Here is a 126,814-nt window from a genome sequence, read left to right as displayed (position 1 = left end):
ATAGTACCGGTGTGCTAGTCCTATCCAGACCCAAAGACTACCATAGTATGCAAAAAAAAAAAATAGATCTAGAAAAACAAGGTCTGCACCTCCACAATATAGTAAATATTCTTTATTTAAATCCAATCCAAAAAAGACACAAGATTAAAAACCTTTAAAAACACACACATGATCCTACCACTGGCTCCAATAAGGCACAGTGAAAGACTGGTCCACCCCACATGATAATACAGAGACAGCAAAAATTAATAAACAAATATGATTATAATGTAGTGCAAAAAATTATATGTAAACTATCTGACCCTATTATTAAGTGCCACAAAGTGCAAGTGCATGTAAAAAAGTGTGAAACATAACAATGTCCTGAAAAAGAGGAAATGAGTATACAATAAAGTGAAAAAACACAAATCAAAAAATAAATAAACAGATAATATATACGGTCACAATTGCTGTCTCACGGATGGATCAGGCTGATTAATCCCACGCATTCCGTCACGTCAGTCCACGTGACGGAACGGGTGGGGTTAATCAGCCTGATCCAACTGATCCAACCTGCCTTCAAAACGGCTACAACATCCAAGGAAGGTAGAAGGTACTGATGAAAGGACGGCAGAGGACACACGTAACATGGCATGGTACATGTGTGAGGCTGCCGAGTTGCAGAGCCGCCACCAGGTTCTGCCCGTTGTCACACGCAACCAAGCTCACTGCTAATTACACAGGGTAATTAGCAGTGAGCTTGGATATGGCTGCAATAAGAAATATAGAAATAATAAAATTAATAAACGTCAGCCTATCAGTTGACAGGCGGGTGCGCTTATTAGTGACTGATGATGCCACCAGCTGCACTGAAGACCCGCTCTGACAACATGCCAGGGGCAGGGCAGCCCAGCACCAAGTCTAACTCAAAATCGAATCAGCGGTGGGATGAAGTGGTGAGTCACATCCAAGCTCACTGCTAATTGCCCTGTGAAAGATGGTGGCATATACTAATCTAGCTGCAGTTACCCACAGATTGTGACCAGTATATTTTCTTATTTGCCTGTCACTAGATGCGATCGGGCAGCAGGAGGAGGCTGTGTCACACGGCCTCCTCCTGCTGCCACTGCCCAGAGAGGAGCCGCGCTCCTATGGGGAGATATGCTCCTGCCTGCCGATTGGGTGCCTGGGAGGAGGCTGCGGCACATGCTGCTGCGCTCCCCCCAGGCTGCCCTTCTCTGCTGCCAAGTTCTCCCCCGTGCAGCCGCCCCCTCCCCGACTCCCTCTGCATTCTCTCCCACCCGGAGCCACGCGAGCAATCGCGCGGCTCCGGGAGGGTATCCATAGCAACCTACATGCTTCCCAGTGCGTCTGGGTTGCTATGATTTCTAATGATCAGGCACCTGATCATTTAAATGATCTGTCAGTGTAATACTGACAGATCATTCAATATATAATGCATTACAGCACAGATCATGTGCTGTAATGCATTATAGATGTGAAAAAGTGAAAGTTAAAAAAAAAACACTTAACACATACATACATAATTAAAGAAATAATTAATTACAATAAATAAATTAAATACATAATACATAAATAAATTAAAATAAATAAATATATATAAATTAAATAAATATACACATTCCCCATCCCCCCCTTTATAAATGATCCCCTATAAATAAGATACACATATTTGGTATCGACGCGTCCGTAATGACCCCGTCTATTAACCCGTTACATTAATTATTCCACCAGATTAACGCCATTAAAAAAATAAATAAAAAAACTAACAAAAATGAAATTTTTTTATTAATCCCGCCCCCCAAAAAATAAAGGAAAAACCTATCAAAAAGTCACATGTACCCAAAAGGTAAACCACTAAAAGAAAAGCCCTCTCATAACTCCATTGGTGAAAAAATGTAAATATTACAGTTCTTACAATATGCAAGACACAAACAATATTTATAGTATAAATGCCATAAACTATAACAAAAGCTATATTAAATGGATATCACTGTAACCGTACCGACCTGACGAATAACCATAACATGTCATATGCAACTTATAGTAATGAATAATGCTGCAAAATTGTGTTTTTTATTCGTACCACCTCAGAACAAAATTAATTAAAAAATGATGAGGGTGTCACATGTCCCCCGGAATGGTACCAATGGAAACGTCAACTTGTCTCACACAAATATTTTGGCACCCCAAAGCCTCTGTGACATGGTATAATGGCTAAAAAAAAAAAACTGAAATAAGAAAAGACCCCAAAATTCCCCAGGTCTCTGTCATGTCTGAGGCCTGTGGTTGAGTCAGGTGACGCACTGCGGCCACATATGGGGGATTTCTAGAAACACTGGAATGAGGGGAATAAATAGTGAGTTCCATTTCTCAGTTAATATTTGATGTGTAAGAGGAAAAAAATTAAAATGGAGTATCTGCCAAAAAAATGAAAATGTTAAATTTCCCCTCCAACTTGCATAAATTTCGGCAAAACATCTAAAGGGTTAATAAACTTGTGAAATGTTACTTTGAATACTTTGAGGGGTGCAGTTTTTACAGTGGAGAGATTTATGGGGGTAACATACAGGCCCCACAAATTCACTACAGAACTGAACTGGTCCCTAATGAAATCAGAATTTGTAATTTTCCTGAAAATTTAAAAGAAAGCTGCAAAATTTTGAAGCCCTCTAACATCCTAACAAGTAGTGCAGATAGCCAGCTGCAACGGGCTTTAGGACCATGTGTAATCCCGGCTTGTGAAGGGCGCAGGTGTCCAAGGTACCACAGATAGCGGTAGTTATTGCATTAAAGGAATATTTATTAAAGAACGACGCGTTTCGGCCCCCAAATATAAGGTGGCCTTTCTCAAAAGGCCACCTTATATTTGGGGGCCGAAACGCGTCGTTCTTTAATAAATATTCCTTTAATGCAATAACTACCGCTATCTGTGGTACCTTGGACACCTGCGCCCTTCACAAGCCGGGATTACACATGGTCCTAAAGCCCGTTGCAGCTGGCTATCTGCACTATCCATCGTACGACTTCCTTGAACGTACCCCGGCAGGAGCTGCGGTGTCCTATTCTTTATGCCTGCTATAGAGTTGTGCCTATAATACAGCACAACTCCCTTAGGTGAGTGCAACACCCCCCCTTTCCGTGCTTGACACTCTTTTACCATTATTTATTGCACCAGGAGGCGCCCCCGTTTCTTCTCCTTCTTCTATCCTAACAAGTAAAACGACGTTCACAAAATGACGTCACCATAAAGCAGACATGTTGTAGATGTTGCAGTAATAATTAGTTAATGTGGCATGACTATCTTTCTTAGGAAAAGAGAGTTTTGAAGATAAAGAAACATACATTTTTCAAATTTTTGGCGCAAATGTTGTTTTTTTTACAAAAAACTACTGAGTGTATCAACCAAAGTATATCACAAACATAAAGAGGAATATGTCACAAAAAAACAATCTCAGAATAATCGCGATAGTTAAAAGCACCGCAGAGTTGCAACTACATAAAGAGAGACAGGTCAAATTTGAAAAATAAGCCCTGGTCATTAAGGCCAAAAACAGGCTGCGGAGGCAAGGGGTTAAAGAACCTCCAGACGAACTTCCGGTTCCGGCGCCATGCAGTAAGGACACGCTAGACCGGAGCTCCGTGTGAGGCAGCAGACTTTCTACCTATTGAACCGCACAACTGACCTCTAAAGCTGCAAATCATCGGCCCCTCACCTGTGGGGAACTGGATGGACCGCTTTGTCCAAACGATGGGCCAGAAAACCCGAGGTAAAGGCCAAGGCAAGGCAGGGAAGCAGAAGACGCGCGGCACTGACATGGCGTCGTCAGTCTCAGCCCCGGATTCGCGCGCTAGCTCCCCGGCTCATTCTTCTGCCTGCCACTCCGATGATGAGAGTGACCCGGTGCGCCTGGACTACAAGAAGCTGGCGATCGAAGTGGCGAAAAGAATCGCTCCGGATATCCAGGAAACCCTGGTCGCCACTGTGTCCTCCTCGTTGCAACAATTGCAAGCGGAGATCGTCCAACATGGCCGCCGTCTTGAGGAAGCAGAGTCTCGCATACTCACGCTGGAGGAATCCTCATCTTCTGCAAACACCAAGCTTACTGATCTAGCGGGGGAGAACCGCAGGCTCTGGGACAAATTACAGGACCTGGAAGATCGTTCCCGGCGGAACAACTTACGTGTAATTGGAGTCCCAGAGTCTGTTCAGCAGCGAGACCTGGCGGCCTTATGTGAGGTAACCATTCCTAACCTTTTAGGCCTGAATCGTGTGTGCAAAGTGGAGCGGGCGCACCGCCTGGGCCCTGATCTAAGAGACACCGCCCCTGAAGTCTCCCACCCGGCTTTACAGCCACGAATTCGCCCGAGACAGGTGATTGTGCGTTATCTCGACTACGTAGACAAAACCGAGATCTTGCGGGCCTTCAGACGCAAAACCTCTGATCTCTTCCTACAACAAGCCAAATTGCTAATCTTTGGCGATTACTCTGCGGAAACCTTGAGATGCCGCAAGTTGTTCTCCCCACTTTGTTCTATGCTGTACAAAAAACAAATACGCTTCGCCCTCTTGCACCCTGCTATTTTACGAGTATTCCACCCTGATGGTTCCATGTCTACGTTCCGCACGCCAGACGAGGCTAAGGAAGGATTGTATGAATACTTCGACGACGATGTCTGGCCCCCTCGAGATGACGATATGAACAATCGCCATGATCCACCTGATCGCGCAGGCAGTCGTACACCACGGCGGGGGACTCATCGTGAGGTGGACTGGTATCTTGCCCCGAGAGAACAGAGGAAGCGCAGATCCTCCTTATCCGATGCGGGACTCTGAGGGACACTAAGTCATTTATAAGTATTCTTTACGATTAGCAATAAGGGGTTGTCGCTGACGGCTACTATAATGACCGCTTTAGATTTCAGTTATGCTCTGCCTTAACACGGAAGCTGGGTCTGTATTAGGGATGGACTGTAAGGTTCTATCTTTTCCTTTTTCTTTTTTCCTTTGTTGCTCTTTTATTGTATGGAAAAAAGTGAAGTCGGAGACAAAGTTACGGGACGCTGGCAGCAGCCTCCCGGCAACTGGTCGTTGGAGGGCTTTTTCAGTATTGTTATTCTTCATTTTGATTGTTAGTTTGGAGGGGGGCGGGATGTTAGAGGGAGGGGAGTTAGTTGGGACTGGGAGGGGAGGGTGGGAATTCCTGCGAAGTGAGGCTCTGGATCGGGGTCTCTCCGGCCACAAATCCCTTTTCTATGATTTACGATGTTTCAATTAATTACGTGGAACGTCAAGGGACTTAGATCACCACACAAGAGGACAGCAGTATTGCGTCATCTCAAAAAGCTGAAGCCAGATCTGGCCCTGCTGCAGGAGACCCATCTGGACTCCACTGACTTCTTTAGAATGAAGAAATTATGGGTCGGGAAGGTCTATGGATCTCCTGCAGTGGAGCGAAAGGCAGGGGTCCTAATTCTCATAAATAGATCTTTCCCTGGGGAAGTCCTGGGTTCCTCTCATGATGCTGCGGGTAGAATATGTACGCTTCATATACGTTTGCTAAATGAGGAGGTTATGATATATAACATTTATGGGCCTAATAGTAATAACTCTTCATTCTTCTCACAGCTCACGTCCCAACTGCTATCAGATGCTTGCCCCAACAAGGTTGTGGCGGGTGATTTCAATGATGTGATGCTGCCTTCTGAAGATAGAACCAATAACGTGCCTGGGACGTCAGGAACAGGTACTCGTTCTTCTCCTCTTTCTGCCATGTGTCATAGCGTGCCCCTTACCGATACGTGGAGACACCTTAACCCTGACGCAAGGGAGTACTCCTTCTATTCAGCCCCACACGATACTTGGTCCAGAATTGATTATGTCCTAGCTTCTCAATCCTGGTTACCAAGACTCCAGACGCACTCTATAGAAGATATGATCATTTCTGATCATTCTCCGTTGCACTGTTCCTTTTCCTCTCATCTACCTAGAGGCTCGGACTTTCTGTGGAAGTTCCCGATGGGATTGGCAAAGGATGACGGCTTTAAGGAGCTGCTCAAGCACTGGTGGATGGAGTATTCCCTTGATAATGCGGCTCACACTGACCAACCCCAACTGTTTTGGGCAGCTGCAAAGGCAGTCCTGCGTGGGCGCATTATGGCATATACGGCCTCTAAAAAAAAAGAAATTGCCGCGGCTGTGGCAGCCTATAGTGCAGCCCTCCGGGAAGCGTATACCAATTTCCTTGCGTCTCCTTCAGACACTACTCGGCAGGCGTGGCAACAGGCTCGCACCAGCTATGAGACATGGTTGGGGAGGAAGGAGGACATGTGCCGTACCAGATATGACTCCCTCTTGTTCCGACATGGGAATAAGGCGGGGCGCATACTGGCAAGATATGCACGGGGCCCCCACTCGGTTCAGCATATTGCTCAACTGAGGGATATGGCGGGTACCATCCAAAATCACCCCAAAAAAATCACTGACACTCTGCAATCTTTCTACCATAATCTATACTCCACAAATATTATTTCCCCGTCAACCCCCCATAGTTTGCTACAGAATCTCCCACAGATCTCCGAAGAAGACACAACCTTGCTTAATGCGCCTGTGTCAGCTGAGGACATTAAACGGGTGATCTCTAATCTCAATGTCCATAAGGCCCCGGGTCCGGATGGCTTTTCTGGGGATTTCTTCAAGATACTTAGTGATGATATCACCCCTACGTTATTATCCCTGTATAACTTCTATCTGGAGGGAGGGTCGATTCCGGCCTCATCCAACACGGCTTACATTAAGGTGCTTTTAAAACCCGGTAAAGACCCTTTGAATCTTAACTCATACAGACCTATATCCTTAATAAACCTGGACCTTAAGATCATCTCCAAAATCATGGCGGACAGGTTGGCGAGTTTGATGCCGGACCTGGTGTCTCCAGCCCAGGTAGGATTTATTCAGGGTCGTTCGGCAGTTGCCAATGTTCGCAAGGTGATGGCCGTGTTGGATGAGATCAAGATGAGACCCCTTGGCCATCCATCCCCAGCTCTCCTGTCTATTGATGCTGAAAAAGCGTTTGACAGTGTGAGCTGGGGATGGATGTTCCAGGTACTGGGGGCAATGGGATTTAGTGGGGCATTCTTATCATTTCTTAGGGGTCTCTACTCCTCTCCTCAGGCACGGATTCACACCCCTGGCTTCCTCTCACATACATTTGCGCTTTGCAAAGGGACGCGCCAGGGGTGTCCGTTATCCCCTTTACTATTCGATTTGGCTATAGAACCTCTTTCCCGAAGATTGCAGAGTGCAGTGGATTTCAGGGGAATAAAGGTGGGAAACACAGAACTCAAGGCCATCTTCTTCGCAGATGACCTACTCATATTTCTGGAACACCCCTATTCAGATCTGGAGGCGGTTTTCCAGCACCTGGATACCTTTGGCTCCCAGTCGGGTTTCAAAGTTAACAAGGACAAGAGTGAGCTTCTTCTGCTCTTGTCCCCGGGTTTCCCGGGGAGGAGAGTTCCCCCTCCATTACCAATAAAGCTAGCCTCGGACCACATCACATACTTAGGGATTAGGGTGGGGAGGGTAGCGGGCTCCCTGTACTCCCTGAATTTCCCTCCTCTGTTTAGAAAGCTGCAGTCTGACCTCTCCAGATGGTCTGCTCTCCCTCTCCCGCTGCTGGCAAGGGTATCACTTCTGAAAATGATGGGCTTCGGGAAGCTGCTGTACCCCATGCAGACGATACCTCTATTACTTAAGCACTCAGATGTAGCCTCTCTCACTTCTGCTTTCATCAAATTTATATGGGCTGGCAAACGCCCCAGGATAGCGAGGAAAAAGCTGACTCTTCCACTGGTGAAAGGGGGGCTTAATCTTCCTGATATACGGTGCTATAACCTGGCGTGTTTATGTCGCCATGGTGTGGATTGGCTGCGGGGGTCCAGCATCTACTCGAACTACGCTCTGGAAGCCCAAATGGTGACGCCCTGGTCCCTAAATAGTCTCCTCCATACTAGATATGCAAAATTGCCCCCCATAGTTAAAAATAGTTTGCTATTTAGGGATACGATAAAAGGCTGGCAACATGGACGCAAACTATTAGGTCTGCCCATGCTTATGAGTGTACATATGGACCTTTGGGACCATCCAGAATTCGTCCAAGCGGACTCCCACCCTAGTTTTAAGCTCTGGAGGAGGGCGGGAATAAAGGTTGCTTCTGATCTGATTGTGCGGCAGGAGTCTAGATACATGTCCTTCCAGGAGGTCCAGACTGCTTATGGACTGGGCCCCTGTCACTTCCTGGCTTACGGTCAGATCAGAAGCTTCTTGCTCTCCAGATTACGGGATTTGAGGGGAGAACTCTCCTCTAATGACCTTTCCATATATGTCACTACTTCATCCCCAATACATTCTTTGTCTTCTCTAAACGCCACTATGAGGAAGGCCTCCACAGAGGGTCTAGAGCCGTCTTTATTTAAATATTGGGAGGGGAAACTACCGCTTGCCAATCTATCTGAGCAAATACTCAAGGGCTGGGCAGCCGTTAGGGCGGCAGTTATTTGTGAACAGTGGCGGGAAACATATTATAAACTGATCCATCACGCGACATATGGGTTTAACGTCCCGAGAACCCCGGATCACCCTGAACGGCTTACTGCGTGTCCTAACTGTGGGGATCCATTGACTGACCTCTATCACGGGCTCTTTACTTGCTCCAGGGTACAAATATTCTGGCAGGCCCTTCTAGATTTGTTAAAAGCCAAACTCCAGGTGTCCTTGCCCCTGGACCCACACCTGGTAGTATTACATATCCCTCCGGCTGAATCTACAATCTCCCATCTCATACACGTGTTCCTGTTAGTGGCCAAGAGGTCCTTGCTGGCCCGATGGCTGGTTCCAGAGATGCCCTCTGTATCTCAGGTCCTTCAGCAGGTGAAACGATACCTGTTATTAGATCGGATTGACGCGGAACCCCAACGTGAAACAAAAACCAAACCGTTCTTCAGAAAATGGAGGACATTTATTGTATCTTTCCTGGAACCGGAGGAAATATATGAGGTGGTTCGTCCATTCCGTAATACGAGATGGTATCTTCAAGCGGACCTGGGGGGCTCCCTTGGTGCTTTACGTCTCCCTGATTAGGGTTCGGTGGACCCGAAATTTAAGATCTTGGGCCTCACTTCGCAGGATGGGGGGGGGGGGGTGGGAGAGGGGATAGGGGGAGGGGGGGTGGGGTAAGAGGGGGTTTAGGGGAGGGGGGGTTGGTTTTTGTGTGTTGGGATAGAAAAACAAAAATTTGTCTGGACAAATTCCTGTTTGTTGAATCTGCTTATTATATGCTGATTGGTGTATTTGTCATGGATGAATAAAAACAAGTTTGGAAAAAAAAAAAAAAGAACCTCCAGACTTGCGAACATCTAGGCCTGGCCACGAGAGTTAGACTCCACCAGCCCTTCCTCCAATTCTGAATCCCTCCTTTCCCTGGAGGGGCCAGGCTGTGGGGAAGGAGGAAGGAGGCTGAGCTTCTTGGCTAGCGTGGGTGGACTGCATGGAAGACTGGGGGGTGGATAAGTCACTGGACACATTATCCGCTATCCACGTCAGCACCTGTTCACGCTGCTGCGGTTTCAATAGTGTTGTACCCATAGACCCCGTAAGTTGTGAGAAGAAGCTAGGGGGTGAATGTCAGCGGCGTGCCACAGCTCCCTCCTCAATGGGTGCTGCTGTGTCACCCTGCCCAGAATCACGGCCTCTGCCCACTGCATCGCTTGGAACCCCACGCCCTCGACCCTTACCCCGGGGCTTCACCATTTTATGGACACTGCACAGTCAAGACTGAGATAGCTGCACTACAGATCACAGCAAGCCAAAAAATATATTACTCAGACTACTTTTGGAGGTAGTCGTATAGTCTGTGTGTAAGTGCTGCTATATGGTGTATAGCAGCACTTACACATGGCAATTAGCAGTGAGCTTGAATATGTCCACAGTAAGAAATACAGAAATAAGAAAATATACTGGTGGTCAGCTCCCACTAGTTTTTGGGAGGCTGTGGTATACAATCTGGTGGGTGCCGCATCTATACACTCTGTGACACCCCCTTTACACTGTGCAAGCAGTAGTGAACTTAGATATGGCAGTACTGAGCACTTCTTAGGGGTCTGTATGCAACACCTAATGCCCCCTTTCTGCCAGCAGCCGATCACCACAGTGTGCTGCTGAAATGGTGGTAGCTGCACTGCAAGTCCCAGCCAGCAGTCTGTAGTAATACAATTAAAAACGATTTGAAGCCCTTACAAGGGCTATTTGGTTGTTTCTCTAGTATTCCCTGCCTACTGGAACTCTAATTCCCTCCCTAACACTCTCCCTGACCAGCAGCAGCTCTGTCTCTGATCTCTTCCAGCATGCATGTGAGACGAGCTTTGCTGGCCGCGCTTTTTACATGGCAGGGTCATCTGATTTGGCCAATCAATCGCTGCTTTCGACATGTATGGGTCCCACGTGATCACAGGATGTACCGAAAAGTCTCCTGCATGTTTATTGGCTGAGAAATAGCTCCTGAACTTACAGGAAACGGATGATGAGATTTTCTTGAGTATCGCGAAATGCTCGTCCGAGTAACGAGTACCATTGAGTACCCTAATACTCGATCGAGTACCAAGCTGGGACGAGCATGTTAACTCATCACTAGATGCAACATATCACTGATCTGATATATAATATAATGAGATGGAGATGTAACATATCACTGCTCTGATATATAATATAATGAGATGTAACCTATCACTGCTCTGATATATAATATAATGAGATGTAACATATCACTGCTCTGATATATAATATAATGAGATGTAACATATCACTGCTCTGATATATAATCTAATGAGATGTAACATATCACTGATCTGATATATAATATAATGAGATGTAACATATCCCTCACTGCTCTGATATATAATATAGTGAGATGTAACATATGACTGCTCTGATATATAATATAATGAGATGTAACATATCACTGCTCTGATATATAATATAATGAGATGTAACATATCACTGCTCTGATATATAATATAATGAGATGGAGATGTAACCTATCACTGCTCTGATATATAATATAATGAGATGTGACATATCACTGCTCTGATATATAATATAATGAGATGTAACATATCACTGCTCTGATATATAATATAATGAGATGTAACATATCACTGCTCTGATATATAATATAATGAGATGTAACATATCACTGCTCTGATATATAATATAATGAGATGTAACATATCACTGCTCTGATATATAATATAATGAGATGTAACATATTACTGTTCGGATAGAAACTCCAGACATTTTCCAAACTGAAGTTTTCTGTTTCCATGACAAATATCAATGATAATTCATTCTGATTACACACAATAGATATCACTGACATCACACCAAGAATTTCTCTCTCTTTCTGTTAAGGAATAATGGGGTTTCAAGATATTTATTGAGATAATAATAATTTAAAAAAAAACACGTTTCTCTTGTATACAGTATAAAGAGATTGCACAAACAAAGCGGAAAAAAAAACCTATACACAATCACAGTCATTAGAAATTCAATTAATAAAACTCAAAATAACAAGTGAATGTAATCCACAATATAAAATATCTTACCAGAGAAAATGCCTGAAAAAAATGTGTATATTAAACTTTAGATTAATCCCAATAGATAGCGGTCAGTGATACAACAAGTCTGATCTGGGGAGTAAAGTAGAAGTGACTGGAGTCTGAATTAATTTAGTGAATGATTTTATTATTGTGAATGAAGAGACTGGGAATGAGCATAGAAGTGATAGGACAAAGAAGTCTTAGGGCTGATATCGAAGAGGAAAGGAGGCTTATTTCATACACAGACATAAAACAGGGCGGGGGGGGGGGGGGGGGGGAGGGGGCACAAAGAGCCGAGGGAGGGGCTGCCCTGTCCAGGTGGCCCATAGAGAAGAGCGGCAGTAGACCGTCGCTATCATTATCTGGATTTTAGACCATGCTGAAATGTCTGTTATTGAAAATCTTTGAAATCCAAAAAAGTCTACAAAAATTCTCCCCTGCTTTACTGATAACTGGTTAATACCATTCTGTTTGTCAATACGCTGTGTCCCTACGGAGACTGATACTGATGGGGGACACTGCCAGGTTATACAGACACAGCACTAGGACATAGCAATGGTAACACCCAGTTGTCAGTTTACTCATCCAAGCTAAGCAAGGACTGACAGCTGAACTAGGATGACACCTTCCTAGTACAGAATAGGAGCAGTGGGGAAGGAATAGGGATCAATTCTGCAGAGCAGCCCAGGATCTATGGTCCATAACCCAGCACTGGGCTTCAGAATATAATCACATAGGAGAATATTGGGATATAGGGAATTTACTCTCAACCCATTCAATAAAGGCAGCAGGTCGACACCGCCGTATTTCCTACACTCTGTACATTAGAATGTCTTCTCTCCTGAGAGAGATGCTCCACAATACCAGATTCCTGAATGAAACATTTCCTGTATACTGTATATTACCATTGAGTCTTTTCTGTGTGAGTTCTCTCATGTCTCACAAGATTTGTTTTCTTACTAAAACACTTCCCACATTCAGGACACGGAAATGGCTTCACTCCTGAGTGAGTTCGCTCATGTTCCACAAGATTTATTTTCCGGCTAAAACATTTATTACATTCAGAACAGGAAAATGGCTTCTCCCCTTCGTGAGTCATCACATGTTCCACAAGTCTTGATTTCTGACTAAAGGACTTCTCACAGTCAGGACATGAAAATGGCTTCTCCCTTGTGTGAGTTCTGAGATGTTTAACAAGTTTTGATTTCTGAATAAAACATCTATCACATAGAGGACATGAAAATGGCTTCTCCCCTGTGTGAGTTTTCATATGACTAACAAGTTGTGGTTTGTTATTATAACACTTCCCACACTCAGGACATGAAAATGGTTTCTCTCCTGTGTGAGTTCTCTGATGTATAATAAGTAATGAATTCCGACTAAAACACTTCTCACATTCAAGACATGAAAATGGCTTCTCCTTTGTGTGAGTTCTCTGATGGATAATAAGTAATGAATTCCGACTAAAACACTTGTCACAATTAGGACACGAAAATGGCTTCTCTCCTGTGTGAGTTCTCTGATGATGAATAATAAGACTTGATTTCCTACAAAAACATTTTCCACATTCAGAACAGGAAAAAGGCTTCTCTCCTCTGTGAGTTGTTATATGCTGCACAAGAGTTGATTGATGACTAAAACGCTTCTCACATTCAGGACATGGAAATGGCTTTTCTCCCGTGTGAGTTCTCTGATGGACAATAAGATTTGATTTCTTACTAAAACATTTTCCACATTCTGAACATGAAATTAGCTTTCTACCTGTGTGAGTCCTCTGATATTCCACAAGACATGAGTCTTCTTCCATCCGTGACAGTGGGCTGTCCTTAACTCGAATTGTCTCATACACAGAGAGATGAGATTTCTGTTCAGAAAGTTTCCCACATTCAGGATTTGGAAGAACATTACCTAGTCCACGTCCCGTTCTTTCTTTGCCATTTGGTGAATGATCATTTTCTAATTCATAATTGGCATATAGAAGATTTCCATGGCCGCCTCTCATCCCATCCTCACCTGGAAGAAACAACATCATAGATGACACAAGGTCGGGGGAGGGCGGCGCTGGTCACCACCTGAGTCAAAGCTCCTCTCACAGCAGCTTTAGTCACCTTATTTACAGCACCGCTGTCACTCAGATAAAGATGCATGACAGGCATCACATACAGCTCAGGGGGCTCAGTATATTGGGGCATCAGCATGTTATATCTCATTCAGCAGTTGCAGCAGTCGTCTGTATTAGTTATATATGTGTGTGGACACAGATACATAAAGCCTGTATTCCATGACTGTGCAGGATGGATGGAGCAACACGCTGAGGTCAGTGACTGGATGAATGGGCTGTCACTGTAGAGACAGGCTCGGAAGTGTCCGGAGACAAGGCAGGAGAACACAGGAAGCATGGAGAGGTAAGTATAACATCATTATTGTTTTCTACCAAGGGCTGCATGGACATCACTAATGTGGAAGCTAGCACATCATGTCTGCTTCTTTGTACATTTCATGCTTTATGGGTGTTCTTAAGTGTTTTTATTTTTTTCTTTGTCCATTTTTTTTTTACATGATGAATTATTGTTGAATAAAATTTACATACCTTTTGATAAATTATGGGTGCATCTATTTGTGTGTTTTTTCAGTTTTTTTTTGTTGAGTATTGTGATTACATATTAAACAGAGGTAGCATCCCATATCTTGTAATTATTGAAGAGGTTAGCTCCCTGATCATATTGTGTGAGTGCCTGTGCAGCCCTTGTCACATGACCATCGAGCCGTCTAATAGACATCGTAAACAAGCACCGATCTGGCATATTGGTGGTTACTTACCCCGCTCATTGGGCTGTTTAACCTCTTGAGGACATATGACATAAGGGTATGTCCTCAAGGGGAGTTTAGAGCCGCGACCCCGCTCTGAACTGCCGCGATCCCGACTGCTATGTGTAAACATGACAGCTGCATTTAACTGTCTTATTTGCAGCCCATCCCTGGTGTCTAGTGGCGACTGCGGAGGGGAATCCCTTCATCTTACAGAGCCGTGCCTCAGCATCGTAATGACGCTGATCCCGACTCGGTATTCTATTGCAATGCTCTGCAGCAGGCCAAAGCAATAGAGCACCGATCTCATGGATCGGTGCTGTGTAGTACAGATACACTGATCTCTATGGAAGATCGGTGTAGTTGTATTAGAAGCCCCCCAGGGGGAATAACCCTAACCCTGTATGGTTAAAAAAAAAAGTGTTTTCATTAATAAAAAAAACTCCTCCCCTAATAAAAGTCTGAATCACCCCCCATTTTCCCATTTTATACTTATAAATATATACTTATAAATAAATAAATAAACATGTTTGGTATTGCCGCGTGTGTAATCGCGCAAACTATTATCACATTTATCACATTCCTGATCTCGCACAGTAAACGACGTAAGTAAAAAGACCCCCCAAAGTGCAAAAATTGTGCATTTTTGGTGGTTGCATCAAGTCCAGAAAAATTGGAATAGAAAGCGATCAAAAAGTTGCATATACGCAATCAAGGTACCGATAGAAAGTACAGATCATGGCGTAAAAAATGACACTTTAATCAGCCCCATAGACCAAAGGATAAAAGCATTATAAGCATGGGAATAGAGCAATTTTAAGGAACGTTTTTTTCAGTAAAAGGTTTTCTTTTTTTAAAAGCCATCAAATAAAAATAAAAGTTATGCAAGTTGCATATCGTTTTAATCGTACCGACTTGACATATATAACATGTCAGTTTTTCCATAGGACGAATGGCGTAAAAACTAAGCCTCCCCCAAAGAAAAAGAATTGCGTTTTTTGGGGGTTTTTTTCAATTTCACTGCGCATATAATTTTTTGCTGGCTTTGCAGAATATGTTATGCAAAAATTAAGTCTGCCATTGCAAAGTGCAATTAGTGACGCAAAAAATAAGGGCTCATGTGGGTTTCCTTTTAAGCACAAGGAGGAAAAAAGCACAAAAACGAAAATTGGCTCCGTCCTTAAGAGGTTTAATAGGGCTCTAAAGCCTAAGTATGTGCTAGATGGAGGCATTGTTTTACTCGTCAATTATAATCCTGTACGTTAATTATGGGAAATGCACATATACTGCTTATTTCCCTTAATTTAGTAGATCATGGAGTGTTAGAATTCTCTCAGAAAACGTGACGTCACTAACCAGGGTGTAATTCCAATGGAGTGTCCAGCAGGGGGCGCACTATATGCAGAAGCCTATGGGACTTTATTTTTTTTATGGATGTCTATGTAAACTAATGGAATGTAGTGTACAGTGCTTTATTGATTAAATACATTTATGGAATACTTTGGGGAGCAAGTGTCCTAGCTCCCCAAAGAATTCCATAAATGTATTCAATCAGTACATTTGGAGGGCACAGAGCATATAGTCCAGGGACTTGCTCCCCAAAGTATTCCATAAATGTATTCAATCAATAAAGCACACTGTACATTTCATTCCATTACTTTACATAGACATTCATAGAAACAATAAAGTCCCATATTCTTCTACATATAGAGCGCTGGACACTCCATTGGAATTACACCCTGGTTCGTGACGTCACGTTTTCTGAGAGAATTCTAACACTCCATGATCTACTAAATTAAGGAAAAAAGCCCTATATGTGCATTTCCCATAATTAATGTGCATTAGAAATTTGTCTAACTTTCCATAAGTAATAACATATCAAAAAATACTTTTGGCCGGACTTCTTTTGGCTATGTTCACACAACGTAAGAGACCGGCCGTTCCGTGACCCCGGAACTTAAGTACCGGCCGCATGATCTGTCCGGGCTCATCAGCGCGCGCCCGCATCAGAGCTTCCCACTCCAGACAGTGAAGCAAGCGGCCTGAGCAGCTCGCTTCACTGTGTGAACTGACAGGTCTTTCTGCGGCCGGAATTCAGTGAATGTCAGTTATTTGCGGCGGCGTATGGGATCCCGGCCGGAGCACATACGATGTGTGTACGCTCTGGCCGGGATCCCATTGAAAGTAAGGCATTGTTCCACCGCGGTAAAAGTACTTTTACGTAGTGTGAACATAGCCTTAAAGATGTTTCCCAAGAAAACCCCCTCATGACCTATATAAATCTCATCATTCAGCTGTCTGCACATGAAAAAAAAGACAAAAAAAAAACGACCTGCCAAAGATCAGGTTGGTTAACCGACGCCAGAGTCGGTTTCGGTTTTTTAACGATTAATCGCTCAGCCCTAATCACATTAACTGAATACATTGTATATACAGTAAGTGATGATCAGATGATGTGGGGTCCAGGAGATCCATAACCCTTGTGTTTCCTCTCCTCTTACCTGGTGATGTGAGGGGCCGCTGATCCTCCATTATGACATCCTTGGACAGATCCTTGTGTCCCTCTATATACTCCCACTCCTTCATGGAGAAATAGATAGTGACATCCTGACACCTTACAGGAACCTGACACAGACAATGATACAATTATCCTCCAGACCCCTCACCCCTTGGTGTTACTGTATAATGTCCCAGCATTCCCAGCTGCATTGCTCACCTCTCCAGTCAGGAGCTCAGTCATCCTGGAGGTCAGTTCTAGGATCTTCTGCTCATGTATCAGTGAATGAGGTGGAAGCTCGGTGATGGGGCTCTGGCTGCTGCTCCAGTCTCCTGACCTGACACCAGGGGGCGCCACACACTCACCAGACCCCTTCTTCACTACTGTGTAATCCTGTGTATGGAGACACTGATCACTACAGAGAGTCTGGCAATCCTTCCCCTCCAGTCATTTATCTGCTTTATTACTAGAGAAACAAGTGACGTCATGTAAGACTCTCACCTCTCCAGTTATACAGTAGATTATCTCTAGGGCGAGGTCTAATATCCTTCCCGCCATCTGCTCTCTCTCCTTCTTCATCCTTCTGGGGTCACTGATGTAATGGACCATCGTCTTTAGCTGTGAGAGTCCTGGGAAGCAGGGAGGATTGGGTGTTAAATCTCATTTCCCATGAAGTATAATGTGTAGCTAATAATGATTTGTAGAGATCACTGATGGCAGCGTACCATAGAGGTGACCCTGATGTATAACTATGCTTCCCCAGGAGTGAGCAAAAACTTTTAAGGCTAGGCTGTATTACTTTGGGGTTTGGGTCCCCGGAGGTTTATGCCTAGTAACGCTCCTGGTACACTGCAGGCCCGGGGCTCACCCGCAGTGTTCCCCCTGTAGACCTGTCTCCTCCGGGTCTCCTCTCCAGTCATCTATACCTCCTGTTCCTCATGTGCTCCAAGCTGCCGCTGCGAGGGGTGGGGGGCAGGGTGCGCTCCGCTCCTTGGACTCCCTCTCTCCTCTTTCAGCTAAGTCGGTTTCATTTTTTTGTAACCTCTTAGGGACATATGACGTACCAGTACGTCATATGTCCCATAGAGGTGTTCAGAGCGGGGCCGCGCGGCGACCCCGCTCTGAATCGCCATGATCCCGGGTGCCGCGAGTAGCCCGGGACCGCGGCTATTAGCAGGCACGGTCTGATCGCCGTGCCCGCTAATAAGGTAATCGGAGGCATCCGTTCCCTGGTGTCTAGCGGGGGACAACATCCCGGAGGAGCGATCTCCGTGTGTTGTGCCGGCCGGGGTCCGCTCCAAGATGGCGCCGACCCCGGCTCGGCACTCGCTTGTTTTCGGCTGCAGCAGCCGAAAGAATCCGAGTGCCGATCTCATTGATCTTTGCTGTATTACTACAGAGCAAAGATCTCAATGAGAGATGAAAGTGTATATACTAGAAGTCCCCATGGGGGAATAACCCTAACCCCAGGGAGAATAGCCCTAACACCAGGGGGGCTTCTAGTATATGTGTAAAAAAAAAAAAAAAAAAGTATTGTTATTAGTAAAAAGCCCCCTCCCCTAATAAAAGTTTGAATCACCCCCCTTTTCCCATGTTTTAAATAAAAGTAAATAAATAAATAAACATGTTTGCTATCGCCGCGTGCATAATCGCCCGCACTATTAATTAATCACATTCCTGATCTCGCACGGTAAATGGCGTAAGCGCAAAAAAATCCCAAAGTGCAAAATTGCGCATTTTTGGTCGCATCAAATCCAGAAAAAATGTAATAAAAAGCGATCAAAAAGTCGTATATGCGCAGTCAAGGTACCAATAGAAAGTAAACATCATGGCGCAAAAAATGACACCTCCCAGAGCCCCATAGACCAAAGGATAAAAGCGCTATAAGCCTGGGAATGGAGCGATTTTAAGGAACGTATATTTGTTAACAATGGTTAGAATTTTTTACAGGCCATCAGATAAAAGAAAAGTTATACATGTTACATATCGTTTTAATCGTAACAACTTGAGGAACATGCATAACAAGTCAGTTTTACCCCAGGGCGAATGGCGTACAAATACCCCCCAAATAAAAGAAATGCGATGGGGGTTTTCAATTTCACCACACTTCGAATTTTTTTCTGGTTTCGCAGTGTACTTTATGCAAAAATTCAGCCTGTTATTGCAAAGTACAATTAGTGACGCAAAAAATAAGGGCTCATGTGGGTTTCTAGGTGGAAAAATGCAAGTGCTATGGCCTTTTAAACACAAGGAGGAAAGAACGAAAACGCAAAAACAAAAATTGGCCCCGTCCTTAAAGGGTTAAAGTGTCACTGTCATTTAAATTTTTTGCAGAAATCAACAGTACAGGCGATTTTAAGAAACTTTGTAATTGGGTTTATTAGCCAAAAATGCATTTTTATCATGAAAAAGCTGTTTGAAGCTCTCCCCCCTGTCTTCATTGTTCTCTATGGAGAGGGGTGGAGGGAGATGAGGCAAAAAAACAGGACAACAAAGAGTTAATTTACAGATACATCACCAGGCTATCTCCTCTGAAGTCAGCACTGACCTCTCTGACCTCTGAATAGCGGCTTTCACACAGCTCCCACTGTGTAATCCTTTGTTCTCTGCTGCCAACTACTCTCCCTCCTTCCTCCTCCCCCCTCCCCTCTCCATAGATTAGACAGGGCCTGACTGATGTAAAAGAGATGAGATTTCCTGATAATGAGCAGTGAACAAGGGGGGGGGGGCTGGGGAAAGTCTTTTTAAATGCAGATAATGGCATATTTGCCTAATAAACCCAATTACAAAGTTTCTTAAAATCGCCTGTACTATTGATTTCTGCAAAAAAAATGAAACAACAATGACACCTTAATGCTTTTTTGCCCAGCCCTAATCACAGTGACTGAATACATTGTATATATGTGGTGATCAGATGATGGGGGGTCCAGGAGATCCATAACCCTAGTGTTTCCTCTCCTCTTACCTGGTGATGTGAGGGGTGGCTGATCCTCCATCATGACATCCTTGTACAGATCCTTGTGTCCTTCTATATACTCCCACTCCTCCATGGAGAAATAGACAGTGACATCCTGACACCTTATAGGAACCTGACACAGACAATGATACAATTATCCTCCAGACTAGGGATGGTCCGAACCGAGTTCGGTTCGGGTTCGTACAAACCCGAACCCTCGGTAATGATTCCCGCTGTCTGCCCGCTCTGTGGAGCGGGCGGATCCAGCGGGAGGACCGCCTGGAAAACTGGGATACAGCCATAGGCTGTATCCCAGTTTTCAGACAGCGGGAATCTGCTGCCAAGCGTTCGGGTTCATACGAACCCGAACCTCGGCAGGTTCGGACCATCCCTACTCCAGACCCCTCACCCCTTGGTGTCATTGTATAATGTCCCAGCATTCCCAGCTGCATTGCTCACCTCTCCAGTCAGGAGCTCAGTCATTCTGGAGGTCAGTTCTAGGATCTTCTGCTCATGTATCAGTGAATGAGGTGGGGGCTTGGTAATGGGGCTCTGGCTGCTGCTCCAGCCTCCTGACCTGACACCAGGGGGCGCCACACACTCACCAGACCCCTTCTTCACTACTGTGTAATCCTGTGTATGGAGACACTGATCACTACAGAGAGTCTAACAATCCTTCCCCTCCAGTTATTTATCTGCTTTATTAATAGAGATACAAGTGACGTCATGTAAGACTCTCACCTCTCCAGTTATCCAGTAGATGATCTCTATGGTGAGGTCTAATATCCTTCCCCCCATCTGCTCTCTCTCCTTCTTCCTTCTGGGGTCACTGATGTAATGGACCATCGTCTTTAGCTGTGAGATACCTGTGAAGCAGGGAGGATTGGGTGTTAAATCTAATTTTCCATGAAGTATAATGTGTAGCTAATAATGATTTGTAGAGATCACTGATGGCAGCGTACCACAGAGTTGACCCTGATGTATAACTATGGAAAACTGCTACAATGAACTTAGACCATACCCGATAGATGGAATGTTTTTATTTGTTTTCATGTAAATGAACTTAATTAACCCCTTCATACTGCAGCACAGTCCTCTCCTGCTCATTCTCCCGATCGATACAGGGCTGAACATTCAAAATCATGTCAAAAGTATTCAGAATAGACAAGTACACCTTAATATTAACCTTACGCTATTCAGCATGCGGTAAAAATAACATAATAAATGTATTCTCTGGGTCACTATGGTTACAGCGATACCAAATATGCATAATTTTTTTGTTTTTAAGAATTACACCTTTAGCACACTAGAAATTATCTTTCTGAAAAAAACAAAAAAACATCAAAAACTGGCACAACATTGCAAGATCCGCAACGTTCTTATCTTTCTTATGACGAAGCTGGTTTTGCGGGAATATGTGTAGTTTTTATCGATATTTTAAGTTTTACATATTGTGGTACATTACAGGGCCAAGTAATTAATGGTATCTATGTGTCTCACAGGTTCCTAGCATATGCAGAGGATAGCTATTTGGGAAGGGTTAAAGGGGAACTCCAGGTAGAGGTTAAAAATAATGAAACTTCTGCAGAAGCATAAAGCATTACTTACCTGTCTATCCCAGTTTAGAAACTACCAAAAATCCATTTATTTGGGTTTTTTTTGTTCTGTATTGTGTTTCTGTCCTTCCTGGTTGAGCAGTTCCCAGAATGCAAAATTCGACATTGAGAGAAGGAGCGCTGCACATCACACCTATGGCTGATACTAATACCGCTCGGCTAATTTTAAAAACCAACGCCAGGATGTTGGTATATAATTTGATCAAACCATACTGCCCTGTGTACCACGTGCAGATCTCCTTTACACGGGTCCCTACGCTAAGGCCTTATTCACACGTTCCGTAATTTACGGATCCGTATTTCCGTATCCGAGTTAGTGCACATTGAAGTCTATTGGGCTATTCACACGATCAGTAGCAGAAATGGATGAAAATCAATCCGTAAAAAAAAAAGGACATGTCCTAGTGCAGACCCGGTGCGGACCCAGATTTTTTCACGGATGCTCTCATTAACATCAATTGTCTACGGATTGTTTGCGGATTGCAACATGTTTGGCATCCGTATTTCCGTAGAAAAATATGGATAACTCATGCTCCTATTTGCACAGCAGTATATAGAAGTGCTGGGATCTATAGTTCTCCGGATTTCTGTTGCTGAACACCGTATGCCGATTGTAGCAGAATCCTATCGTGTGCCGATTATAGCAGAATCAGTAGACGAATGTATTGAGGCAGTGTTGGTGATGGTATATCAGAGAGCTGGGATCTGTAGTACTCCACAAGGTGAAGACCATACAGAAGGGTGCCTGCTCGGAACATTGCATACTTTATATTGTGCCGAATTTAGCTGACAGGCCATTCATTCACTGCTCACAGTCTCTCAATTGATTCATTGATACTTTCCTAACCACATAGTAAACACCAATTTATTGTGCTAATTGGTAATGATGATTGGCAGCTGGGCTACAAAGGTACAAGTACCAATTACCTCAATAAATTGGGGTGTTTACAATGTAGTTAGGAAAGTATCAATGAATCAATTAAGAGCACTGAAGGCAGAACGGCACAGGAGGATCGCATAGGAGATCGCATCATTACCGCAGGAGGGGGTCTGATGCCGCAGAGGGGGTCTGATACCACAGAGGGGGTCTGATGACGCCGCAGGAGGGGGTCTGATGACGCCGCAGGAGGGGGTCTGATGACGCCGCAGGAGGGGGTCTGATGATGCCAATCCCGGCCGAGCACGGAAGCGTCCCCGGTTGCCATGGTGATCGCAGGAGGGGTCTGATGATGCCTGTAAAGACCGAGCACAGAAGTGTCCTCACCATGGCAACTGGGTACGCTTCCGTGCTCGGTGGTGATTGCAGGCATCATCAGACTTCCGTGCTTCCGGATGCAATACGGATGTCCAACTTGTAATTTTTAGTGGGTGGTTTCCGGACCCGAAAAAATTACGGAACGTGTGAATAAGGCCTAACTCCACACCGTGTCGGTCAGCGTGCACATGCAGGGAAGGGAGGCCATGGAATGGCCCTGCAACCCCAATGTCACAGGACCAAACCCAAAATGCCCCACAAATTTTGTATTGGTGGGGCATTAGTATCAGCCATAGCTGTGATGTGCAGTAGCTCCCTTCTCTCCATGTCGCATTTTATGTTTTAGTTCCCAGAATGCAATGCTTTCCCTCAGCTGATCATCACAGGCCCCCACCTATCACAATCAGTAAAATCAGTGCAGCAGCTGCTTTTGGACGGTCAGAGATGGTAAATCACTCAGGGGATTGGGACATCCCTGCCCCCTGTCTGCATTATCAGCCTGTGCTCAGCAAACACACACAATGTGAGACAGAGGCATGGAATATTTGTCTCCTACGGTGGGAGAGCAGTGGGAGCAGAAGACAATGTGGATTGGCACAGGGGCCATTTTTCTTCACTTCCTGGATTTCTATCAGCTACCAGTGTGGCAGAACCGTATAGATATGGTAATACATTGTATAGGAAGGGGGCAAACACTTTTTCACACCACTGTACACTAAAAGTTGTTGAGTACCCCTGCGCTATATACTGTATATATACATATGGGGGATCAGACCGTAGTACTGTAAAGCTCAATGGGTCCCATACTTGCAGTAGAATTTTCATTCCGCTGCCTATATGGGACCCGGCCCCTTTAACCCCCCTGCCGTTGGCCACCGCTCACAGCCCGCAGCGGCTATGCGAGGCTCCCGGCTCTCCTCGCTCCTCATCAGCCAATCAGTGCATGGCACGTTGTATCTGGAAGAGACGGGTATCTGTCATAACCAGATGCCGGCCAAAATATGTCAGCTGTCAGCAAAACCCAGAAGCGGCAGTACAGGGCACAGGGATGGGTAAGTATAGCTGGAAGGCTGGGTGAGTAAGCACACCTGGCAGCCATATTGGTTGTCCCCCAGCTCCCCCAGAAGCAGATAGAAGAGGCAGTGGATGTAGCAGGACATATGAGGTCTCTATGGCCGCTCACTATACACAATATCCCCTTATTACCTGTCACCCATAGCAACCAATCACAGCTCAGGGGTCATGTGACAGGGTAAGAAATGAAAGCTGCGCTGTGATTGGTGGCTGTGGGCAGTAAGGCCAGTGACAGAGCTGTCCCCATTGTCTCCTCCTCACTGACATCTCCCACCTGTCACTGCAGTCCGGGGGCTTCTAGAGGGGGTCCCTGTCAGCTCCTCTTCCCCCATCTGCCGCCTGCACTTCTTCTCTCACCAGCAAAACATGTGGGGAGGACAGACAGGAAGCAGCGGTCCGTGCACAATACGCTCCCCCGGAAACAAGCTCCTCTCTGAATAGGGGCCTCATGCTGCAGTCATGTGAGGAGAGGATGGAGGGGGGAAACATCATACACGTCCCGTGATTCTGTAACTTGTCTCCAGATCATCCCTGTTCCCACTATTGTCATATGTGAATGCAACATTTTTGCTGCTATTATGTAGTTTATATTCATTACAGCTATATTCACGGCAGGCAGTGAAAGGGTTACTAGGTGGTGTCACGTGCCGGTAAATTTGGCCTCTGTAAGTTAGACAATACTGCCACCTACTGGCAGCTCCTAGTGTTGCGCACAGTGTATATTACAGACTAAAGAAATTACCTGGTGCTGCTGAAGGTTTTCTCTCTTATTGAGTTTAGTAGATTCAGTCCAGGGGTCCAGTCCATGTCCCTGTGGTTTTAATGGGAAATCGCTAAGTGCTACATATGGAGTCCAATGGTGTAAGTCAGGGATTGGGGAACCTCCTACAGCTGTTGCTAAACTATCATTCCAGACATGATGGGGTGAAGGTTCCTGATCCCTGGTCTAGGCGTTCGGTCCCCTAGGGACAGGCTGTAACAATTGTGAGTGTTGTGTATGGCCCCGTTCACACTGAGCAAGAAGGCGGAATCCCGCCGTGCTCAGTGTCCTACAGTGAGTGAGAAGAAGCGCGCTCCTCCGCTGCTGCCGCTCTCCGCTCAAAGAAGTGACATGTCACTTCTTATACAAAGTGATAAAGAAGCCGAGAGAAATAATGATAATAACCAATACAATACAAACTACAATGAACATTAACCCCTCAGCCCCTCATGGAGTCACAGGACTGGTAGGAGATGGAGTCACAGGACTTGTAGGAGATCACAGGACTAGTAGGAGATGGAGTCACAGGACTGGTAGGAGATGGAGTCACAGGACTGGTAGGAGATGGAGTCATAGGACTGGTAGGAGATGGAGTCACAGGACTGGTAGGAGATGGAGTCACAGGACTGGTGGGAGATGGAGTCACAGGACTGGTAGGACATGGAATAGTAAACGTAGGAGACAGATGTTGAAAGGATCCTGGGAAGAATACGCTGTGATGGTACATTTCTAAGCACTGTGGATGTAGACAATGTCAAGAGGCGGTGGGAGAATGTGTCTAAACGGACTATTTCTTTGGAATTACATCTTGCTACTATTTTGGAGTACTATAAAGCAGGGAGGATACCAAGAGGCATGAGGTCGCAGCTTACACCTAATTTATTTCCTAATAATGTGGAATATTGTAACCGCTTTGCACAAATTTCTAATCAATATGCAAGAGGAATTATGCTTCTTAAGGCTGGGTTCACACTACGTATATTTCAGTCAATATTGTGGTCCTCATATTGCAACCAAAACCAGGAGTGGATTAAAAACACAGAAAGGATCTGTTCACACAATGTTGAAATTGAGTGGATGGCTGCCATATAACAGTAAATAACGGCCATTATTTCAATATAACAGCCGTTGTTTTAAAATAACAGCAAATATTTGCCATTAAATGGTGGCCATCCACTCAATTTCAACATTGTGTGGACAGATCCTTTCTGTGTTTTTAATCCACTCCTCGTTTTGGTTGCAATACTGACTGAAATAAACTGACTGAAATATACGTAGTGTGAACCCAGCCTAATGCGTTGCAAAAAATCCAAATTCGGGTGCGTTCACACCTACAGGATCTGCAGCTGATTTTCTGCAGCAGATTTCATTTAAATAACTAAACACAGCATCAAATCTGCTGCAGATCTGCTGCAGATCCTGTAGGTGTGAACGCACCCGAATTTGGATTTTTTGCAAGATGAAGTAGATCTGTCTAAGGTACAACTTGATGAGATGGACTCAGAAAGAGAAGTCAAAAGACAGATATGGAACAGGGACTTAGGATACTATTACACCAAGCAATTTTCCGACGACTAATGATAAACGATCTTAAACGACCGCTAAGGCAAACGACCCGAAATCGTTCGCCCAAGTAAACGAAACGATGATCGTTATTTATGATCGTTCTTGCGGTCGGTTAGTCGTCGCTATTGCGTATGTTTCAGCTGTGAATTCTTATTCCACCAAACGATGAGCGAACGATCAAATGATAAAAATAGGTCCGGATCCTATTAAACGATCAACGATTTCTTGTTGGTCGTTTAATCGTTGCCTGCTATTACACGAAATGATTATCGTTCAAATCCGAGCGATTTAACGATTTTTCGAACGATAATCGTTCTGTGTAATACCACCCTTAGAGGACTATAAGTCTTGCAAAATATATATGTGGCAGAAGGACAACAACAATCAATAATATGGGGGCTCAGAAAAGGAAGAGAAAGTCTAATAACTCAACTGTTACTGATGAAAATGATGATACATCTAATGTTTTTTTAGACGCACAGGCCGTCCCAGAAGAGGCGGGAGGAAGCACAGACGGCGCTTCAAATGGACATCTTGGCAGTCCACCCAAAAAGGACCGTCCAATGGCATGGACATCTAAGAAGGACCCCCCAAAACACAGAGGAAGGATTCTCAGAGGGACCCAATATCGACTCGGAATCAACCACAGCCCAACTCGTGGTAAATATGTAATGACTAGTCAGGTATGAGAGCAGAGACACAGACAAGTGAGCCTTGAGCTTACCCAATCCAGTGCCCCTGCCTACTTACCGCAATCTGCCCTAGATGACAGCGGGTAACTTGGAGACGTTCCCTACACTGAGTAGGTGAAACACAAGACAAAACAAGACAAACAAAACACAATAAAGAAAGGTCAGCAATCCGGGTCATACACTGTCAGGTAGCAGAGGTACAGAGTTACAAGGCGAAAGCAAGGTCAGAACACAGGCAGAAGATCAGGGCAAGCAGCAAACAAGGAAGGTCCAGGAACAAGCCAAAAGGTCAGAAACAGGAGATAATAACAAACCAGGGAGCTGAGACACTGTGTGGATACACACCAAAATACCCAGCAACTCCTACAGACACAGACTGTCTTATATGAGGAACCAGGAATCTGGTTCAGGACAGGATTGGCCCAGCCCCTAATCTCCAACCAGAGACACCTGAAACACATATACACACACACTGGGAGCAAACCTGCCTGTCACAGAATGCAAGCCAAACCAAGGTTAACCCTGCAATTGCCAGAGAACACAACAGAGGCAACCTGAGCAGAGAAATAGGCCAGTGTACAGATTACCATCAGCGGCGTCTTGTCCGCATGTCCTGAGCACAGGAGACCGCTGCTGATGCAAAGTCAGGTAAGTTGCTAACAAAATATTTCATCTCATGTACTTACTAATACTGAATTGTCACTGCTAAACAAAGGACTGTCTTTTTGCCCTCATAATGATATGGATTGGTTCCAACTTGAATTGGATTTGCATGAATTATATCGCCTATTGAAATTAAAAATATGGTTTTCTGATAAGAGTGTAAGACAAGTCCCTAATAAAAGTGAATTGTGTTTGGGCGAGACAGGGTTAAGAAAAAAGAGTAATTTTACTCCCCCTGCACAGGATCCCATTATAAATACATTCACCATAAATGTTGGGAGACAGATTGAGGCTCTTAAGAATTCACAGAATAGGGATCAGCCCACAGAAAGATCAGCCCTCAGAGAATTACGCAACAACAGGTCATCACCATCAAGCCCGCCGACAAAGGTGGGGCCTTGGTGGTGATGGGCACCAAGGATTACATGGACAAGATTTTTTTCACAGTTGGCTGACAGTGAAGTATATGTCGAGTTAGATGGGGACCATAAATTTAGGATAATGAAACACCTAGATAACATCATTGAGGAGGCATACTCACTAAATGTCATTGATGAGAACCTCAGGGACTTCCTCAAGGTAGCACATCCTATAACACCCATACTATACTGTCTACCAAAGATACATAAACGCCTCACTAGACCACCAGGCCGTCCAATTGTATCAGGATGGGGTTCAGTGTTTGGACCTGCAGCCATATATTTGGACAAGGTCCTGAGGGGTTTTGCAACTTGTGCCCGTTCCTACATCAAGGATACACAGGACTTCCTTGACAAGTTGAAAGATGTGGAGGTCAGGGACACTGATTTCCTAGTCTCCTTCGATGTAGCATCCCTGTATACATCCATAGACCATGACAAGGGGGTGGGGGTGGTCAGAGAGGCTGTGGAGTACTCGGACATTTTTCCACATGCAGTCACATTCTTATTAGACCATCTAAAAAAAAACCATACTGACAGAAAATTACTTCCTGTTCTAGGACAAATTCTATGCCAACGCTGTGGGACCGCGATGAGAAGTAACGTGACACCTACATATGCCAATATGTATATGGCAGACTTCAAGAGTAGGTATGTCTATGTGTCCCACTACTTCAAGCTAGTCCTGAGGTGGTGGAGATACATAGACGACATCTTCCTGATCTGGCGGGGTTCGGAGACAGCACTTGACGAGTTTTTCACACATCTTAACTCAGTGGACCCCAACATTAAGTTAACAGTTGTCAAATCTCTGGAGGGCATCCAATTCTTAGACACATGGGTCTACAAGGAAGGAAATGGATTGACGACCGATCTATTTGTAAAACCAACAGATAGGAATAACCTCCTGCTTTACAGTAGCCACCATCCCAGACCAATGGTAAGGTCACTACACTATGGTCAACTACTTATGGTAACTACATATTCTGAATACAGCAACCCGAATAGCAAGAATCATAAGAAAAGAGTGGCAGATTCTTGGTAGAGCATATCCCAATATTGCCGAGTTTTCCAACAATCTTAGAATGGCATACAGACGCACAACAAATCTGAAAGATACACTGGTGAAAACTGATGTAGGCCCAAGCAGTTCAAATGTTCAAACACATATTGGTAAACCTAGGACAGGATGTTTTTCCTGTTTGGGATGTAACAACTGCTGATAAAGGGGTCTTCCTTCAAACATCCACACACCAATAAGGAATATAAAATACATGATTATCTGACATGTGCATCTGATTTTGTAGTATATGTTTTGACCTGTCCGTGTGGTATGCTATATGTTGGGGAAACCACGATGCAATGTAAGGCCAGAATTAATAAACACAGATCCACTATCCGTACAGGTTGAATGGATCTACCAGTCTCAAGACACTTTCTGGAAGGATCACACCTGATAAATGACCTCAAATTTGCTATTATTGATTAGGGATGCACGATGCACCGAAATATCGATACTACTATCGATATTTCGGGCAAAAAAAACGGTTCGATACCAGGATTTCCTGGTATCGAAACTTTAAGTTAAGCTGAGAAGACGGTGGGCGGCTAGCTGAGCGCCGGCCGTGTTCTCTATGTGCCTCTCCCTGCCCCCTGCAGTCTCCTCCTCTGCTCTCCCTCCCTCCGCTCCCATTGGCGCCAATTTCAAATAGCCGGCACTTAGCTATTGCTAGTGCCGGCTATTTAAGTGTATAGATGCCGCTGTCACACTGACAGCGGCATTACCCCCCTCCTGAGCCCACTCCATATACAGCGGGGGTTGGCTACTGTGTGTAACAGACCCCCGCTGCTGGTGTCTCTCTGATAACAGAGTCCGGCTCCAGACTCTGTTATCAGTGAGATGATTTATGCAGAGGAGCCGGAGCTGCACGGAGGAGAGCGGCTGGAGAGGGAGAGGAGGAAGATGGAGAAGGCTGGAGAGGGAGAGCGGGAGGTCCGGGAGGTCTGGGAGAGAGGAGGCTGGAGAGGGAGAGAGGGAGAGAGGAGGCTGGAGAGGGAGAGCGGGAGGTCCGGGAGAGAGGAGGCTGGTCTGGGAGAGAGGAGGCTGGAGAGGGAGAGCGGGAGAGAGGAGGCTGGAGAGGGAGAGTGGGAGGTTTGGGAGAGCGGGAGGTCTGGGAGAGAGGAGGCTGGAGAGGGAGAGCGGGAGGTCCGGGAGAGAGGAGGCTGGTCTGGGAGAGAGGAGGCTGGAGAGGGAGAGAGGAGGCTGGAGAGGGAGAGCGGGAGGTCTGGGAGAGAGGAGGCTGAAGAGGGAGAGCGGGAGGTCCGGGAGAGAGGAGGCTGGAGAGCGGGAGGTCCGGGAGAGAGGAGGCTGGAGAGGCAGAGCGGGAGGTCCGGGAGAGGAGGACGGAGAAGGCTGGAGGTGGGGAGGCTGAAGAGGGAGAGCGGGAGTCTGTGAGATCCGGGAGAGGAGGCCGGGGGATGTGCAGCACATGTGAGGATCCAGCCGTTTGGCAGGTGGGGGAGGTGGCCAGGGCTGAGAGGAGCAGATAAGATCGCTGTAGTGTATGGGATCCTGTGTAACCTCCTCTTCTCTTCCTCTGCAATCTTGGTAACTAGTGCAGCAGAGCTGTCTTAGTGGTGGGTGGTGCAGCAGAGCTGTCTTAGTGGTGGGTGGTGCAGCAGAGCTGTCTTAGTGGTGGGTGGTGCAGCAGAGCTGTCTTAGTGGTGGGTGGTGCAGCAGAGCTGTCTTAGTGGTGGGTGGTGCAGCAGAGCTGTCTTAGTGATGGGTGGTGCAGCAGAGCTGTCTTAGTGATGGGTGGTGCAGCTGTCTGATCGCTCAGTATAGCAGAGCTGTTTTAGTGATCAGGCTATTTGGAAGAGCAGAATTGTATTAATGATGACTAGTGTATCAGTGATCATGGCACCTGGTTTAGCAGAGCTGTGCTAGTGCATACAATAGAATCTGGGCACAGTCCCTGGTGATGGTGACGGCTGCAGCCATTGTATCAGAGTCTGATTAGTGGTGATAATCACAAGTACAGACTGTTAGATTCTATTGTATCTCATAGTATTCCCAGTCTGTGTCTGTCTTTGAGCTACAACCCCCAGCATACCGGTAGCTAAACTATTAAAAGACTACAACCCCCAGCATAGCCTGATAGCTGAAATATTACAATACTACAACCTGATAGCTGAATTAGAATAGGACCGTTTTAACCACAATTATTTAGAAAATGTAAATTTTATTTTAAACGCCATAAAATAAAAAAAGTCCATAAATTGTTATCACTGTTACAGTGCGAACCTAAACAATATAGATAACATTTCCGATTTATTATATTTGCTGTCTATTATATATATTTTTTTTTATACTTTACTAAGTATCGAACCGGTATTGAGTATCGAAATAAAAAAGTTAGTATCGGTAGCGAACTCAAAATTTTGGTATCGTGACATCACTATTATTGATAGAATTCCACACAGTAGAAGGGGTGGTGACCGGGAGGGTTCCCTGAAGAGAAGGGAGCTGAAATGGATATATACCCTGGGGAGCTTAGCACCACAGGGCATGAATCTGGACTTTAGAGAATAATCCCCCTGCTGACTTGTTTATGTGTAGGTGCTTGAAATGAACATCACCACAGGACCTAGACCTCCCTTTGAGTAGACATATCTACATGGTGTCATTCTATGACCTGTATACTATTATGTATATACATGTACTTACCTTTCTTTTTTTCTGTCTCTGCTTTTGTCGAAATTATGTGAACACTCCCAACAATGCTTTGAAGATCTACTGGATATTAACAACATGACCCTGGACAAGACATGGCTTTGAGTTCTACATAGCATTATATTTACATTTTTCTCTGTCTTCTGGACGCCAAACGTTATATTTGCATTTTTTTGAGCCACCAAAAAATGTGTTGGATGGAGTTTTTCCTTTTTGTTATTTGTTTACAGAGTGAACTGCATTTAGGGTTTGACCTATAATTTACATTATTTTTAACGAGGTATGAAGGGGTGATCATTTCTCTTTTCCATTATGCAGCAGAGGGTTCTGCTATATCGTGATGTAGTCAACGCTGCACTTGTTGGGGGTGACCCTGGCGTGTCATTGTGCAGAGGGAGACTCGGTCTTGTACGGAGTTCCCTCTTAAGCGATGCTGCAACCACGGAGGGCACCCCTGCATGAAAATGCAGGGACCACCAATGCCGTGAGGATGCCAGGTGCCATCCCTTAGCAATGTAATTCTATTCCCAATTGCTTTATAAGGGGTATAATCCCCCGTAATGATAGAGATGACTCTGACACGTGATCGTGTGCAGGGAGACTTGGCCTTGTGCGGAGTTCCCTCTTACATGATGCTGCGATCAATGACAGCTATACTGCATGAAAATGTAGATGTTGCCGGCGTCATAAGGATGTTAGGAGTCATCCCTCTATTTATCGTATTAAAAATCACCATGGGTGCTTTTTCTGGATTACACCACTAGGGGTCTCACTCCCCAAATATTCTTCACCACCTAATAACCTCGTAGCTATAACTAGACCCGTTTTTTTGGCATTATATATACCAATAATACTGCTGGTTTCTACTGCACCTTGAGCCTTTGAGATAGTTTGATGGTTTGACATATTATTTATGCGGTTCCCTCAGCCTGTTTGCAGAGACAGTCTCCTTGCCCAAATCCAAGATGGCGCCCGGAAGCTCGTGGACGCTTCTGCACATGTGCTAGTCACACACAGAGCTGTGCAGTGATGTGATATAATGGTGCGTATGCAGTGACACCCACACACTGGTGTTTGTAACCTGTTTGTACGCCATGTTTCAGGAGCATGCTGGATTGATGTAATATGTTTATGTTTTTATCACTATGCACCAATTAACTGATTGAGGGGATCTTTTATGCACATAATGTGATTATTTGATAATCTAGAGGAGATATGACTAGATTTTCACAGATATATAATGTATGATACACTGGATACACTTGATATATTTAATGACGCATACAATACTGTTTTTGATACTTAATATGATGTTTATCACTTAATTATGCTATGAATTACTGATTGGATATGCTTGCTGTGTAATTTGCTGTGATTTTGCTGTGTAACACATATAAGGCACTGAATGGCCAACATGTAGTCAGGCTTGAGAAATGCTGAAGTACCAACCGAAACGTCGCGTCTGATGTGAGTAAAAAATCACGTTTTTTCACAGTGCTGTCTCCTACGTTTACTATTGGATTGAAGCCGAACGGAAGGGTCCAGTGCGGTAAGACGTGTACTCCATCTAAACATTCTTGATTTTTTTCCACTTTTTCCAGTGCTGTCCCAGTTTGATTTTATTTTTTTTTTTAAAAGACTAAGTCCAGCTTTTTACCCCCCCCCCCCCACACACACACTTTGGACCAACGGCCAGTGGCCGTTTTTTCAGTTAGGAACCCCAAACTAGGTGTGCTTAGAACTCCCGCCATTCTCTTAAAAGAGCCCTCAAACTTCATTGTTGCCCCTATGGTTCTCGTTTGGCAGCTCCCCAAAATCGGCAAAATAGCACTTTTGAAAAAAAAATCCAAAAACAGAAAATAATGAATAATAAGGTAACATTTAATAAGATGTGAAAAAGAAAGAACAGACTTTAATGTTGAAATAGACTCCTAGTCATAAACCCCAATAATGACAAAAAGAGGAAAAGGAAACATTAAAAAATAGCGAAAATAAGGGTATGGGAGCCACTCTGGTTTCTTGAGACTTGTGGTTGATGGTAGTTCATCCAAAAAGAAAATCACACATCTAAAATAGATGAAAAAAGAGAAAATTACTAGTGGTACTGAAGATTGTAGAATATCAAAAAGAACAGACAATTACATGTCAAAGCTGTATGGCACTAAACTTCCAATTTGAGTATAGCGTCATGGTCAGAGTGCCCCGGGGGGAGAGCACCAGCTATCGCACATGTCCCAGGCGGTCCCAGCCATGTCAGTCATCGTAGTTTAAAGTCAAGGTTAAGCCCCCCGTGGCGTCAAACAGTCCTATCTGTGGATCCACATAAATTCTTTACTTTTAAGTTCGGCCGCCCTGTCACCCCCCCTGTCTCCTTCTCCCAACCCTATCCAGAATGACAAATCTAAGGTCCTCAGGCCTGTGTGTGATTTCGAGAAAATGCTGTGGCACTGGTAAGTCCGTTCTCCCTGTCCTAATCGTTGATCGATGTATATTAATCCGGGCCCTGCAGTTTATGGTGGTTTCACCCACATATAGCAGATTACATGGGCATATAATAACATACACAACAAAGTCAGATAAACAAGTCAAGTGTTCACGGATTTTGTTAAGTATAGCCAGTCAGAGGATGTGTAAATGTAGGTCCCTTTAACATAAGGGGGCAATTACTGCAGCTCAGACAAGGGTAGCATCCCAACCTGGGTTCCCCTATGTGGCTCTGTCTCATCTGTGTAGAAGGACCTATATCTGCCCTAACAAGGGTGTCTTTGAGATTTCTAGGTCTCCTATAAGCCCTTAAATTCATCAATCCATGGAAAAGCCATTCTCTCTGTAGTATCCATGCCATATGTTTACTGGCCTGTGAGTAAGTAGTCACTACTGTCATGCAAGGACATTCATCAGAGCCAACAGTCGGGTCAGGTCTGGGGGACATGGCCTTCTCTCTCTGTTGTGCGATCAGTGTGTCAGGGTAGTGTCTCGCCTTAAACTTACGACACATTGTGTCAAGTCTTCTGGGGAGTTTTGAGGAGTCCTGTACAATGCTTTTAACCCTTAACAATTGGATGAATGGCAGGGAACGAACCATGGGTCGGGGATGGAAACTGTCAAAGAGTAGCAGATTATTGCGGTCCGTAGGTTTCACAAATAAGTCAGTAAGTAGACGGTTGCCCTCTCTGTATACCCATGTATCGAGAAATTTGATGCCATCACGAGATGCCACCTGTGTGAACTTGATGGTCTCGTCAACTGTATTAAGGTACCTAAAGAATTCCTCCAGCTGCTCTGCTGTGCCCCTCCCGATGACAAACATATCATCTATGTATCCCCCCCACTCCAACACCTGGTCGAAGTGATGGGACAGATAGACGTACCTGTCCTCGAGCGCCGACATATACATGTTAGCATACGTCGGTGTGACATTACTGCCCATTGTGGTCCCGCGTCTCTGGGCATAGAACTTGAAAAAGAAATAGTTTTCTGTCAGTATGATATGTAAAAGATCAAGCAAAAACCTCTTGGCATGTGGTGTGATATCTGAGTAGTCCAATGCCTCCTCCTCTACCCTTATCCCATGGCTATGGTCAATAGAGGTGTAGAGGGATGTCACATCAAAGGAAACTAGCATCACTTGGTCGTCCACTTCCACTTCACTCAATTTAGATATAAAATCCTGAGTGTCTCTGACATAAGATCTAACACAGGTAGCAAATCCTCTCAAAAATTGTCAAGGTGGATGGCTAGAGGGAACCTCGGCCCGACACAATGGGGCGACCTGGGGGATTGATCAGATTCTTTGGAATCTTTGGAAGTATATATAAAACTGGTGTGACTGGATATTCCACCTCCAAAAATTCTTTAAGATTGTTGTCAATGATGTTTAACATGAATGCGTCCTGTATGGTCTTGTCAATCAGTTTTTTTTATCCTAAATTTAGGATCACTATCTAGTGGTACGTACACGTCACAGTCAGACAATTGTCTCATGATTTCACTCACATAGAGGGGGGTGTTCATTAGCACTAGGGCACCCCCCTAGTCAGCTGGTTTAATGGTAATAGTGTTGTCCCGTCTAAGGTCATCAATTGCAGTCCTCTCAGCTCTAGACATGTTATTATAGCCAGCAGAAAATTCTAAATGTTTGAGATTGTCAATTTCTTGTTTTACATTAAATTCTAAATGTCTCTAACACAGGGTTCGAGATTGGCGGATTAAACCCACTCCTTCTACGTAACCCCACATCCCTCAGATTGAATTCACTCTTATTATCATTACTAATCACAGATTTGTCTAGAAACCATGGGAGAGATTTATCAAACATGGTGTAAAGTGAAACTGGCTCAGTTGCCCCTAGCAACCAATCAGATTCCACCTTTCATTTTCCATAGAGAGAGTGAGGAATGAAAAGTGGAATCTGATTGGTTGCTAGGGGCAACTTTCCCAGTTTCACTATACACCATGTTTGATAAATCTTCCCCCATAACTTCAATTTCAATTGGCGGTATACCTCATGTAGATCTAGTTCTAATTCTAATTGGAACCAATCAATCTTGCTCTGGGGGCAAAAAGTTAAACCCTTATTCAATACATCAAGTTCAATGTCAGATAGATCACGTGATGAAATGTTTACCACTAGATTTGTAGGGGAGGAGCCATTCATGGTTTCCATGTTGGTGTCGATTGGTCTCTCAAAGAGTCCTTCCTCAATGTCCCCACCGGGGCTCGTCGCTGGTTGCGAGAGATGCCTCGATCCCGTTGGTTCTGTCTGCCATCTCTGTCCCTTGAATCTCCTCCGATGCTTTCTTCCGCCCCTTCTGGGACGTCTAGTGGATCTAAAAAAAACTGTAGACTCATTAGCATCATCCTAAGTATTAGACATATTGGACCGACTTTTCCTCTTTTGGGGTCCCCTCTGTCCATTGTTTTTCTGTGTGGGTACACCAATTTTTTGCCAAGAGTCATCCTCATCCCTATTCCATTTCTGTCTCATTTACTTTTTCCAGCTTGTCCCGAAAGGAACCCAAAGGGCTCGTTCCCACTGAGGAAAGGTAGCGGAATTCATTCTTCAGCGCGGACAGGGCAGGAGCGCGCGCCTCCCATAGACTCCCATTATGAGCGGGAGGCTAACGGCATTCCGCGGCGGACAATTCCGTCGCGGAATTCCGCTACCTTTCCTCAGTGGGAACGAGCCCAAAGACTGTGAGGCACCCTCTCGATATTACTGCAGATCAGTCTCAGACAAGGCAGTGGAAAGACTGGTCTCAATGTCCTTCAATTGTTCATTCACATCATTAATTTCTTTTTGTAAACTACGATAACTGACATGGCTGGGACCGCCTGGGACATGTGCGATAGCTGGTGCTCTCCCCTCGGGGGACTCTGACCATGACGCCATACTCGAATTGGAAGTTTAGTGCCATACGGCTTTGACATTGTCTGTAATTGTCTGTTCTTTTTAAAATTCTACAATCTTCAGTACCACTAGTAATTTTCTCTTTTTTTCCTCTATTTTAGATGTGTGATTTTCTTTTTGGATGAACTACCATCAACCACAAGTCTCAAGAAACCGGAGTGGCTCCCATACCCTTATTTTCGCTATTTTTTAATGTTTCCTTTTTCTCTTTTTGTCATTATTGGAGTTTATGACTAGGAGTCTATTTCAACATTAACCCCTTAGTGACCGCCGCTACGGCTTTTTACGGCGGTCACTAAGGGTCCTTATTCTGCTGCCATCAGCTTTTTACGGCGATGGCAGAGAATAAGGCTGCGGGGCCGGGACCGGAGGTAGCTGAGGGGTTGGGGCAGTGTGTGGGGTCCGTCCCGCAACCCCCCCCCCCCTTACCGACGATCGCCGCTATTAACGTTATAGCGGCGGCCGTCGTTAAAGAGGATTAACGGTGCCGCCGCCGCCTTTCATCTCCCCCTGCCGTGAATCTACGGCGGGGGGAGATGAAATAAGTGTCCCCCAGACCTCAGATCAGCCCCCCCTAGTAGGGCGATCACTAACCCCCCTTCCCCGGCAGCCATAATTTCCAAGATGGCCGCCGCCATCGCTGTGAACCGACTAATGTCTGTTCACAGCGATGGAAAAGTTAAAATGAATGAAAGCCCCATGCTCTCCGCCACCGGAGGTAGTGGAGAGCATGGGGCAGTCATCGGGACCCCCCCTGTGGGGTCCCGGTACAAGCGATCAGCGGTATATACTATATACCGCTGATCGCTTGTGCCACGTGCATCCCGGCACTTTTTATCCCGTCACCATGAATGATTGGTGACAGGGGATACAAAGTGATGTCCCCCCACCCCCCAAGTCGCCCCCGTCCCCCAGTCACCCCCCCCCTACCCCTTATACGTTACCTGATCCTGGAGCTCCTTCCTCTTCGGCGTCCTGGCTGGTTATGAAGTGCACATGTGCTCCACAACCAGCCAACTCTGAAAATTTAAAGTGACAGAGACCAATTTGGTCTCTGTCACTGAACTATGATTACTGTGATAGAAAATATCACAGTAATCATAGTAATACAGTGCAAATGAATGTGTAAAGTACAAAAAGTGACAAACATACAAAAAAATAAAACACACACTTTTTATTATAGTAATAATTGCAGTTTACTCCCAAATTACCCCTAACCCCCCCAGATTACCCGTAACCACTGCACATTGCCCATAACCACCGCACGTTGCCCGTAACCACCGCACGTTGCCCGTAACCACCACACGTTGCCCGTAACCAACGCACATTGCCCGTAACCACCCCAAATTGCCAGTGACCCCCTCCAGATTGCCCGTAACCACCCCAAATTACATGTACCCACCCCAGATTACCTATAAGCACTTCAGTTTATCAGTAACAATCCCAGATTGTCTGTAACCCTTCCAGGTTGCACATAACCCCCCCAGGTTCCCCGTAATCACGCCAGTTTACATGTAACCCCCCAGATTGCACGTAACCACCGCATGTTGCCTCTGACCACCGCACCTTGCCTCTGACCACCACTCGTCGCCTCTGACCACGCCACGTCGCCTCTGACCACCACACGTCGCCTCTGACCACGCCACGTCGCCTCTGACCACCACACGTCACCTCTGACCACCACACGTTGCCTCTGACCACGCCACGGCGCCTCTGACCACCCCAAATTGCCAATGACCCCCTCCAGATTGCGGTGCCCATGCCATATTACAGGTACCCACCCCAGATTTCCTATAAGAACTTCAGTTTATCCGCAACCACCCCACATTGCCCGTAACCACCCCACGTTGCCTGTAACCACCCCAGATTGTAAGCACTGCAGGTTGCCCGTAACCACCCACCATTGCCCGTATCCACCCCAGATTGTTGGTAAGCACTGCAGGTTGCCCGTAACCACCCCATGTTGCCCATAACCACCCCAGATTGTCTGTAAGCACTGCAGGTTGCCCGTAACCACCCCACCCCATGGATCACCACACCCCAAGATGAATTCTTTGAGGGGTGCACTTTCCAAAATGGAGTGACTTATTGGGAGATTTTACTCTGCGGACACTACAGGGGCACTGCAAACGCACCTGGCGCTCGGAAACTTCTTCAGCAAAATCTGCATTGAAAAAGCTAATTGGCGCTCTTTTCCTTCTGAGCCCTCCTGTGTGCCCATGCAGTGGTTTATGCCCACATATGAGGTATCTTTTCACTCAGGAGAACCTGCGTTACAAATTTTGGGGTCCTTTTTTTCTCTTGTTCCTCATAAAATTTAGAAATTTCAAACTAAAAGAACATAATATTGGAAAAAGTTTAGTTTTTCATTTTTACTGTCTAATTTTGAATACTTTCCTCTAATACCTGTGGGGTCAAAATGGTCACCACACACCAAGATGAATTCTTTGAGGGGTGCACTTTCCAAAATGGGGTGACTTATGGCGAGATTTTACTCTAATGGCACTACAGGGGCACTGCAAACGCACTGGCGCTCGGAAACTTCCGGGCAAAATCTGCATTGAAAAAGCTAATTGGCGCTCATTCCCTTCTGAGCCCTCCTGTGTGCCCATACAGTGGTTTACGCCCACATATGGAGTACCATTGTACTCAGGAGAACCTGCGTTACAAATTTTGGGGTACTTTTTTCCTCTTGTTCCTCGTGAAATTGAGAATTTTTAAACTAAACAAACATATTATTGGAAAAATTCGAGTTTTTCATTTTTACTATCTTCTTTTCAATACTTTCCTGTAATACCTGTGGGGTCAAAATGGTCACCACACACCAAGATGAATTCTTTGAGGGGTGCACTTTCCAAAATGAGGTGACTTATGGGGGGGGTTTCTCTCTGCTGACACTACAGGGGCACTGCAAACGCACCTGGCGCTCAGAAACTTCTTCAGCAAAATTTGCATTGGAAAAGCTAATTGGCGCTCCTTCCCTTCTGAGCCCCGCTGTGTGCCCATACAATGGTTTACGCCCACATATGGGGTACCATTGTACTCAAGAGAACCTGCGTTACAAATTTTGGGGTGCTTTTTCTCTCATGTTCCTTTTGAAAATTAGAAACTTTAATCTAAACGTATATATTATTGGAAAATTTTAATTTTCCATTTTTTTACTGCCTAATTGTGAATACTTTCCTCCAGCCCCTGTAGGGTTAAAATGCTCATTATACCCCTAGATTAATTCTTTAAGGTGTGTAGTTTCCAAAATGGGGTCACTTATGGGGGTTTTCAGGATACCAGACTTCTAAATCCATTTAAAAAAAGAACTGGTACCTAAAAAAATCAGTTTTGGAAACTTTCACGAAAATGTGATAATTTGCTGATAAATTTCTAAGCCCCATAACACCCTAAAAAGTAAAATATGTTTACCAAATTATGCCAGAATAAAGAAGACATATTGGTAATGTGACTTAGTAACTAATTTATGTGCTACGACGTTCTTTTTTTAGAAGCAGAGAATTTCAAAGTTCATAAAATGCAAATTTTTTTAATTTTTCATGATATTTTGATGTTTTTCACAAAAAACACACAAAGTAGTGAACAAATTTTGCCACTAACATAAAGTGCCATATGTGACGAAAAAACAATCTCAGAATCGCTAGCATACGTTACAGCATCACTGAGATATAAGAGCATAAAGTGAGACAGTTCAGATTTTGAAAAATTAGCCTGGTCATTAAGGCCCAAACTAGCTGCAGCACGAAGGGGTTAAAGTCTGTTCTTTCTTTTCACATCTTATTAAATGTTACCTTATTATTCATTATTTTCTGTTTTTGGATGGACAGTGGAGGTGCACTCTTGGGGGTGAATCAGGGTTGCGAACTCAAGCACAATAGTATTATTTATGTCACCTATGTGTGTTAGGGTCCAGTGTAACATACAATATGCACAATATCTATAGTGGCCTCTCTGGGGGGGTCCCTTCTATAGTGGTCACCGTGGTCCACGTCAGCCCGGTTGTTTATATTCTCTGTTTCTGGGAGACATCTGTGGCTGCTGTGCTGCCCTGGGTGCTTTCCTACATGTACATGTGGGGGCTCCGTAGGTATGCATGAGGATGGTCCACGCTAGACCTAGTGGGTGGCGCAGTCCACTGGGACTCCTTGGTTGAGTGCCATTAGTCACCCTTATCAGAGGAGTGGGTGATTTATGCTTACTTATCTATTGGGTGGCGCAGTCCACCGGGACTGTAGTGATTAACACTGAGCCTGTCTAACGTAGTGCGGTTTTCCCCTGCTCTTAGAGGAGTTGGTCATACATGATTATGCCTCTATCAGCCACTATTCACACCATGACTTGGTTTATTTACCTTTGGACACACCATTTGAATAACTAGTCAATAGACTTGACATTTGGGTCCTACATGGTCCCTGTGCTTCGAGTTTGCAGCCTTGTTTTACTACCTAATGGGTTAATCACCCACTACGGACCCCTGGCAAAACAGCCCTTCTCCAATATGGCTCCTAGAGTTTATATTCTCTACTGCGCATGCGCCACTCCCAGAGGCTGACATGACCTGTCCCAGGTTTCCGGTCTGGTCGCCATGTATAATGCACTACACTTCCGGGTACACGGCGGGGGTCGGGGAACACGGGAAGGGGGCCATTCACACACATAACATACATTACAAAGTTGTATAACTTTGTAATGTGTGTTATTTTGTGAATAATTTCTTAGCGCTGCACGGTCCCTTTAAGCTTCCATGTGGAGGACCAGGGGGAGTCTATGGGAAACGAGATGGTGCAGTGCAGGGGGGTATGGTCAGAGCTGACTATATTGCCTATGGACGAGGACACTACACGCAGCAAGGAGTGATGACTGGCAAAGACATAGTCAATACGGCTATAAACCTTATGAACGTTGGAGAAAAAGGAGTAATCCCGATTGTGGGGGTGGAGCAGTCTCCCCACATCACACAGCTGCATGGTGTGCAAAGACCATGGGTAAGAGGAGCGTCCAGAGGAGGTGTCCACCAGTGGGTTCAAGGGAACATTTAAATCCCCACAAAGGAGAATTTCACCCTGTGCAAACACTGTAAGAGCATCTATAGTTTTTGCTAGGAAGGTATGCTGACCCTTATTAGTCGCATAAATAAAGGCAATCGTAAACTGTTGGCCCTTAATAGAGCAATGGACAAAAAGAAACCTCGCCCCAGGATCCTCCTCCACCGCCAGGACCGTGCATGGCAGAGACCTATGGACAAAGATAGCAACTCCCTTTGTCTTGCCCAAGGGGTTGCTACTGTGGAGCCAGGTGGGGATCTATTCCGAGATTGGGGGACCTTAGACTTCTGAAAATGAGTCTCCAGCAAACACAATATTTTGGTGCCCATTTTGTGCATTGAGCACAATATCTGGGACCGCTTCTCAGGTATATTAAACCCCTACACATTCAGGGAGGTTATCTTAACCGACTCCATAGCACAATAGAGGCTTTCGCACAGTGAATGTAGAGGATCGCACTGGCCACAGGGGGAAAGGAAAAAAAGGAGAAGAGATAGAGGGGGAGGGAGAAAAGCAGATAGATCAACTCAAAAAGCTAAACCCGTGAGAAGGTAGCACAAAACTAAAGCGGCAACTAACAGGTGCACTTTCGTAGTGGTTTACAACCAGCTAGCAACTATTGGGGGGAGATGCTAGGAACGCACTTCAGGAATACAAACACCTAGTATTAGTAAGCTCCTCGGCCTCTAATGGCATATGAAATAGAACTGAACAATCAGGGTGTATGAAAAGAAAAGATGATTAAACATATGGTATTCCCATGGGCCAGTAAGTATCACTTATTATGCTCACAGACCACCACAACCAGAAGACAAAATAGGAACAGTCTCACAAATCCAGATGCTCGTCAGCCCTTCACATCCGACCTCAAATCCACTCTCTGACATCTCCTGTAACGTTGTGGTCTCAGAGAGTTAATCGGACGGCCCCTCGGCCGTGCCAACGCAGTCAGGAGTGGGACAGGCGCATTAGGATCTTTCAGAACGGCTTCCCACTCAGGCAGAGCTATTGCTGGGAGATCAAGTGCTTGGCAGAATTCCGGGAGGTCCGCAGGGACACGGACACTGTGCATCCTACCGTTCTAGTTCACGGATACCCCCAGCGGTAAGGGTTGAAGATACCCATGAGGGTTGGGATGAGATCAGGTGCACAAGTGGCTTCAGGAAGGCCCCGCAAGCGAATGTTATTAAGCCTGTTTCTGTTTTCCAGATCATCCATATGCGAGATCAGATCATGCTGCTGGGACATCTGGGAGGTCAAAGCCCCTTACATAGTGGAAACTGTGTGTTGTACGGACACTTGAAAAGTCTTTAACTCCTGCACTCTATTTTGCAATGACACAATGTCCGCCTGTACCACTCCTAGATCCTGCCGCCATGCTGTTTTATGGTCGGCAGCCATGGAGGCCAAATCATTCTTAGAAGGGAGGAGGGCCAGGAGGGTTTGTAGCTCAGGATGACCCGACACTGTGTTTTAATGCCGATTTTTTTATCAACTCACATTATCATTACTATTTATCACTTTTCTATCATGACACAGACTCAATGATGTTGTGATCTATTAATTTTATTATTTCTTACATTGGAATTCATGTTTTAAGTGTTTATGCAAATGACCTATGAGAATGTTTCCCGGGCAATTCAAACAGTGTTTTCCCGTTTTTTTGCTGCATAAATGTCCAGAGTGTACATCCCATTACCATACGAATCTGATGAAGAGGCTGTGCCTTGAAACGCGTACTTCTTGTAATAAAGCTTTAATTTTACATCAAGTACTCCTACTCCCATCATTGAAGGAGTGATGTCCATCTAATGCCATCAGCGCCACCAAAGTCCCAGATCTCCTTGCACGGTTGTACCTCCAGCTGGCATAACTTTTCTTTGAATCTCCACCAGGATCTCCCAGCTCTGCGGACTGGCTGCAAGAGGCTCATTATTTGATTATGCGATTGGCCACCCCAGGTGAGCAGCTCCAAAGCCACCATTTTTATTCGAATATCCAGTTTGCAGTGACACACTATGTGCGCCCCCGATGTTTTCTAATCTTTCCAGTTACAAAATAAAACAGAAATTATAAAGAAATTGACTCCCTGAAAAGAACCCTCCCTCCCAACCTTCTTGACATTTTCTTTTCCCATTGCAGAAAATTAAAAAACGAATACCTCTCCTGAAAGAATAAAGCACAAAATAAAATAGAAATTATAAAGAAATTTAGTCCTTACAAAGAATCACCCCCCCCCCCCTTCCCTTTTTTGCGTCTCAGAAATAAATTTAATAGTGTGCCACAGTATGGTAAATTTCAAAGCAGGGGTGAGTACAGAGGCCTGGTTGGGATGGACACGTGGGGCAATAAAAACAGGAATCACTCCTCTTTCCTCTCTTGGTACAAACTCTGCACCTTTTTTGGCGGTACCTCCAGGTGGCACTGGCAGGGACAGGGTGTGGGAAGTGGCGCTCTGTGAGTCTACGCACATCCTCACACTCTAAGGACTGCTGAGGGGCAGAAGAATTAACCTCCGCAAGAGGTGTTCAGAGCGGGGCCGCGTGGCGACCCCGCTCTGAACCGCCGCAATCCCGGGTGCCGCGTGTAGCCCGAGACCGCGGCTATTAGCGGGCATGGTCCGATCGCCGTGCCCGCTAATTAAGTAATCGGAGGCAGCTGTCAAAGTTGACAGCTGCGTCCGATCACTTGTATGCAGCCGTCCCTGATGTCTAGTGGCGGAAATCAAACCGCCCCCCCCCCCCGGGATGTTGCCCCGGAGGAGCGATCTCCGTGTCTAACACCTGCCAGGGTCTTCGCCTGATTCCGGCTTGGCACTTGGTTGTTTTCGGCTGCAGCAGCCGAAAGCAATCAAATGCCTATCTAATCGATCTATGCTGTATAACTATATACAGCATAGATCAATGAGAGATCAGAGTGCATATACTAGAAGTCCCCCAGGGGGGCTTCTAGTATATGTGTAAAAAAAAAAAAAAAAAAAAAGTATTGTTAATAAAAAGCCCCCATGGAGCGATTTTAAGGAACATATATTTGTTAACAATGGTTTGAATTTTTTACAGGCCATCAGATAAAAGAAAAGTTATACATGTTAGATATCGTTGTAATCGTAACGAATTGAGGAACATGCATAACAAGTCAGTTTTACCCCAGGAAGAATGGCGTAAAAACAAATAACCCCCAAATAAACAAAATGCGTTTTTGTTTCACCACACATTGAATTTTTTTCTGGTTTTGTAGTGTACTTTATGCAAAAATTCAGCCTGTCATTGCAAAGTACAATTAGTGACGCAAAAAATAAGGGCTCATGTGGGTCTCTAGGTGAAAAAATGCAACTGCTATGGCCTTTTAAACACTAGGAGAAAAAAACTAAAATGCAAAAATGAAAATTGCAGAAATCCTGAAATTGTAGAAATGTGAGCGCCCCGTGGCTTGTGATATACAATGAAGGCATTGTAGGTGGCAGTCTGAATAAGGTAGACTGCCACCTTGTACCAGGCCCTGGTTTTGCGCTTCACCAGGTATGGTTGCAGCGCCTGGTCTGACAAGTCCATACCACCCATGAAGCGATTGTAATTGCAGACACAACTTGGTTTCATTCTCTCAGTGGTAACCCCTCTCTCCCTTATCACCACCAAGGTATCTGCATGCAGGGTGGTGATCATAAAGACCCGCTTCCTGTCATGCCACTTGACAGCAAGCAGGTTATCACTTGCCAGTGCAAATGATGCCCCCTTTCTACCCGCCTGGACAGCATATCCGGTGGGAGTCCTACCCTGCTTTTGTGGACTGTCCCACAGGCCCCTGTATTTGCAGCATGCAGAAGTTTATATAGTGCTACACTTGAATACAAATTGTCAGTGTAGAGATGGTAGCCTTTGTGTAGAAAAGGAGCCATCAGCTCCCAGTCAATTTTCCCACTGACGCCAACTGTATCTGGGCAGCCTGGGGGGTTTAGTTGGCGGCTTCTGCCCTCATAAATAAAAAAAAATCACAGGTGTAGCCAGTGGGGCTCTCGCACACCTTATAAATAGAGATTAGCGAACCTCAAGCATGCTTGAGCGCATCCGAACCCAAACTTTCGCCATTTGATTAGCGGTGGCTGCTGAAGTTGGATAAAGCCCTAAGGCTATGTGGAAAACATGGATATAGTCATTGGCTGTACCAGGTTCGCTCATCTCTACTTATAAACCTTGACTCCATACCTTGTGCTTTTGGATGGAATAAACTGGGGGAAGGAAAAGCAGCCTTTAAAATTCATAAGGGACTAATCCACTGCCAACTGTTTGTCAGGAATATATACACTAAGGAAGGTTTCTTGGAGGAGGGATAATAGGGGTCTTAATTTGTGGAAGCGGTGAAAATTGGAGTCATTTCTTGGGGGGCACTGTGCGTTATCACTGAAATGCATGAAACTGCTGAAAATACTCCAGTATGAGCGTATGGATGGATTTTTAACTACCCCCATCAGAAGCGTCAGGCCCAGAAAATGTTTAATTTCGGAGACACTTGTGGGCCTCCAAGATGTCGCATAGGTGGATGTGGGTTTCTGGGTGATGTACCGCCGGGCATATAAATTTGTCTGCTTGACAATCAGTCCGAGGACCTGATCACCCACAAATAGAAAAAATCAACAGGGTTGCAATTTCTGACATCCCTATTGATCCCGGGCGTGGCACTAAATGGGGGTATTTGGGGAGAGAAAGAAGTGGCTAGATCTCAAAAGCTTACAGGGACGCCACTTGGTCTAGGGACACCCCTTTCCCTAGGGACACGACTGGGGCTAGGGTCCGACACCTCCACTGCAGCTGCGGCCGTTATACGGGGTCTAGAAAGGACAGACTCCTCTGAACAGCTACCACTGGCGTCAGAGTCCGCAAAATAATCTGGATCTGACGCAGTGTCACTTCTGTCTGCTCAACACTAAAAGATCTGCTGGACATTTTAAGTATTTAAAAATACTGTTACCAGCACGGACAGGTGTGTATAGGTGTAAATGCGATCACACAACAACCGGCGATCAGACAGGGGTGACGCAGAATATGTGTTCTGTGCTTGTGTGACACTTCTTCACAGCACAGGACTCGTAGTATCTCTCTCTTCGCTCCCAGATCAACTACAGCAGGGGTGGGGAACCTTTTCCATGTCGAGGGACGGTCAGGCATTAATAAAATCATTTGAGGGCCGCATACCGTGCGGGGCAATTAGTAGCGTGGGTTTGCAGCACCCAGAGCAAGGCAAAGTATTGTTCCCCTAATGCCCCTGCTATTGTAGTTAACCCCCATCAGTCATGTCCCTGGTAGCCTAGTTAACCCCCATCAGTCATGTCCCTGGTAGCCTAGTTAACCCCCATCAGTCATGTCCCTGGTAGCCTAGTTAACCCCCATCAGTCATGTCCCTGGTAGCCTAGTTAACCCCCATCAGTCATGTCCCTGGTAGCCTAGTTAACCCCCATCAGTCATGTCCCTGGTAGCCTAGTTAACCCCCATCAGTCATGTCCCTGGTAGCCTTTTTAACCCCCATCAGTCATGTCCCTGGTAGCCTAGTTAACCCCCATCAGTCATGTCCCTGGTAGCCTAGTTAACCCCCATCAGTCATGTCCCTGGTAGCCTAGTTAACCCCCTATCAGTCATGTCCCTGGTAGCCTAGTTAACCCCCTATCAGGCATGTCCCTGGTAGCCTAGTTAACCCCCATCAGTCATGTCCCTAGTGGCCTAGTTAACCCCCATCAGTCATGTCCCTGGTGGCCTATTTAACCCCAAGCCGCACCAAGACGTCATTGTACGTCCTGGCAGGAGGTCACTTTCCGCACCAGGACGTACAATAACTTCCCGGCTCCCGGTGCTCACTGTTTACACAAACAGTGACCGGGAGCCGAAACTAAACTGTCAGCTGATAGCTGACAGTTTAGTGTAGCTGCTGCTGGACCCCCTGAAGGGGTCCAGCACAGGCGACCACCGGCATCAGTGGATCGGTAACGATCCACTGTTGCCGGTGAAGCAAGCGGTAAATCCCCGGTCCCGGCCTTCCCCCTCCCCTGATGGTGTGTCCTCTGTTTCTCCTCCCCTGATGGCGTGTCCTCCGTTCCCCCTCCCCTGATGGCGTCCTCCGTCCTCCTCTGATGCGGTGTCCTCCGTCTGCCCCCCCCTCTGATGCCGTGTCCTCCGTCTGCCCCCCTCCTCTGATGCCGTGTCCTCCGTCTGCCCCCCTCCTCTGATGCCGTGTCCTCCGTCCCTCCCCCCTCCTCTGATGCCGTGTCCTCCCCCGATCCTCCCCCTGCTGCTGTGCCATCTCTCCCCCCGATCGCTGCCGCCGCCGCTCCTCTGCCGGTACTCACCGGAGGGCCACAGTCAAGGTCGCTCCTTCCCCCTCCTCCTGGCAGCAGCACTGGCTCGCCAGATCCTGGAGCTCAGAGTGAGTTCCGGACCGGGGAGCCAGTGCTGCGAGGAGGTGGGGGAAGGAGCGATCTCTGCTGTGACCCCCTCCTGCTGCAGCAGCATGTACCAGTGCCTGTGTAATGACGCTGGTACATGCTGCTATATACTGTGATTGGCAGCTCTGTGATCAGAGCTGTCAATCACAGTATCTGATCATGGATGCAGGTTCTGATCCCTGACTTTGTGAGCGATCAGAGCCTGCATCCATATAGTGTAAAACACACACACACACACACTAAAAAGTGCCCCCTCCCCTGTGATCTCCCAGTAATAAGGGAGATCTTACTTAGTGTCCGTCAGTCAGCGTTCGTTAGTAAGCGTCAGTCAGCGTCCGTTAGTATGCGTCAGTCAGCGTCCGTTAGTATGCGTCAGTCAGCGTCCGTTAGTATGCGTCAGTCAGCGTCCGTTAGTATGCGTCAGTCAGCGTCCGTTTGTAAGCGTCAGTCAGCGTCCGTTAGTAAGCGTCAGTGTCAGTCAGTGTCCGTCAGTATCAGTCAACGTCCGTTAGTAAGCATCGGTGTCAGTCAGTGTCAGTTAGTAAGCGTCAGTATCAGTCAATGTCCATTAGTAAGAGTCAGTCAGTGTCCATTAGCAGGTGTCAGCACGCGTCAGTCACCTTCCGTAAGTAAGTGTCAGCCAGCATCAGTCAGCGTCCGTTAGTAAGAGTCAGTCAGTGTCCGTTATTGAGCATCAATCAGCCTCAGTTAGTAATCGTCAGTCAGCATCTGTAAGTAAGCTTCAGTCAGCGTCCATTAGTAAGTGTACGTAAGCGTCAGTCAGTGTCCATTACTAAGCATCAGTGTCCGTTAGTTATTGTCAGTCAGCATCCATAAGTAAGTGTGAGTAAGCATCAGTCAATGTCCGTTAGTAAGTGTCAGTAAATGTCCGTGCATTTACTGCTAGAGCAGGAGAGCACACACAGAGGTGCTCCTTCTCTTCTGAGCCCTGTTGCGCGCCCATACAATACTTTATGTTCACTAATGGGGTATTTCTGTGCTCAGGAGAAATTGTTTTACAAATATCGGGGGGCTTTTTCTCCTCCAAGTGTTTTGAAATTTGAAAAATTTGGGGTTTCACCAATGTATAAGTGTGAAAAATGTGATTTTTCATTTTCACGGCCCACTTTTGCAAAAAACTGTGAAAAACCTGTAGGGTCCAAATGCCCACTGTACCCCTTGTTACATTCCTCATGGGGTGAAGTTTTCAAAATGGGGTCACTTGTGGGGGGTTCCCACTCTCTCAGCACTAGGGGGGCTCTGTAACTGTAACATCGTCTCCTACATTTATTCCAGCCAAATCCACACTCCAAAATTTAAAGGGGGCTCCTTCTCTTCTGAGCCTGCACAACACTTTACGTCCACAAATGGGGAATTTGTAAAAACTGCAGATTCAGAGGAATAAATGTTTTATTGCATTTCACTTTTTATAGCTGTGCGGTATGAAAGAAATAGGATTGAATTGGAATATCTGCCAAGAAAATGGAAATTTTTACTTTTCACACTTACTTTGCAGTTATTCCTGTGAAATGCCTAAAGGGTTAAAAACTGTTTTAAATGTCAATTTGAATACTACAAAGGGTGAAGAGTTCAAAATGGGGTGAATTATGGAGGTTTCTTGTATACAGGCCTCTAGAATATGCTTCAAAACTGAACTGGACCCTAAAAAAATCTGAGTTTAAATTTACACAAAAATTTGGAAAATTGCTACTAAACAATAACGGCCTCTAAAATCCTAAAAAAGTTAAAACATATTCACCAAATGCTGCCAACATAAAGTAGACATGTTCTAGATATGAATTAATCAATATCCTTTGTGGTAGAACTATCTTCCTTAATGGCAGAGACTTTCAAATTTAGAGAAATGCAATTTTTTTCAATTTTTCACAACATTTTAGAGTTTTTCACAAAAAAAAGTTGAAGGTATCGGCCCAAAAGTACCACTATCATAAAGTAGAACATGTCACGAAAAAAACAATCTTGGAACCACAAGGATCAGTAAAAGCATTCCAGAGTTATTAATATATAAAGTGACACGTCATATTTGGAAAATTTGGCCGTGTCATAAACACCAAAACTGGCTGTGTCCCCTAAGGGTTAACCCCCAAATAAAAAAAATAAACATCCCACTCACCTTACCTCCGCTCCCACGCTGCCCAGGTCCTATTCTGTCCCAGGTCCTCTGTGCCGGTCTTCTCCTGCAGGCGGCGCACGCTGAAATGACGTTATCGCGCGCGGCCCGCAGGAGACTGAAGACAAGCGCCGCTCTGCTGGGAAAGAAGCCGGCACAGACAGCATCCTCCTGTGTCTGGCAGCTGTCACAGACACCGGAGGATGCTGTGTATGCCGGCTCCTTCCTTCTCCAGAGCGGCGCGCATCAAAGGGGAGCTGCGGGCCGCATCGGGAGGTCTCAGGGGCCGCATGCGGCCCACGGGCCGGAGGTTCCCCACCCTTGAACTACAGGGAGAGAAGAGAGAAACACAGCACAAGTCCTTTGCTGTGTTTACTAAACACAAGGGAAATGATGACTGTGATAGGTGTATCACAGTCATCATTTGCTGAGGGACAGGAGCTGACAGGCAGCTCTGTCCCATAGCACAGTGATTTTCAACCTTTTTGGAGCCGCGGCACACTTTTTATACTTAAAAAATCCCGGGGCACACCACCAACCAAATGGCACAAAATGACACTAAAACAGTACATATTATACATATAGTTAATAATATAGATTCTAAATGTATTTATACTCACTCAGTGTGAAACCTGGGCCTGTTTTCTTCTCCCCCCTGTGCTTCTCTGCATCATACTTCTCCCCCCTACTTCTCTCCTGTGCTTCTCTCCACCATACTTCTCCCCCATGCTTCTCTTTTGTGCTTCTCTCCACCATACTTCTCCCCCTGCTTCTCTCCCCCATGCTTCTCTCCTGTGCTTCTTTCCCCCGTGCTTCTCTCCACCATACTTCTCTCCCTCCTGCTTCTCTCCGCTGTTTCTCTCCCCCATCCCCATACTTCTCTCCCCCCTGCTTCTCTCTCCTGTTTCTCCCCCATCCCCAGGTTTCTCTCCCCCATTGTTTTCTCCTGTTTCACAGGGGCACCATAGTTTGGTGAACTTTCCCCGCGGCACACCCGACCATGTGTCGCGGCACACTAGTGTGCCACGGCACACTGGTTGAAAATCACTGCCATAGCAAACAGCGCATGTGTGCACCATTTTCTTGGCGCCCAGAGGGGAAGGGGGGGCCTCCCCCCTGGAGATCGCCAGCAGCCATTGCTACAGGACAGGTGAGGGGACCTGTGCCACAGCCTTTTTATCGCTACTGACCAAAAATAGACGGTCAGTGGCGATAAAAAGGCTGTATGTCACAGCCTCCATTCATTTTAATGCGATCGCTGTTATTCTGTGAATAATGGCGATCGCATTGTGGGACCCTCCCCCCCCCATACCTTCTCCCAGCTACCTCCAGTAACTGAGAGCAGGTAGATTTTAACCCCTGCGGTGCCGTAGCATTATTCCGATGCACCGCCTTTAAAAGGCGTACGCATCTGAATAAAGCCTATTAGTGACCGCAGTGAAAACACTTTCGATGGTCACTAAGAGGTTAAGCAGGCCCCATTAATTTCAATGTGACTATTTCGGCAATGCATGACCCCTGCTGTTGTGCATCCACACTCCGGACTGAGATGCGGTTCTGGTGAAGCACTCTAACCCCCATTATTATTATTATTTATTTTTAACCCCTAGACGACTCTGGACGTAGGGTTACGTCATGGAAGTCTGTCCCCAGACGACCCATGACGTAACCTTACGTCATGGGTGTTATTCCCGCTATGAAGCGCGCTCCGGAGCGGAGCGCGCTTCATACGAGGTGGGGGCTGGCTGCCGTGAGCAGCCGGGACCTCACCGGTAATGACACGCTGCAGCGATCGCGCTGCCGCGTGTCACTAACCCCTTAAACGCCGCAATCCGCAGCGCATTAAGTGTAAGTGTAATCCGACCGCAGCGTTTAAGTGACAGGGGGAGTCCCCTGTCACTTACCGATCGGCACCCCCGCAGTGTGACTGCGGGGGTCCCGATCGTTGAAACGGACTGCTGGAGGTCTCTTACCTGCCTCCATGCTGTCCGATCGGCGATCTGCTACACTGAGCCTGCACAGGCAGGCTCAATGAGCAGAGCGCCGATAACACTGATCAATGCTATGCCTATGGCATAGCATTCATCAGTGTAGAAATCAAAGTACTGTATGTACAAGTCCCCCAAAGGGACTTCAAAAGTGTAAAAAAAAAAAAGTTCAAAACACTATTACACTACCCCAAAACCCCTCCCCCAATAAAAGTCTAAATCACCCCCCTTTCCCATTATATAAATAAAACATATAAAAATGAATAAATAGATAAACATATAATATACCATAGCGTGCGTAATTGTCCGATCTATTAAAATATAACAAGCGTCATTGCGACCGGTAAACTGCGTACACGAAAAGAGGGGAAAAAGTGCGCAGATTACCGATTTTATGTTACATTATATATTAAAAAAAATCAATAAAAAGTGATCAAAACGTCCGATCTTCACAAATATGGTATTAATAAAAACTAGAGATCATGGCGGAAAAAATGACACCCCATACAGCCCCGTAGGTGAAAAAACAAAACCGTTATAAGCGTCACAATAGGCCCATTTTATTAATATTTAATTGCCAAAAAAAAGGATTTCATAAAAAAAAAATATATATAACATTAGAGAATCTGTGTAACCTGCATATGGTTGTGTTCGGACTGACCTATAGAATAATAGTGTCATGTCGCTGTTACCATATAGTGCATTACGTAGACACAGGAACCCCCCAAACGTTACCATATTGCATTCTTTCTTACGATTTCACCTATTTATATCTTCATAAATAATATATTTGGAATTCCATCATACATGTTATGGTAAAATGAATGACGCCATTACAAAGTACAACTATTCCTGTAAAAAACAAGCACTTACATGGCCTGTAGATAGAAAACTGAGAGTGCTAGAGCTCTTAGAAGGGGAGGAGGGAAAAACGAAAGCACTAAGATCAAAATTTGCGCGGTCCACTGGGTCATTTTGGGCCTGGTCCTCAAAGGGTTAAAGAACAGAGCAGCAGCGCGCGCCTCCCATAGACTCCCATTATGAGCGGGAGGCTAACGGCATTCCGCGGCGGACAAATCCGTCGCGGAATTCCGCTAGCTTTGCTCAGTGGGAACGGGGCCTAAAGATCACTAAACAAGTGATACAAACAAACAGGAACATTGCAAGTTCACAAACACATTACATGGCTAAAATAAATGGCAGACTGGTACATGGGGAGAGAGAGGACCCGTGTTCCACATCCCTCACCAGCTCTTGTTTGAACTACCCCAGGTAAGCTCTGGGCACAACCATCCTGCCGCCACCACACGGCCAACGCTCCCTCAGCCACCACACAAAAGAGGCGGGAACATGCTCACATGATCTTCTTACACGCAACAGGCAAGAGGCGGGAACCTTCTCACTGGTCACCTGATCTCCTCCTCGCGGACACCAACCTAGGAAGGCGGGAAGTAAGTCGGTGACGTAATGAGGAGGCGTAGGGGAGGAGAGTGCGAGCTGACTGTGGTTTCCCATCGTACCTTGCGCGCCTGGAGGTCGGCCATCTTGTTTCGGTGGTGAGGCAGTGAAACCGTCTCCTCTGTCTCCCACCTTTATCCGCCTCTTCCCGTCACGCCCGGGCCTCGTCATTGTCATCTCGTTTCCCTCTATCTGCGGGACATGTCGGAGGTGACGCGGCGGCAGTAGCGGTGTCTCCCAGAGCAGGATACTGAGGCGGTGAAGGAGTCGCCTGACCCCTCCTCTCCAGCGGCCTCTCCCCTCACACCGGAGCGCAGACAGCATGGACGCCGTGAACGCATTCAACCAGGAGGTGAGAGGGCACTATAACGGCCATTGTAAGGAGGGAGGGCGCCGCCATGAGGCTCAGGCCTGTGCTAATGTGGCTGAGGGGGCGGAGGTCAGGTTACTAATACATAGAAGAAACGGGAATATTTGGTTCTTCAATTTTTGCTTTGTTGTTAGGCCCAATACATAATTCTAGTCACGTGTTTTCCCTTTGTGACATATTAGGGCCTCTGCCTCCCACTTGGTCCAGGTGACCCCTTACATTATCCATCAGCACTGTCACAGCAGCCATCTTCTATGGAGGAGGGTGTGGTGCCCTTGGGCCCTGTTCACATTTACATCCTGGCTTCTGTTATAAACAGAAACCACAACAAACTGCAGGATCCATTGCCTTTCAGACAATGGTGGGCCTTCATTGACTTATAGTAGGGTCCTTTGGGTCCGAGCAGCGTTAGAAGCTCACATGTGTATATGAACATAGCCGTATATTCTGCAGAGGACATTTTGGGCACGGTTCACTCTTCTGCTAGGGCAACACTTATTTTTCAGGATGACAGTGGACAGATGGAAACCCCATTGAAGTCAATGGGATCTTGCGTGTGCTGTCTGCATCAATTGTCTGTTATTGATCGGACTGTCTGGCTTTGTTTTATCGAGTCGAACGGACCTAGTCGGAAATGGGAATTTAGCATATGTCTACGTTTACTTCTAAATTTATCTCCTATTTGTGGTTTATGTCAAATAGGCTGGCATGTTCCATTGTTTTACAAAACTACTTATACTGCTGGGGCCATTGGAAAATAGAACTAATACCTGATCCTGTTTCCCTGCAGCTCCCATTTAGGTCTATCTAGTCCCTCATCTCCTGTCATCATGTTGTGCTCATAGGAGGTCCTGCCTGCTCCGCCTAACCTGTGATTGGCTAAATGGACAGGTCCCACTCAAAGTGCTCATCTGGGAAGAGGACAGGAACACAGGCGTGGAGAACCTGTAACGGACTAGTTGGTGTAAACTCCTCTCCGGAGCACCCTTAGGAGCACTGCTGAGTCATCCAGCCCTCCCCCTCTATTAATTGTTATTATTAGAAGAGGCAGGCTGTGCTCCGGAGCAGAGTTTACCCGACTAACATGGGACCGACGTTGAGGAGGAAGGTAAGACCCTATTACACCAACAGATTATCTGACAGATTTTTTTGAGCCAAAGCCAGGGATGGACTGTAAACAGAAACCAGGTCTTAAAGGAAAGACTGAGAGTTTTCCTCGTTTCAAATCCATTCCTGACTTTGGCTTATAAAAATCTGTTGGTGTAATAGGGCCCTAAGACACATACCTTCCTCCTCAGCATCCCTGGTGCTTTAGGGGGCTTTCAGCAGGTTAGATTTGTCTAACCTGCTGATAGTTCCCCTTTAGGGTGCCTTCACACATAGACTCGCAGCGGAAATCTCGGTCTGAAATCGGTCTGAAAAACCGCTGCTCGTATGTAATGCAGCCGCCCCCTTAATCGGCTCCCACGCTGTCTGTATATATTACCTATCTCCTTGCTGCACAGGGTCCCGGCTTCCTGCTCTTCCTCCCAGCCAATCAGTGTGTTGCCCAGCCGCAGCCACTGATTGGCTGGGCGGCTGAGCAGGAAGCCGGAACCCCGTGCAGCAAGGAGACAGGTAATGTATACAGACAGCAGGAGCCGATCAAGGGGTTAGGGGGCGGCTGCATTACATACTCGCAGCGGTCTTTCAGACCGCAGCAAGTATGTAGTCACGGGGGCCTGCCAGGAGCATAGCTCGTAGCGGGTCTCGCTGCAAAACTCACAGCGAGATTACTGCTGAGAGTTGTTACGTGTGAAGGCACCCTTAATGTTTTAATTTAAAAGTTTACTATATTTGGTCCTTTTTATTTTGCAAGGGGTCAAAAGCAAGACTGGCTCCACTTTTAAGTCCTGCAAAATATAATAAACATATAGAAATGGACTGTATGTAAATAGTTTTAGACTGCAGTTGGTCTATTAAAATGAATGGAGCTTCTTTTGGTACACTACACTGTATATTGGCATAGCGCTCTGTTTGGTTACAACAAAAATGATGGGGACGGAAATAAATTCAGTAATAACATGAGCATCGTTTCCAGCTGTTTTGACAGTTTTTGTTTCTTGTGTTACTTTAACGTCATTCACCTCCTTGTTAATTTAAAGCTGCTAAAGTGGTTAGCCAAATTTTGGGGGGGAAATGTAAAAAAAAGTTAAGTAAATTTTTCCTCCAATCCTATAATGATAAAGTGCAGAAGCTTCATTTGGCTCCCTGATTTCTCTATACGAGTTGGTTGGCACATGAACTCTGCAGTGGGTCAGAGGCCAGAATGTTAACCCACTAAGGTTTTAATGAGTTGCTGCTAGACAATGGTATCCACCGGTTTCGATGTTTGACCACCATAGGGTTGGAGAAGTTAGTGAACGTAGAAATGAAAATAATCGCCGGTTAAATCCTTGATGATTATACTACTTTCACATACAGCAGGTTTTTTTTTTCGGAAGGCCATAACCAGAAATGGATCCAACAGGAAAGAGCAGTATAACCCCCGTTTTTGTTTTCCATCCTATTTGAATCCACTTCTCGCTTTGGCACAAAAACTTAGGTGGCAGTTTTAAAAAATAATTGCTGTGTGTGAAACCAGCATTACATTGCTGCTGCAATGATTTCATTCAGCCTGTCACTGGCCTCATGAGAGTTCATGGCATGCATACATACAAGCATCAGTCCATGTGGATGTATGTGATGTCATGGTCTGGTTAGGATCTCTCGAACCCTGGCAGCTGAGCAGCAAGCTGTTTAGCAATTAAATTATGATCATTTTATCACAATCCTTATGTTAGGCTAAACATCTGAACCATTTTAATGTCCGACATAAGTCATGATTTCACTGTCTGTTGTTGTGAATGGTTTCATCTTATGTCATTGCTATCTCTTGGAGAAGGTTAAACATATCAAAGGTTGACTACTCTTACTGTGAAGAAGCCTTCTATGCTGCCTTTCCTAAACACACAAAACACGTGTACAGTTTTTGGAATGATAAACGCATGTGCCGACACTTTGCATTGATCTTGTTTGTAACCAGGGTTTCTTTTTTCAAGGAACAGGAACAAATGATTGGTCAGCTTACCCTCCTGTGCCGTGCCAAACCCATGTGTAGCTTGTGGTATCCTGGAAAGGAGCTGGTTGGGAATAACACCTGGTGCTGGCAGGTGATAGCAGGAATCTTGTAATTATAGAGAATCCACAGCTCCAACAACGATTAAATGGTAAACTTTATTCCAACGTCTTAAAACTAGATAACAGAAAACAATAAAAACGCGCTGATGCATTTCAGGACATAGTCCCTTAATCATGGCATAAAGTTTACCATTTTATTGTTGTTGGAGCGGTAGATTCTCTATAATTAAAATATTTTTTTTTTCAAGCTGAACAGTGATATAAATTATCTACACATGCCCATAAGGTGTCTCCCACCTGACTCTGAGAAGGATGTGCCCAAGTAAGCATGTTTAGTGTTTTCATACTTGTCATAGCCTCTGAAAGAGATGCAAGTATGCCATTCCCCTTACAGATTCCCCTAAGGATTAGTTCCAGTACCTATGCCACATGCTTGTCTCTGAGGTTCTATATTGCTTTACAACTTATTCTTAATACCCAACAGGTATTTCTGCAAGTAAGCGGATACAATCTGCTTTACACAGTGAATATAATACCTCTGCCATCTTCTCAGGCTCCTATATAATCTGTAAGCAAGTGCTGGTTGAAGACACGTCTCAATTGAAGGCATTGGAAAACAAAAAATCACTGTGGCAGAAAATGTACTATTTTGACTACTGTACCTACAATCTGCCCCCATCCCCCTAAACCGATTGTACTGTTGGATAGCAGCTTTCAATCCAAGATCTGTCCTGGAATCCGTTCGGCAGGTGATGCAGTTACTGACTTAAGAAAACAACTTTTAAACTTTGAGCGCTGTTTTAAATCTGTGTGGCCTACAGTGTCTGTGCCCTAGACCCGCAACGCCTTTCAATTCTTCCTTCCTGCCCTCATCATTAGGAACACCTTGAGACAGGATTTCTCCTATTCATCTAATCAGTGCACATGTGCCTTAACGATCCAACCCATGCAGGCCTAGGGCACATACACTGTAGGCCATGCCAATTTGACATAGTGCTGCAAGTTCAAAGGTTGTTTTACACATTGTCCACATGACAGCACCACATGAAGGATGTTACCTTTGACCTAACAGGAAATAAAGAGTTTAAAAGGGCACTTCTCCAATTCCACCTCAGTGTTTGTCCTGTTCCTGTAGGATCAAGAGGATCACAGAGATTACCTGTGAGCATTTATTTCAGCTGATTTGTGTGCAGTAGGCGAACCAGTATAAAATACTGCATGCAAATGTCATGCGCACAGCGTTTAAAGGGAATCTCTTAGCAGTAATTCATCTTCCAAACTGCTGATAGCTTTTAGGTAAATGAGACAGGTTGCCTTTCATTAATGTCTTTCTGGGATGTAAAAAATGCTTTTATTCTCTGGTACAAAGAGTCAAGAGGCATTTCTTAGCTCCTGGAAAGCTGCAAGCTGGTCCCTTCTTGATTGACACCTGGAAGCTGAGTCCCAAGCAGGGTCACGTATAGGAGGGGTAGGAAGTGTTAAAGCTTGAAAATTGAAAAAAACTGACTCTTTGTACTATAGTATAAAATCATTCTTCTACATCCTGGATACATGGCTGGATATTTAGTTTGGAACCGGAATTGCAGCTGACATATTCCCTTTAAACATTAAAGGGGTTATTCAGGATTAGAACTTGCACAGGTATTTTTAAAAACTGCACCAAACCTGTCCCCAGGTTGTACGCAGTATTGCAGTTCAGCTCCATTCACTGAGCTGCATAACCACAATAAAGCCAAAGTATTGGTGTTTTTGGAAGAAAGTAGCCATGTTTTTTCTCCTCCACATATAGATCTATATCTCATATCTAATTTTAACCCTTAGGCGACCCTGGACGTACCCTTACGTCCAGGGCCGCCTCCCCGCGTTCAGAGCGGGGCCGCGCTCTGAACCGCCGCGATCCCGAGTGCCTCATGTAGCCCAGGATCGCGGCTATTAGCGGGCACGGTCCGATAGCCGTGCCCGCTAATCAGGTAATTGGAGGCAGCTGTCAAAGATGACAGCTGCCTCCGATTACCGGCTGCACATGATCGGTGGTGGTATAGTGGGGAGATCGCTCCTCCGGGACGTTGTCCCGGAGGAGCGATCTCCGATACTGAAGCCGGCCGGGGACCGCTCCAAGATGGCGCCGCCCCCGACTCGGCACTCGTTTGTTTCCGGCTGCAGCAGCCGAAAGCAAACGAGTGCCGATCTCATGGATCTCTGCAGCATATCTATGCTGCAGAGATCTCAATGAGAGATCACAGTGTATATACTAGAAGTCCCCTAGGGGGGCTTCTAGTATATGTGTAAAAAAAAAAAAAAGTGTTAATAGTAAAAAGCCTAATTAAAGTCAGAATCACCCCCCTTTTCCCAGGTTTTAAATAAAAGTAAACAAATAAATAAACAAACATGTTTGCTATCGCCGCATGCGTAATCGCCCGAACTATTAATCACATTCCTGATCTCGCACGGTAAACGGCGTCAGCGCAAAAAAATCCCAAAGTGCAAAATGGCGCATTTTTGGTTGCATCAAATCCAGAAAAATTGTAATAAAAAGCGATCAAAAAGTCGTATATGCGCAATCAAGGTACCGATAGAAAGAACACATCATGGCGCAAAAAATGACACCTGACACAGCCCCATAGACCAAAGGATAAAAGCGCTATAAGCCTGGGAATGGAGCGATTTTAAGTGACGTATATTTGTTAACAATGGTTTGAAGTTTTTACAGGCCATCCGATACAAGAAAAGTTATACATGTTATATATCGTTTTAATTGTAACAACTTGAGGAACATATATAACAGTCAGTTTTACCCCAAGGCGAATGGCGTAAAAACACATACCCCCCAAATAAAAGAAATGCGTTTTTTAATTTCAATTTCACCACACCTTGAATTTTTTTCTGGTTTTGCAGTGTACTTTATGCAAAAATTCAGCCTGTTATTGCAAAGTACAATTAGTGACGCAAAAAATAAGGGCTCATGTGGGTTTCTAGGTGGAAAAATGCAAGTGCTATGGCCTTTTAAACACAAGGAGGAAAAAACGAAAATGCAAAAATTGAAATTGGCCGGGTCCTCTAAGGGTTAAAGTGTCACTGTCATGTTTTTGTTTTTTCCACAAATCAATAGTACAGGTGATTTTAAGAAACTTAGTAATTGGGTTTATTAGGCAAATATGCCACTATCTGCGTTCAAAAAGACTTTTCTCAGGTCCCCCTCTCTCTTCTTTTTCATCCACTGCTCATTATCAGGAAATCTCAATTCTCTTACATCAGTTGGGCCCTGTCAGTTCTATGGAGAGGGGAGGAGGGAGATTAGTTGCCAGCAGAGAACAAAGAATTGCACAGCAGGACCTGTGTGAAAGCGGTATTCAGAGGTCAGTGCTGACTTCAGAGGAGATAGCCCGGTGATGTAGCTGTAAATTAACTTTGTTGTTCTGTTTTGGTGCCTCGTCTCCCTCCACTCCTCCCCTCTCCATAAGAGAACCATGAAGACAAAGGGGAGAGCTTTAAACTGCTTTTTCATGATAAAAAAGCATTTTACGCCTAATAAACCCAAGGTTTCGTAAAATCACCTGTACTATTGATTTGTGCAAAAAGAATTTAAACGACAGTGACAATAAAACAGAATTCTAAAGAATGTTTATTTCTCACCATCAATGGCAACATGTAATGTTGATAGCTATGAGTACTAATTCTATTAACAATGACTGAAAACTGGATGATCATCAATATTAAATCGTAAAATAAGTACACAGAACCTCAAATAAAGAAGCCTGAAGTGGTATTTCCAAGACAACTTAAGGCCCTATTCCACCAACAGATTTGACAACAGATTATCTGCCAAAGATTTGAAGCCAAAACCAGGAGTGGATTTGAAAAGAGGAGAAATCTCAGTCTTTCCTTTTATGACCTGTTCTCTGTTTATAGTCCCTTCCTGGGTTTGGCTTCAAATCTTTGGCAGATAATCTGTCAGATCTGTTGGTGGAATAGGGCCTTAAGTTGTCATGGAAATACCACTTCAGGCTTCTTTATTTGAGGTTCTGTGTACTTATTTAACGATTGAATATTGATGATCATCCATCCAGTTTTCAGTCATTCATTGTTAATAGAATTAGTACTCATAGCTATCAACATTACATGTTGCCATTGATGGTGAGAAATAAACATTCTTTAGAATTCTGTTTTATTGAATTGCAAAATGTAAATTCTTGTCCTATGGTTTCTCCTGGTTTTACTTCTGTATTGTCTCCTGCTCTTATAAAACAAAGCCTGTGGGTTATTTATACTCAGTATAACCGGACAGACCTCTTTTGATTTTTACAGGACTGTCAAGTTTTTGTTGGTGTCTGATATTTGTGAAGGAACCTGTGACAGAGGTACCAAATGAAACTTCTATGGCAGGTGTGAACCCAGCCTAACCACTGTGCAGTCTCAGGCTGGTTTCACACTGCTTTTTTGCAATCAGTTTTAGGGTATAAACCCACACACCGTATATGCAGCGTATTTACTGCTGCGATACGCAGCAAACTCGCAGCAAACTCGCAGCAGATTAGATCTAAATAACTGAACACAGCATCAAATCTGTACCAACAAATCTGCTGCGTATTTGTTGCATATCTGCTGCTTATACGGTGTGTGGGTTTATACCCTTAGGGTATATTCACACAAACGACCGCAGCGAGTATGTAATTCTACCGCCCTTAACCCCTTCTGCTCCCGATGGCTCCCCCGCTGTAAGCATACATTACCTGTCCTCGCTGCACGGGTCCGGGGTCCTGCTCTCCCGTCCGGCCAATCAGTGTGTTGCCCAGCCGCAGCCACTGTTTGGCTGGACGGGAGAGCAGGACGCCGGACCCGTGCAGCGAGGACAGGTAATGTATGCTTACAGCGGGGGAGCAGAAGGGGTTAAGGCGGGTAGAATTACATACATACTATATACATACAGTATATAGTGTGTGGGAACTGCCAGGACCTGCCGGACTCGCAGCGAGAATCTCGCTGCAAGTCCGTTCGTGTCAATATACCCTTATGTGAAAAATGAATGCATTTCTGTGCATCCATTTTTCCATTAAAGGAGAATTCCGGGGTCTGTTAAAAAAAAAACAATCACCAGATAAACAAGGGATCATGTACACCTTTTGAATAGTAATAGTTTGAGCCCCGAACTGCCACTCTCGGACCCCCACATCACCCGTTCTGATTATCAGCTGCTCTCTCCTCACTTAATGTGTGAACTCCCAGCTTCTCATCCTTGCTGCTGTAACTGTTACGCCCACTGTATACTCCCCTCTGCTCCTTGTCCAGCCCACTCAGTAAAGCTTTGCTCTGTGTCCCACCACCTGAATGTTACCAGCCCCCCTAATGCTTAGCCTGTATTCCTGCCACATGCATCCTCTGTGGCATCACTTGTAGTGTCTAATGTGCACATTACAAATCACCAGGTACTATACACAACCCCCCCTCTCCTCCCCTTCTGATCACAGCACAGTGTCTTTATAGTGTGCCTGCACAGCCTGTTATGTTTTGTCCCCCCCTGCAGCCCCTACCTCATCCCTTCTCATCCCAGCACACACAAGCTCTCAGTGAGCCAGCCTCCTCCAGCCAGTCATGCTGTATCTCCCCCCTGCAGCACCACACAGCTCCTCCCTTTCTGAGCACAGCACGGAGCTCTCAGTGACCCTGCTCCAGTCTGCCATGCTCTCTCCTTCCCCCTGGAGCCCCCACCTTATCAGCGTGCTGGTCACAGCTGACACGGAGCTCCAAGCCTGCCTGCTCCAGCCCTCCATCATGCTCTCTCCTCCCCCTCCTCATCAGCGTTCTGATTGCTGCACAGAACGGGTTCTTTTCAGTGCCTCTACACAGGAGGGAGGCTTCTGTATGCATATGTATGAGGCTTGGAGGCGTGCCAGCAGCTCAGAGGAACGCCTGCACAGTGACTTGGTCGGCCCTACATCACGATCCAAGGTGCAGCAGGGACCCTGCACTCATCGTGACGTCAGCCCAGAATACGGAAGAAAGCCACTTCCGGCGACTGGGGACACAGAGAAAAGTCTGGTAAGGGGCTATAATCTGACATGTACATTAGGAACTTGTATAACTTGTTATGTGGGGAGGAAGTGGGGGGGGGGAATTCACCAGACTTCTCCTTTAACATCCATTATAAAAAGATGGGGGAAAAAAAAAAGGATCAAAGCACATCTATTTTATAGTGTACACAAAAAAATGTGGTAGACCCTGCTTTTGTGTATGCCGAAAAGGATGCGTTTTAATCTTTTTTTTTTATTATTTATGGAAGTCAATAGAAAAAATGCTCAAAACAATGTGCATCCTGTGTTTATTAAAAAAACTATTAAAAACTGATTGCAAAACCTTATTCTGGTGTTCCCTTTTTCAATGGAAATTGTTTATAATATAATTGTTTTCCATATGGAGTCAGTGAAAAAACTCCTCTTATATGTTAGTAGGGGTACTCACAAGAAAAATTAAAAAAAAACTGGTGTCAAAAAGTTTTACAAATTTGTAAATTCTATTTAAAAGGTTTAAATTCTATTCTATTTAAAAAGTCCCATAAAAAAAGGCAGGCATGGGGTGCGGGAACTTAATAAACAAAGTATATTTACCAGTGCTCACGTGAAGTCTTTGGGTGCTGTATGCCCTGCGAGAACTGTTGTATTCTTTCCTGTCTGACACAGTGCTCTCTGCTGCCACCTCTGTCCATGCCAGGAACTGTCCAGAGCAGGAGAGGTTTTCTATGGGGATTTGCTACTGCTCTGGACAGTTCCTGACATGGACAGAGGTGGCAGCAGAGGGCACTGTGTCAGATTGGAAAGAATACACCACTTCCTGCAGGACATACAGTAGCTGATAAGTACTGGAAGACTTGATATTTTTGAAAAGTAAATTAGAAATCTATATAACTTTCTGGCAACAGTTTAAATTTTTTTCTCCCTCTGAAAACACCGTTTAAAAAGGTTTGATGACATGGGAGGAGCATGTGACCATGCCCTGCCCCCCAGTGTCCACCACTGAGCCTGTATATGCCTATTGAGGACACTGGAGGTGGGGCATGGTCACATGTTCCTCCATGTAGGTCATCTTATGAACAGAAACATCACAGAGCAGGACAGTACAGCCTGGAGGAACGGAGTCTGATTTTAGCTTTGAGGTACACACGGAGCTGTCAGTAAGGACTGTGGGGGGGATTTATCAAACATGGTGTAAAGTGAAACTGACTCAGTTGCCCCTAGCAACCAATCAGATTCCACCTTTCATTCCTCACAGACTCTTTGGAAAATATAAGGTGGAATCTGATTGGTTGCTAGGGGCAACTGGGCCTGTTACACTTTACACCATGTTTGATAAATCTCCCCATATGAGTACACTTACTAATACTCTACACCCAACTATTTTACAACCCCTTTAACTTTACACCTACCTTATTTGCCGGCATATAAGACAACTTTTTAACTCTAAAACATCTGCCCAGAAGTTGGGCGTTGTCTTATAGACTGGAAAAGGTCGCCGCATACTCTGGGGCAGTTAAAAAAAAAAAAAAAAAAAATGGCCGCATCCCCACCATATGTGCCAACCACTATAAAAAAAAAACAAACGATTCAACTCACCTGTCTCCCGTTCCAGGCAGCTGTGCATCTCCTGTCATGTTCTTAAGGCCCTATTCCACCAACAGATCTGACGACAGATTATCTGCCAAAGATTTGAAGCCAAACCCAGGAACCGACTATAAACAGAGATCAGGTCATAAAGGAAAGACTGGATTTCTCCTCTTTTCAAATCCACTTCTGGGTTTGGCTTCAAATCTTTGGCAGATAATCTGTCGTCAGATCTGTTGGTGGAATAGGGCCTTTACACAGGCAGAGTGATGCGGAGACACTGCCTGCGTCAGAGGTCACAAAGCTCTCCCAGGCAGCCAAGCGACTCATCTGAGAAGCTCGGAGACGCTCGACTGCCAGGTTAGCTTTGGGAGAATGGCAAAGGCTTGGGGGACTTCCGGCGCCTCTGCCTGTCTCCCAAAGCTCTCCCTGCAGCCGAGCGTCTCCGATGAGACCCTCGGCTATCTGGAAGAGCTTCAGGGACCTTTGGCGGAGGCAGTTTCTCTGCATCCTGCTGCCTGCAACAAGTGAATTAGATTTTTTTTTTTTTTTTTTTTTTTTTATGGGAATCCCGCAGGTAGGGAGAGTCAGCAATGGGGGGGGGGGGGTGTTGCTGCCTCCCGCTTAAAGCGCAACTATAAAATATTTTTACAATTTAGTTTGTTAGTTTAGGCCATTATAAGAATTTTTGCAATTTAGATTAATCCCGTAAATTGAACCGTTTTTTAAATATATGAAGCAGAATGTCCCCTTAGCTGTGTGTTTGTCTCTCTGCTACTTGTGCAAAACTGTCCAGTCCTGCTGAAAATCCGTACATTGCCTGAGGAGCAGTTAGGTACGGGATTGTCAGCAAGTCACATGACATGCTAGAGCTGGGTGATTATCAGGCTGTGTGGTAAGCAGCAGACCTCCGCTCTCCTTCCTGACATGTGCTCCGGTGTCTGGTGACAGGTCAAACACCGGAGCACACAGAAGTAGGAGAGCTCCAGTCCCCTCCCGCCCCTCCCATGCTTCCTCTCACCCTGCACTGGACGGCAGCCCCCTCCTCAGCAGCTCAGGCTCCTCTCCTCTCTGGTATCTGAGTGTTGTGGCCCCCTCCCCCGATTCCTGCACTTTCTTTCCATGTGCTTTGCTATCTGTACACTGGAGCACACAGACAGAGAGCGCTCCGGTCCCCTCCCTCCTCCTCCGGTCAGTCTGACACCCTTTCAGTTCTGGTGCTCTCCTGTAGTAAGCAGGAGAGCAGTGCTGTCCTGTTATGTGATCCTGTCAGGCATCAGAGTACATAGAGAGAAGAGTGCTGTGCTCCCCCAGTCCCCACTCCCCTGCATAGTATCCCACACCTTACTGTAATGCAGCCCTGTATCTAATCCCACTGTGTGGGATACCACCTACAGGGGTGCTGTATCTAATCCCACTATCCAGTGTGTGTGATACCATCTGCTATGATGCTGTATCTAATCCCACCATCCAGTGTGTACGATACCAACTGCTATGATGCTGTATCTAATCCCACCGTCCTGTGTGCGAGACCATCTGCTATGATGCTGTTATGATGCTGTATCTAATCCCACCGTCCAGTGTGCGATACCATCTGCTATGATGCTGTATCTAATCCTACCGTCCAGTTTGTGTGATACCATCTGCTATGATGCTGTATCTAATCCCAGTGTCCAGTGTGTGCAATACCAACTGCTATGGCGCTGGTCAGCAGCCAGTGGATTGAGGTACCCAGCAAGATGAGAGAGATAGGGAGGCCACGCCCACTTTCAGGCAGGAGGCGACCACGCCCACTATCTCTCAGCCAGGAGAAAAATTCATTTATTATTCTGAGCCAAACAACTGGGGATATCTCAGCAACCGCACAAGATAGGAACGCAGTTTAGGGCTCTTTTTAAAGGGTAACACGTGGGCTTTTTATTTGAGAAATTTCATTTTTTGGCTACTAAAATTATAGTTACGCTTTAAATTAACCCCTGCCCGGGTGCAGCAGGGCTCCAGCTGGTTAACCCTCCTGTGGTCAGGCAGGGGTTAGCATTTTCTGCCATATAAGATAAACCCCTAAAAATCATCTTAAGGGTGCCTTCACACCTACCGACTCGCAGCGTTAATAACGCTGCGAGTCGGCTAGGTCCTGGCAGATCACTGTCAGTACATACACGGCCAATCTCGCGCCCGGCCAATCAGTGTGTTGCCCTGCCGCAGCCACTGATTGGCCGTGCGGGAGAGCAGGACGCCGGAACCCCGTGGATCGAGGTGGTATGTATACAGAGTGAAGCGGGAGGAGGCCGGCCGGCATCAGAAGGGGTTAAGCGGCCGGCAGATTTACATACACGCAGCGGTCGTTCAGACTGCTGCGTGTATGTAATGACAGTGATCTGCCAAGACCTAGCCGACTTGCAGCATTATTAACGCTGCGAGTCGGTAGGTGTGAAGGCACCCTAAGGGTGTAAACCCACACACCGTATACGCAGCGTATTTACTGCTGCGATACGCAGCAGATTAGATCTAAATGACTGAACACAGCATCAAATCTGCTGCGTATTTGTTGCGTTTCTGCTGTGTATACGGTGTGTGGGTTTGTACCCTAAGCGTATAAACCCACACACCGTATACGCAACGTATTTACTGCTGCGATACACGGCAAATACGCAGCAGATTAGAGCTAAATAACTGAAAACAGCATCAAATCTGCACCATCAAATCTTCTGCAGATCTGCCGCGTATCTGCTGCGTATACGATGTGTGTGTGTTTGTACCCCCCACACACCGTATACGCAGCAGATACGCAACAAATACGCAGAAGATTTGATGGTGCAGATTTGGTGCTGTGTTCAGTTATTTAGATCTAATCTGCTGCGTATCGCAGCGGTAAATACGCTGCGTATACGGTGTGTGGGTTTATACCCTAAGGGTACAGGATCTGCTGAAGATTTGCTTTGAGTCTAATGTGGGCCATCAAATCTGCTGCAGATCCTGTACGTGTGAACGCACCCCAAAAGTCAGGGGTTGTCTTATACGCTAGAACATATGGTACCTATTTTGCAAGTTAGTCTGTTTTCCTCAGAGATCCATAATGCTCTAGGCAGAATATTACGTGGTTCAAAATTGGACATCTAAGATGTGTAATTCTATGCTGCTGAAATTTGTTGCAGATCTTCATCATTGACTTCAACAGGCTAGGGATATCTGGCTATTCCCATGTTTTGAGACACGCAACTGAGGCTCCACGGACTCCTGTTTTGCATATTAAAATTTTTGGAGGCATCAGTGGAGACTCTTGAGTACTTCATTGGAATTTTTTCACTGATCTCCTTGAGTTCAGTGATTACTGTGTTTTGTTGGTTGATTTGTCATTGCCCCCGGTAGCCAGAATCCTGCTCCACACTGACTAGGGGTAAATACCCTGAAACGGCTGTCTGTGTATGGAGGCCTGCCTTGACAAGCCCTTGTCATGTCGCAATACTCGCACCTTGAGTTAGACATTGACAAAAAGGGGCCACCCTGTTTTCCTATTTTATGTTCCAATACTCGCAACCGAGTGGGTCTTAAGGGGCTACCTATCAGGGTGGTCTGGTGCTCTCCCCATCATGGCAACAGGCTAGGGATATATCGCTGTTCCTGTTTTGAGACTCGCAACCGAGACTCCACTGACTCTTGTTTTGCATATTTAAATTTTTGGGGGCATCAGTGGAGACTCTTGATTGAGTACTTCATTGGAATTTTTTCACTGATCTCCTTGAGTTCAGTGATTACTGTGTTTTGTTCATTGACTTCAATAGGAAAGTCAAAATCTGTAATGTTTTTTTTAACACATTAATGTTTATTGTATGTGTATTTTTTTTCTTTATTTACATTTGCTGCATTATCCATGTGATTTGGCTACTGTCCATTTACACCTGCAGTATTTTTGCTTGGTGTGAAAGTACCCAGTGTATACACACTACATGTGTGCACAGCCTAATGCTCCTGTTTCTCAGTTAAAATATACATCTAATAATGGCCCAATGGCCAATTGGCTTGTTGCAGTAAATGTAGCAATGTGTTTAGTTTGTGTTTAGTGTATTATTTATTTATTTTTTAATTGCATGATCAAAAAAATCACTTGTTGAATTGAGAAATACGACAGAAAATGTGTAATACACATTGGGGCAGATAAACACAAGATTGTTATTCTAGCCTATGTTCGTTCAAGCTGCTTGACACAGCAAAACTAGTGCTAGATTGTCACTGTTATAACATTCAAAATCTAAATCAAAAGTAGATGTCTCCTTCTCCTGATCAGTCGCAGTCTGAACACTCAGGCCCCGAGTTATCTGACACGTGAAAAGTTTTTTGTTTGACCGACATGGCTATCAGTATAAAGTCTATGGGGCTCTCCTGAGACTCCCAACAGATGATGGTGGAGCTAGGGGACAGATGTGATGGAAAATCATGGCCAGACCTTTTTTTTTTTTTTTTTCCTCAAAAAGATATTCTAAGTTTATGCATTGTGGATTTCAAATTAGCAGATGTGACACATTTTTGTGTACCTTGAACTTTTACTTTTGCATTCTTTTTAACACAACATTGAGCTTCCTCCTGGCTCTTTGTTTCACTGACTGTCCTGCTGGACCTTACTGTCAGGCTCAGTTCTGTAAGGTTCACACTGCGTTGTTTTCAGCATCCGTTTAACGGATCCGGTTTTTTTTTAACTGTCAAAGTAGTGTCAGCGGTACTTTATTGTGCGTCAAAAGCATCCGTTTTTTTTTAAATAATGGAAGTCAGTGGGAAAACGGATGCACACAAATGCATCCGTTTTTTGCAAAAAACGGATCCGTTAGACTGATGCTGAAAACCAGGGTGAACCTAGCCTAACTAAACTAGCTAATTTTTTGCAATATGGCTTTTGCTATGACCATGAATGCGGCTGGCTTATCTATTAAACCGGGCCACGCAGGCGGCACCCCTTCAGACACTTTAGTGACAACGAGAGAACAGTTCTTTATAAAAAAACATGGAATTGTGGTCTGGTAGGGTTGCAAGATGGTGTCTGCAATGAAGCAATTAGCATAGTATTAAACATGATTAATAATTTTTGCTAACTTCTGTGTTTCTTCTTTTTCTAGCTCTTCTCCCTCATGGATATGAAACCTCCGATTTCTCGAGCGAAAATGATTCTAATAACTAAAGCAGCAATTAAAGCCATTAAGGTAAGGACATATTGCAATTTTCTATTGTAACTGTTCAAGAGATCTGTAGTTGGATTATCACTAAAGTAGTGTAACCTTTTCCCTTGGTTTACTTTTCAAAGTGGTTTTATGTCAGTACAGCTTATTCATCTCTTAATTTGTATAAAAATTTAAAATTATTAACTGCAATACAATAAATTGTTTAAATTTTGTTTTGCTCTATTGGTTTAGAGTGTTAAGGCTCTTTTACATGAGCCGATTATTGGCCAGGAGCATTGCTAGAGACTAGAGATGAGCGAACCGGGTTCAGGTTTGAGTCGATCCGAACCTGAACGTTCGGTATTTGATTAGCGGGGGCTGCTGAACTTGGATAAAGCTCTAAGGTTGTCTGGAAAACATGGACACAGCCAATGACTATATCCATGATTTCCACATAGCCTTAGGGCTTTATCCAACTTCAGCAGCCACCGCTAATCAAATGCTGAAAGTACGGGTTCGGATCGACTCGAGCAGGCTCGAGGTTCGCTCATCTCTACTAGAGACGCAGATAATTGACCTGTGTAGAAGTGACCTTGATCAGCAGAGGAGTGGGTAAACTGCTGATTCCATCTTTTGTGAGGATTGTAAAATTTGACAAAAAAAACCCAGAAGGTGCAACAGCAACCAACAGGTGCAAGGACTTACCGTATATTCTCCTCCCAGTGTACACCCGATAAACGCCTGCTCTGTAGATATTAAAAAGTGAGGATCTGCCGATTTTTTTTCTGTTGAAAGTGTATGTGGGGGGTGACTACCTCATCTTGGCTTCCACTCCACCCATGTCCCAAGGGTGCTATAAAAAGAGATCATTTGTCTCCTGTCTGCCCAGTTGTAGGCTTATTCAGCCCGGGAGAATAGTGTGCTAGTGTGAAAATACTAGAGTAGGGACCATCTATCTGAGGATGCCTTAACGTGGCGATATGGTACACTTTGACCAAATAGTTTGCAAAGATCCTCACTTTTTAATATCTACAGAGCAGGTGTTTATCGTGTGTACACTGGAGGAGTGTATACTGTAAGCACTTGCACCTGTTAGTTACTGTTGCACCATCTGTTATTTTGCCTTTATTTATAGATGTGCTGCCAATTTTCTTTTTTTCTGTTGATTTTAAAATTGGGGTCATTGGCTGCACATCTCCCTGTAAACAGGACATGTGCGGCCGATAGCATGATTAATTGTACGGCCGTTTAAATCTATAGCTATCTATAGGCACTGCAAATGATCACAGATCTCACTGATTGAATGGGTTGATCTCACTGATTGAATGGGTTGTCTGGTGGTTGTGCTGCAGGGTAAATAACAGAGTGTTTGTTTACCTCTGTGCTTCCCCAGGGTTCTTTTGCAGCATCTCCGTTGTCCCCCATTGGTCTTGGCCATCAACACATGAGAGACAAACTCATCTTGGGAGTGACAGCCAATCACTAACTGAGATGGGACAATGTCACGGCCAGTGATTGAGTTGGCTGTCACACTAGTTTGTCTCGGAAGTTGTGACGTCTGTGACTAGTAGGGGTCAGTCCTTTTTCATATGTCTGCAGCACAATATCAAAAATTTTTAACGACCGGATAACCCCTTTATCTAAAAGGACCCTTAGTTAATTTAAAAAAAAAATTGCAGTCTGGACATGTAGAACAGGCAAAAAGTACGGTCTGGATTACTGATGTGTGAATATGGCCTTAAAGAGGTAGTGCGGCGGTAAAAAAATTATTCACAGACTAACACACATTACAAAGTTATACAACACCCGTCTCCGATCTTCAGCGAGTGACTTCTTCTTCGGGCGGACGGCGAACAGCTCCGACTGTCCCGAATGCCGGCCACCCTCTGCAGCGTCATCCGATGCTCAGCCGCGATTGGCTGAGCATAACTGTGCTCAGCCAATCGCGGCTGAGCAGCTGATGACATGGCCGCGTCATCAGCCGCGATTGGCTGAGCATAACTGTGCTCGGCCAATCGCGGCTGAGCACAGTTGTGACGCGGCGGAGGGGGGACGGGCGACAGCGACTCGGCCGTCCGTCCAAAGATGACGTTTGGCACAAGATGGCGGACGGCCCTCGACACGGATCAGGTAATGTATAATGCCCCACACTTTCGGGTACACGGGTGGGGGTGGTGGGACACGGGGAACGGGGCGATTCACAGACATAACATACATTACAAAGTTGTATAACTTTGTAATGTGTGTTGTTCTGGGAATAATTTTTGAGCGCCGCACTACCCCTTTAATGTGAGTTTGTGTGACTTCAGACTGCATGTTCTGTGCTGTAGCAGTGCAGCCTCTAAAATACAGTGGTATTTAAACTTGTTCTTTTATTTTGTGTTTACCTTTTCTCAATAGCTTTACAAACATGTGGTCCAGATTGTAGAAAAGTTCATCAAAAAGGTAAAAAAGCAAACACTTTTTCTGTATGTATTGTATAATATTGCTGCAGTTTATTCAGAAATAAATATCTAAGAGGCCCCTAAAGACTGGAATCACAGATGTAGTTTTTATAATAGTTTTGGGGAGTAACCACCAGCTAGTTGAGCAGAAATTGGTTGTGTCATGAAGAAAAATAAACTCCATTATGTTAATAAAGTACAAGCATTTGTTTAAGCATATCATCTGAGAGATATACACTTTCTAATCACCCACATGCTGCTTTGTTTTGATCTGTTGCCCTTGGTTACATATTTCTGGGCATCTGCTAGTTTGGGTCACTCATGCTTAGTCTCCTGATCGGTCCCATTAGTTCTGGCAGTTTATTTTCACTTCACTTCACAAGCAAGGGGGATTGAGGGAAAGTTTAGAGAGCCAAAGGGGAAGTAATCAGATACATAGAAAAATAAAATAGTACAATGATTTAAGCTGCTTTACTAAAAGCAGCACGTGTTCTCCTTTACATATATATATGTGATACACATCTGATTTTACCACCTTTGCTTCACGACACAACCCCTTTAACTTAAACTGTGTTATGCTTAGTACAGAGCTGTGGCAATTTTTGAGCTGTTTGAAACCCTGTTTTTATTTTGTGACTCTACATTAAAGGGGTTATCCAGCGATACAAAAACATGGTCACTTTCCCCCTACTGTTGTCTCCAGATTGGGTTGGGTTTTGAAACTCTGTTCCATTTAAGTAAATGGAGCTTAATTGCAAACCACACCTGAACTGGAGACAACAGTAGGGGGAAAAGTGGCCATGTTTTTGTAGCGCTGGATAACTCCTTTAAAGGGTAAAATGTATTTTTATTTATTGATTTGTCATTAAGTAATTCTAATTTTTCCCCCTCAGTGTAAACCAGAATATAAAGTACCAGGCTTATATGTAATTGACTCAATTGTTCGTCAATCTCGACATCAGTTTGGAATTGACAAAGATGTATTTGGTCCAAGATTCACCAAGAACCTAACGGCAACTTTCCAGTGTTTGTATCTTTGTCCTACAGAAGATAAGGTAGTGCACAAACTTATTTAAAGAGAACCAATCCGCCCGATTGGGCTGATTTCCTTGGAGCACAGTATAAATCTACTTTGCAGCTCGCAGTACGTATCTATTGCAGCAGGAAGAAAATGAAGAAAATTAAACCCAAGGAAATGACGTTTAATCCCAACCACCTGCAGCAGGTAGTCATTTGGGTGGCTTCCCACCAGGGTCTAGTCACTGCTCTGTGCCTGTCATCATGCTCGGCTGGGATGAGTGACAGACAGAGAAGCCTGTTACTGGCATCTCTCCCTGTCAAAAATCCCTGTTGAGCACACTGATAGGCAGAGAGTAGTGACTAGACACTGACGCGGAGCCACCCAAATGACTACCTGATGCATCTCTCCCTGAGGCACGTGAGGGGATTAAACTTCATTTTCTCTGGTTTTTCATCTGCTGTGCCAGACACAGCTGATATGTGCTTGGAGCTGCACAGGAGCTTTATTCTGTGCTCCAGGGAACCAAATCAGCCCATTTGGGCTGATTGGTTCCCTTTAAGGCTGGTGTCACACCAGACTTTTTATTTTTCCCCCAAAAAATGCCTCTTCTGTCTTTATTGCAGTTTTCTAAGCAAAAGCCAGAGGTGGATCCAGCAGGATGTATAAGTCCTTCTGTAATTTCTTCCACTCATTTTGTATCCACTTCTGGCTTTGGCTTTTGTGCTGTTTGTAGTCTGTAATATTCATGAACTGTAGCTCCCACTGTCATTGACAACTTTGTGCTTACGCACTGTATAGGTAAAAAGCTGTGTAAGTGTGGAGTCGCAGTTTATCGCAGAGTACAGCGCACACTCACATATGTTGTCAGCAGCCAGTAAACTGATTTTTGGGACATTGACTGCAAAAAGTTAACTGTCTCCACTTTGATTTTAGACAGGGCAGCATATTCCCATTAAAAAAATATTGATATTTGCCACTCTTGTAGACTAAATGTTTGCCGTGTAATTTGGTAAATATGTTTGGTCTCCACTGCATACCACTACCTGGTGACTTCTTGACAGGTGGAAGATGCTGCTCTGCCAACCAGTGGCTGTAGTTGGGATTTGCATCTGCCACACTTGTTGACTGAATGGCCACTTCCTTGTGTCAAGAGGAAGACCAGTAAGTGGTGGAAGCAGCGAGCACCAGGTATTCTCAGAACAGCGGCTTCTGTGGGTTTTTTTTTTTTGTTTTTTTTTTGTTTTCTTTGCCTGGATTATTTGCATATGTCTTAGTTGCTGATTATCTTGGCTTGTCTTAAGTTGTAAAATATATACAGCTAAACTTTCCTTTTCACTCTCCTAGAGTAAGATTGTCCGTGTATTGAACTTGTGGCAAAAAAATGGAGTCTTTAAAATTGAGATTATTCAGCCATTACTGGATATGGCAGCAGGTGCGGCACCTGCTGAATTATTGGCGGATAGCTCTGCTAATGAAGAAGGTAGGACATTTGTGAACTGTTATGAATATTTCATTTTTTTAGGAAGCCTGTACACACAGCAGTTTGTGCGTAGCCAAGTCAGTAAGACTGCATGCTTCACATGTTCAAGCTGGATGCACTCTTAAAACATTGCATACCTAGCTTTATATTCTCAAAAAGTGATGACCCACACCTAAATAGGGACTAGTATAGTTTGGAACTAAACAGTCTACTTAACCCTTATTTCGTACCCATTAAAACTGTATAAAATTCACTTCCTTGACACACACTATCATATATTTTAAGTTAATAGGTGAATACTAATAAAACAGCTGTTCCAGGTATTTGACATATAAATATTATCTTATAAAAAAAGGTGTGATTGCTGTTTAAGGAAAAAAACACCAGGCTAGCCAGCAACATCAACCAGTGGTAAGTTATATTGGCTACAAGTTTTTCTTTTTTTCTTTCTTTTTAGGTGCCTCTCCCCCTCCCCCAACATTGCTTTCCGACCCTCTGGAAGAAGCTCCTAGCTCGATCCCAGCTATGCCTGTACCACAGTTACCAAACTCTGATGCTTTTGCTGCTGTAGCTCAGTTGTTTCAGAGCAGCCAGGGACAACAGGTAAATCGTTTCCCTCTACAATAGTATTGTATGATGGATGTTTTTTTTTTTCTTACCCACTTTTACTTAGTAGCTGGGTATTAGTAAAGGCCTGTGATTTTGTGCAGTTGAAGGCTGGTGTGCATTTCCTCTGTTAAAGTTCAAAGTGCATTTTGTGTGTATATTGTTACATGATTTGTCACAGTGGGAACAAATAGATATGGTGCAACCAGATACCTGGGGTTCATCAAGGGATGTTTGTACAGATAGTCATCTACTTGTCCAATAGTTTACTACTATGCCTCACACATTAATATACAAGCATACAGCTTAAAGGGGTACTCTGGGCAAAATGTATTTTCAAATATGTTATTACATAAAGAAAGTTATACAAATCCCTAATGTATACTAATTATGGGAAATGCACATATAGTGCTATTTCCCTCAATTTAGTAGATCAGACAGGCTTACTTTGTCCCCCCCCCCCCCCCCCCCCCCCCAAAAAAAAAAAAAAAAAAAAAATCATGTCTCGTGTATGCACCAGCAGGGGGTGCATGTAGAAGTATAGAAATGGAAAAGACTTCTATTCGCCCTCCCTGTGCTGGTAATGTGCTGGTAAAATTGGTGTAAAAATACAGTTTCAACATAAGCCTAAATTGGATCTATATTTACTTCTGCAGTTAGAAGATTCTTTAGACATGTCAGACACACATGTGGTTTATATGACTTGTGCCTGTTGATCCGTTACCATTTACCATTGTTCTGCCAACGATCTTGTGATTGGCGTTGTCCCTCCCTAGTGCTTTGTTTAACCGTTGTCTCTGTGGCATGTGAAATTTTTTTTCTAATAACATTACAGGTAGTATGCTTTAAAACAACTCTGAATTCATTAACCTGCTAATACCATCCATTTGATGAGTACCGGTCGTGTCTTTGGAAATGTGCCTGGTGCCTTAGTTATAGCAAAAAATGAACTTTTAAACTTGCAGCACTCATACTGCAGTGGCCTAGAGTGTCCGTGCCTCAGGTCTGCGACACCTCTTCTCCTATCTTCCTCATCATTATGAACAGCCCCCAGGCGTCAGGATTTGTATTCATCACCTGTCTAAACAGTGCACCTGTGCCATAGTGACACAGGTGCATTGTTTAGACCAGCGCTTATCAAATCCAGTCCTCGGGCCTCACCAACAGGTCATGTTTTGAGGATATCCCATACAAAGAAAACCTGTGAAAATACCTTATGCACTATAATTATATCACCTGTGAAATACTAAAGAAATCCTCAAAACATGACCTGTTGGTGAGGCCTGAGAACTGGAATTGAGAAGCACTGGTTTAGACCAGCAATGAATAGAAATCCTGCCTGGGGTGTTCCTAATGATGAGGAAGATGGGAGAGGCGTTGCAAACCTAGGGCAAAGACACTCGGCCACGCCAGTATGACACAGTGCTGCAAGTTTTAAAAAAATCACTTTTTGCTTTAACCAAGGCACCAGGCACATTTTAAAAGACAACTGGCAAGGATTTACACTCATCAAATAGGTGGTACTAGCGGGTTTGTGGCTACAGGGTCGCTTTAAAGATGACTGCATTTTGTATAACCTTCCATGTTGACTTGAATCTCTTTGTAAAGCTTCAGCAGATTCTACAGACTTTTCAGCAACCTCCCAAACCACAGTCTCCAGCTGTGGATGAAAACATTTATGCTCAAGTACAAGCAGTTTCTTCTCAATTGAATCCAGCATCACATCAAATGGAGAGGAAAACTGCCTTTGATAAGGTGACTTCTTGTTACATCAGTGTTGGTGTACATATACTTCTAACTTGTAATCAGTGTACTAGTAAAAAACAAACAAAAAAAAAAAATCTCCTTTTATAGTTACTTGAGAGATTTGACTATGATGATGAGCCTGAAGCTGCTGATGAGTCAAAGAAAGAGACATCAAGCCCCTCTGCTTCACCTGCTCAGCCACCTTTGTAAGTATATATCTATATAGATAATAAAGTGAATTACATAAACTTTCTCACTTGTATCATTGTACAATTGAATGCCTTCTAAAACAGTGAGGGATGTATTCCCATAGTTGACATGTTGGCCAGATGGGCTCTAGTGTTTTCAGGCATAAAATCTTGAATCTTATCTTTAAGCTTTTGTACTTTATGCTAATGCTTTAACTGCGCTGTGGCCTTCCATTTGTTTTTAATCTGTAATTATTGATGCAGGGCCAACTCACATCCAAGTTGTGCGACACTGCACTTTATTTTTTTCTCAATGCAGACTTCAGATCTGCATCAGAAAATTAACTGCAATATGGGACCTACCTAGTTTTCACATCACCTAGTTTCTGACACTATCCTTGTCGTTATCAGAATTAGAATAAGGAAAAAATGTGACTAAAGCCTGAAGATATTTGCTAGCTTATCTGCACTGAAGTGTCTTGTATTTTTACTATGTTGCAGCCAGTTTCCTGGAGAGGCCATGCAGCCCCCTGCATCATTTGCACAAATCCCAGGACAAATGCCAAACATGGATCAGTTTCAAACAGTTCAGTCACGACTGATGGGAATGCCTCAGGATCCGCTACTTAGTCAGGTATGTGCTATAACATAGTTACTGTCATCTTAGTATGGTCCTGGTTTTATTCAGCTAGGCTAATTTTAACTTTTTTTTTATTTTTTTTATACAGACTTCAGTTCCACCAACTGGACAAATGCTTGGCTTTGGAATGGTTCCACCTCAGTCTTACCCTCCCATGGTTCCACCTGTGCTTTCCCAACCATCTCACCACTCATTTATACCAACTTTTACAGCTCAACAAAATGACGTACAGATGGTGAAAGAGTCTCAACCAGTAAGTCTTATCGCTGTTTAGTCTTTAGGTTAAATATTACAGACTTCTCTTATAACTTGTAAGTTATTGTACAACATCATCCCATTAGTTGTCAAAACCAGGCCGTTAAATGTGTATCTAAATTGTACAACATCTGAATACTGCTCAGACTCTGGTGTGATAAAATATATGTAGCTTGGTTTGTAAGCATATAGACTGAAAACATTCTTTAAATGGGCATTACTTTTAGAGGAAACTTTGATATGTTATAAAGACACATCGAAACGTTTAACTGTTCAGGGCTTGAATGTGCACACCCCATCTGTTAGCTGTGACAAAGCTCGTAGTGCGTGTTTACTGTGTTCTCTACCGGGTTAGTCTTATAATGCAAGTCAGTGGGACTGTGCTGCTTCCATAAAATGTTTTAACCCTTTGAGGACCAGGCCCAAAATGACCCAGTGGACCGCGCAAATTTTGATCTTAGTGTTTCCGTTTTTCCCTCCTCCCCTTCTAAGAGCTCTAGCACTTTCAGTTTTTTATCTACAGGCCATGTAAGGGCTTATTTGTTACAGGAATAGTTGTACTTTGTAATGGTGTCATTCATTTTACCATAACATGTATGATGGAATTCCAAATATATTATTTATGAAGATATAAATTGGTGAAATCGCAAAAAAGAATGCAATATGGTAACGTTTGGGGGGTTCCTGTGTCTACGTTATGCACTATATGGTAACATCGACATGATACAATTATTCTATAGGTCAGTCTGAACACAACCATATGCAGGTTACACAGATTCTCTAATGTTATATATGTATTTTTTAATGAAATCCTTTTTTTTGGCAATTAATTATAAATAAAATGGGACTATTGTGACGCTTATAACGGTTTTATTTTTTCACCTACGGGGCTGTGTGGGGTGTCATTTTTTCCGCCATGATCTCTAGTTTTTATTAATACCATATTTGTGAAGATCGGACGGTTTGATCACTTTTTATTAATTTTTTTATATATATAATGTAACATAAAATCGGTAATCCGCGCACTTTTCCCCCTCTTTTCGTGTACGCCGTTTACCGTTCGCAATGACACTTGTTATATTTTAATAGATCGGACAATTACGCACGCTACGGTATATTATATGTTTATCTATTTATTTATTTTTATATGTTTTATTTATATAATAGGATAGGGGGGTGATTTCAACTTTTATTGGGGGAGGGGCTTTGGGGTAGTGTGTTAGTGTTTTTAACTTTTTTTTTTTTACACATTTGAAGTCCCTTTGGGGGACTTGTACATAGATTAGTTTGATTTCTATACTGATGAATGCTATGCCATAGGCATAGCATTGATCAGTGTTATCGGCGCTCTGCTCATTGAGCCTGCCCCTGTGCAGGCTTAGAGTAGCAGAGCGCCGATCGGACCGCATGGAGGCAGGTGAGAGACCTCCAGCAGTCCGTTTTACCGATCGGGACCCCCGCAGTCACACTGCGGGGGTCCCGATCGGTAAGTGACAGGGGACTCCCCCTGTCACTTACACTTTAAAGGGTTAATGACACGCGGCAGCGCGATCGCTGCAGCGTGTCATTACCGGTGAGGTCCCGGCTGCTCACTGCAGCTGGCCCCCACCTCCTATGACGCGCGCTCCGCTCCGGAGCGCGCTTCATAGCGGGAATAACACCCAGGGCGTACAGTTACGCCCTAGGTCGTCTGGGGACAGACTTCCATGGCGTAACTATACGCCCTGGGTCGTCTAAGGGTTAAGGGTGTTTTTTTGTTTTTTTTTTGGACAGGTGCATTTTAAATGTTTTACAAAGCTGTATTTATAACTTGCAGTCAGAGGACATATTGGGAAGATTTTTAGGGATTATATTTATGTCAAGGTTATTCACTAGTGTTTTTTCCCCTCCTTAGGATACTTCTATGGATATAGAGGAGCTCCCTGTCCATGAATCCAAACGTCACATGACTGATCGTCAGAAGTCTGCGTCCAGGTATGCTAATACTAAGAACTAGTACATGCAAAAGTTACCACTAGATGGCACACTTGTCATAATGTTCTTACTATATTTCATGTATTTAGTTTTGTCCTACTGGAATTTTAGGAAAAGTGTAACCCAATTCTAGCACATACATTGGGTTAGTGGGTCTGTTTCTGCTGCAAAATACTGACCAAAATAATTCTGTTTTAATGTGGTATTAAAACAATGGACTTGTCAAACCCTGAATATTTATTTTAGCATAACACTATTGGAATCTACATTGCAGCAAATTTAAGTTAAAATTTAGTGCTGTAGAATGAATTGAAATGAAATAAAGTAATAAGGCTGTGTTTTGTTGTTTTTTATTTTTTTTGTTTTGTATTTTCTTCTATAGGTCACCTAAAAGGCGCCGGTCCCGGTCTGGCTCACGATCTCGACGTTCAAGACATAGGCGCTCACGTTCTCGATCTCGTGACAGACGTCGCCACTCCCCGAAATCTCGCTCACAAGAAAAGCGTGATCGTGAAAAGGAACGAGAGCGTAGAATAAAAGGGCTTCCTCCTATTAAATCAGAAGCTGTCAGTAGTGAGTTCTTTTAGAAAGTTTCTGGATGCATAGTAAAGTAATTATTTTAATGCACAAGAGACCGAGAACAGGGTGTTGGCGTTCGCTTTAATGCAACATTGGTGGAACCTATAGTGTAAGATGCCAGTGCCTGGTAACAGTCCTTATGCACAGCAAACATCCAGTGGTGCTGATCCAGCAAGCAGAAATTCACAATTCATATAGCACAAGACAAAAAAAGAAAGCAATAGATCACACTCACCATCCGAAAAGTGTGTTTATTGTGGAGTCTTCAGTACATTAGTTAGGCATCACATCGGGACACTGAGAGATGGAAGTGAAGTAGTTGCAGGAACTGGCTACAGCTGTGACAAACAAAAAATATACTGGACATGCACAACTCAATAATAATAGTGGGTGCTAAATGGTAAGCATATACACCAATATAACTTTACCAAAGAAAAGCTATGCCAAAAATACCATAGCACACCATAGAATAAAGTAAAATAAAAGTATTTTATTAGAACAGGTACCTGTTCTAATAAAGTACTTTTATTTTACTTTATTCTTTGGTGTGCTATGGGATTTTTGGCATAGCTTTTTCTTTGGTGTAGTTATACTGGCTACAGCTGTGTCACTGGCATTTCCTGCCTCATATGGCCACTATTTTTTAATGCTGCAGTTGAAATACTAAATATGCTAGATTGGCTTGATTACAAGTGCATTTGGCCATCAATAGTCCATGTAGAATATTGCTTGTATATCCCAGGCAGCTGTCTTCTGCCCAAACTGATCTGCATTACTTTTTTTCTGGCCTTAGATTTTATCGATCTGTTACCACCCTGCTGCTTATCAGCGTATTCTAGCTTTTTATTAGAAATGCTGTGTTAGCGTATATTCATGTGAGGGCAAGATGTGCTTGTGTAAAGTGCTTTTATTTAACACGTGGTGGCCCTGAAACTCTTATTGACTCCTATAGGAGCCTTAAGCCTAAGAAGAAATGTCTTCCATTCAAATTGAAGTTAGTATGAGCTATCTATTTTTTAGTACTTCCTCCACCCAGTAATGTTGTTTTCTTTTCAGTTTGCAGCACCACGCTCTGGGTTGGTCAGCTGGACAAAAGAACTACTCAGCAAGATGTTGGCAGCCTTTTGGAAGAGTTTGGACCTATTGAATCAATTAATGTAAGTGCATAGTGCATATATTCCATAAACTTTTGCTGGGATACCAAAACTGACTATTCTTGGGCTAGGGGTTTGAATAAATTTTTTAATTGTTCTTCCCAACCCACCCCCCCCCCCCCCCCCGCCCCAATTTTTTAAATATTATATTTACACTTTCTCTGCAGATGATTCCACCACGAGGCTGTGCTTACATAGTTATGGTACAAAGGCTGGATGCATATCGTGCTTTACAAAAACTAAGCAGAGGAAATTACAAAGTTAACCAGAAGGCAATAAAGGTATGGCGCAAATTCCAACTTCGGTGGACAAAAAAAGATGAGCAGATTGATTTTACTTTGTCTTACATCATGTTAAAAGGATCATACAGGGTTAGAAGTGGCATTTTTAGAAATGGTACCCCAGTTATGCTGTTCAGTTTTTTTTATGTTAACAGAGCCAAGTTGTAGTACCGCACGCAACCTAATTACAACATTGTTTTTTTCTAATCCTGGAATCAGAATCTCAAATATTCCAGTACTTATCAGCTGCTGTATGTCCTGCATGAAGAGTTTTCTTCAGTTTTTCCAGTCTGACACGCCACTTTCTGCTGCCACCTCTGTCTATGACAGAAACTGACGAGAGCAGTTGAAATCCCCATAGAAAACCTCTCCTAACTGAAAAGAATACAGCACCTCCTGCAGGACATACAGCAGCTGATAAGTACTGAAAGATTTGAGCTTTTTTAATAGAAGAAAATTACAAATCTCTGTCACAAATTTGAAAGGTTTTTTTTTTCTTCTGAACTTAAATCTTTTTTCTAATTGATTTGTTGTGTGCATACATTCTATGTTTATTTCCTGAATTTGTGTTTTAGATTGCATGGGCATTGAACAAAGGAATTAAAGCAGAGTATAAGCAGTATTGGGATGTTGAAATAGGGGTTACCTATATACCATGGAGTAAAGTCAAATCTGATGATCTTGAGGCACTTTGTGAAGGAGGGATGTTGGATAACGAGACACTTTGTGCAGGTAAACATAACATTTATTATTGAATGCATGTGATTATTGCATTTAATTTTTTTAGCTAATTTTTTTTTTTTTTTTTTAGAGTGGAAATCTTTTACTAAAAAGGCAGAGAGTACAGATGCATCTCAAAATGGGGCAGCGGAGAGTGCACAGACTGAAAATATTTCATCAGTATCTCAGCCTGTACCTCTGCTGTCTATCCCGATGCGCCAACCAATGCCAGCAGTGGTAAGTGTTGAAGGCATCCATATGGGTTTTCTAGAAAGAAAGTGTTCCATGAATCTTTAAAGAGGTTGTCCAGGCTAAAAAGTTTCTGAGAGGCTGAAAAAGTTTCTTCCAGAAACAACGCCTGTCTTGTCCTCGGGTTGCGTATGGAGTTTTGTAGCTCAGTTCCATTGAAGTAAATAGAGATGAATTGTAATACCACACACAACCTGTGGACAGGGTGGCACTGTTTTTGCAGGGAAAAACTATTTTATCTAATCCTGGATAACACCTTCAATTTACCAGTAGAGACAGTTGCTCAAGGAAAATTTTAAATTCTTTTCAGTGGGGGAGGGCTTACAAAATATAATAAAGTAACCTTGGTTGCAGACTGCTGTACATTGTAAGGGCTTAAAATGATTCTGTTCCTCAAAACTTAAATTTTCTTTGACAATAGACCACTAAGCCAAAGTTAGTGGGTCACTTCCTTTGCCCCTCTCACTTTTCTTTTTTTAAAGATACATAATGGTGGCTGTGATGCCTGGTTCAGTTACTTATTGATATTTTTTTATACTATTACTGACAATCCTTATGACAATGTTACTTTGTCAGTCTTCATGTGATACTGTTTTTCTCCTGCTTTTAGGGCAAATAAATATTTGTTTACCAAAAAATAAATTTCTAACTGAAAATACTGCAAATTTCCATGTGATGACTGTAGATGTACTGCTAAGCTAGTTATCCCTGTCTCTATATATGTTTTATACTAAGGTTTTCTTTTTTCCCCCTCCTCCTTTCATCAGCCAGTTCAGAGTCCTCAGACTGTGCCATCTATTCCACCCCTTTCAGCAATACCAACTGTTCCAGCTCTTCAGCCTAGTGCTGCATTACCTTCTCTTCAAGGTCTGCCACCTCCACAAGGTTTGCCTCTACCCCAGGGGGTTCCTCCACCACAAGGGTTGCCTATTCCACCATCATTGCCACCATTACAAGGAATGCCTTTGCCTCAAGGAATACATGTTCCAGGATTCCCTGGGCCTATAAACATACCTCCCCCAGGGTTTGCTCCAGGTGTTCCTCCACCACCATTTATGAGGCCAGGATTTAATCCAATGCAGATGCCACCAGGTAAGAACCCAAAATATGTCTGGCTAATGCTGCAATTCTTGTTTCTTATAAATGTGATCAGTTAGCACTGATGCCTCATGGATGGGGCTTATTTACAGTACATAAATATGGATACCTTTGTGGATCTTTTTCTTTTCACCTGCCTATAGGTAACCTATTTTTTTTTTTTTTATTATCCAGTGAATAAAAAAGTAATGTGGTTTCTTACAAGGGAAGGGTAAAATATACATAAAGTTCTCTCTGTATAATGTATTACCGTGTCTGTGCAGTTCTGGCCCATGGGTAGTTTGACATTCAGGAAGTGAAGAAAAGTTATTTCTGGGCAATCCACTCTGTCTTCTGTTCCCTTTGCTTCACACCCCTTTTTCTTCTTGGTCTGGCACAGTGCTCTCTGCTGGTATCTATGTCCATGTCAGGAACTGTCCGGAGCAGGAGAGGTTTTCTATGGTGATTTGTTACTTTTCTGGACAGTTTCTGTCTCAGAGATGTCAGTAGAGAGCACTGTCAGACTGAAAAGAAAACATTTCTTGAGGGACATCCAGCAGCTGATAAGTACTGGAAGACTTTTTAAATAGAAGTTACAAATCTATATAACTTTCTGAAACCAGTTGATTGGAAAGAAGACTTTCTCTGAATAACCCCTTTAATATAGCACATTAATAGATTGAAAACATAGCTGTGTTTTTATCTCTTATGCTTCTATTTTGTTTTTATTTTACTATGCGTGAAGACAGGCTGAAAGGGGTCATTCACACCTTCTGTGCTATGATCAGTAGCGTGAAAATTTAAACTGGAGCTCCCAGCATCATAATGATGCTCCGGTCCGTAGCCCACAGTCCGCTCATGGACCGTAATTACAGTAAAATTTGAGCAGAGAATTCTCTCCAGTAGCATGATTTACATTAATATTTAAATGGCCCTGTCTCCATTATGAATATTGATTAGTTAAGTCTAGACCCAAATTGTGTGTTTTTTTTTTTTTACTTGCACCACAATAAAATGGTGAGAGTTCAGAGTTTAGGGCTATCAATTTTCATGGGACATCTCCCTATAAATTGTGCCTCCAGAGCTGCTACTCTGTGCGTTCTGCACTGTTCAGCAAGTCCCATGCAATGAGTCCTATTTAAGAAATGTTTCTGCATGGAACTGGGGTGGAGTTGTACAATTAGTGATGACCCGACTCTGTCTCTCCACACCGGACTGTGCAGAGCACATGGCAAAACGGCTTTTGAGTAACATCAAAGTTCAGGCTCGAGTCTTCATTCCTTCATTAATTTTCAGACCTTTGTTCATAGTTTTTCATTTTTTCATGTGGTCGAGTCTTTCCCAGTATTACACACTGATGTGAGTACAGCACTTGGCTCTTTCTGGCAGCTACATAGAGAATAAATAAAGCTGTGGGTCACTTGCCAACCTGCAGCAATATTCAAAGCAAAACAGCCAGGGGCCAATCTGGAGATCGCTGGGGGGAGCATTTAAGACCCCCCACAATCTTTCTTGTGCTCTATCCTGTGAATAGCAGAGACGTTTTAAAAGGGAAGTCTGGCGATTTGAAACGTTTCACAGCCAGTAGGGGAACATAATAAACAATCACTACTTAAGGGCGGGTTCACACTACGGAATTCTCACGGACAATGTCCGCGGAATTCCGTCGGCTGTCCGCCCGCACGGGCACGCGCTTTTCCGCCTGCTCCATAGATACCATTCTATGGGCCGGCGTATTCCACGATCCGCTGAAAGAACTGACATGACACTTCTTTCAGCGTATAGCGGAATACGCCGGCCCATAGAATGGTGTCTATGTGGCCGGCGGAAAGGCGCCCAGATGTGCGGGCGGACAGCTGACGGAATTCTGCGGACATTGTCCGCGAGAATTCCGTAGTGTGAACCCACCCTCAAGGGGTAGTGCGGCGCTCAGCAATTATTCACAGAATAACACACATTACAAAGTTATACAACTTTGTAATGTATGTTATGGCCCCCTTCCCGTGTCCCACCACCCCCGCCATATCGCACCACACTTCCGGGTACACGTGCGGGGGTGGGGGGGCACGGGAAGGGGGCGATTCACAGACATAACATACATTACAAAGTTGTATAACTTTGTAATGTGTGTTCTGTGAATAATTGCTGAGCGCCGCACTACCCCTTTAACCTCTCCCTGTGCCAACGAAGTGCGCCACAGGCTCTGGTACCCCCGCCAGAAGATGTTTCTTCCTGAGTTCCAATGTCACAATTCCGGAAAAGGCGCAACCCAGCTGATTGCCTGCTCAACCTATCGGTGACTGCAGCTGTTTCCCGTTCCAGCCACTGACTGGCTTAGATGGCAGTCTATCAACTGGGTGGTGACGTCTGCTATGAAGGAGATCCAGGAGCCCAGTGGGGGTCCCAGAGCGACAATCGAGCGCTGCATCGGCACAGTGGGAGGCGAGTAGTGATTGTTTATGTTCCCCTTGCCACATAAAAATTTTGAAAAAGGCCAGACTCCTTTAATTGGAAATCCCCTTTAATGGTTTTTAATAGCATTTGCAAGCATTTTAGTCACTTACTAGAGCCTTTCTTACTAGTTGCACTGTTAATATGTATAAATGCTAAAAGTATTACCACTGTACAAGGATTTTGTGCAAGCTCATATGATGGTACACATAATTTGTGTTTAATTTTTCAAGTTAGTCAGGCCTATGTTTTGAGTAATCTTATTAAACATCCCCTTTCATACTGTGGCTGCCTAGCTTTCAGCTGATCACAGTCTACTCGCCAGGCATAGAAGTACAAAACATCCCAAAAAACTGGCTCTAATCGGTCAGTCCATGGTGGTGTCATATGATCAGCAGACTTGCTAAATATTACAGCACCTTTTGTGTGTGCAGGAAGTTAGTCTTTCTGGACTAAATATAGAGTTTTCTCGGCTGATTCCAGGAATATACCTACTTTAGTGGCATGAGTTGTCTGCCTTCTTTATAGGGATTTAGGGGCAGAGTATTATCTGAGCACTAAGTGTGCAAAGTGGGGATTTAGTGACAGAACTGATACTGTTTATATCTTTGCACTACTGTACTGACACAGCTGCGCCATTGCGTACAGAAGCATGAAGATTTAAACTGTTTCAGAACTCCCAACATACTTATGATTGACGCCGGGAGCTCTAAACGTCCTTCTGTAGCACATGGTCCGTATTTACGGAAAGTGTGGCCTCTTACACTGTAGCCTATGTGTGGTACATCTGCAACCTGTCTCCTTTTCTTTGCTACTGTAGCTCCCTACACTTTCCTGATCTTACAGATAGCAGGAAGAGGTCTAAGAGCTGTAAATTGGTGTTTGCTGTGTGCAGTCGGTAAATGAGCATGGAGGCACAGCTCACGCCGAATGGCCATTTATGTTAGTTTTCTGTAGGTAGTTAGCAAGTCTGGAATCCAATGCATCATCAATAAAAACTTGTCAATGCTATATGCACAACTTACAATGAATATTAAATTAAATCAAGTAAGTCAGGTAACATTTGTTACTTGGGCTGTACTTTTTGGTTTGGTATACACTTTGGGTGAGATTTATGAAATGGTGTAAAAATACACCTGGTGTAAACTGCCCACAGCAACCAATCACAGATCCTTTTTATTTTTTACCAGAGCTTAAAGTGACAGTCACCCCCTATTTGCATTTTGACTGCTCTCCACAGGTGTAAAGGGTAAATGTTACAGCTTTCCTTATTTTATATTACACCTCATGGTGCTTGTTCTGGTAAAAAGTCATTTTTATCACCTGTGGATTGGTATATGTGGACGGGGCCTTGCGGCCTTTGTGCCACATTGCCCCGCCCCATCCGTGATGTTATTGCCGCATAGGCCCCACCTCCTCAGCAGCCATTGGTGTGGGACAATCTGGGGGGTGGGGCCTAGAGCTTTAGGCTGGCCCTTCCAATGGCTTCCCCTGCTGAGGGGGCAGGGCCTATATGGTGGTGATGTCACGGATGGGGCGGGGCTAAGTGGCACTAGGGGCGGAGCGATGTGGCACAAAGGCAGCGAGGCCTCGCCCACATATACCAATCCACAGGTGATAAAAACAACTTTTTACCAGAACAAGCACCATGAGGTGTAATAAATAAGTAATGAAAGCTGTAACATTTACCCTTTACACCTGTGGAGAGCAGTCAAAATGCAAATAGGGGGTGACAGTGTCACTTTAAGCTCTGGTAAAATATAAAAGGAGCTGTGATTGGTTGCTGTGGGCATTTTACACCAGGTGTATATTTACACCCTTTCATAAATCTCCCCCAATGTGTGTGTCTGTATAAGTATTCTATACATTCTCTCACTTTCTTTCTTTCTTGGTATTCTGAATTTAATGTTTATATTGTTGCATGCATGTATACATTGTATAGATCTATTTTCTACATATAGTGTGTGTGTGTGTGTATAATATATATATAATGCATGTATACATCTGTATTCTACGTGTGTGTGTGTGTGTGTATATATATATATATATATATATATATATATACACACACACACTATGTAGAATACAGATCTATACAATGTATACATGCATTTTATATATGTATATATATATGTATGTGTGTGTGTGTGTGTATATATATATATATATATATATAATTTTGCATGCATTTATACATTGTATAGATCTGTATTCTACATATAGTGTGTGTGTGTGTGTATACACTCACCGGCCTCTTTATTATGTACACCATGCTAGTAACGGGTGGTCTGCTGCTGCTGTAGACCATCTGCCTCAAAGTTCGACGTACTGTACCAACAACCATGCCACGTTCAAAGGCACTCAAATCACCTTTCTTCTCCATACTGATGCTCGGTTTGAACTGCAGGAGATTGTCTTGACCATGTCTACATGCCTAAATGCACTGAGTTGCCGCCATGTGATTGGCTGATTAGAAATTAAGTGGTAACGTGCAGTTGGACAGGTGTACCTAATAAAGTGGCCGGTGAGTGTATATATATAATTATGCATGTATACATCTGTATTCTACATATGTGTGTGTGTGTATATATATATATATATATATATATATATATATATATATATATATATATATATATTGCATGTATACATTGTATAGATCTGTATTCTACATAAAGGGGGAGATTTATGAAAGGGTGTAAATATACACCTGGTGTAAACTGCCACGGCAGCCAATCACAGCTCAGCTTTCAACTCTGGTAAAAATATAAGAGGGGCTGTGATTGGTTGCAGTTTACACCAAGTGTATATTTACACCCTTTCATAAATCTCGCCCAGTGTGTGCAGTTTTGCAAACCTAATAAAAAGTCTAGTTTAGGAAAAATTGTAATGCAAGAGAATAATCCTAAAAACTAATCAAAGTACTAGGGAGTCTAACATTTATCAGCACCAAATGAGTTTCACTCCTAAATAGCCCCTTTCGTTTAGTAGAATCCTATTTTGAAAATGAGTTTTCGTTGTATGAACAAGCATTTTAATCATGTCTGCCATTTGTCTAACCATTTATCTGCCCTTCAGGCTTCCTACCTCCTCCGGGGATGCCCCCTCCCATGACTCCTCCAGTATCTCTTCCTCCACCTATGTCTGGATTAGGCATGCCAACCTGTAAGTGACTCTTTTTTGGAACATCGTGGTTTTATTTTTTCTTTCATAGAATTTGGATTCAATAAATGATAGTCGATGTATAGGACCTTTAAACTTTACGTTATGCATTGCACTATAGTGTAGACCAGAGCCTGAAAATGTTTTCCTGCTACTAATGCAAAACATGGGGCCTGCTGCAGGATCTGGTGGTTATAGGCAGTTGTTAAACCAGTTGAATAAGTGAAGTTCCAAATTTGTAATGTTATCCATTTTGGCTAAGGCCATAATAGACCGGTATAGGACTCCATTTCGGCATAACTTTCCTCAACAGAAGGAAACATTGAGAATTTTGGTCTCTGGTGTAGAGCAATGTTTGAAATGACAGGCAAGACTTCATATATAATATGAATGCAAATGAATAAGAAGGGAAGAAAAAGGTACTCTAGACCCATTCACAATTGCCTTGGCAAAGCAGGCATGTATTCTCTGTTAAGGGAAAGCAATAAGGCACAATAGACAGTGGCAGCTTAACAAAAATTGGGCATGTCAAAATCCAAGACGCCTGATCCTCCTTTCCTCGGAGTCTGCCATCAGGGGGCAGTCGGGTCACCCCCATACATTTTAGGCAGTTTGCCAATGGACACCTGTAAAGAGGTTAACTGGTATGATACATTTTATGATGATTATGATGATTTACTGAGGGCTTGGTTAAAATAAGATACTCCATATACATTCACTCCTCACAGCCCCCATTTCTGCAGCTTTCTGTCCCCTGCTCATTGACACTTTTGAGACAAGTCATTGGCTGCAGCAGTGCCCTGACTGTGTGAATGTGCTCCGAGGTGCCATGTCTCAGAAGCAGAATCAAGCAGTGAGGAGCGAATGACTAGAAGACGCCAGAATGGGAGGAGGGAGGACTGTTAGAAAAGTATAATTTTTTATTTTTACTGTCGCACTATTTTACCAGTTAACCCTTTTTAGAAAACTGTGTCTTATACAGCTCTACTTTTAAAGGTTTCTCATTTATACCAGGGGCTTTGTGATTAACATTTTGTTTCTCAGCTACAGCAGGTCCTTCATCCAATGATTCAGATGTGTCACAAGGAAATACCATGTCTCTTGGATCAGGAAGGGAAAATATTGATTCTGATGATAATGGAAATGGATTTGGGCCCACTCCGCAGGGAGGGCCAAGTAATGCTCCTGGGCCAATGAACCCACATCACGGTAAGTCTTCCTTAAAACGTTTTTTAGAAGTCTGTTCAATGGTTATTTGTTATATAATGTGCTGTACAGCCTTGGGAAGAATGATTTTTAAAAACTATTGTCCTGTTGTATCACAATGAACTGCCTCCCCTCTGTTACTTTTAGAAGGTACGTTAGCTGTTTATGCAGTTAGTCTGTGAAGTGGATAAGCAGTGTCTATTACTATGTTTTTAAGGATATTTTCAATGAAACTGTTTGAATTGGGAGATCTGGCACTATAGTGAGAGTTTATTAGAATAGTGATACTGGAATAAGCTTACAAGTACTTTGTGAGCCGGATACATGTTAGGTCTTGGGTGGCATAGTTGTTTCATATTTAGGTTCATTCTGTCCAAATTCAGAAAAAAAAAAGTTTGCAGAGTTTAATGTGTACTGTCTGTCTAGCAAAAGGATCTAAGCTATGGAGGAGTGCCCATTCTTCTGACAGGAAAGTATTTTACCAGTCTGCTGTGTGTAAAAGCCACTGAAGAGTTTAGCGTTTTGAAGGGTAAATATTAGCTTTACATAAAGCAGAATAACCTAATAACCTTCTGGAGAGCAGTGTTCTGCCTATACTATACTAATTTTGATGGCAAATGATGCAGGTCATTTTGCAGCTATGTCTTTTGGCGTTGCTACTTTAGTTCTGGTGTTCTAGTGAGCAGCCCCGCACAAAGAACAAGCTACTACAACTCCTGTTAGCCAAGCTCCTGCTCTAAAGGCCAGGATTGAACAAACTTTAATATTGACCAAAATATCAAGTGTCATCAATGGGGACTCTCTCCTTTTGGACTTGGGGACCTGTGTGAAATCATACATGCAGACCTAGAAGAACCCCAGCGCTGCCTCTTCTGGCAATGGCAACAGGAAGGTGACTGTTGCTTCAAGCAACTTCCTTCTATGTGATAGCCTATAGGATTTTGAACATATTTTGTAAATCACTTAATTTATTAAAAAATTAATCATTAAGGGGAAAAAAGCACTAAATGCTTGATTACTTGGTGGGGGGGGGGTTCCTCTGCAAATTGCTGTCCACTGCTTGTTAGTTGCAGTCCAGATCTAGTATTAGAGATCAAAACAGAACATAATGTAAGTGCTGGGCTAAGCTGATGTGAGCACCTGGCTGTGCACCTGCAATCTGGGAGCCTGTCTGCCTCCCACAGAGAATCCACACGATCTATGAATAATACATTGGTTTCCCTCTTGTTACAAAGGTCTGAGCAGTTATCCCTTTTGTACGTATCAGTGTTTCTGATATGTACATAGTGCTGCCTCCTGAATATAAGCTGCTATTGCCTTTTAATCGTCAGGTTTCTAAGTATAGGCAGCAGTTAATTTCTTATTGTCACACCTTCCATGCTGTGCTGCTGCTTCTCCTTTCTGCTCACAAAGAACCTTTCAGAACCAAAGCCATTGCATCAGTGTTCCTCTCCCCACCCTTACATGTATTGTGTTGTACTGTATATCCAATGCACTTTTATCACGCTACATCATAGCAGAGAGCAGTAGGTGGGTGCTTTGAGTGGCTAGGCAGTACAGGAAAGAATTAATTTGTACTACTACTGAAAAGCCCTTTTCTTGTCCCACTCTCTGAAATTAAAGGGGTTATCCAGTGCCACAAACATATGGCCACTTTGTTTTAGAGGAGACGACACGACTATTGTCTCCAGTTCAGGTGCAGTTTGCAGTTAAGCTCCTTTCACTTTAATGGAACTGAATTACTAGACCCCACCCAAACTGGAGACGAGAGGGGCTGTCTCTGGAGCAAAGTGGCCATGTTTTTGTAGCGCTGGATAACCCCTTTAAGAAAATGAGAAATAGCTGTGTACCATGGAGGGTTCTCTTGGGCTCAATTTTAGGAACTTGAACCATAGAAATTTATGCAATTTTTATGTAGTCACACTGCAAAAATATACACAGCAACTAGTATGTATTTCAAGGCAGTGGTGAGCAAAGAATAATTTTTCTCCCAAGTACAGCGAAACCTCATGTACTGTACATGGGGAAAAAGAAAATTGCCGTTCAATGGGAATATACAATTTGCAAAAGTTTAAATCTTGGAGGTTTCTTCTGATCCTCCACTTAAGACAGGCCACTTATTTTTATGCAAGATTACTCGGCAATATTAACCTTTTCCAAACTTGAGCAGTAACTGTTCTACTTTATCAGTAACTTTACATGTGCTGAATACAGGATTGGAGTAAGGATACCTGTATGGTGGTGTGGAGACAAAGTCGTTGAGCTGCTCAGTTAACAGATTGTGTATTTCTTACTATATTGTTTCTATATACTTTCCATTATACACACAACTACATGAAAATTAACTTGTAATATCAAGACCTCTTTACTGAAACATTACCCTGAAAGATTAGTAGTTTTTTTTTTACATGATTTAAGTTTGTGTGATACTGAAGTAGATGGTAAAAGCTGGCTTTTTTTCTCTACACCTTCAAGTTGGAAGCGTATAGTAATGAATGTTATATGGAAACTGGGTGTTTCTAATGGGTCACAAACAGATGGTTATTTTCTATAGTTTCTCACATGTGTATGTCTACAGTACATATGCTATTACAGTGTCTTCCTAAAATACAAAGAAAGTTTACTTAAGTATTAACAAAACTTTAATGTGTAGGTTTATCTGTACTTAACATACACAAACATAATACCAGATTACATATACAGCTTTACTTTTTAAAGACTCTTTTAATAATGAAATCTATTTTCTGTTGTCTAATAAATGACCATATATAGCTAAATAGTTTACTACATTTCTGTGGTCAGTCATGCTTTCCTTCTGACGCAGACTGTGCTCTGTTGTGTTTAGCCCAACATCCTGTCGAGTGTACATCCTGTAACACTTCCTGTTCATGCCGTACACTCTAACTGGGAATTCAGCCAACTCGGGCTAGACTTAAGCTGCCTGAAACTTTCTTACAATAACCAATCACACTTTGAGTTGATTATCTTAACAGGCTCTGATGAAATGAAACTTGAGCTGTGATTGGTTTCTGTGGGGAAAAGAAAAACTACAGCCACAAGAACCTCTCATATTGGGAGTTTGGTAGGAAGTATGGCATTAAAGAGAACAGAGCATAAGGATAGGTAGTAAAATTAGCGATGTTTATTTATTAGACCGTTGAAAATGGGTTAAATTCTCATGAGGTTGTGTGAATAGCAAGCACATTACAAAGGAGGATTCTTTGCAGCCCATCAAGAGCTATACAGATTTCTTGTGGCAACCTATGTCTGCCATATCACAATACAAGGTTATGCATTGTGCTGCCTTGCCAGGAAATGGATATTCGTACGAGATTTCTAGCAAGTTACATTTATTAGAGATTAAATGCTTCAATTTCCTTAAATGAAGAAGAAAATGGATGCATCAGGGTAAACTAAGAAGGTTTCCCCACCTCCAAATGTGGTTCCTTCTTCCTCATGGACTTCACCAAATCCACAGATGTAGTCGGCCTGTTTCTTTAGGTAGGGATCCTGTGTTTTTGTCAAAGCTGCAGGGGGAAAGGACAAAGGACTACGCATTGAAATGGTAATTTCCACTTTACGCTTACATGTTACACTGAACCTCAGCCCATTTAGAGGTGAATTTTTCTTTTTATCCATAGCTGTATGTTACAAAAATAAAGGGGTTGTCACAAAGAAAGCTATACGATAGTGAAGGATTTTGGTAAATGTACAAGCATTTCTTAAAATGTATCGTTTGAAAGACAGACTAATCCCTCATGTACCTACATTGTTTTATAACATCTTGCCTTGGTTAGGGCCTACAGGGCACCCACCAGTTTGGGTTGCAGTCACCTTATCTGTCCCACTAGTACTGGTAGTTTGTTTTCACTTCACATGCAGAAAGGGGGATTGGGGCAAAGTGTCTGCACTGCAGCACGGCAGCAGCAGGGTTACAGTTCAGAGACGAAACAAGGAGTGAATAGATTCATGGGAGAGAAAAATGGTGCAGGGCTGTTGGTTACGTTACTAAAAAAAAAAAAAAGCACATTTGTTCTCCTTTCATATGTGTTATGTGGTGCATGTCTGATTTTTACTTTTTCTTCGTGACATAAGCCCTTAAAACAATCAGAACCATAGTCACCATTGTGATGCTCTATAGAAGATTAATCTATATTAGTCCAGACACTCTTAGTTTTTGTTAACATACATCGTCTGTTTTTTAATATATGTTTAAGAAAAAAAACAGATTTTCGCAATCTGTTAATTGGGCAAATCATTTATTGTAAACAGAATAGTGATAGGCACCACACAAACATATTCAGTATTCACGAAATATCTCAAAATGTGCATCTGTGCAGTGGACTACGTCCTTCTCAGCTTGTGGGGTGATGTCCAGGAAACAGTATACAACCTTCATATCAAGGAAGAGGATGCATGGAGCTCCATTGCAGTGGTCCTGCTCCTACTGAGTCAAGCTGGCCCGGGAGTACTTGAGGGCCAGCATATTAATCAGCAGTATATGAACTTTTGAGACCTTGGTCTCTTCAGGTGTGAAACGTTCAAGCAGATTTATACATTCATGAAAACATAGGCCGTATGCTTCTAGGAGGAAAGGTAAGATTCTCTCCCTACAGAATCATTGCATCTTTCAGATGTCAGTCCATTAAAGATAATGGCTAATAGTTCTTTATGGCCTCACCTTACACATGATGAGTTAGAAATCTAGTTATTCTTTATAAAAGGATAACTTTTACATTGTATATTTCCTTTTTCCAGGGAAGTGCCTTATCAAGGCTTGCCTTAGAACTCAACACAGATGTATTAGGTACACCATCGAAGCCTGTAGTATAAGTTTATATTTTCCTTCTTTTATCACTTGACTGTGATCAGTAAGCTGGCTGTAAAGGGCTATATCTTCAGTGTGCCAATGCAATGTTTTCCCTAGTACATTACATAGTATGATACAGGTAGAAAAGTCATTAGGGCCTTGCCCATACCATAGTTAGATCACTCACCACATTGATTTCCATTTTCCTATTTTCGGAAATGACTTAAACATTTAATATTTTCCATAGCTTGGGACAGTTGACTTTTTTTTTATTCCTAAGGATGTCATTTTGCACCATGTAATGTCTTGAATTTTTAAATAAAAATTGGTTCTGAATCTGTGCGTTTGTGTAATAATTTTCACTCATGACCTGATAGGAACAAATTAATTTCTTACATATAATGGGTAAATTGCATTAAATAGAAACGGTTCTGGGTAAGGTTAGTTTCAGACAGTAATTGGCATGGTTAAGTTTTGTGGCTCTCTGAAAGCAGTTTAACATAAACTAACTATATGCAAAGGTTAAGTTAAAACTCAGGATCCTTCTTTCCATTGTCATATGTTCTGCATAAATACCTAATTTACTGATTGTTGGTAGGCCAATAATGGGTAGGTAAGTACAATCTCACCGCTCTGTAAACCAAACTTTTTGCCATTTACTAAAATTTAAGAGAAAAAGCTCTAAATTGGACATTACTGGTGGTCATATGCAGTTAAGCTTTCCACAAACCCCAATGTTCTCACCTTTTGCAAGCAAGGCGTATTTAATACATTTAAGTTGTCCATATTTCTAGACTGATTTACAAGGCTCAAGATCCCTAAATGGCCCAGATATGTTAACTCGTTTACATGTGTTTGCGTGGTCAATATTTTCTTGCTTAGGCCTCTTGCACACAATTGTGATGTACAGTACATTTGAACACATTGTATTCTATAAGCCAATACACATGACTCTGAATTTGTCTGGAACCTGGAAAACGAATTTCGTACAGGGCCCTATGCTGTCTGGGTTCATAGCTGCTTGCACTGTGCAAAAAAAAAAAAAAAAAAGCAATTTGACTGTGTAAAAGGCCTTTAGAAGTCCCACAGGCTCCCATGTAAACAAGCTTTAAAGGGGTAGTTCAGCAAAAATAAATACAAATTCTAATCAACTGGTGCCAGAAACTTGTAATTTACTTCTATTAAAAATCTTAAGTCTTCCAGTACTAATCAACTGCTGTATGTCCTGCAAGAAGTGGTGTATTTTCCCAGTCTGGAGAGCAGGAGAGGTTTTCTTTTCACATTATATATATATATATATATATATATATATATATATATATATATATATATAGTTGTTTTTTTGTGTTTTTTTTTTTTTTAATAATGCAAATTACTAGAAAAAATGGATCAAAACGGATGCACTTAAATTGCAAAAACATAGAGCCTTACATTCACATATACTTTCCTGCAGGACAAACAGCAGCTAAGTATGGGAAGACTTGAGATTTTTAAATAGAAGTAAATTCTAAATCTGTATAACTTTCTGACACCAGTTGATTTGAAAGAAAAAAAATTAGCACGAGAGGTTTTTTTTTTTTTTTTTTTAAAGGGATTTGCTACTGCTCTGGACAGTTCCTGACATGGACAGAGGGGGCAGCAGAGACCTCTGTCAGACTGGAAAAATACACCACTTTTTAATAGAAGTAATTACAAATCTCTGGTGCTTTCTGGTACCTGTTGACTTGATTTTTTTTTTTTTTTTTCTGAACTACCCCTTTTTAACATTCTTGAAAAATAAAGGGAATGAAGCTGTTAATATACTTGAATACTGCTGAGATTCTTTTGATCTTGATTAAATTAAATGTAATATGAGCTTGCATAACTACATATCAATGTAAGTGCTAGGGGGCTGTGCTTGACAGTGATTCTGTATGGTATTTTTTTTTCTTAAATTGTTATGAGCCCTAAACACCCCCCCCCCCCCCCCCAAAAAAAAATCATGCCTAGCATTAGGCATAGCGGTGTAACATTTTTGAATATTGCATTACAATTTTGTTTACTCTTAGTCCACAAACAAATATTTTAGTTAGGGCAGTACAGTTTGTACATGGCTTGTCCATTGAAACTAATTTTTTTTTTTTTTTTTTTTTTATTTAGGAGCTAAACATTTTTTAATCTGTTAAATATAAACCTTTTAAATATAATTTTTTTATTTAAGCTGTGCAAAAAAAGTTACAATGAAATCACTAAGGCTAGGTTCACATTGCATTTTGTAGTCTGTTTTAACGTATCCGTTTTATGGGGGGGGGGTGCAAAGAACGGTTTATCCAGTAAAACGCAGTTTGAACCCAGTCTAATCTATGAAGGAAAATTCCTCCAAAGAAAGCTATTATCTCAAGATCACATTATAACCACCTGAACTCCTTCAGAACTATGTAACTGGTTTAGTTAAAAGCAATTTAAGGTCCTATTCCACCAACAGATCTGACGACAGATTGTCTGCCAAAGATTTGAAGCCAAACCCAGGAACAGACTATAAACAGGTCATAAAGGAAAGCCTGAGATTTCTCCTCTTTTCAAATCCACTCCTTTGGCTTCAAATCTTTGGCAGATAATCTGTTGGTGGAATAGGGCCTTTAGTCTGCCAGGGCTGTAAAATAGAGGATACACCCATCGCCAGGTCTACCCTTATGTGTTCACTTGGGCTGGGTTTATACTGCATTTTTGCTGTCTATTCAATGTATACATTAAAAAGGGGGGGGCACTGCTGCTGTATGCCATACTGTAGAATCTATTTCCCATTCACTTGCATAATTTAACTTTTTTTTACGTACAAAAGTGTGGTTGATTTTTTTACGTTAAAATTAAAAATGCACTGTGAACATCCTGATGACTCTGTCCCTGGTCTCCTGATGTCAGCAGACTTGGGAAAGGGTTGTCAGGGTAAGTTAACAGGTGATTGGGTGGGCTTGAGTATCTGCGCTAGACTGAGCAAAGCATTTCTACTCTACTTGTTAGTAGTAATTTCTTTAATCTGACACCTATTGGACTAATAATAATAATAATGCTTTTATTTGTATAGCGCACACAGATTCCGCAGCACTTCACATAGTTTTGCCAATTATTGCTCCCTGTTCCCAATAGGGCCCGACACTCATACCCTGAAATATTTCCAGCTAGCTGGTGTAAATGCAGTGGGTTACATTTGACCATGAAAGATCTACATGTAGTGTTTTAAATGCTGCCCCTAGGGAAAAATGGTTTAATACATAGATCACCTTTATGATTTCATATCCTCATTACATCAGTTTTAAATCTTAATTCGAAATCAACAAAATGAAGTGCAATGTTATGGTCGCGTATATGTCAAATATTTGTATTGGTAATGGAGATCCAGCAGAAGAAATAGTGTAATGTGGACTGGAGGTACAGGTATGCGAGACAGCATTACTATGGAAGGAAAAGCTTTCCTATAGTGACGCTGTTTTACCAGTATTCTATCTCTTTTAACAATTTCAATATTTCATTCAACTTGTGGCAATAGACATGAATCAACTGTGTTCTGTATTCCAAAAAGCATGCTTAGTCCTTAAAACAAACTTCTGGTATGTCAAAACTTTAAATTGGTGGGGGATAGTGTAAATACCGCCTCCCCCACCAGCCCTTAAAATAAAAGGGGCAGCAGAATTCAGCTGTACCTCCTTCCTCTGTTTAGCTGTTTAAGGAAAGCCAATGAGCAGCGCACAGATGCAGTAATAACAGCCGAGTGCTGACGTTGCTTCAGTCTGGCCGTTTTTATAGTGGTAGCAGACATAAGTGGCTGCCATATATCTGCTCCTTGTCATGAGAGAGACAAATAGATATTGATGCTCTATTCGAAGTCTGTGGTCCATTTACACAGAAAGATTATCTGCCAAAAATTTGAAGCCAAAGCCAGAAATGGATTTGAAAAGAGGAGTAATCTCAGGCTTTCCTTTATGACCTGATCTGTTTAGTCTCTTTCTGGCTTTGGCTTCAAATCTATGGCAGATAATCTGTCAGATAATCTCTGTGTAAATGGACCCTAACGAAAGATGAGAAAATATGGCGCTCAGCTGGAGTAGCCGGAGAGTGCTCTTAACAGCTGCACTACTTAGTCTCCACAATGCAGTCTTGCGATGAAAAGGTTTGTGATCTACCACATACATACTGACCAATAATCTGCAGTCATGCTTAGTACATGAATGTAAACCATGTCACCCTTTGGCACAGTCTGTCAAGTAAAATTAGAGCCAGAATAATCAAAAGATGCAGAAGATCAAGTGGAACATCAATGTGGTCAATAGGAATTGGTAACTCTCCCCCCCGCCCCTTTTCATAACCAAATAGTTGCTGACATCATGTCAAAACCCTTTCAATGAAACCAGTTTTCGTCATAGCCGCCTCAACCAGATTGTAGATTCGGGGGTTAGATTTATGAAAAGGTGTAAATATACACCTGGTGTAAACTGCCCACAGCAACCAATCACAGCTCAGCTTTCAGCTCTGGTAAAATATAAGAGGAGCTGTAATTGGTTGCTGTGGGCAGTACATTTACACCCTTTCATAAATCTCCACCTGGTGTGGATCCTGAGAGAGAAAATAGGATCAGTTTTTTGTTTTGTTTTTTTAGATCTTTATGGAGTCTCTGTTGTATGATGTGAATGCAGTGGGTTAAATCCCTTTAGACCATGGAAGATCTACATGTAGCGTTTTAAATGTTGCCCCTAGGGGTAAAAAAAAAAGTTTTAATACATCACCTTTTATGATTTTATATTCTCATTACATCAGTTTTCAGAAACTGTACGCCTCTTATGGCACCTGTAAAATACAAGCAACCTAAAACTTTGCATCTTGTTCTGCTTTGTACCTTTGGTGTCCGAGTAGAAGAAAGTTCCATCTTAGCAGAGTGTCTTAGACTACATTCACACATTCGTAGCGCTGTCTGTAATCTACGGAAAGCACTACGGATGTGTATCAGCATTTGTCTGCAATGCACAAACTCATAGATGGAGCTGAGAAGTTTTTATCTGGCAGAGATCACGGCCCTGTAACACATATACAGGTGTGAATGGGGCTATTTAAATAGATGTGTCTAGTCTGCTCACAATTGAGGGCAGATTTTAGGAACATCTAGTTGAAGCATTGTGGCTACTTGAAATTGGAAATGAGCAAACTTAACTCAAACCGAACTTGGCGGCTCTACCGTTGATTGCTTTCGGGGGCGATCACTTGTCCGCAATATACAGTGCATGCGCAGACTGGGCCGGACGTTGGAAATTCTGGCATTCATTATGAGGCCGTGAGCTCTGAAACTGTTTAAATCATAGCGCCGAGGTTCCATGCATGGACCGTATGCTGCAGACATGTTAATGGACCCTTAGCCTTAAAGGGAATCTGTCGCTCCTGGGCCCTACCTAAGGTGCTAACAGTGTGCTGTAGCTGGCAGCCCTCTAGTGAACATGGTGCCTTTTTGGTAATTTTCCGTGCAGCGGATTATGTACAATCTTATGTCACAGAGCACTTGTTCGTGTCACACTTGACATGCATCCTCCTCCCTCTTCATGAATAATCAATGCTGCCCGGCCTCCGGCTCGCTCAGCTGTCAGATTGCAGATCAGAACTCACCTGTCTAGAGACCAGCCAGCAGTTCATTTTCTGGTTCAAATCCCCTGATGGAAATTAAATAATGTCTGGGTTTTTTTTTTTCTCATTATAGTATCATTTTTAAGGTTATGTTCACACTCAGTATTTTTGCAACCAAAACCAGAAGTGGATTGAAAACACAGAAAGGCTATGTTCACACACTGTTGAAATTTAAGTGGATGGCTGTCATTTTAATAGCAAATACTGTTATTTTAAAACAACGTTCAATATTTGCCATTGAAATTGAGCGGATGGCCGTTATTTAACAGTGTGTGAACATAGCCTTTCTGTGTTCTCAATCCACTCCTGGTTGTGGTTGCAAAATACTGAGCAAAAATACTGTGTGTGAACATAGCCTTAAAAATTATACAATAATGAGGAAAAAAAAGACCTATTTAATTTCCATCAGGGGATTTGAACCAGAGAATGAACTGCTGGCAAGTCTCTAGACAGGTGAGTTACCCCTAGACCACAGCTCCAACACATTAGGGAGAAGAGATTTAATTATACCGAAGTGTTTTTTTTTTTTTCAAACTCAACCTGCCTACAGGGGACTGATCGAGCAGGAGGCTGAGCAGCTATGATTATTCATGAAGAGGGAGGAGGATGCATGTCAAGTGTGGCATGAACAACTGCTCTGTGACATAAGATTGTACATAATCCGCTGCACGGAAAATTACCAAAAAGGCACCATGCTCACTGGAGGACTGCCAGCTATAGCACACTATAAGCACCTTAGGTAATGCCCAGGAGCTGACGGATTCCCTTTAATGCAGCTTTGAAAGTGCTCTGGGTGCCTTGAAATAATGGATACAGCTTCTGAACTTTCTGACTAAAGTAATCAACGGCCAAGCCATCAGATTCAGTTTTGGGTTCGGCTCATCTCTACAAGAAATCCATTTTTAGTAGGGTTTTTTTTTCCCGCTAATTCTGGCTTAGTCGCGAGTTTGTGTTGTCATAATCTTTTTTTTTTTTTCCAAGGAAGTAAGCACACAAACACTTTAAAAGTGATAATGGACAAAATTTTGCACCTATTCCTTCACTAGCAGCTTACAGATGGAGTCAGACTTCCAAGTAAATGAGGTTCTGGTGATTTTGGTGTTTGAACACACTTTTCCCACAGTTTACACTACGTGGAAGAGGTTGCTGGTTGAATAATGTAAGCACACAATGCCTACGGATCATGGCAAAATACTAATCAGAAGGTGACCAGCAGTAGTTGTGTCAAGCATAGCCATAGTAGGACATTGGTTACTTTTACTATCGGTCAGTGGATTTTCAAGTTTACATGGAGAAACAGAGCAAGTGATTAATTGAAACACGCTGTTGGATGCACAAAAAGGGAGTATGGGGTCAAGTGATGCTTTCTGCTTACCACACTTGGGGAACACCACCCCCGGTAAGTAGTAGTAATACATCCCAAAGGCTGATCAATGGAATGAAAGAGTTGCAGGAAAAACAATTCCCCTCCTGTGGACAGGATATTTAACAAGTCACTTAAACACATTACATGAGCTTTGTGTGGTCTTTATTGGTGGTGCAGAAGAATGCTGCCTAATAGTGTTATACAGAGGTCTGTTCAAAGGAACTTGGCAATCTTGCATTCAATGTTTAAATCTTTATTTGTAATTAAGATAATATGCAATGTTATGGTCGCATTTATAAAATATTTGTATTGATAATGGAGATTGAGCAGAAGAAATAGTGTAATGTGGATTGTAGGCACAGGTACGCAAAACAGCATTACTATGGAAGGATAATCTTTCCTATAGTGATGCTGTTTTACCATCACATTATTTCTTCTCTTTTGATAAAATTAATATTTTATTCAACTTGTGGTGATAGACATGAATAAACTATGTTCTGTATTCCAAAAAGCATACTTAAGCTTTAATACTTAAAACAAACTTCTGATATGTCAATGCTTTAAATTAGTGGAGGGCATAGTGTGGAGACACCCTCCCCCACCAGTCCCTAAAATAAAAGGGGCAGCAGCGTTCAGCTGTACCCTCTTCGTCGGTTTAGTTTTATTGAGGAAAGCCAACGAGCAGCGCACAGATGCAGTAATGACAGCCAAGCGCTGCCTTTCATGTAGTATGGTGGAGGTCTCAGCACCCAGACACTTAATATTCCGAACTTCTGACATATCAGAAGTTTCTTTCCGAGTTTATGTATGTGTTTGAGGGGTCCGCAACTTTATAGTAAAATTATGCAGCGTACAGTGTTAGTAACTGCACTTACTGACAGCAGCTCCCTCTGTTCCTCATACAGCTAAAATCAGACTCCCCTCTTCCAGGCTGGGCTGCCCTGCTCCGTGGTGAGTCTGTCCATAAGATGGCAGACATGGAGAAGCATGTGACCACATCCATGCTGGTCATCTTATTGAACCACCACAGAGCAAGACAGCACAGCGTGGAGGAGGGGAGTCTGATTTTAGTTCTGAGGTACACAGGGAGCTGCTGTGAGTACACTTACTATTAAAGAACACTGAACTATTTTACCATAAAGTGGCCAACCCCTTTAATGTCCATAGACCTCTATGGGATTGATGAAACTTTCTGTAGGGGTAGCTGAGATAAGTGGCTGCCATATATCTGCTCCTCATCACGAGAGAGACAATAGATATTGATGCTCCATTCAAAGTCTGTGGGACTAAGGAAAGATGGCACTCAGCTGTGGTAGCCGGAATGTGCGTTCAACCTCTGCCCTATTTAGTCTTCACATTGCGCTCTTACAGTGAAATGGGAAAGGAATCTACACACACACTGACCAATAATCTGCAGTCATACTTAGTACATGAAAGTAAACCATGTCACCCTTTGGCACAGTCTGTCAAGTAAAATTGGAACCAGAATAATCAAAACATGCAGAAGATGAAGTGGAACATCAATGTGGTCAATAGGAATGGGTAACTTTTTTTTTTTTTTTCCTTTTCATAATCAAATAGTCACTGACACTGGTCATAAACACAGCTTCTCTTACGTTAAAGCCCTTTCACTGAAACCGTTTTTTGTCATAGCCGCCTCTACCGGATTGTAGATCTGGTATGGATCCTTGGAGACTTCACCATACCTGTGTTTTGCTCTAAGAAGGGCAGCGCAGTTGTCCTTCTGCTTCCATTACTCTTTACTTAGGAAAATATGAATTTTTATTATAACTAACAAATCTATTTAAGCATGAAGTGTGATAGGTGTTTGTATCCCTCTGGGAGTCTCTGAAAAGCAAATGAGTTTGACCTGCTGCCTGTATGAGTGATGGAAACAGGAGAACATCACTAAATCCTGCTTCACACTGTTGCTATGCATTTACCCCTGTGTGATGGATCTTATATCTAGTGATAGATGGAGCAGCAAAAAGAACAGGTATGAATCCTATACTCAATACTTTTATATTTTTATCTAATTGTGTGTAGAGGTTTGTTTGTAAAGTAGCTGGGGAGAAAGCATATGGTAAACATATATTTCCTTGAAATTGTTGCATTACATCAGTCTCTACAGAAGGTTTGCCATGTTTTGTGTATCTGAATCATTGGGATACCAGTGAAAGGGTAGTCTGGCATACCTCCATTATTGCATTAAAGGAGAAGTCTTGTTAATGTAATCTATACTAACCCGTACCCATGCCCCCACAGCATCACCACTCTTGGACCCCGACAGTAATTTGCTCCTGATCCTACAATGTCATGACCCATGCTCAGCCAGTCAGGGGGAGGGACACCCCTGCAGTCACTGACCGTCCGAGTGGACCCCTGGGGGGGGGGATGGGATAATAGCCCTATTTCACGGAACGATTATCGTTCATACTCTCTTCAACGACCGCTCGTTAACTAGCACTTAACGATTTTTTTTTAAGCGAACGATAACACACAATACGAGTGGGAACGTGAACGATATCTGTAGTGTAACAATTTTTTTGCGGTCGTTACATCGTTACATGGTCGTTTAAAACGTGGGGAAATGTAGGTAGACATTTCAAGAACTACTGAAAGATTTTTTATTCAACGAAAAGATTAGCGAATTATTGTTGAAAGACTGTTGAAAAAAAATAGTGAACGACTCAACGACGATTTCGCTGTTGTCGTTCGCTCGTTTTACAGCTATTCCACAGAACGAATATCGTTAACGAGCGGTCGTTTGAACGATTTTATGAACGATAATCGTTCAAAAAGTTCAGTGGAATAGGGCCTTTAGTGTAGATGCTTTATGTTCCTGGATTTTTTTTTTCCCCCAATGTTTCCTTCTGATGGACAATATGTAGTCCACCGCAGACTGTATGGCCTGTTTCCTGAACATGACTGTTTAAAAGTATAGTTTGCAATGCATTTGAGTCCTCTGAAAATATAACCATATGTTTTGACTTTAATAGACCAATTGTAGTCCCATACTTAGTATTAGAGTTGAGCGAATTTACAGATGAAGCAAAGCACTTATCAGCCTGCTGCCTTCTGACTCTGTGCCGCTCCTCCCCAGGTGCTGGGAAAAGCTGGATCCAGTCCTGGGAAACATTTCCCTGCACCCTGGGTATAGTTAAAAGCCAGACTGCTGATGAGCGGATTGCAGAGATAACTTAACAGCTTTGCTACTATAAACTTGCTCATCTGTACTTGCTATGTTTGGTCTGCTTGTTGAGGGACCTGCCATTGTGTATGTCAGAATACCTTTTTGCCTGTATCCTGATTTAGATATAGAATGTATAAATGTTACTTTTATTTTGGTAATTTTCCATCCATAGAGCCCAACGTTCTTTAGTTACAATCGCTGTTCTTGATAGACTTTATTGGTATATTGCCACCTAACAAATACTGTGATTGCAATTAGTTCATAGTTAGAGATGAGCGAACCTGGAGCATGCTCGAGTCCATCCGAACCCGAACTTTCGGCATTTGATTAGCGGTGGCTGCTGAAGTTAGATAAAGCCCTAAGGCTATGTGGAAAACATGGATATAGTCATTGGCTGTATCCATGTTTTCCAGACAACCTTAGAGCTTTATCCAAGTTCAGCAGCCCCAGCTAATCAAATACCGAACGTTCCAAATGCCGGTTCCAAAATGCCACTAATCAAATGCCGAAAGTGCCAAATGCCGGTTCGCTCATCTCTATTCATAGTCCAATCTTAGCCTTGGAATAGATATACATATTATTGATGAGTAGAATTATCTAAAGGGTGCCTGTCACTTGGATGAATTTGTGACATGTCAGAGGCTTTGATTGGTGAGGGTCTGGGTAAGGGGAGCACAGTCTGTGGCCCTTCAGTTACAAAACTACAATTGCCATCATGCCCAGATAGCCAAAGAGTCCCAAGGCATGTTGAAAATTGTAGTTTTCTATTACCAGAGGGCCCCAGGTTGTGCATCCTTGGCCTGGGTGCTGAGACCCCTCTCCCCACCAGTTGCTTAAACGAATGAGCAGGGGCCCACAGCTGAGCTGTGTTTATTGCTGCCTGGCATTGCTTGGCTGTGCTCAGAGATGGATTCAAAGAGCGGTTATATGCTTTCTATAGCTCTGTATCCTGGTCATGCTATGGTTTTTGCCTGGCATCACTTGGCTCTGCTCTAACAGGCACAGGGCTCATCTGTATTTTTAAGCAATCAGTAGGGTTCTTTGCACCTGGAAAGTTCTGATATGTCACTATGTCTCAAGGTTTTCAAAGTGATAGTGATCATTCACTGAGCTAATGCATGAGTATAGTGCATGAGAATAGAATGTTTGGAAAGGTTAATTGAAATGTAACATGTTAAGTTGTAGTTGTGAGTCCGTAAGTGGCGATTGCCCTAAGGGTCCTATTCCACGGGCCGATGGGGGCCGATAATAACTGTAAACGAGTGCCGATCTGCTAGATCGACGATCGTTTACTGGGCCCATTACACGGCCCGATAATCGTTTAACAAGGGCTGCATACACATTGTTACTGATGTCCTTGCAGCCCTCACTTAAACTGCATACATTACCTATCCATGGACCAGGGCTCCTATTGCGGTCCACTTCTCCTCGAGTCCTGCACGCTGCAGCTTCAGATCGGCCCGTCTTAGCCGACAGGCCGCTCAGCCAATCACTTGCCACGGCGGTCCTGGCCAGTGATTGGCTGAGTGGCCTGTCAGCAGAGTCAGGCCGCTCTGAAGCTGCAGCGTGTGGGACCCGGGGAGAAGCGCAAGAGGAGCCCTGGACCATGGATAGGTAATGTATGCACTTTACATATCGCTGGCCGCGCACCGCTATTACACCGCTATATCAATGATCAGCCGATGATCGTTGTGTTTATTACACGGAATGATAATCGGACGGATATGGCCGTTTATCGTTCTGTGTAATGGGGCCCTAAAGGGTGCGTTTACACAGAGATTTATCTGACAGATTTTTTTAAGCCAAAGTCAAGAACAGACTATAAACAGAGAACAAGCCATAGCGGAAAGACTGAGATTTCTCCTCTTTTCTAATCCATTCCTGGCTTTGGCTTAATAATTCTGTCAGATAAATCTCTGTGTAAACGCACCATCAGTTGTAGCTATTCACTTTTTAGTTTAATTTTTTTTTTTTTTTTATATTGGGGCAGCCATTTTGGAGGTGCACACTTGTTAGTATTATGGATTATGGAGTGCAGCTACCTTTCCTAGAGCCCTGGGAGTGACATTCTTAACTATGAGTGATGGTCACAATCCACACTTCATGTTAACATTAAATGTGGGAAACACAGATTTATGAAGTTTACATTTGCATATACATATACACTTTACTTCTAAAGGGAAACTATCAGCAGGTTAGACAAATCTAACCTACTGATATAGTTTGTAGTTATATCCTTAGACTACCACCCCCAAAACACCGATCTGGCCTGTCCCTCTTAATAAGGGGCCTTATAATCCTGCCTCCAGTGATCCAAACTGCCTGATTATACTAAGGATGTAACTACATACCTATGGGAAACGACGCAGAGGATGGAGGTAAGAAACTAGCCTTCAACCTCAGCATTCCATGCACAAAAGGGACATATAAGCAGCTTTGATTCATCTAACCTGCTTAGTAGGTTCCCTTTCAAGTTTGACAAGTGACATTGACTGACAGTGGGCATAGTAACCTGTAGGTAGCCAGTTGGCTTTCATAAGGTTGATTTGAGATGGTAGATCAGATTGTAGTGTAGGAAGGGGAACATGCATAGAGCAACTTGTTAAAGGAGGTAGTCTGGGCAGAACAATAAAATAAGGTGGAATGGGGCTGGTAAAAACTGTGAGGGCTAAGGAATGGCCCGTCCAAAGAAGCGAAGTCTAATTATGATGGCGGGAGCTCCTAAACTTCGTGCTACTGTATTGTGTGTGTGTGTGTATATCACACACATACACACACACAATACAGTAGCACGAAGTTTAGGAGCTCCCGCCATCATAACTAGACTTCGCTTCTTTATACAGTGTGTGTATGTGTGTGTGTGTATATATATATATATATATATATATATATATATATATATATATATATATATATATAATATGAATTTTGCACAGAACATGGGAATGAAGCTTTATACATGCCCCTCCCCTGCCCGCCTACCCTTGAATGAACTTGATGGACCTATATCTTATTTTTAACCATACAACATGTGTACAAGTATGAAATCAAGTGGTTAGATTGGATTTGTAGTGTGTAGGAGAGCTAAATGTTTTAGTGGACATGTTCAGGTGGTTTTGAGAAGAACAAAAATAAGTGTGTGTTATATAAAGGTGAATTGTGGATTTTATTTCACTGAAAAAGGTCTGTTAGAAAAAAGGGAATTTTACAATGTTGTGTTGGTTTTGCATATTATAAAATTATTCCAATTTTGCCAAAACATTCGTTCCTGTTCCTATCTTAAAGGGGTTATCCAGCGCTACAAAAACATGGCCACTTTCTTTCAGAGACAGCCCCACTCTTGTCTCCATTGAAGTGAATGGAGCCTAATTGCAAACCGCACCTGAACTGGAGACTAGTCATGTTGTCTCTTAAAGAAGTGGCCATGTTTTTGTAGCACTGGATAACCCCTTTAAGTTTACACAACTCTGATTGCAGTCACTGCATTTTGCATAAACTCCAGCTATCTCTGTTATCTGTATATAGGTTGGAGGGAGCCAGTAAGCCATGTTTCAGCAAGATAAGATGGAATACCCCTGATGTCTTTAGTCCAGACTGTGTGCTTATCTTTACATTGTGTGAATATAGCCTAATAGTCAACATCCAATCATAATGTGATGAATAGCATAGAACTACTGTCAAGTGAAACTTTCTTTGAAGATGGTAAAAGGGTGTTTTTAAGCAGCTTGTAATAAGCTTAGGACAAATTGATGTTTAAAATGATATCCCCCCCATTCCCTGCACAGTCTTTCAACTGGGCACCTTCATTTGGATCAGGTCACACTTTTGTGCATAGGAGAAATGGTGCCTTTGATTGTCACACTCTGAGGCCTTATACACATGGTCCGTGTTTTACGGACGGCTGTCAGCAGCCAGGGACCGCAGCAATTAGGCAGCTTAGGCCAATTGCCACACTGGCTAATTAGCCATTTAAACAGCAGCATTTAGATGGATTAAAAAAGCCATCACCTGGGGCCACAAGTTTAAATCAGCTCCCCCCCTTAAAGAGAGAGAAAACATATTTGCTATCGCCGTGTACTTAATCGCCCAAGCTAAATTATTGCATTCCTGATATGGTAAATAGTGTAAGCGCAAAAACCCGCTAAAGTGCAAAATCGCATCAATTTCAGAAAATTTGTAATAAATCAAAAAGTCATACGCAAAGTATAGATCATGGCACAAAAAATTACTCCTCACACAGCCCCATAGACCAAAACATAAAAGCATTAGAAGGATGGGAATAGAGTAATTATAAAACATATTTCTAGTATAAGTACACTGATCTCTCATTGAGATATATGCAGTATAGTTATACAGCATAGATCCATGAGATAGGCACTCTATTGTTTTCGGCTGCTGCAGCAGAAAGCAATCGAGTGCCGAGCCGGGATCAGCGGCATTACGGCGCAGACCCCGGCCAGTGACTGACATGGGGATCGCTCCTCCACGGCGACGTCGCGAGGGGGCAATCCCCCAAGTAGACACCAGGTAACAGGCTGCAAGTAGTAGTCAGATGCAGCTGTGAACTATGACAGCTGCATCTGAATACTTAATTAGCGGGCACGGCGATTGGACCGTGCCCGCTAATAGCCGTGGTCCCAGGCTACAAGCGGCACCCGAGACCGCGGCACGGCCCCACTTTAAAGTCCCCTAGGCGACCCAGGACGTACAAGTACGCCCAGTTTCGTCTAAGGGTTAAAGGAATCAAATAAAAGTTATACAAGTTACATATCATTGTAATCCTACTGACTTGAGAAACATAGATAACATGTTACTTTTACTACAGGGTCAATGTAAAAAAAAAAAAAAACTTTTTTTTTTTTTTTTCCAATTTCAATGTGCAAATAATTTTTCCCAGTTTTGCTGTATGTTTTATGGAAAAATTTAAATTAAAAAAATTTATCTGCCATTGGTGTCGCAGAAAATAAGGGCTCGTGTGGGTCTGTAGGTAGGGTCTTTCAAACACGAGGACAACAAAAGTGCATAAACAGAAAATGGCTAAGGAGGGAAGGGGTTAAGGTGTTCCTGTCATTTTACAAAACCCTTGGCATGTCAGGGGTTAAAGCAGCATTCTGGAAAAATTTTGTCCAGTTATCAACAAGAAAAGATGAGATAAAACATGCCAACTCAAACTTACGGTTTGTGGTCACAGCACATATAGATATATCTATCTGTATACTGTACAATCACAAAAATCCCTGACTAGTGCAAGGTACGGCTATAGACGAAGGGTCCATTTACACAGAAAGATTCTGACTGATTATCTGCCAAAGATTTAAAGCCAAAGCCAGGAATGGATTTGAGAAGGGGCTTTCCTTTATGACCTGATCTGTTTATAGTCCGTTTCTGGCTTTGGCTTCAAATCTTTCTCATATAATATGTGAGATAATCTTTCTATGTAAATGGACCCATAGTCTATCAATTTGCAGTAAAGATCTGTCTGGCAGGTGCTTAGTGATGGGCTACAGCTGGTATGTGGCAGTCCAATCTTAACAGGTCCTATGGTGGAGACATTGACACGACCTGAGTTTCTTAAAACACCTAAAATGAAACAATGGCCAGAAAAGTACTTGTGCAAAGAGAGCTCGCAAGTTATCCAGAGTTACACGTCGTATCTCTGCCCTAACGGAGCAAGGATTAAAAGAGGAGGCCTGAACAAAGGGAAAAGAAGGTAAGCTCTTCTGGGAGTCACTTCAAGACTACAACATGTAAAATAATGTATAATGGGATTTCACCCCCCGCCCCCCGCTGCTTACTAAAAAAGGGGGTGGGGGAATCTGCTGTGAAACTCCACAACAAAAATCTATATTTTGCAGTTTTAGAAATTTGCACAAAGGGCCATTTCCCACAAAGAAAATCTTGCAGAATGTAAATATTTTACCTTAGAGGCTAGCTGTCCTGTGTGACTTTACCTGAAGTGTACATCAAAAAAGCTGTTCTATTTTATGTTTGAGATTATCTTAGTCTCCTCTTGCTCTCCTCTCAATAGTGTGTGTATACATTATATATATATATATATATATATATATATATATATATACATATATATTATATAAACTTTCATTAATGGGGTAGGACTTAAGTTTTGGCTTTACTTATTTGTTTTATTTGGATATCACCTTGTGTATGGCTCTCCCTTAGTGAGAGTCTGACTACTGGGACCCCATCGGTCATGAGAACAGGGGTTTTTAATAGATTAGTGGTCACACACCTGCACTGCCACTCCATTCAACTCTATAAGCCGAATAAAGATGATTTGCAACTGGCAATTCCTACCATTCCTGAAGATAGGCGACTAGTGTCCATAATGGAAAAATCCTTTACAGGGGCTGCATTTTTATATTCAATGCATTGTGCACTCACATATCCAGTATATTTTACTTTGGCTGTTATGTTGGTGTGAATTTAGACGTTTATTTCCCTTACTACCCAGAATAAATAGGTAGCATTACTAGGATCATTTTGTTGGGATAAGTTTTGGTGGTCTGTTTATGAAAGTAAGCTGTTAGGTCTTTACCAAACTTGTTCTTATAAATATATATATTTATATCTATTTTTTTTTATAAGTACACCTGACAACTAGCTTTTCATTATTCTACTGGTGAAATGGTGGCTGGTCATTTGATGTAGTTGCATTCTCGAGTACAGTCTAATGTAAGTTTAGAAGCCTTTATTTTACCGTAGCCCCTCAAGTTACAATATTAGTTGGTTCTAGGATGACAATTGTATCTTGAGACCAAAACGCTTTGAAAAACTAGTAATTGGTTCTGAAGCCCCAAAATTTTAGTTTTTCACTCCTTGCATTCTAAAATTCTTTGAGGCAAAAATACATTTTTGGTTGTTTAGGGGGCTTTCATTTTTATGTAATGCAATTTAAAGGGGTACTCCAGCGGGGGGGGGGCTATTTTGGGATTCGGCCGGGGAGAAGATGGCTGAGAGAAAAGACATCCACTCACCTCCCCGGATCCAGCGGCGGGTCCCGCATCGCGGCGCTCCGGTACCCGGCCACTTCTTGATGTCTGACACGGGCTCGAGACATGACTTCTCAAGTCCGCTCAGCCAGTCAGTGACAGAGGCGGGATCTGAGGGGACTTGAAACGGCTCCCGCCTCTGTCACTGACTGTCTGAGGGGACTTGAGACGTCACATCTCGAGCCTGCATTAGACACCAGGAAGCGGCCGGGGACCGGAGCGCCGCGATACGGGACCTGCCGCTGGATCCAGGGTGGTGAGTGGTCGTCTTTTCCTTCAGCCATCTTCTCCCCGGCCAGATCCCAAAATAGCCCCCCGCTGGAGTACTCCTTTAAGGTTAAACTGACAATATCTTCATTCTCTGGGTTGCAACGACAGCCAATTTTATATAGGTTTTGTTTTTCAACCTAAAGAAAAAAAAAACTTTACAAAAATGAATAGGGATGAAATATTAGTCAATCACTACATGCACTTTATGAACACTGTAAAATGGCCACTTTTATTGGTCAATCATCTTTTTATTCACATGTGCCACATACAGTATTGTATGTTGAGTCTGATCTCAAGTTATGATGGTCCAGAAAGGACAATTGTATGTTGAAAATACTGTAACCTGAGGCCATTGTAAGTTGAAGGACTACTGTAGTATTAAAAGTTTGCATATTGCAGATTGTACTCAACTAGGAACATTTGACACAAAGAGGAATATTACGAATTTCAGTGATTTTAATTAGGAATCGGTCATCTCTGTAATAAACCATTAATCCGGGATGGTGCCTAGTGGCTTTTCCCACCACACCAGCCTTGATTGACATCTGTGTTTTGTTACTTATCAATCAAGGCCAACAGGGCCGAGGACACTACTGTTATCTTTTGTCTTCTAGCCAGCATTGGCCATTGCAGTCACTTTCATATTACAATCAGCTTATGTCTCTACTGGATTGATCTTACAGGTCTTTGAATGCTGTGATATTGTTTTGCTATAGTTATCACTATAAAAAATCAGCTACAGGACATGTGGCTGCAAAATACAGAACAAAAAGGAAAGAGATCGGGGTAAAGCTTATATTTTGGGGACCACATTTTTACTTACCACTGGGGTTTCAGCTCATAGACTGTTGTATACCTGTATCCTCTGGGGCATTCTCTACATTTGACAAGTGTGTATTGGTGTTTATTTGCATCTACATAGCATGACCTCACTCACTCTATGTCCTATTAACATGACATGGAGAATTAACACTTGGAAGGACTATCACTTTTTCCCTTGGATCCTCTGGCACATGCCCCATGCAACCTCTCCTTTTGGACATGACAGTGGTAAGAAGTTGAAGTTCTGTCTTAGCAGAGCATCTTACGGTTGTTGGTAAGGTGTGTGTGATTTTAAGGTGTTTGGATGTTTTTCTGCAAGAAATCTAAAACAAAACCACACTGTTTTAAACTCCCGAGAACAAGTAAAATCTAAGAAATTTAGGCTGCACAACACTTCACTTAACATTTCATGTGTACATTCAACTATTTATTAAGCAACACTGTGTAATGGATGGTTCCATATCCAATGACCGAACAGGTAATTACTTAACTGAGGTACTAGAGGCCATGGGTTTGTTGTGGGATTTTTTTGTGCTGATCTTTACATCAGGAAAAACACTACATGCAAGTTTGATTTAGGCCCCATTCACACGTCAGCGTCAGTTTTTCCTGTCAGGAAATCCTGATCAGGAGGCCTGAACAGGCTTCAGGAAACCATCAGGAATGCATCAGGATTTCCTGACAGTGATCAGTTTTTATGTTTAGAAAACCATCAGTAGTATCTTTAGGATTTCCTGAAGAGCATTAGGAAAGCATCCAGATTTCCTGATGCGCATCAGGAAAGCGTCAGCGTCTATGGGGGCACCCGTTCAGGAAATCCTGATGAAAATAGGACTGTTTCTAGAGTTTCCTGACCCATTTTCCTGAACGGAGACCCTTCAAGAAAAATCCTGAAGGCTGTCAGTGTTCAATGCAACCCTATGGGTCAGGAAATCCTGACAGGAATTCCTGATAAGAAAAACAGACAGATTTTCCTGAAGTGTGAAGGGGGCCTTACTGTGTATTCACACCTTGGACAAGTGTCTACCCATTCCAGTAATTCTCTGAAAGTCATCTTAGTGTAAATCTTTTATATTAGATGTACTGTTTTGAGTTAAGTAAATACTGCTAACACAAAGTCCTACAAAAGACAGAAAGCTACAATTAGATATAACAGTTTAGGCTGTTACCACATTTGCAATTTTAAATAAACATGGACCCCAAAATCCATGCTGGACGGGGCTTTGAATGTGTGTCGCCACACATAGAGCATGAATTGGTGGTTGGTGATGCACACACGCAGCCCACCACTTGGTTTTCAGCATCCTCATTCTCAAGATTGCAGGGTTAGTTTTATGTTCTATCCTGTGGATACGGCACAACTTGTCCAGATGGAAATATCCCCTTTAAGCCTGGTACGGCTGTGTTTACACATGATAAAATTGTGGCAAAAATTGTTTTTTTTTTTACTCCTTTACCAATATGCAGTAATATAGCACCATTATGTGACTATTTGCATCGGCTGGATAAGGCTATGCTTGTATTGCTGGAAGGCTCACACCCCAAGATGATCTAACACTTATGCACTTATGCACATTTCTCTAAGGGGCCTATTCCATGGAGCGATAATCGGCCAGATTCGGCTGATTATCGCTCCGTGGAATAGAGAGAACGATCAGCCGATCGTGTTATTGGCTGATCGTTCATTTAGGTTCAAACCTAAAATTGTCACTTGCGCATCGCTACGTGGAATAGCGGCGGGCGACCAACGATTTGAAAATATCATACTTTACCTTACCAGGCTGCAGGTCTTCTCCTTCTCCCGGTCCCGTGCCGCAGCATCAGCTTCGGCACGGCCTGTCTAAGCTGACAGACCGCTCAGCCAATCACTGGCCGGAACCGCCGCGGCCAGTGATTGGCTGAGCGGTCTGTCAGTTTACAAAGGTCACTCCAAAGCTGCTGCGGCGCGGGACTGGGAGAAGGAGAAGTCCAATGAATCAAACGATACCAGAAATTGCATAAATAGCTGCTTTACTTTCCAAGCACGGATATTGCAAACAACTCTTTTAGTTTTAGTTTTTTAGTTTTCACTAAAGTGCATTGTTCAGACAATACGTTTCAGTGTTAAGGCGGCACAGTCTCTCTTTATCGCTCAGCCGAGCTTCTCCTGGGACATCCAGCCGAAGTTGATCAGCGTCAGCCGATGCTGCTGGTCTGCGACGTTTCAAGAACTAAATCTCTTTGACAAGCTCTTGAGAAAGAGATTTAGTTCTCAAAGCGTCGCAGACCAGCAGCGTCAGCTGACGCTGATCACCCTCGGCTGGATGTCCCAGGAGAAGCTCGGCTGAGCGATAAAGTATGATGTCCTGTGCTCACATAAGAACCCCATTCAGATGACTGATGCTGATTGTCAGTCGCAAAGGTTTGTGCCACAAATCTGCCACTTGAATATACCCCAAGGATTGTCTGCTGTAGTCAGTAACTCCTGCCGTAACAGGTAAACCAAGAACTTGTAAAGAACATGAAACTAGATGAAAAGGGTGATATTTTTCTATTGTCAATACCAGTGTCAGGAGCTACGCAAAGGATATACTGGTATATAAACCTATAACCTATGAAATGTATACAATTAGAACAATGTATTACATGCACTACACAAAATGGAAGCTTTTAGCTATAGAGCGGTGCTCTCCAACTGTTGCATCTCTCCCATCATAGCCTTACACTGCTAGGGCGGGTTCAGACTACGGAATTCTCGCGGATAAATTCCACCAAATTCCGTAGCCTGTACGCGCTCACAGCCGCGCGCCTCTCCGCCCGTGCCATAGACACCATTCTATGCACAGGCGGATTGCGCATTCCGCCAAAAGAATTGACACGTTAATTCTTTCGGCGGATAGCGGAATCAGCCGGCCCATAGAATGGTGCTAAGGGCAGTGAGAGGAAGTAATCATTTTATTAATGAACGTAAAGGGGTGGTATCCCAAAAAAACTAGGTCTGTACTGATGTGTTTTGTGAATTTAAACATATTGGGGGAGATTTATCAAAGGGTGTAAAATTTAGACTGGCGCAAACTGCCCACAGCAACCAATCACAGCTCAGCTTTCATCTCTGGTAAAATGAAGGAGGAGCTGTGATTGGTTGCTTGAGCCAGTTTGCACCAGTCTAAATTATACACCCTTTTATAAATCTCCCCCATTATGTTCAAGCATTTCTTAAATTGTATCATTTGAGAAATATAGACCCATTATTCCCCTATGTGCTGCTTTGTTTTAAAAACCTGTTGCCCTTTGTTACAGCCCACCAGGCATCCACTATGTAGGGTCACTCATGCGCAGTTAAAGGAGAAGTCTGGCAAAAAAATTTATTAAAGTGTTGTATTGCTCCCCCAAAGTTATACTAATCACCAATATACACTTATTACAGGAAATGCTTATAAAGTGCTTTTTTCTCTGCACTTACTACTGCATCAAGGCTTCACTTTCTGGATAACATAGTGATGTCACTTCCTGAATAACATGGTGATGTCACTTCCTGGATAACATGGTGATGTCACTTCCTGGATAACATGGTGATGTCACTTCCTGGATAACATGGTGATGTCACTTCCTGGATAACATGGTGATGTCACTTCCTGGATAACATGGTGATGTCACTTCCTGGATAACAGTGATGTCACTTCCTGGATAACATGGCGATGTCACGACTTGACTCCCAGAGCTGTGCGGGCTGTGGCTGCTGGAGAGGATGGCGGCAGAGGGACACGGCACTTGAGGGACACTGAGCATCCCTCTGCCATCATCTTCTCATCACCATGTTATCCAGGAAGTGACATCACCATTTTATCCAGGAAGTGACATCACCATGTTATCCAGGAAGTGACATCACCATGTTATCCAGGAAGTGAACCCTTGATGCAGTAGTAAGTGCAGGGAAAAAAAAACACTTTATATGCATTTCCCATAATAAGTGTATATTGGGGATTTGTATAACTTTTGGGGGGCAATATAACACTTTAAAGAAAATTGCCAGACTTCTCCTTTAAGTTGAAGTCGCTTGATCTGTCCTGTTTTGGCAGTTTATGTTTACTTCATGTACAACCAAGAGGGATTGTGGAAAGTGTCTGCACTGTTGCATGGCACAGTCACAGTTCAGAGGGGAAAACAGGAAGTGAATAAAGCCATGGGAGAGAAAAACAGTAAAATAATGTTACTTTACTAAAAACAGCAAATTTGATCACCTTTACATATATCTATGTGGTAAACATTTAACTTTTACCTTCTTTGCCTCATGACACACCCTGTTTAACCACCCTTGGTAGATAGTAGAGATGAAGAAACCTTGAGCATGCTATGGTTCACCCAAGCATTCAGCATTTGACTCCTGGTGCCTGGAGAAGTTGGATGCAGCACTACGGGCCCAGGCAGCAGGAATCAAATGCCAGATGCTCAGACGAACCCTAGTGTGCTTGAGGTCCGCTCATCTCTAGTTGATTTATTGTACCATTTTTACCTTCATAAATTTACAGAAACCCTGCAAAGCTGTCCTCACACATTAGCGGAGGGTTATTTACACTCATTGACAATATAGTATGTAGAACAATTGTGTTTTTTTTTTTTTTTCTTTCTTTATTCATTGTTCATTGAAACCTTTCCAGATAACTGGCCAATCGTTCTTGCGATCAGTCAAACCCCTCAACATGCATGGTTTGTTGGCAGCATGGTCCCTGTTTACATGTGAAGTGCTGCCCACAAAAGATCATTTTTATGTCTGGAATAAAGATTTGATAACTGGGAGGACCACATAAGCCATTAATCAGTAATGAACGTTTACCTGGTGCTACGCACCTGTAGGCATTCTGATGCAGAATCTAAAGATACAATTTCTTTCTGATCCATTGCCCATTTCCTTCCCCAGCCGGTTAGTGCACTGGCCTGTTGTCTATCCACCAGCTGCTATATGCATGTATGCCTGAAGTAGTGACATCCTCCCTCAACCCAATTTCCCATGCTTCTGCAGTAACCACATATGGGATCTTGGGCCAGATGAAGAAGACATCACTACTTTATGCATATGCAGAAGACTGGTGGGACACTACTGAAGGAGCAGAGAATGCCCCCAAGATCTCAATTAAATATATATGTATTTTTAAAACAAATGTTGGGTCAGCCAACCAACTGCGCCATGATTGACCGATTAATTTTTTATGTATGCTAGAGAGAAAGATCAGCAGTAGAGATGAACAAACCGGGTTCGAGTCCATCCAAACCCGAACGAGAGGCATTTGATTAGCGATGGCTGCTGAACTTGAATAAAGCCCTAAGGCTATGTGGAAACCATGGATATAGTCATTGGCTGTATCCTTGTTTTCCAGACAACCTTAAAACTTTATCCAAGTTCAGCAGCCCCAGCTAATCAAAAGCCGAAAGTTCGGGTTCGGATTGACTCGAACCTGAACTCGGTTCGCTCATCTCTAGTCAGCAGCACTGTATAGATATCAGTATAAGCATCCACAGCATACCTTTGTCTGTGTTTAGGGGAAAAAACTGCCCAATCTGTCAGCCCCCAATTGCATTTTGAGCTGGTGCCGCTATTACTGGGTAGATGTTAAATAAGCATTCAGAACATACCAGTGTTGCCTGTGTCCCATTTTTAATTTTCATTCAAAAAATTACTCTATTTGGGCTGTGGATAGTGTCAAGGGGGTGGGGTCTTTTATTCCTTGGACCCTAGCGCTATTACGCCTCACTGTGGACAATATTGAATATGCAAAAAGAAAAATTAAATAGTGGTAATAGCCTTAATGCAGTCATCTGAGCTCCAGTTGGTGTAATTTTGCTATGTTGTGCTAAATAACTGTAGTGAATGTAGAGTGTTATCACAATTTTACTAGCCCCTTTTCCTTAACCAAGGGATGGGCAACCTTTGGCCCTCCAGTTGTTGCACCACTACAATTCTACCACAACTACAAAGCTTAGCTTTGGCTGTCCAGGCATGATGGGAATTATAGTTTTACAACAGCCGGAGGGACATGAATTTGACATTTGTGCCTTTAAAAAAAAAAAAAAAAAAATCCAAGTCAATATGAGACATTACTGTATTAGTGCATGCCCTAAGGAGCCTAGCACATAGATTTAGGTAACCCTGAAGTGTTTATCACCAGCTCTAGGGATGCACTAGACATTACAGAGTATACAGTTTTTCCTAGAGTTTACTTCTGTCATTCATCTGTCTGTCTCCCCCAGTAATCAAAGCCAGCCGTACTGATTACGGGTATGTAGTACGGAATTCATAGGGACGTTTCCAGTGAAAGAGGCTGTCTAGTCACGCTATGTCACATGGATCAGGCTGCCCTAGGCTGATGAATAAAATATATACTCCAAGTACAAGTATACAGTGCAGTCCTAGAATGATTGAAGCATTTTTTAACATTACCAGTATTAAGAAAAACTGCTTTTTTTCCCAAAACAATGCCAAACCCTTTAGGTTGTGTGATATTACATACCTACTTCACTTGAACTGAGCTGCAATACTACGCACAAACTGAGGACAAGAGTGGTGCTGTTAAATAACCAGGGTGACCTTTTTAATGTGAACATTAATATTACTTTCTCCTTGTATTGTCCGTGTAGGGTGTGTTCTTTTATTAAAGAAACCGTTAATTGTAAATAATGGCCAGGAAAGCCTCAATAGGCAAATAAAGTCTCTACGAAGACAATCTCAGAAACTGAGAGTAATAGGAGATTCATACAGAGAATGGGGGGGGGGTAGTGTCACTCTCTTGTATCTAGGCCTCCAGCAGTATAACATAGCTGTAAATTAATCTCTCCCTATAATTAGGAGCCGACTCTGCAGGCTCTGTGCCAGTCTTCACAGTAAAGAAGGAATGATCAGCCAATTGTGCTTCATTGGCTAATCACATGTAGTGACACAAACAAAAAAGCTTAGAATTGAAGCCTGAATTAAACAATGTCTTAGGATAGGCTGTCAATATCCGATCAGTGGGGTCCCACTCCTGGCACCTGCGCCGATTAGCTCACACAAATACTGCAGCCTCCTTACGTCTACTAGGCACAGCTCCATACATTTTGGTTGTGACTACCTATATCACAACTCATCTAGGAGTTAAAACCCCCCACCCATCTGATATTTATTGTTTATTCTAAGGATAGGTGTATATATATATCCAGAAATCCCCTTAAGATACAGAGAATATACTCTGCCTTCCTTCATTGATTAACCTTAGGGGCATTCACACGTTACATAGTCTGTAAATACGGACATTGTGCTACGGACCGGAAATCATTATGATGCCGGTAGCTCCGAAACTGGTTACACCTTATGCTCTACACTCTAGCCGGGATTTAGCTACTCCTGCAACAATCCTTTCCCCTCATTTGTGAGGAGTTAGAAGAAGGTGCATTGGGAGGATTATAGATTTGGCTGAATTCCTGACTAGAGTGTACACATGAACAGGAAATCTTACAGGATGTACACCATACAGAAGGGTGTGCAAATGAAGACAACATAGCACAGCACAACATTTGCATAAAAACAGAAAAGCAAGACACCAGAAAGATAGTAAAAAAATTTTTATTTAACAACATCCAAACTTAAGAAATGAGTATCTTGTGTTGAACCATCTTAAAGTGGTTGTCCAAAGTTGAAACCCAATTCAAAGAACTAATGTGTTATTTTTACTGAAAAAATATACATGCCAGGCTGAATATACGTGTTTAAGTAGTAGGACCCTGCTGGACCCTTATGGCTACTTATCCCATGTAGGGAATATTGGGCTTGTTTGTTGTCTAGTTAAGCAGTAGGACATATAGGGGGAGATTTATCAAACATGGTGTAAAGTGAAACTGGCTCAGTTGCCCCTAGCAACTAATCAGATTCCACCTTTCATTTTCCAAAGAGTCTGTGAGGAATGAAAGGTGGAATCTGATTGGTTGCTAGGGGCAACTGAGCCAGTTTCACTTTACACAATGTTTGATAAATCTCCCCCATAGTGTATTTTACCTTCACCAAAAGTATATTTGCAATGTTAGGGTACGTCCACATCAGTAAAGTAGTAAAGAGAGCTGAAAGCACTCACCGCTCAGATGCAAGATTTCTTTATTTAATTGTAGGTAAAAACATGGAGGTATGTCCTGCGGGACGGCAGATGCCACACTCCTACACAAACAACATACTTATGACGGCCATTTCGCGTGCATGCGCGCTTCCTCATGCGCGCATGCGCGGGAAATGGCCGTCATGGGTATGTTGTTTGTGTAGGAGTGTGGCATCTGCCGTCCCGCAGGACATACCTCCATGTTTTTACCTACAATTAAATAAAGAAATCTTGCATCTGAGCGGTGAGTGCTTTCAGCTCTCTTTACTACATTGTTGCTTTTGCTATACCTGTTATATGAAGTGCACCCCGACGCAAGTTGTTTTATGCTAGTCCGGATTACCTATCCAAGGTCCAAGTGATTAGAAGTAGTGCCGGTGATTTCTCCAATAGACTGCACATCAGTAAAGTGGCGTACACAGCATATATGTACATAGAAAAATCAGCAAAATGGTATACTCTTTCCCGCCATAGAGGCAAGTAGACAGATTGTGTTTTTGTTTTTTTTTTTGTATCTACTTTTGGTCTACGTCATTCATCCCAGGTCCACATTTTATTTGTTGGAGACTCTGTCCAACATATAATATATATGCTGCAGTGAAGCAGACCAAAGCTGCCTTACAATGCAACATACCCTAATATTGTAAATGTGTATACATTGTTTCATACTGTGAGGCTGAACTGTTCGGGTCACTTCAGAAATACTTGAGTATGGCAGCAATTGTTATCAGGCTTCTGCTGTACCATCGATAAAATGCAATGAATATATTTGATCTTTAAGAAAAAGAACTGCTATAAAAGCCTCATAATTAGAGATGAGCACATATAAAGCATGCTCTGTTCAGTCATTCAGCATTTGATTACCGGTGGCTGAAAATGCATGCAGCACCAAGGAGTCTGGGAAACATAGATACAACCTGGGCTTATGTGTGTGTGCATATTTTCCAGGCAGCCTTAACGCAGCATCCAGCTTCTTAAGCCGTGGCTATTCAAATGTTGAACGATCGAACAGAGCATGCTCAAGTTGTGCTCATCTCTACTCATATACTCAAAACTGTTTGCATAATAGCTCCTGTCTAGAATTGGTGTACAGGTCAGTGCTTTTTCCTAAAATCACTACATGTTTGGATATAGCTCTGCCCACCCTGCTGTTGACAGTGCTATTAAGCGTCTGGATTTTACATTAAACAAACATTAGGAATGCCTGTCCATTCAACTGGTAATCCTTCATATATGTCTGCATTATAGTACGATGACCCATGTGCAAACAGTGGACATAAAGCATGAATGAATCTAAAGGGCCCATAGGCTGCAGAGATGAATTTGCTGAGGTGTCTGGTTTAGAGAGAATTTTCTAACGTAGATTTTTGCTGTTTGACATTTTGTGTCAAAAATCTTAATTTTCTAGGTAGTGCATTTTTGTATATGTGGAATCTTACAATCATTTTTTATTTCCATTGCAGGTGCTTCGCAGGGAGGACCTCCCCAAGGACTCCAGACAGGTGCTCCACTAGGCTCAAACCAGGGACCTCCTGGCCCACCCCATGGGCCTCCAAACGCATCTCAAGGTCCACCTCAAGGCCCTCCACAAAGTTCTTCAGGTTCATCACAGGGATCATCCCAAGGACCTCCAATGCAGTCCCACTCTCCTCAGAACCCTGGACCACCCCAGGGACCATCAGCGGGAACACCGCAAGGTCCTGTAATTGGATTGCAGAGTCCATCAACTGGTCTTCTGGGAGCAAGACCAGGACTTATACCACTGCAAAGACCTCCTGGAGTACCCACACCTCACATGCAAAGGTTTCCTGGAATGCCACATAGACCAATGCTGCCACATTTGGCACACAGAGGTCCTCCTCCTGGGCCAGGTGGTTATGGAATGCCACCACCACATGGGATGAGAGGTCCTTATCCACCTCAGGGCCACTTTGGAAGGCAGGGAGGACATGGGATGCCAGAAGAAGGAAGACCATTTAGGGGTGATAGGCGAGGATTTAATCCTGAGAGACTTGGGTTTAATCCTGATAGGGGTGATAGGCATGGATTTAATCCTGATAGAAATGAAAGAGCTCGATTTAATTCGGAGACAGATGATGTATTTAATCCTGAAATGGAGGAGGGGCCCATGTTTAATCAAGAGATAGATGAGGGTGAAGAATTTAATTCTGAAATGGAAGAGGAGCAAGGATTCAAGCCAGAAAGACCAGGTTTTAACCCTGTTAGGCAAGGTATCCGCCCCGAGAGGCCAGGTTTTCATCCTGACAGACAGGGCTTTAATCCAGAAAGGCAAGGTTTCCATCCTGATAGAAATGATCGCCAAGGATTTATTCCTCCTGAAAGAGAAAGGTTTGGTAGGAGGTCTTTTGGGAACCGTAATGAAGATGAGCGAGAACATTTTGGTAGTCGATTTGATGATCGGGATCACGAGCGACCAGGGCGTGGTAGAAGAAGCTGGGGCAGAGGAAGTCCTGACCGTGATAGGCATAGGGACAGTGAGGAGAGAAATAGGTGGCCAATAGGGCGAGAAAGAGAGCCTAGAAGAGTTCTTCTTGATTTCCCTGACAGTCGAAAGCCAGGTATGAATGAGAACCATGAGCCCGTTAGTGGTAAACCCGAAAATCCAGAAAAAGAGAAATCTGAACCTAAAGAGCAAAAACCTACTGAGGAGAAGACCTCTAAAATGTCACCATCTTCTGACCCAGCAAAAAAGGAAGCTGGATCTACATAAGAAGCTGCACGCTTGGACTTAACTAGGGTTGGGTGGGATTTAACTCATGTTGTGTAGAGCTTCAGAGTTGTACAAAATGCTGTAAAATATTTGCTTCTGCCGTATGCCATCCTGTTATAGGTTCTTGAGGATTGTAAACTAATTGGCTTTCCTTCTACTTAAATGGTTACGAAAAGCTCCAACATGTTATTAAAAAAAAAATCAAGCCTCATATGTTTTTGCTGTAGCTTTTTAAATATCTTTAAAAGTTTTTTTGTTTTAATGGAGCAAGCACCTTTAAGACGTTGAAAACATTAGGGGTGTGTTTATAATAAACTCTATTTTCGTAACAAATTTTGTGTAATTCTTAGTTTTGGGATAAGAGAAATGACTAGGACATTACCATTATACAAGAAGGTTGGACCTTGTTTATTAACACTGTTTACCAGAAACTGTGGCCAGAAATTACTTGTTTAGTGAAGTTTGTATTTAGAAAATCTATAACTTCTGATGAAGCTTTATAAAGAAAATTTTGTGAATGTGTTGCCTAGAATTTTTTTTTTACAATTTAGGGACAGTTACTAAATAATTCTATTCATAGTAATCTGCTTATATTTTTTATATATCCATTTTAGTACATTATTATGGAGGCTGCCATCTTGCCTGAGCTGTTTTACGGCATTTAGAGATACTGTACAACAAGCCTCATTGATATAGGAAAATGGACCTTAGGGGATTCTATTGGCTTTGATGGGAGAGGTTCCTAGATATGCTCTGTGACCTGGGCAGAGGTCACTGTGCAGGGAGGGTAGCTGTGACTATCTACTATTGTCAATGGTGGGCTTTTAGTTTTCTCCATATTGGTATCTCATTTCATTGTAATCCTACCTTATTTCTACAGGACAGGGATTGTCAGATTATTTTCAGGCTTAGTGGCCATACTAAAAATTGCACAGTTTTTTGATCATTCTATAATATAAATAGGAAAAAAAGGTAAAGAAAAGGCAAAAATATTGAAATTTGCATTTTTATATTTAATGGTCTCTGTCGTTTCATATAACTTCCCTCAATATGATTGCTAACATTTTTGTTAATTGCTTAAAGGGGTTATCTAGGCTTAGAAAAACATGTCCGCGTTCTTCCAGAAATAGCACCTACCTTGTCCTCAGTTTGGGGTTGTGCGGCTCAGTTCCATTGAAGTAAATAAAACTGAATTGTAATATTG

At 43.3% G+C, this 126,814-nt stretch overlaps 2 protein-coding genes across 6 annotated transcripts; one reads left to right on the top strand and one right to left on the bottom strand.

Annotated features, from left to right (window-relative positions):
• Window positions 1-11,480: 11,480 nt before the first annotated feature.
• LOC138767812 (zinc finger protein 25-like) lies at window positions 11,481-24,254 on the bottom strand. Of its 4 annotated transcripts, none has more exons than XM_069945599.1 (8): window positions 24,136-24,254; window positions 20,658-20,782; window positions 20,376-20,549; window positions 19,926-20,049; window positions 17,462-17,589; window positions 17,180-17,353; window positions 16,965-17,088; window positions 11,481-13,668 (listed from the first exon to the last, which is right to left on the bottom strand). In XM_069945599.1, the coding sequence occupies exons 1-8, from the start codon at window positions 24,191-24,193 to the stop codon at window positions 12,557-12,559; spliced, it is 2,019 nt and encodes a 672-aa protein (XP_069801700.1). In that variant the 5' UTR covers window positions 24,194-24,254; the 3' UTR covers window positions 11,481-12,556. The 4 variants fall into 4 exon arrangements, with proteins under 4 accessions (XP_069801700.1, XP_069801701.1, XP_069801703.1 ...); XM_069945600.1 differs by having other exon boundaries at window positions 16,965-17,043; XM_069945602.1 differs by lacking the exon at window positions 24,136-24,254 and adding an exon at window positions 23,876-24,126.
• A 30,180-nt stretch (window positions 24,255-54,434) lies between these two features.
• Window positions 54,435-125,823, top strand: SCAF4 (SR-related CTD associated factor 4). Of its 2 annotated transcripts, XM_069946010.1 has the most exons (20): window positions 54,435-54,514; window positions 70,392-70,475; window positions 72,834-72,878; window positions 73,771-73,932; window positions 75,243-75,378; window positions 75,836-75,981; window positions 77,593-77,739; window positions 77,839-77,936; window positions 78,420-78,552; window positions 78,647-78,811; window positions 80,708-80,787; window positions 81,170-81,360; window positions 82,423-82,523; window positions 82,688-82,801; window positions 83,377-83,533; window positions 83,613-83,758; window positions 84,538-84,862; window positions 90,377-90,463; window positions 91,505-91,669; window positions 124,343-125,823. In XM_069946010.1, exons 1-20 carry the CDS (start codon window positions 54,485-54,487, stop codon window positions 125,608-125,610), a joined length of 3,780 nt encoding a protein of 1,259 aa, XP_069802111.1. In that variant the 5' UTR covers window positions 54,435-54,484; the 3' UTR covers window positions 125,611-125,823. The 2 variants fall into 2 exon arrangements, with proteins under 2 accessions (XP_069802111.1, XP_069802112.1); XM_069946011.1 differs by lacking the exon at window positions 73,771-73,932.
• Window positions 125,824-126,814: the final 991 nt, after the last annotated feature.

This window comes from Dendropsophus ebraccatus, chromosome 11 (genome assembly GCF_027789765.1).
Source record: "Dendropsophus ebraccatus isolate aDenEbr1 chromosome 11, aDenEbr1.pat, whole genome shotgun sequence".
NCBI lineage: Eukaryota > Metazoa > Chordata > Amphibia > Anura > Hylidae > Dendropsophus > Dendropsophus ebraccatus.
The sequence above is the reverse complement of the archived record's forward strand: the minus strand, read 5'-3'. Positions and strand labels throughout refer to the sequence as shown.

What these genes read in the sequence shown, in the direction of transcription:
- LOC138767812 (XM_069945599.1), bottom strand. Translation starts at nt 24,193, where the DNA reads ATGGGGGAAGAGGAGCTGACAGGGACCCCCTCTAGAAGCCCCCGGACT. An exon ending in TCTACTGTATAACTGGAGAG is followed by an intron (nt 17,354 to 17,461) that starts GTGAGAGTCTTA and finishes CTCCATACACAG; the next exon opens with GATTACACAGTAGTGAAGAA. An exon ending in CTGAGCTCCTGACTGGAGAG is followed by an intron (nt 17,089 to 17,179) that starts GTGAGCAATGCA and finishes TGTCTGTGTCAG; the next exon opens with GTTCCTGTAAGGTGTCAGGA.
- SCAF4 (XM_069946010.1), top strand. Translation starts at nt 54,485, where the DNA reads ATGGACGCCGTGAACGCATTCAACCAGGAG. An exon ending in TGGTGAAAGAGTCTCAACCA is followed by an intron (nt 78,812 to 80,707) that starts GTAAGTCTTATC and finishes TCCCCTCCTTAG; the next exon opens with GATACTTCTATGGATATAGA. An exon ending in TCCAATGCAGATGCCACCAG is followed by an intron (nt 84,863 to 90,376) that starts GTAAGAACCCAA and finishes TCTGCCCTTCAG; the next exon opens with GCTTCCTACCTCCTCCGGGG.